The 144,179-nt window shown below is 37.1% G+C and overlaps 1 protein-coding gene across 5 annotated transcripts; it reads left to right on the top strand.

The window, feature by feature from the left end:
- The first annotated feature begins 80,892 nt into the window (after positions 1 to 80,892).
- Positions 80,893 to 123,364, top strand: LOC123629089 (lysine-specific demethylase 5D). 5 transcript variants are annotated; one of them, XM_045539046.1, is made up of 28 exons: positions 80,893 to 81,124; positions 81,267 to 81,435; positions 82,641 to 82,718; positions 84,032 to 84,154; positions 84,782 to 84,952; positions 85,805 to 85,939; positions 89,721 to 89,844; positions 89,965 to 90,128; positions 92,610 to 92,768; positions 93,201 to 93,320; positions 93,436 to 93,594; positions 109,871 to 110,052; positions 110,148 to 110,310; positions 113,838 to 113,957; positions 114,082 to 114,276; positions 114,551 to 114,732; positions 114,810 to 114,934; positions 115,056 to 115,203; positions 118,408 to 118,513; positions 119,066 to 119,424; positions 119,814 to 119,952; positions 120,400 to 120,579; positions 120,734 to 120,871; positions 121,041 to 121,640; positions 121,911 to 121,989; positions 122,125 to 122,324; positions 122,433 to 122,523; positions 122,938 to 123,364. In XM_045539046.1, the coding sequence occupies exons 1-28, from the start codon at positions 81,069 to 81,071 to the stop codon at positions 122,952 to 122,954; spliced, it is 4,482 nt and encodes a 1,493-aa protein (XP_045395002.1). In that variant the 5' UTR covers positions 80,893 to 81,068; the 3' UTR covers positions 122,955 to 123,364. The 5 variants fall into 5 exon arrangements, with proteins under 5 accessions (XP_045395002.1, XP_045395000.1, XP_045394998.1 ...); XM_045539044.1 differs by having other exon boundaries at positions 85,808 to 85,939; positions 122,433 to 123,364; XM_045539042.1 differs by having other exon boundaries at positions 122,433 to 123,364.
- The last annotated feature ends 20,815 nt before the right edge of the window (positions 123,365 to 144,179 follow it).

The following is a 144,179-nucleotide window of genomic DNA, read 5'->3' as shown; positions in this document are numbered from 1 at the left end:
TAGTTTTATTTTATTTATGACCAGAAATAATATATGATTTTAATTATGGTAAGTTACATGTGATCTCTTTTGGAACTAATGTGATTTATCCCAGAGAATGTTCTGCATGCTAGTGAAAAGAATTTGTATTCTACTGCTTATAGGTGAAATGTTATATATTTGTTAGATGCACTCTGTCTCACGTGCAGTTAAAGGTAAAATTTTTTTGTTGATTATTTTAAATAAGGATAGTCTTGCCAATGTTGAGAGTGGAATATTGAAGATTTCAAATATTATGTACTGGAGTCTATCCCTCCCTTTATGTGTATAAATATTTACTACATTTAGATGCTCTGATGTTGGATTTATATATTTACAATTATTATAATCTCCCAAAGAATTTTATCTTTGTCATTACATAAAGACCTTTCTTGTCTTTTTTTAAGCTTTTAATTTTAAGTCTACCTTATCTGGTGTAACTAGAATTACTCCTGGTCTCTTTGGTTTTCATTTGCGTGGAAACATTCCTTCACTTTCAGTCTATGTGTATCCCTAGAGGTAAACTGGGTTCCTTGTAATCAGCATATAGTTGATTTTTAATCTTTGGTTCATGTACTTGCTCTATGTCTCTTAATTGAAGAATTTAATTCATTTATGTTTAGGGTAATTAATGATAAGTATGGTCATACAGCTCCAATTTTATTATCTTTTTTCTAGTTTCTTTTCTACTTCCTTCTGTGGCTGTCTTTCTTTGTAATTATGTGATTTTATCTAGACATGTGTTCTGATTTTTTAAATTTTTGATGTGAGTTCTTTTCCTTGTAGTTACAAGGTTTTCAAAAAATCTTGTTGTTATAAAAAGTTATAATCTTAAAATGTGTGACAGATCTTGAGATTATTCATAGATGTTCTGTATTTGTCTATATTTATTAGGTACATTTAATATTTTAATACATGTATAAAATGTGTAATGATTAACTCATGGTAATCAGAAAATTCATCACCTCAATTTGTAATTTCATCAAAAATTTGTAATTTCTTGGTGTTGGGAATATTTCAAACCAATTACTGTTTCTGAAAGCCACCTTATAGTGTTATCAAATATAATTTATTCCTTCTTCCAACTCTGTGTTTGTATATATTAACAACATTTTTTCATTCTCCTCTATTCTTTCTAGCCTCTGTTAACTGTCATTACACTTTTTAACTCCATGATATCCATTTTATCCTTCAACATAAAAGTGAGAACCTTCAATATTTGTCTTTCTCTTCCTGAATTATTTCACTTAATGTAATAATCTCAAATATATTTATGGTACTGTAAGTGACCCTATTTCACTTTTTAAGGCTGAATGTTATTTCTTTATCTATTAAAATACTATATATATTCATATATATATATAAATGAGTGACTATATATATCTTCTTTATATAATAGTATAGTGATATATGCTACACTTCTGCATTATATACACAGATGTGCATGTGTGTGTATGTAGATGTGTATATATGCACTTATATAATGTATATGTATTATACATATATGTATCACATACATGTATTATATGTAATACATATATATTATACATTATATATATATAAAATCTCACATTTTCTTTCTCAATTAATCTGTTGATAACAACTGAGGTTAATTCATATCTTCCCTGCTGTGAATATTGGTGAAATAAACATGGGAGTACATACAGATGGCCCTTTCACGCACTGATTTCATTTTCTTGGATAAAAATCCAGTAGTGTGATTACTGGATTACACAGTAATTTTATTTTTAATATTTGTTTTACATTTTTAAACTTATTTGAAAATATTAAGAGTAAACTGAGTTAAATGATTTGCTTTTCTCATGCTTCATAAGGGTTACAAATGTGCCCAGCACCCAGATAGTCTTTTTTTTTTCTTTTTTTTTTTTCACCTCATCATGGGGGTACAAAAGCTCAAGTTATATAAATTGTCCATGTCCTGCCCATCCCTCTGAGTCAGAGCTTCAAGTGTGTCCATTCTCCAGACAGTGTGTCAGGCAATCACCATGTAGTCATACCTCCATCCTCTTCCCCCACTCCTCACCTCCCCAAGTCACCACCTTCAAGCATGACCATTCCCCAGATGGTGGGCAATGCACTCATCATGTAGGCATACACCCAACCCCTGCCCCCACCTCCGTCTCAGTCTTATATCCAATTGGTATCCTTCCCTGATGTGCATTTAGGTGATGATCAGGGAAACCAGTTTTCTGGTGAGTACACGTAATGCATGTTTTTCAATTCTTTGGATACTTCACTTAATAGAATGGGTTCCAACTCTCTCCAGGAGAATCAAAGAAATGTCGTATCACTGTTATTTCTTATAGCTGAGTAATACTCCATGGTATACATATACCACAGTTTACTAATCCATTCGTGGATTGATGGGCATTTGGGTTGTTTCCACATCTTTGCAATTGTGAATTTTGCTGCTATAAACATTCGGGTACAGGTGATTTTGTTATAGAATAACTTTTGTTCCTTTGGTTAGATGCCCAATAATGGGATTGCTGGATCGAATGGTAGGTCTACTTGAATCTGTTTAAGGTATCTCCGTAATGCTTTCCACAGGGGTTGCCCTAGTTTGCAGTCCCACCAGCAGTGTATGAGTGTTCCTGTCTCTCCACATCCATGCCAACATGTGCTGTTTTGGGACTTTTTGATAAAGGCTATTCTCACTGGAGTTAAGTGATATCTCATTGTGGTTTTGATTTGCATTTCCCTGATGATTAGGGATGTTGAGCATTTTTTCATATGCTTGTTAGCCATTCTTATATCTTCTTATGAAAAATTTCTATTCATGTCCTTTGCCCACTTTTTGACAGGGTTGTTTGATTTTTTTCCTGCTGATTTTTCTGAGTTCTAAATATATTCTTGTTATCAGTCCTTTATCTGATGTGCAGTATGCAAAAATTTTTTCCCTTTCTGTAGGCTGTCTATTTTCATGACTGTTTCTTTTGCTGTGCAGAAGCTTTTTATTTTAATCAGGCCCCATTCTTTAATTTTTGTTGTTGCTGTGATTGCCTTAGGGATCTTCTTCATAAATTCTTTGCCTAGACCAATGTCTGTAAGAGTCTTTCCTATATTTTTTTCTAGAATTCTAATCTTTTCCCATTTAAGGTTTAAATCTTTTATCACCATGATTTGATTTTTCTGAGAGCTGAAATCTGTGGGTCTTCTTTCAGTCTTCTACATGTGGCTTTCCAGTTTCCCGGCACCATTTATTGAATAGGGTTTCTTGTCCCCAGAGTATGTTTTTGTCTACTTTGTCAAAGATTACATGGCTATAAGATGATGGTTTTATATTTGGATTTTCTGTTCTGTTCCACTGGTCTGGGTCCCTGCACTTGTGCCAATACTGGGCAGTTTTAAGAACCACAGCCTTGTAGTATAGTTTGAAGACTGCCAAATTAATACCTCCCATTTTGTTTTTATTCCTTAAAATTGCTTTTGCTATACAGGGTCTTCTCTGATTCCATACAAATTGTGTAATTAGTTTTTATAAATCTGTGAAAAATGATGTTGGTAATTTAATAGGATTTGCGTTGACTCTGTAGATTACTTTGGGTAGTGTAGACATTTTATCAATGTTGATTCTTCTGATCCATGAGCATGGTACGGTTTTCAACCTATTTACATGTTCTGCAATTTCCTTCATCAGTGTTTCATAGTTCATAGGTCCTCTAAAGGACCTATAGAGGTCCTTTACCTCTTTAGTTAAATATATTCCTAGATATTTTATTTTCTTTGTTGCTATTTTCAAGGGTATTGAGTCTTTAATTGGGTTCTCTTATTGACTGTTATTGGCATATATGAATCCCTCTGATTTGTGTGTATTGATTTTGTAACCTGAGACTTCACTGAGTTCATTAATTAATTCTAGGATTCTCTTGGTTGAATCCTTGGGGTTTTCCAGATGTAACATCATATCATTAGCAAAGAGTGAGAGTTTGATCTCTTCTTTCCCTAATTCGGCTCCTTGATTCTGTTCTTTTGCCTGATAGCTCTCGGAAGGACTTCCAATACTGTGTTGAAAAGTAATGAGGATAGTGGGCAGCCTTGTCTTGTTCTGGTTCTGAGTGGGAATGCTTTCAATTTTTCCCCATTTAGTATGATGGTGGCTGTGGGTTTGTCATATATGGCTTGTATAATTTTTATGTAGGTCCTGTTTATGCCTATTTTATTAAGTGTTCTTATCATAAAAGGTGTTGAATTTTGTCAAATGATTTTTCTGCATCTATTGAGAGGATCATATGATCTTTATTTTTGCTTCTATTTATGTGGTGAATTACATTTATAGATTTACATATGTTGAACCATCCCTGCATATCTGGGATGAAGCTCAGTTGGTCGTCGTGAATTATTTTTTTGATAAGCACTTGGATTTTATTTGCTAGGATTTTATTGAGAATTTTTGCATCTATGTTCATGACAGAAATAGGTCTGCAGTTTTCTTTTTATGTTGCATGCTTTCCCTGTTTTGGTATGAATGCTATATTGGCTCGGTAAAATATGTTGGGGAGAATTCCATCCTTCTCATTGTTGGAGAATAGTTTATGTAGGATTGCCACCAGTTCATCTTTGTATGTGTGGTAAAATTCGGGTGTGAACCCATCTGGATCAGGTTTTTTCTTCCTGGGAAGGTTTTTCGTTGCTGTTTTGATTTCAGTTCTTGATATTGGTCTATTCAGGAATTCTATTTCTTCCCAATTGATCTTGGGAAGGCTTTGTGTTTCTAAAAAATTGTCTATTTCCTCCACATTTTACAGTTTGTGTGCATAAAGATTTTTCTAGAATTCATAGATGATATCGTGTATCTCTTTGGCATCAGTTGTGATTTCTCCTTTCATGTTCCTGATGGAAGTTATTAGAGATTTTTCTTTTCTGCTCTTGGTTAGTCTAGCCAGTGGTGTGCCTATTTTATTTATCTTTTCAAAGAACAACTTTTTGTTTTATTAATTTCCCTTATGGTATTTTGGTTGTCCTTTTCATTTAATTCTGATTTGATCTTAATAATTTCTCACCTTCTGCTGGGTTTGGGGTCAGTCTGTTCTTCTTTCTCCAGCTTTTTGAGTGTATTCATTAGGTTCTGTGTTTTTAAGTTTATGTCTTTTATATAGGCATTTATGGAAATGAATTTTCCTCTCAGGAGTGCTTTAGCTGTGTCCCATAGATTTTGATAAGTTGTGTCTCCTTTGTCATTTAATTCAAATAATCTTTTGATTTCTGACTTGATTTCTTCCTTTATGAAATAATCATTCAGGAGAAGGTTGTTTAGCTTCCATGACTTTGAGTAGGAAAGAGAGTTTCTGTTAAGGTTCATTATTACTTTTATTCCACTGTGATCTGAGAAGATGCATGGTATGATTTCTATTTCTTTAAATATTTTCAGACATGCTTTATGTCCTTGGATATGGTCAATCTTAGAGAATGTCCCATGAGCTGATGAGAAGAATATATATTCAGTGGATTTTGGGTAGAATGCCCTGTAGATGTTAGTCAGGCCCATTTGTTCTAGCATTCTATTTAAGGGCATTATTTCATTGCTTAATTTTTTTTTGGAGGATGTGTACTGTACTGTCAATGGGGTGTAAAAGTGTCCAGCTATTACAGTATTGTTGTCTATCATTTGGTTCAGATCAAGTAGGGTTTGCTTTATGAATCTGGGTGCACCTGAGTTGGGTGCATTTGTATTAAGTATGGTTATGTCTTCTTGTTGAATTGTGCCTTTCACCGGTATATAGTAATCATCTTTGTCTTTTATTACTTTTGTTGGCTTAAAAACTAAGTTATTGGAAGTTAAAACTGCCACACCAGCTTTCTTTTGGCTACTGTTTGCTTGAAATATCGATTTCCACCCTTTTATTTTCAGTCTAAATGCATCTTTGCAGGTTAGGTGAGTTTCTTGAAGACAGCAGATACTTGGTTTGTGTTTTTTTATCTATTGGGCCAGTCTATGTATCTTGAGTGGGGAATTCAGGCCATTGACATTTATTGAGAGAACTGATAAGTGGGACAGATTTTTGTTCATCTTGTTGGGTAGAACTTCATTGCTATGTTTTCTCCCTTGAGCCATTGTGATGGCTGGAATTTGATCTTTAGCTCTTGAGTGGTTTTACATTCATGGGTGTTTCTTGTGCTGATCTGTGTGTAACTCTCTTTTGAGTACTTCTTGGAGGGCTGGTCTCGTCTTGGAGAATTCCCTCAGTCCTTGTTTATCTGAGAATTTCTTAATTTCTCCTTCATATAGAAAACTTAGCTTAGCTGGGTACAAGATTCTAGGCGGGGCATTATTATGTTTCAGAAGAGTGAGAATGAGACCCTAACTTCTTGGTTGTAAAGTTTCAGTTGAGAAATCTGGCATAATTCTAATGTGCTTTTTTTTGTATGTTACTTGTTTCTTTCTCCTTGTACCTCGAAGAAGGGTCTCTCTAGTGGATATTTTGGTCAGTATGATGACCACATGGCATGGTGTTTTCCTATTTGCTATGAATCTCCCTGGGGTTCTTTGAGCTTCTTGATCCTGTATATCTAGAGTTTTAGCAAGGCCTGGGAAATTTTCCTCTATTATGTGTTCAAATAGCTTATCCAGCTCTTGCTTATTATCTTCTTCACCATCAGGGATGCCGATAACTCTCACATTAGGCTTCTTCACATAATACCACATTTCTTGTAGACTCATCTTTTTTCTTATTTCTTTGCTTTATTTCTGTGACTGGTTTATTTAATTGGAAAGAGTTATCTTCAATCTCTGAGATTCTTTCTTCTGTTTGATCTACCCTTCTCTTAAGACTTTCCACTGTGTTTTGTAGCTGCCTGAATAAATTCTTCATTTCTAGGAGTTCAGTTTGGTTTTTCTTCAATATTTCAGTTTCCTTAGTGAATTTTTCTTCCAAATCCTGGATTTTTTGTGGTTTCTTTGTGTTGATTATCCAGATTTTCTTGTACATTATTCAGCTTATTTATAAGGCATAACTGAAATTCTCCCTGTAACATGTTGGTATTTTGAATCTGGTTTGTGTCAATTGGTAGAGAGCTGGTATTTCTCTTTGGGGTTGAGGTTTCCATTTGATTCTTTGTGCTCCCCATATTTTTCTGCTGAGCCCTTCCCATCTGGATCTATCATTAGATCTTTTCTTACAGCTTTATTCTGGCTAACAGCATGCTTTGTACTCTGTTCTTAGGCTGTGAAACAATCTAGGTATGTTGGTTGTTTTGTCCAGAGAGGGAGACTGTTGTGTATTATTTAGACATTTTTTCTATCTCAGTTGGAGGGCTGCTTCTGATGTGTCCAGCCCCAGAGGATTGGTTTGACCTAAGACCAGTTTGGAAAGTTAAATCACTGTGTTGTGGACTTTGAGTTAGCACACAAGATTTACACTATTTGCAAGCAGAAAGTCTCTCTCTCTCTTTTTTTTTCCTGTCTTTTGGGTCTTCTTCTAGAGGGGTGGTTTCTGCCTCTTTCCACAGGAAAGACACTGGCTAGGAGGAGGAGGCAGTCCCCTTGCTCTCTCAGTGTCCCAGCTGCTGCAGCTTCCATGGTCAAAGGTATGCCCTGTCCCAATGTCCCCAAGTTCCAGGCTCCACACTCTTGCATCTGGGGAAGCACTCAGTGTTCACACATGGGTGGGGGTCCTAGAGTGGGTCCATGGACCAGGGGAGGGAGCCACCCGGGGAGTTTCCTGGCAACCTATGGCTCCGCAGCAGCTAGGCCTTGGACCCCACAATGGTGACTGTCCGCCCGCAGATCACCGGCACTGGGGGTGAATTTTCAGGATTTGGCAGGCACCAGAGCTGAAGGCCTGGCAAGCTCAGGAGTATACAGTAGCTCCCTGGCTAGAGGGCCACCAAAAATAAAGAGGAAAAGAGAAAAAAGAAAGAAAAAAAATCTGTAATTTGGTGACCGTTCCCTGCTTTTTGCCTTAGCGCTGTTCTGTCCCTCTGTCTTTGAGAGCTGCGTCCTGGTGGTGATCCCCTAAAGTCCAAGCTGTTTCCCATTGATGTCTCTTGTGCACAGAATTCATACAAAGGCTGAGCTCTTGGTGTGGGTTCACAGACTAGGGGAGGGAGCCACCCAGGGAGCCACCCAGCACCCTATGGTTCTGCAGCAGCTAGGTTGTGGACCCCAAGATGGAGACCACACTCCCACAGATCACTGGCACTGGGGGAGAATGTTCAGAGTCTGGCAGGCACCAGGGCTGGGGGCCTGGCAAGCACCAGAGCCCAAAGTAGTTCCCCAGCTAGAGGGCCACTGAAGAGGAGAAAAGAAAAAGAAAAAAATAAAATAAAATAAATAAAAGATAAAAAACAAAAAAATAAGAAAAATAAAATAAATAAAAAAATCTGTAATTCCACGACCCTTTGCGGCTTTTCGGCTTAGTGCAGTTCTGCCCCTTTCCCTTTAAGTGCTGTGTCCCCGAGGAGATCCCCTGGAGTCTGAACTCTTTCCCGCTGATGTCTCCTATCCACAGAGTTCATACAAAGCCAGAGCTCTTGGCGTGGGTTCAAGGACTAGGGGAGGGAGCTGCCTGGCACCCTATAGTTCCACAGCAGCTAGGCTGTGGATCCCAAGATGACGACCATGCACCCGCCAATTGCTGGTGCTGGGGGAGAATGTCCAGAGCTCAGCAGGCACCAGAGCCAGGGGCCTGGCTAGCACCAGAGCCCACAGCAGCTCCTCAGCTAGAGAGCTGCCAAAGAAGAAAAAGAAAAAGAAATCTATAATTCTGGATCCTTCCTGGTCCCTCGCCTTAGCATGGTTCCACCCCTTTCCCTTTAAGCCTTGTGTCCTCATGGAGATCCTCTAGAGTCTAACCTCTTTCCTGCTGATGTCTCCTGTCCACAGAGTTCATACAAAGCCACAACTCTTGGTGTGCGCTCACAAACTAGAGAAGGGAACCACCTGGGGACCCGCACGGCACCCTATGGTTCTGCAGTGGCTAGGCTGTGGACCCCAAGATGGCAACCATGCACCCACCAATCACTGGTGCTGGGGGAGAATGTCCAGAGCTCAGCAGGTGCCAGAGCTGGGGGCCCAGCGAGCACCAGAGCCCACAGCAGCTCCCTGGCTAGAGGGCCACTGAAGAAAGAAAAAGAAAAAATATATATATATATAATTCTGCGATCGCAGCTTCTCACCTTAGCACAGTTCCGCACCTTTCCCTTTAAGTATTGCATTGCCGCGGAGATCCCCCAGAATCTAAGCTCCTTCCTGCTGATGTCACCTGTCCACAGAGCTCCACATCTCCCACAGTGATTCTGCACTGACTTTAGTCAGACCCTTGATTGAGTGGGTGTGGAGGTCAGTGGGTAGAACAAGCCACTTTGCTGTGGGAGTGAACCCGCTTCACTCGTTAGTGAGGTGGGTACAGCCGTCCTGCACTCTGCTGTCTATTTTCTGTCCCGCACTCTCCAAGTTATCTCGATCCAATTTCCTGTTCACCTCAGTTTTTCTTGTTCTCTGTGTCCCATGTTGATTCTCTGTGGGTTCACACCACTGTTCTTGCTGGGGAGTGATCCTCTAGCGTTGTGGCAGGTCGAAATCCATGCCTTCCTCTCTGGGAGCATGAATCCAGGAGGTCATCTCCACTCCGCCATCTTCAGATACTCTTCATTGTACCAGTTAGGTAGGTTTTTGTCCATACCCTCATTTTCCATACCCCCTATTTGATTTCCACCTAGCTTTATTCCGTCTGTGAATATCTGTGCACATTGATTACTTGCAACTCATAGCAAGTAAATGTGGTGTTTGTTTTTCAGTACTTTAGATATTCCCTTAGGATGATTGTCTGCAGTTTATCCAAATTGTTGCAAAAGATCTTAATTTATCTTTCTTCATGGCTGAGTAGTATTCTCTACTACAGACACACACACACACACACACACACACACACACACACACACACACAAACACACACACACACACAGACATACATTTGTTAACCACTCATAATATTTGTGGACAATTGTGTTGATTCCACATCTTTACAACTGTGAATTGTGCTGTAATAAACATTTGAGTACAGGTGTCTTTTTGATAAAATATCCTTTTTTTCCAGGAGTAACTATCCAGTAGTGAGATTGCTGGATTAAATAGTAGGTTTACTTTTAGTTTATTGAGTAATCTCCACAGTGTTTTCCATAGAAGGTGTAATAATTTGCAGTCTCACCAACAGCATAGAAGCATTCCATTCTCTCTGCATCAATACCAGCATCTATTTTTTTAATTTAATAATAATCCCATTCTAACTCGGATAAAATTATATCTCATGTGGTTTTAATTTGTGTTTCCCTGATAGTTAGTGATATTAAGCCTTTTCATATATGTTTATTTCCCATTAGTCTGTCTTATTTTAACAGCTTCTATTTGTCTTTTGCCCATTTCAAGAATTTTTTAATGCTGATTTGATTGAGTTCTTTATAGATTCTGGTAATTAACCCTTTGTTGGATGTTAAAATGTATTATTTGCAAAAATGAAAACATTATTGCAAATGTTTTCTCTCATGCTGTACATTGTCTATTGGCTCTGTTGATTATTTTCTCACCTTTGCAGAGCTTTTTTAATTTAATCATATCCATTTATTTATGTTAGTTATTGCTATTGTTGTCACTGCAGTCTTTTTTTAATAAATCTTTGCGTAGACTGGTAGTTAAAGGAGGTTTTTCAATAATTTCTTCTAGAATACTTATGGTTTCATGCCTTATATTTAACTCTCTTATCCATATTGAATTAAATTTTGTAAGTAGTGAGAGATATGAATCCTGTTTCATTCTCCTGCATGTTGTGATCCAATCTTCTCAACACCGTTTTTTAAATACGGATGTTCCTTCCCAATGTATATTTTCTCCTTTGTCAAAGATCAGTTGACTCTATGTGGATGGTTTTATACCTGAGTTTTCTGTTTTGTTCCATTGGTTTGTGTCTATATTTTCTTAGCAATATAATGCTGTTTTTGTTCCCATATTTTTTTAGTATAGATGAAGTCTGGTAATGTAATGCCTCTCTATATTTTTTTCTTATGATTGCTTTCTCTATTTGGGCTCTTTTCTGGCTCCAAATGAAGCATAGATTATTTTTTCTAGATCTGTGAAATGTAAGTCTGGTATTATGATGGGGACTACAGTGAATGTTTAAATCATGTTAGATAGTAAGAACATTTTAACAATGTTGATTCTACTGATCCATGAGCATAATATGTATTCCACTTTATTATGCCCTTAGTAATAATATCTATTCTCAGTATTTTGTAGTTCTCTTTTTAGAGAATTTTTACCTTCTTGGTTAAGTGTATTTCTAGGTATTTTATTTTCTTTGTGGATATTGTAAATGTTATTGCAACTTTGATTTGACTCTCAGCTTGATTGTTATTGGTGTACAGGAATGCTGTTTATTTTTGTACATTGATTTTTTAATGTAAGACACTGCTAAAGTTATTTATTAGTTTTAGGAATCTCTTCATGCAGTGTTTTTTGTTTTCTAGACATAAGATTATATAATCAACAAAAAGATATAATTTGACATCCTCATTTCTGATTTTGATATATTTAAGTTTCTTCTCTTGAATTATTGTTCTGGATGGGATGTCCAGCTCTATGATCAATAGAAGTGATGACAGTGGACACACTTATTTTGTTGCAGTTCTTAGTGGAAATGCCTTTACCTTTTCTCCATTTGGTATAAACTTGGTTGCAGGTTTGTCCTTTATAATTTTAATTATACTTTATTTAGAGTTTTTATTATGAAAGGGGGTTGAACAGTGAATACTTTTTCTGCATTCATTAGAATGATTGTATGTTTTTTGTTTTTGCTTCTGTTTATGTGGTGAGTCACATTTATGGATTTATGTATGTTGAATCATCCTTGCACCCCTGGGATAAAGACCCACTTGGTCATGATAAATTCTTTTTTTATGCACTCTTGAATTTTGTTTCCAAGTGTTTTATTGAAGATTTTTGCGTTTATATTCATAAGGGATATTTGTCAATAGTTTCTAATTTTGTTGTGTTCTTTCCTCCTTTTCATCAGTATGGTAGGATTGTCTCCTTTTCAGCATTATGGAATAATTTCTGCACTACAGATACCATCTCCGCTTTGGAGGTCTGGATCTGGTAAAATTTGACTGTGAATCCAGTTAGTTTTTTTTTTTTTTTTAGTTGGAATATATTTTGTTACTGCTTCATTCTTGTTAATTATTTGTCTGTTCAGTTCTATTCCTTCTTGACTGAGTCTTTAAAGGTAGTATGTTTCTGGAATTTCTTCCGCATTTTCATGTTTATGTGCATAAAGATTTTCATAGTATCCACAAATGATATTTTGTATTTCTGTTGTATTAGTTGTAATATCTCATTTCTCATTTTTTCTTGAGATTTTTTGTGTCCTTTCTTTTCTATTCCTGGTTAATCTGTTAAGAGGTTAATCAATTTTATTTATCTTTTCAAAGAACAAATTTGTCCCTTGTTCATTTTTTATTTTTTTATTTTATTTTCTATATTGTTTAGCTCTGCTTTGACCTTAGTTATTTCTTTTCCTTTGTCATCTTTTGATTTGGTTTGTTCTTTCTTTTCTAGTTCCTTGTGACATGTCATTATATTGTTGATTAGTGATGTCTCTGTCTTTTTGATGTAGGCATGTAAGGGTATAAATTTCCCTTACAACTGCTTTTGCTGAAACACAAAGATTTTAGTATCTTGTGTCTATTTTGTTTTTCAGGTCAAAAAACCTACTGGTTTCCCTCTTAATTTAATTGTTTATCCAATCATCATTCAGCATAAGGTTGCTTAATTTTTATGAATTTCTGTAGAATTAAATGTTTCTTTTGAAGTTGATTTCTAGTTTTATTCCACCATGGTCAGAGAAAATACCTGATATGATTTCAATTTTTTGAAATTTTTGAGACGTGTTTTGTTTCCTAAGACATAATTAATCTTGGAGAATATTCTATTCTATGTACTGATGAAGAGAATAGTTTTGGAGTAAATTGTTCTGTAAATCTCTGTTAGGTCCATTTTTTCTAAAGCCCCATTTAAGTCCATTGTATATTTATTTTCTCCTTGGATGAACTGTCCAGTTCTTTCTGTGGGGTTTTTGAAGTCACTGGCAATTATGATGCTGCTGTTTATCACTTTGCTTTGATCTAGTTGTGTTTTATTTGTGGGTGTTGCTGTGTAATGTGCAAAAGTACTTAGGATTATTATGTGTTCTTATTGAATTACTCCCTTTACCATTATATAATGACTACTTTTGTCTTTCTTTACTATTGTTGATTTAAAATCAATTTTATCTGATATGAGAATGGCTATACCTGCTTTCTTCCTGTTTACTTTTGCATTGAATATTTTCTCATCCCCTTTCCTTTACACTGTATATGTCATTGTGAGTTAGGTGTATTTCTTGGAGGCAGCAGATACCTGAATTTTATTTTTTATCCATTCATCTGGCATATGTCTCTTGAGTATGCCCATCAGACCAATCATATGGATTGATAGAATTGGTATGTGGGATCTGTTCTATTCATCGTGTTGAGTAGTACCTTATAGCTTCATTTTACTTCTTGTACTATTGTTTTACATGAGCTCTGAGCTTTAACTTTTGTATAGTTCTATATTGGTGGCTGTCTACTGTGCTGATTCATGTATAATGCAATTCTGAATATTTCCTGCAGGGCAGTTCTGATCTTGACAAATTCCCTCAGTGTTTGCTTATCTGGGAAAGACAATTTCTCCATCAATTATACTTAGCTTTTCAAGATACAAAATTCTAGGATGGCAGTTGCTCTGTTTAAGAAGACTGAAGATGGGGCCACAATCACTTCTGGCTTGTAAGGTCTCAGTTCAGAAGTCTGCAGTTGCCTAATAAATTTTCCTTTCTAAGGTGCTTAATGTTTTCACCTCACAGCTCACAGGAATTCCTTTCTCATGTTGACTTTAGTCACTCTGATGACTATGCATCTTGGTGATTGCCCCTTTTCAATGAGTCTCCCAGGTGTTCACTGAGCTTCTTATACTTGGATGTTTAAATCTCTAGAAAGACAACGGAAGTTTTTCTCAATTATTTCCTTTAATAGGTTTCCCACCCCTTGTGGATTTTCTTCTTCACCCTCTGAAATGACTATAACTCTTATTTTTTGCTGTTTTACATAATTCCTTATTTCTTATAAGTTTTATTCATTTCTCTTAATTCTCTTTTATTTTTGATTGACTGAATTAATTTGACATAGCTTTCTCCAAGCTCTGAGATTCTTTCTTTTGTCTGATCTAGTCTACTTTTAAAACTTTTCACCATGTTTTGTATTTTCTTAAATGAATTTTTTACTTCAAGAAGTTCCCAAGAATGGAAAAACAAGCATCACATGTACTCACCAGAAAATTTGTTTCCCTGATCGTCACCTAAATGCACATCAAGGAAGGATACCAATTGGATATCAGACTGAGACGGGGGGGTGGGGAGAGATGATGGGTGCAGGCCTACATGATGAGTGCGTTGCGCACCGTCTGGGGAATGGTCATGCTTGAAAGTGCTGACTCATGGAGGTGGGGGGTGGGGGAGGGGATGGGGTATGACTACATGGTGAGTTCCAGGCACACTGTCTGGAGAATGGACATGCTTGAGTCTCTGACTCAGGGGGATGAGTGGGATGTGGACAATGTATATAACCTGGGTTTTTGTACCCCCATGATGAGCTGAAATAAATAAATAAATAAATAAATAAGTTCTCTTTTTTAATATATTAATCTCTGTATTAATTTTTTTCATTTCCTCAATTATTTATCCAGTTATAAATATCAAGTAATATCCAACAGTTGGATTTCTGAATTACCAGGTAATTTTATTTTTAATTTTTTGAGGAATCTCCATAGTGTTTCCCACACTGATTGTACTATTTTAAGTTCAAGGATCAGCTTGCTAGTATTTCCTTTTATCCAAATCCCCGAAATTATATCTTTTTTTGTTTTCTGACAACAATGTTATTCCAGTACGTATTTTTTCACTTCATACTATTTAATAATTTACTTGCTGTGCAGACACATTTAGTGATTTAATATTAATATGTATATTTTCACTTCTGGTGCCAGTGATTTTAAGTTTTTACCCCCAAAATTTTTGCCCAGGCTAATGTCCTAATGTTTTTCCATAAGGTTTTCTTCTTATAATTTCATAGTTCCATGTCTTACATTTAAATCTTTCATTTTCTTTGCAATGATTTTTGTGTACATAAAAGATAAGAATCTAGTTTTCTATTTCTTCATTGGACTTCTGGTCCAATTTATTGAAGGGACTGTTCTTTTCTTAGTAACTATTATTAATGAAGTAGTTGAAAGTTGCTTATTTCTAAGTACTTGCATTTATTTCTTTTTCTTATTCTACTTCATTATTTGTCTGTTTCTATGTCAGTACCATGCTATCTTGCATATTATGCCTTTGTTGTATGATTTGAAGTTAGTAATGGTATGTCTACCAGTTTCTTCTTTTCGATCAAGTTGGTTTTTACTATTCTGGATGTTATTTCATATAACATATATAATTTTTTCTTTTGTTATATTTCTGGGAAGAGGATCATTGGCATTTTTATACAAATTGCTTTGAATCTGTAGATCACTTTTGGCAGTGTGGTCATTTTCACAATGTTAATTCTTCCAAGCCATAAGCGTGGATACTTTTTAGGTGTGTTAAACTCTCAAATTCTTCAGTCACTTTTTTTTTTTATTTCAGCTTATTATGGGAATACAAAATATATCAGGTTTATATATTGCCCATGTCCCGCCCATCCCCCCGAGTCAGAACTTCAAGCATGTCCATTCCCCAGACAGTGCACATTGCACTCATCATGTAGTTATACTGCCATCCCCTTCCCCCACTTCCCATTCCCCCAAGTCACTTTTTAAAATTTCAACGTGTTATTGGGAAAAAAATACTTGAGGTTGCATGGGTTGATATTACAATGCTAGAGTCAAAGTTAATATGTCTGTCACCCAGGTAGGTTTTATTCGAACTGCTATGTAAATTTTCATCCTTATCTCCTCTTAACCCTTCTTGATTTGCATAGAGTTTTATATCCTCTATGCACATGACTGCTAATAAGTTAATTCAATTTTAATATTATGTGTGGTGGGTTTTTTTTATTCTTTATATAGTTCACTTGGCATAATGACCTCCAGTTGCATCCAAATTGTTGAAAAAGGCCTTAATTCATCCTTCTTCATGGCTGAGTAATATTTCATGATTTCTACATACACCACCTCTTTGCAATTGTAAATTGTGCCACAATAAACATTCCAAGTGCCTGTGTCTTCTTGACAAAGTAACATTTTTTCCTTCAGGTAAATATCCAGTAGTGGGATTCCTTGATTGAATGATGAGTCCATGTTTAGTTCTTTGACAAATCTCCATACTGTTTTCCATAGAAGTTGTACTAATTTGCAATATATAAGCATACCTTTCACACTGTATCCATGCCAGCGTCTATTGTTTTGGGCTTTTTAATAAAATCCATTCTGACTGTGGCAATTGAAATAAATCATTTTGATTTTAATTTGCATTTGCTTGATGATTAGTGACATTGAGCATTTTTTCATATGGTTATTGCTCATTTGTCTTTCTTCTTTTGATAAGCTTTTGTCCATGTCTTTTGCCCACTTTTCAGTGGGGCTATTTGATATTTCCATGATGTTTTGCTTGAGTTCTCTGTAGATTCTTGTTATTATTCATTTATCAGTTAAAGAAAGCTAACAACCAATATCCATTATAAATACAGATGCAAAAATTCTCAATAAAATATGAGCAAATCAGATTCAAGTGTGCATCAAAAAAATCCACCAAATTCAAGTGAGCTTCATCAGAGAGATGCAAAGATTGTTCAATATATGTAAATCAATGAATGTGTTTCACCATACAAACAAAAGCAAAAACAAAAATTATATCTCACTAGATGCAGAAATAGCATTTGACAAAATTAATTCCTCTTGTTGACAAAAACCTTCAACAAACTAGGCATCAAAGTAGCATACCACAAAACTATAAAAGTTATTTGTCAAACTCCACATCCAGCATCATAATGAATGGGGAACCGTTGAAAGCATTTACACTAAAAGTTGGAACAAGACGAGGATGCCCATTGTCACCACTTCTATTGAATAGAGTGCTGGAAGCCCTAACAAGAACATTGAGGAAAGAGAAAGAAATTACATGTATTCAAATCAGGAAAGAAGAGGTCAAGCTGTTGCTTTTTTGCAGATGACATAATCTTTTATCTAGAAAATTCCAAAGATTCCACCAAGGGATTCCTGCAATTGATAAATAAATTCAACTCAAAGTATAAGGTTACAAAATCAATGTACAAAAATCAGTAGCACACATACACAACAAATAACAGTTAAACAAATAATCAAATCAAAAATTCAATATTATTCAGAGAGATTACAAAGAAAATAAAGTGGCTAGGAAAATACTTCACCAAAGAGGTGAAAGAGCTCTACAAAGAAAACTGTCAAACACTGAAGAGAGAAATTGCAGATTATGTAAACAAATAAAAATATGTATAATGCTCCTGTATCAATGATAGAATTATCATTGTTAAAATGTTCATTCTACACAAAATGATTTATAGTTTCAATCCAATCAAAATACCAACATTATATTAAACAGATCTAGAAAAAATAATTCTGTTCTTCATTTGGAACTAGAAAAGAGCCCAAATACTCAAAGTGCCCTTAAGCAAGATAAATTGGAAGACATCACATTACCAGACTTCAAACTTAACCTCTAGGGTATACTAACCAAAACAGTATGGTATTGGCACAAAAATAGACATAGGCCAATGGAAAATAAAAAAAAAATCCCAGATATAAAACTATTCACATACAGCCAACTGATTGTTGACAAAGCAAACAATAATAGAATAGATTCTCTTCCCTAGAAGAGTATTCAACATGTGGTACTGGGAAAATTGGATAGCCACACACAGAAGAATGAAAAAAAGGATCCACACCTTTCACATCACAGATGTAGAGGATATTAGAAAAGTCGTAAAGGGCTGGGTAAAGGGACTATGAGGAAGGTGGAAATCTGGTAGTACTGCAAACAAGACTTGGAATATAAATGCTTATCAGCCAGCTGCATACATCAGGCTTTGTAATGCATGGGAGCATGACTGATGTTTGGTCCCTGCCCTTTTCTTTATAGTCTTAAGGAGTCACAAAGAATCCCAAGATAAAAATGGATATATGGCATATCACTAGCTAGATTTCTTTAGAATAATGTGTTTACTGGCACAAGAGATTTTTATCTATATATTCTTCCCAAACATTCTGTCTGTATGTTCTTTGCTTTGACCTTACATGCCTTTCTCTTCAATAAACACGAAGGTTTGGAAAGACATGTGAGCTCTTTGAAAGAAAAAGAGTCTCTCTGCCTCATTCAGCCTCAGATTGTGGTCTGGAGTATTCTTTCTTGCATCATAACACTGGTAGAGATGCTGGATGGTTTCTACAATTGGTGACCCTGACGTGATTTGGCCAAATCATGCACGAAGTTTTGAGAGACTGACAGGAAATCCTAGTAAGGGACAGTCCCAGCTCTATGAGATGACAAGGCTGATGCATGTAATACTAGAGGGGGATTTTATTATTTAATTGTGAGGCATGGGTCAGGAACTCACTGAAGAACAGAAAGTATATTCTAAAACCTTACAAAAATTTTCAAAAGCAATTCAATCAACCTACAGTGGAAAAGAAGACATTACAACAATTATTACTTTTGGTTCATGAACATTGTCCTTGGTTTACAGATGCCAGTACTTTTGATCTTGAGTTCTGGGAACAGGCAGGATGAGTTTTAAAGAAATGGTTTGAACAGGGTCTTATGACTAATGTTGCTATATGAACAACCTGAAACTTAGTATATAATGCTTTTTATCCATTATATATAATAGATCATAATAATCCAGATCACCCCCTTTTAGGTAAAGTGGAGGGGGCACCTCGTGAAGAAGCAGGAGAGCCTATTGATAAACCTGAGCCTTTAATGTCTTTTGAATCTGATGAGTCAGGTGAAAAGTAATTGTCTTTTCTGCTGCCATTAAAAGAGCAGGATGAAATACAGCCATCCGCTCCTATGGCATATCATCCTCCACCACTTCCTCTGCTGTTGCCAGGAGGTACTTAACAAGAACCACTTCATTGGACTTCTCCTCCACCTAAATTATTTTAGAAACTAATTCAGGAACATGACACTCTTTGATCCAGGTTGTCTAAAAGAAGGGTTAAAATCAGGAGACCCTGACAACTTCATAGCAGCATTCTCTGTTGTGGTAGGAAATAATAGAAGACAACATGAAACTCACCCTTTTACTGTGTTTAAGGAGGTAAAACGAAGTATCTATGAAAATAGTCCTCAATTTCCATTTACCACCGATATTGTTGAGGCATTGGGAAATAGTTATGAAATGACCACTTTTGACTGGAAAACATTAGTTTGTGTCCCAGTTTCATCAGCAGAATATACAATATGGCTTATAGAATACAATTATTTAGCTATTCAACAATCTTTGCCATATTTAGATCACAGAATACTAATGACTATTGAAATGTTACAAGGCAGTGGCATCCATGCTAGAGTTCAAGCTTAAGCTCAAGCTGAGGCTAAACTATTTGTTCAGTGTTCAGCATTTGCTATTCATGCATGGAAACATATTCCTATTAGTCAAACACAGGGATCATTTGTTACTATAAGACAAGGCGCTACTGAAACTTATATTGATTTTATCAGTAGACTGCAAACAATGGTGGAAAAAGAAGTGCCTAACAAGGGCACCACTGAGCTTCTTGTCCTACAATTAGCTTATGAAAACGCTAATAAGAATAGTCAAGTGGCATTAGCTCCCATCTGTAACTCCTCCTCAGATGTAGAGGCTTCTATTAAGACCTGTCAGCATGTGGGCATCACTACTAATTTAGCTCAAACCTTGGCTGCCATAATGCAAGGAGGTGATGGCATAATTGTGGGAAATCTGGCCATTAAGCCAAAAATTGTAAACAATTATGGAACAATAGTAAAAGGAATAATTTTGGGAAAGAAAAACAGCCTTTTAAAACCTGCATAAAGAGTGGAAAAGGCAAAAATTGGGCTAATCAGTGCCAATCTAAATTGGATAAGGATGGTAACACTATGCATGGAATCTTGAAAGGGGTATTTCATCCAGCACCCCCTAAAATATCTCGGGGCAATGGCCAGTCAAACCACTCCAGCCCTAGCCAATGAAATACCATTGCAGACCTCTCTGCTGCAACAACTGGTAGTGCCAGTTTGGAACTCTCAATAGAGGAGGTAGTCTTAAGGAAGAATTTAAGGTGTACCTTATCACCACAGGAATTTTAGGGCCACTCCCTAAAAGATTTGGGGGCCATTATTAGGAATATCTAGTTGGACTTTAGTCCAACTTGTACTTCTTTAGTCTTTGAACTAAAGAAGCACAAGTTTTACCTGGAGTAATTGACTCCTATTATCATGGAGAAATTAAAATAATGGTAAAAGCTTAGGTGATGATCAGGGAAACCAATTTGATGGTGACTACATGTGGTGTTTATTTTTCCATTCTTGGGATACTTCGTTTAGTAGCATGGGTTCTAACTCTATCCAGGAGAACATAAGACATTCTATATCACCATTATTTCTTATAGCTGAGTAATACTCCATGGTATAAATATACCACATTTTATTAATCCACTCATGTGTTTATGGGCACTTGGGTTGTTTCAACATCTTTGCAATTGTGAATTGTGCTGCTATAAACATTCGGGCGCAGATGCATTTTTATCGAGTATCTTTTGTTCTTTCAGGTATATGCCCAATAATGGGATTCCTAGATCACAAGGTAGGTCTACTTGTATCTGTTTAAGATATCCCCATATTGCTTTCTGCAGAGGTTGCACTAGTTTGCAGTCCCACCAGCAGTGTATGGCTGTTCCTATTACTCCACATCCATGCCAACGTTTGTTGTTTTGGGACTTTTTGATAAAGGCAATTCTAACTGGAGATATATGGTATCTCATTGTGGTTTTGATTTGCATTTCCATGATGATTAGAGATGTAGAGAATTTTTTCATATCTTTGTTGGCCATACTTCTCTCCTCTTTTGAAAACTTTCTATTTATATCCTTTGGCAACCCGCAGTCCAAAACGCAAGGGAGGGGAAATGTAGCTGGCTCCACCTACCCTTGTTGCTGGTCTCCAAGCCTCTCAGGGGCCTTTCTCCTTCCAGTTCTCCTCCACAACTTCTTCCTATGGGGTCTCCTGTAGATTCAAGCACACTTCCTTCCTACCCTTCTCTGATCTATATTTGTCTTCCTGTTTTTGCTTTTTTTTCACTTTCTTCTAAAATCTGTCTTTCTTTCAGAGACACTCTTGCTGGTGGTTTTTCTCATCTGCCATCTTGACCCCTCTCCAGTTTTATCCCAGGATTGTTTTTCTAACCATTTGAAAGAATGATATTCATATTTTGATAGGAATTGCATTGAATCTGAGCAGTATAGTCATTTTAGCAATATTGATTTTTTCAACCCATGGGCATGTTCTCTTTATTCCATTTATTTGTGTCACCATGATTTCTTTCTTCAATGTTTTATGGTTTTACTTATAGAGATCTTTCACATTTTTCTTTAACTATATTTCTACGTATTTTTTTAACTATTGTAAATAGGATTGAGTTCTTGATTTGGTTCTCAGCTTGGTAGTTAATGATGATATATGGAATTATGAGTGACTTGACTACATTGATTTCGTCTGAAACTTTCTTGCATTCATTTACAAAATCTAGGAGTCTTCTGGAAGAATCTTTAGGATTTTCTAGGTATAAGATCATATCATCAGCAAACAGAGATAAGTAAACTTCCCATTTTTCAATATGAATACCATTTATTTCATTCTCTCCCCTGATTGCCCTTGTTAGGATTTCTAGTCCTTGTCTTGTTCCATTTCTTAAGAGAAATGCTTTCAACCTTTTCCTGTTTAACATTATATTGCCTGTGAGTTTTTCATATATGTCTTTTATTATTTTGAGGTATGTTCTTTCTATGCCTAGTATATTGAAGGCTTTTTATCATGAAGGGATACTAGATTTTATTTAATTATGCTTCTGCATCTGTTGAAATGGTGATATGGTTTTTGTTAATTCTGTTTACATGGTGAATAAAATTCATTGAGTATTTAATCATCTTTGTATCCCTAGAATAAAATTCACTTCATTGTGGAGTATTATATGTTTGATGCACTGTTAAATTTGGTTTGCTAGTACTTTCTTGATCATATTTCCATTATACTCATCAGAGATATTGATCTGGAGTTTTCTCTTTCCTTCTTTCTCTTTTTTTCTTACTCTTTCTCTTCCCTTCCCTTTTCTTCTTTCCTGGATTTGATAACAGGGTAATACTGGTTTCATAGAATAAGTGAGAAATCATTTCCTCCATCTTGATCTTTTGGAACACCTTCTCTATTGTTGATATTAGTTCTTTATACATCTGATATAATTCAGCTATGAGTCCATCTGGTCTTGTCTTTATTTTGTTGGGATATTTTTATTATTAATTAATCTCACTGCTCATTATTCATATGTTCAGGATTTCTATATATTTCTAACTTAAGCTCAGGAGGTTTTGTTTTCAGGAATTTACCCATTCCTTCTATATTTGTGGACAGAGATGTTCATAGTACTATTGAATAATCTTTTGTATTTCTGTGGTATCGGTTGTAATGTTTTATTTTTCATTTCTGATTTAGTTTATGTGAATCTTGTTTCTTCTAGGTTAATCTGTAGTGGACTAACAATATATATTATGTATTCAAAGGACCAACATTTGGACTCTTGATCTTTTGTTTTGTTTTTATTTATGTTTGTTTTATTTTTTTTTTGATTCAATTTAGTTCTGCTCTGATTTTTGTTATTTTGTTTTCCTTTGGCTAGCTCTGAGTTTGGTTTGTTCTTGTTTTTCTCATTGCTTGAGGTGTGATGTTATCAATTGGTGATCTTTCCATCGTTTGCATGTAGGCATTTAGCACTATTGACTTCCACCTTAGCACTGTTTTTCTATAATCCAGAGGTTTTGATAAGCTGTGTCACTTATCATACATTTCAGTATTTTTTAATTTCCATCTTGATTTTTATCATTGACCTAAAGATCACTCAGGTGCAGGTTGTTAATTTCCATATGTTTGTATAATTTTTAGAGTTCCTCTTGGAATTGATTTCTTGTTTTATTTCTCTGTAGTCTGAGAAGATACTTTATATAATTTCAGGTTTGAAAAACATTTGTGAGACATTCTGTGGCCTAACATATGGTTTATCTTGGGAAATGTTCCATGCTATGCTTAGAAGAATTATATTTTGAAGTTTCTGGGTAGAATATTCTGTATATAGCTCTTTGGTCCATTTGTTCTGGAGTCCAGTTTAAGTTCGGTGTTTCTTTGTTGACTCTCTGCATCAATGGTCTATTAGTGCTATCAGTGGGGTCTTGTAGCCCCCACTACTATTGTACTACTATCTCTTTTCTTAGGTCTAATAGTATTTGTTTTATGAACCTGGGTGCTCCAGTGTTAGATGTGTATATAATTAGGATTGTTATATCTTCTTGTTTACTTGATCTATTTATTATTAATTATCATCTTTGTCTTCTTTTACTGTTGTGGATTTAAAGTCTTCCTCTTTTTCCTGATATAAGTATAGCTACTGCTCCTTACTTTTGATTTCCATTTGTATGAAATATTTTTTCACTCCTTTACCTTGAGTTTATAAAAAATATTTAAGAGTTAAATGAGCTTTGAAGGGAACAAATATTTGTTTTTTTTTTAAACCCATTCTATCAATCTGTATCTTTTAAGTAGGGGCTTTAATTCATTTACATATAACATTGCTATTACTATTGATATGTAATATACTATTTTTTCATAATATTGACTGTTGTGTATTTGCTTTGTATTTTCAATTGTGTTTTTCTTTATAAACCCTGTAGGTTACATACTTTTGTGTGTTGTCATAATGGTGACCTTTCATTTTAGTGTTTAGAGCTGTCAAGCATTTTTTTTTTGTAGGGTCATAACAGTGGTGACAAATTTCCTAAGCATTTGCTTGTCTGTTAAATACTTTATTTGTCCTTCATTTTTGAAAAAGTTTAGTAGAATACAAAATTCTTGACTGATAGTTGTTTTGTTTAAGACAACTAAAAGTAGAATCCCAAGTCCTTCTGGTTTATGGTTTATGCTGAGAAATCTGCTTTAATCTGATGGGTTTCCTTTGTAGCTATTCAGTGCTCTTAAGATTCTGTCCTTCACATTGACTTTAAGATATTCTGAGGATTATATGTCTTTGGAAGTTATTGCAATGAATCTTTTAGGAATTCATTCAGCTTCTTTCATCAGAAAGTATAAATCTCTAGAAAAAACAGGGAAGTTTTCCTCAATTATTCTCTTAAACATGTTTTCCAAACATTTTGCTTTTTCTTCTTCTCCCTTAGGGACACTTGTGCTTCTTAGATTTGGACATTTTGTGTAACAATATATTTCTCAAAGACTTTGTTAATTTCTTTTTATTCTTTCTTCTTCATTTTGTCTGACTAGGTTAATTCAAAAGTCTTTTCTTCAGGCTCTGAAATTGTTTTCTTTTTGTTTCTTCTTTCTAAAATTTTCCACTGTATTCTTAAATTTCCTAAATTTTTTTTGTTTCCAGAGTTATTTTTGCTTTTTTTATAAAAGATGTTGCATGTATTGAGCAAATTTTTATTCATATCTTGAATTGTTTTCTGACTTGTCTTGAATCACATTGAGATTCTATGCAACATATTTTTTAAATTATTTATTTATCATTTCAGTATTTTCAATTTGATTATCATCCAGTACTAGAAAGCTGATGTGATCCTTTGGAAGGCATATCACACTCTTGCTTTTTTATATGAATTCTTACACTGATTCCTTCTTATCTGGAGAAGCCACCCCTCTTCTTATTTTTTAATTTGCTTTTGTTTGGAGGTAACTTTCTTTTTTCTCTTATGGGTATGACTGTATCATATATTGAATAGAGACCTTTGGCTTTGCTTATAGATGCTTTCAGGGAGCTAAGATTCTGTATAAAGTCCTTGGTGATAATAAACCTTACTGTAGTGGTTTTCTCAAGTCCTGGTGATTTTTTATGTTGCAGTGGTAGTACACTAGGCATATAAGAAGGTTCCCTGCCTTCTGCCAACAAGTGAAGATGGAAGTCTCTGTAAACTTATTCCCCAGTGCTGTTTCCTTCTCCCAGCATGAATTACATTGGGATGTTCTGTTCTCCCTCTAGGCCAGTAGGTAGTACTTGTAGATAAGAGTCAGCCAAGTGCTCTACAGTTGTATCAGCAAGTGTTCTAATGGGCTGTACAAGTTGACTTCTCTGCCATAGGTGGCACCTGCAAGGGAGAACCAGCTATGGTGTTTGTTAGTCAGAAGTAGTCAGACATTCTAGGCAATGGGTAGGGACTTGATACACTAAGGGGTCTCTATCCTGTGTTTTTTTACTATTAATGTGGATGGAGGGGTCAAAGCTGGATGATGCTGTGTTGAGCAAGCCTGCTTCCAGACTTCCTAAAGCTGATTCAAGCCCTGACCTCAACCAGGGTCAAGGAATGGGGTAAGCAGGAGTGCATCTACTGCCCCCAAAGAAACTGCATGGTGGTAGAGTGGTAATTGGTAATGCACAGACCAGGATGTAGTGGAACCCTCTCCCCTGACCCAGTGGACCTCCCTGCAGCATCCAACCACCAGCAGCAGGCCAAACCAGTGGGGCTAGTCCCAAGAAGTCTGTGTTCAGGTCATAAAGCCACTCCAGGACAAAAAATTATCTGCCTGGGCCAGAGACTGTGTCTCTTGTATCATATTTATTCCTGCATGTTCCCATACAGAGAGAGAAACCCTGCTGAAACACTGAAGCAGGAAACTATCCACACTCTCCTCTCAGTTCTGCCCATGGGGGTTCCTTTCCCACTCCAGATTAGCTAATAAATCAATGACATGATCAAATCCTGGAGGTATGGGATCAGGGCAATAGACCTGTCACCCCTGAGTTCAGGTGCTGACTGTGATACGAAAGGGCAGGCAGGACGCAGGCTACTCATGAACAGTCAGGCAGTTCAATGGCAGGTGTATTCTGAGCCAGTAACTGAGAAGTTTATGCCCCTCTCTGTGGGAGCAGCCAGGCAGGCAGATCCAGAAAGCCTGGGGCACATAGTCCAAACACCCTTATGTCCTGTAGTACTCGCCAGTTGTGGCAGTGGGTATTATCTTTGGGTCGCATGAAAGAGCCTCCCTGGCTGTGAGCCTTGTTGGTAGGGCATCCAGAAGGGCTTTGTACTGAAGATGCCTAGAATTTGGAAGCTGGCTGAACTCAAGATGAATTAGAGCAATGACTGTGTGAACTCCAGGCAGCTTCCTATACCAGTCTGAGAGCTTATGGGAGTTTAGAAGCTCTTCTGTAACTAAAATTGTAAAGACTTGAGACAATTGTGGGCAGACCTAATATTCTGTCACCCTTTCTGGGTCTAGCTCTAGGAGCTGCTCAAGGCTCTCAGCATTCCTGATCAGGCAGCCCTACTTCCCCTTCCTTCCTGCTCATTGTCTCTCATCATCCCTCGGTTTTATTAATGTGTTCTTTCCAAAAACAAAACGCTATTCAAAATATGAGTACCTAATGAATATTCTGGTTCTTATCTGAGGAAGTGTTGTGCACCAGCTATGTCTAGTTAGCCATCCTGTCTTCTCTCCCTGTAGTCATTTTTGACTCCACGCTTCACCCTTCTAATTCATCGTTTACAATCTCACCTTTACACCTTTTCCACAATGGTCATAGAGCGTCTGGACAGGAGGGGAGAGGGAATGCTGCATTGATTTCATTGGTGTAAGAGACACATTGTGTTAATTTGTTTTCTACTTGTAAGCAGAGGTTGCAGCAACAACACAGATGGGAGCAGACAATAATACCGAGGCATCCAAATGTGTTAGAAAATTTAACAAACCAAAAACCCAGCAGGTAGTATTTTGTGACCTGTCAGTATAATGTTGAGACCACCGTAAGAAGAGGTTTAGTTCTTTTTTTGTAGGGAAGAGGAGCAAAAAACAACAGAGGACTATTGGTGGAAAATAATATAAGTGTTTAGTAGGTATTTTCTGGAGCAATTGATCCCCTATCAAGCAGAATAACTGTGGTAGCTTTGTTTCTGTTGGTTAGGACAGAGGCAGCCTGACCATTATGGGCTGGGGGTGCATACCAAACATGTTGCCTGAAGGTCAAAGGTGCTAATGTTACCTATAAAGTTACAGAGGAAACAAAGGACCATGTCAAATGGCCAACCAGTGTACCTTTTAAAAGGGGCCATGGAGGAAGGGAGCCAAGATGGCCAACTAGAGTCGTGGCTTGTTCGACTGTCCCAGGCAAAGTGTAGAAGGTTAGACTGAGGACAGCTGCGGCTTGGAAGTGAATCACAGAGAGAGACAGCAGAGGTGTCAGCGACCCCACTGAGAAGGGCTGCAAAGCTGAGAAAGACAAAGAGAAAGAAGAGAGAAGAGCAGCATGGATCATATCTAGAGAGGCCTAGAGCACAATGAAAGGGAAAGGGGGGCTCTGCTATCCCACATCAGTGACTCCAGTGAGCAGTGGGACATAAAACTCTTGCCCCCAGAAAAGAGTCACAAGAGACCAGAAAGGCAGCATCCTTGCATCTAGATACCTCCTCCTCTGCATCTCCTTTATTCCTAGCACTACTGAAAGTAATTTTGGCTCAAGCTGGCTTGTTGCCGCAGCCCCTCTGCCCCATAGCAACTGCAAGAGTGCTTGATGCTGAGAAGCCTGTTTCTCTGTGGTGGGGGGAGGGGATTATTACTGGCTAAACCTGCCACTGAGATTGGAGCTGCAGCAACAGTGCACTGAAGAATATCCCATTGGTGGCTTAGACAGGCAGGAAGGACCCAGTGCCCCCAGGTCTCCAGTCCATGGAGACCATGAACTCTCCCCCTCTCCATAGCAACAGTGAGAGTGCTTAGTGTAGAGGAACCTGTTTCTCAGATGAGGGGTGTTCTTCCTAGATGAGTGAAACTGAGAGTGGAGCTGCAGGAGCAGTGTTTTGTGGGATGTTCCATTGGCTTAGATAGTCAGGAAAGACCCAGTGTGCCCTGAAATGAAAGCAATAAAACCAGTTCCCCTCTCAGCAACTGCAAGAATGCTGGTTGTTGAGAGTCCTGTTACACGGCAGAGGGAGCATAATCCCAGCAGAGCCTGACACTGAAAGCAGAGCTGCCACAGCAACATAACCTGAGAGGTTCATCAAACCTTCTAGAGAATCAGAAAGGCACCTTAGGATCGGCATTATACTCAGATCAACACAATGAATACCCACCAGTGTCCAATTACCCAAAAGATAAAAGTCAGAGCTCAGAAAACACAATGGCTCAACAGGTAAAACAGAGCAATAAAGTCTATTCAACAGGAAGAATGGAAATCCACATCATTTATCAGTTCTCTAAAGAAATATAAATGGCTTGATTTCTCCTACTGAAGACACATGGGCTCACTGAATGGATTTTTAAAAAGCCAAGTATATATCTGCTTTCTCTAGGAAACCCACAAAGACTCATTTAGACTCAAAGGGAAGAGATGGAAAGAAAATATTTTATGCAAATGGAAACAAAAAGAAAGCTGGTGTAGCTGTTCTGATATCAGATAACATAGACTTCAAATCCACAAAAGTAAGAAAAGACAAATACAGGCATAATATAATGATGAAGTCTTGGGATATAGAATTAAGAGACATGAAAAATTTCAGGGGTTTTTCAGGGCTTTGCCTTGAAGGAATCTGTGAGTGTGTTAGTTCACAGACTAGAAGCTGCTTAGCAACGAGGTGGGGGGACATTCCACCAATCAGGGATGTCTGCAAGTAGCATGACCTAGAGGCCTACAAGCTATCACCTGGAGCCTGTGCAAGGCAGAGCTCAGCATTGGTCCCAAGGCTAAGAAACTTATCAAAAATGCCAGCCCAGCAGACAACTTGCAGCTGGAACTATCTTAAACTTCAAAGCTATTCCTGCTTCACTCCTGACCACATGTCTTGGTATATAGATAAATAGATTAGATTAGTATACAGACTCAGTGTTCCTGCTTTATACATTTTTATCTTTAACTTCTATATTCAGCTAGGTCTACTCTTAACTTAGGGCTTAAAATGTTTAGCTTAGAAAAATTTTGTAACCATGTACTCTTGTAGACAGAGTTAGGTAAGTTTCCTTTGAAACCCTTGGGAAACCTTAAAACCTAAACGAATGATCTGTACACATAATTCTATGATCAAGGACAACTGCCTGCTATAACAAGAAATACTGATGTGGGACTTCACTCATTGCCTCACAGCTCACAAGAATGCTGGTGGACCCCTAACTCCCTAATCACTTTAAATTACACTTTTTCTCTGTCTATATTATATTCAAATCTCTTGTAATCATCTTCCTGGGACCTGTTTTCCTGGGAGAGTAGCTAATTCCTGGCAGTGAAGAAAATAATTCAACAAGAAGGCATAAGAATTCTAAGTATGTATGCACCAAACACAGGAGCACCCAGATTCATAAAGCAGACTCTACTGAATCTAAACCAAATGATAAGGAGCAGCACAGTAAAAACCAGGGACTTCAATGCTTCACTGACAGAATAGGACATATACTCCAAACAGAAAATAAAGAAACAGTGGACTTAAACCAATATCTAGAAAAAATGGGTCTAACATATATTAATAGAACATTCTGTGCAAAAGCCACTGAATATACATGCTTCTTATCAGCTCATTGAACATTCTCTAAGATTTATCACATCCTAGTTCACAAAACATGTCTCAAAAAATTTTACAATACAGAATTTTTACCATGTATCTTCTCAAACCACAGTGGAATAAAATGAGAAATCAGCTCCAAAGAACATCCCTTCTCTACATAAAGTCATGGAAACTAATCAAACTACTGCTCCATGGTAGCTGAGTCAAGAAGGCAGTTAAGATAGAAATCAAAAGATGCTTCAGAATAAATGATTAAGGGACAAAGGCTATCAAAAATGGTGGGATATAGCTAAAGCAGTCCTGAGAGGAAAATTTATATCCTTAAATGTCCATATAAAAAAGACAGAAAAGTCACAAATCAACAATTTAGTGAATCATCTCAAGGAAATTGGAAAGGAAAGGCAGATCAATCCCAGCAGGAGAAAAGAAATAATCAAGATCGGAGCAGAACTAAATGAAATCTATAACAAAATAGTTGTACAAAAAGATTGATAAACCAAAAAGTTGGTTGTTTAAAAAGATGAATAGAATTTGCAGGCCTCTCCCTAGATTAACCAAAGGCAGAAAGGAAAGGACCCTAATAAGCTCAATCATTAGTAAAAAGGGGGAAAACACAACTGATACTACAGAAATACGAAATGTTATCTCTGAATATTATAAAAATTTCTATGCACATAAACTTAAAACATGAAAAAATAGACAAATTCTTGGAAATACACAGCCTTCCTAGGTTCAACCAAAAAGAAACAGAATTCCTGAACAGACCAATATCAAATATCAAAATTGAAACTGCAATAAAAACTGTTCCTACAAAAAAAAGTTTCAGACCAGATAGTTTTACACCTGAAATTTACCAGGCTTTCAAAGAACTGGTTACAATACTGCAGAAATTGTTCTATAACATAGAGATGGAAGAAATCCCCCCCAACTCATTCTGGGGAGCCAATATCATCTTGATACCAAAGCCAAGAAAAGATACAAGAACAAAAGGAAACTACAAATGAATATCCCTCATGAATATAGATACAAAAATTCTCAATAAAATCCTAACAAACTGAATTCAGCTGCACATTAAAAATAATAATAATGATAGTAATTATCCACCATGACCAAGTAGGCTTCATTCCAGAGATGCAAGGATGACTCAATATATATAAATCTATAAATGTAATTTACCACTTAAGTAGAATCAAAAACAAAGATTATTGTCCTCTTAATAGGTGCAGAAAAGCATTTGACAAAATCCAGCACCTTTTTAAATAAGAATGCTTAACAAAATAGGCATAGATGGGACTTACCTCAAAATTATAAAACCCATATATGATGAAATCACAGACAATTGAGTGAGGAAATATTAAAAGCATTCGGATTTAGAACTGGAACAAGATAAGGTTGCTGACTTCTATTCAGCGTAGGACTGGAAATCCTAGTCAGAGCAATCAGATAAGGGAAGGAAATCATGGGTATCCAAATGGAAAAAGAAAAGGTCAAACTGTCAGTCTTTGCTGATGACATGATCTTGTATCTAGAAAACCCCAAAGATTCTTCCTAGAGACTACTGAAATTGATAAACAAATTCAGCAAAGGTTCACATTACAAAATGAATGTATACAAATCATTAGCATTTTATTATTCCAACAACAGTCAACCTAAGAAAAAAAATCAAAGACTCAATAGTTTTCAAAATAAAAACAAAGAAAATAGAATACTTAAGAATATATTTAACAACAGAGGGGAAAGACCTCTATGGGGGAACTATGAAATACTAAAGAATAAAATAGCAGAGGATGTAAACAGATGGAAAAACATGCCATGCTCATGGATCAGCAGAATCAACATTGTTAAAATGTATATGTTACCCAAAGTGATTTACAGATTCAATGTAATCCTCATTAAAATACCAATGTCAATTATCACAGATCTAGGAAAAATAATTCTACACTTTGTATGGAACTAGAAAAGACCTTGGGAAACCAAAGCACCCTTATGCAAAAAGAACAAATTAAGAGGCTTCACAATACCAGACTTCAAGCTATACTACAAGGCTACAGAACCAAAACAGTATGGTACTGGCACAAAAACAGTCATCGACCTATGGATGAGAACAGAGAACACAGTTATAAAACCATCATCATATTGCCATCTGATCTTTGACAAAGCAAAAAACCAGAAACAAAACAAACAAAAGAAAACAAACAAACAAACAAAAAAAACCCATACACTGGGAAAAGAATTTCTATTCAATAAATGATGCTGAGGAAATTGGATAGCCATATGTAGAAGACTGAAACAGTAGCCACACCTCTCACCATTCATAAAAGTTAATTTATCATGCATAAGAGACTTAAGCCTAAGACAGGAAACTATAAAGATTCAAAAAGAAAATGTTGGAAAAACTCTTATGTATATTGGCCTAGGCAAAGAATTTATGCAAAAATCCCAAAGGCAATCACAGCAACAACAAAAGTTAATAAATGGAACTTGATTAAACTAAAAAGCTTCTGTACAGCTGTGGAAACAATCAATAGAGTAAATAGACAACTAACAGAAAGGTAGAATTTATTTGCATGCTATACATCTGATAAAGGGCTGGTAACCACAATCGACAAAGAACTCAAACAAATCATCAAGGAAAAAGTCGAACAATCCCATTAAAAAGGGGATAAAAGACATGAACAGAAATTTTCTAAAAGAAGATAGATTAATGGCCTATAAACACACACACAAAAAATGCTCAAAGTCTCTAGTCATCAGGGAAATGCAAATCAAAACCACAATGAGATATCACCTAACTGCAGTAAAAATGGATTTTATCAAAAAGTTCCATAACAACAAATGCTGGCATGGAAGTGCAGAGATGGGAACACTTATGCACTGTTCATAGGACTGCAAACTAGTACAACCTATATGGAAAGTAGTATGGAGCTACCACAAGGAACTAAATTTGGAGCTATCACTTGATACTGTAATCCCTTTATTTGGTATTTATTCAAAGGAAAGAAAGTCACTTTATGAAAAAAAAGATGCAATAAAATGTTTATTGCAGCACAATTCACAATTGCAAAGATGTGGAAACAACACATGTGCCCATCAATACATGAGTGGATTAATAAAATGTGGTATATGTATACTCTGGAGTATATGCAGGCATAAAAAATGATGAATTAATACCTTTTGTAACAACCTGGATGGAACTAGAGACCTTTCTTCTACGTGGAATATTGCAAGATTGGAAAAACACCATATGTGTTCACCCTTTAAATTGGAACTAATTTTTAAATACCCATGTGCACATACAGTAGTAAAACTGAATGGAAAACAAGTAGTTGGGAGGGCGGTGGAGGCAACAGGTAAATTTACACCGCACAGTGCGCTCTACTTTGGTGATTGGCACACTTATAACTGACTCAAACTGCACAAAAGCAAAACATGTACTCAAAAATGCTTGTACTCCCCTAATATTCTGAAATTTAAAAAAATAAATAAAATGATGACATTCCACTTGAAATCCAACATATGTACAAAGATTAAATAAAATAGTAGAACTCAATTAAGATAGAAGGAATAAACCCTCTAAAACAGTACTTGCTATGCAACAAGAACTTAGAGATCAAAGGAATCTTCCTTAGTCTAAGGAATTAAGTAAGAAGGCTAACAAAATGGTATTTACAAACGCACCTATAATTTTACATCAGCAAGAAAATCTGCCAACCAATGAAGTATTAGGTAAACGAATTATGACATATACATACAACGAAATATGATGTACCCATTAACATAGAAGAATACTTTATGACACAGAGAAACATGTATAACATTACTTAACTAATAAAAAAATCATAGATGTGCAAAAATGTAAATAAATAAATAAATAAAAATAAAAGGGGCCACATTCTAGTGCATTTATATGTGGAGCATCTAAGCCTGGACTCCAAATGATCTGTGGAAACCATTTTAGTTTGCTGGGGAACTCCTCATCCTCTTGTAAGAGATAAACTGTGCAACCAGGGGAAGTTGCCAGTCTAAGTTACCCCATTCAAGTGTACCCTTCACTGGCTCAAGATTTTGGGGAGTCCTAAATAATATTTGCCCTTTTCTTTTTGTCAGCTCTGGTAGAAATGCATCTGGTAAGACTTTCTTTACAACTATAATTAGTGGACATTTATCTATGGTGGTTCAAAGTCACTGGTATGGTACCATCCCTGTGTTTGTCTCAATTGAATTAAGGTTTCCAATGGCTTGAGGCAAAATATTTTCCCACCTATGCAAGGTATTGGATTATAAGAGTGTTTCACAGTTGCACACTTGAAATGCTTCCCCCCACATAAACTCTGCAGTTTAAGGTCTATATGGTAAATGAAATCTCCAGTCTATACCTTTCCTATGTGTCCAATTTTGGACATAATGTCCAGTGAAATATTTGCTTCAGTCACTATCAAAGTATCAAGTCTATGCATACATAATAGTGAGTTGCTTTAAGCCCTTAACAGCAGCTGGCTGGATTGCCTTTAGCAACGGAAGTCCTGCAACAATGCTGTGACGTTATGTACATGTGTTAGCTTATATGTTTGCCCTAAACCTACTAGAAGGGTTCCAAAATATTCTATTCACCAGTGTCTTACAAATGAGGCTGTCTTATGTATATTTCCTGTTATATCTGGGTACAATGGGGATGCAAGTGGCAGAATACTAAGCAGTTTTATTTCCGCTGCAACTAGACCTATAAAAAGAGGTGCAATCCTACTCCCTTTTCTCTTTGCCATCACACTCATGCAATATATTTACATACCAAATAAGCTGGCTCAATTAATTATGGTAGATCCAGTGTGTTAATATTACCCAAAGTGAGCTAGAGATTCTTTGCAATCCTTATTAAAAGGTCAACGTCATTTTGCACAGATCTAGAAAAACTAATTCTACGTTTCATATGGGACCAGAAAAGACCCCAAATAACAAAAGCAATCCTAAGCAAAAAGAACAAATTGGGCATCAATTTACCAGACTTCAAGCTATATTACAATGCTAGAGTAACTAAACAGCATGGTACTGGCACAAGAACAGAGACATAGAACAATGGAACAGAACTGAAAACCAAGATATAAAACCATCTTCATATAGCCGTCTAATCTTTGACAAGGCAGACAAAAACATATACCAGGGAAAAAAATCCTTATTCAATAAATCGTTTTGGGAAAATTTGATAGCCACATGTAGAAGACTGAAAAAGGATTTGCACCTCACATATCTCACAAAAATCAACTCATGGTGGACAATAGACTGAAACCTAAGGCATGAAACTATAAGAATTCTCAAAGAAAACATTGGAAAAACACTTATAGATATTGGTCGAGGCAAAGAATTTATGAAGAAGACCTAAAGGCAATCACAGCAACAACAGAAATTAAAAAAATGGGACCTGATCAAATTAAAAAGCTTCTGCACATCCAAGGAAACTATCATGAGAGCAATCAGAAAATCTACAGAATGTGAGAAAATATTCATGTTACATATCTGATTAAGGGCTGAAAACTATAACCTATATAGAACTCAGGAAAATCAATAAGAAAAAATTATCAAAAAGTGGGCAAAGGACATGAATAGAAATTTCAAAAGAAGTTATAAGAATGGCCAACAAATATATGAAAAAATGCTCACCATCTCTAATCATCAAGGAAATGTAAATCAAAACCACAATGAGATCTCACTTAACTCCAGTGAGAATGGCCTTTATCAAAAAGTCCCAAAGCAATAAATGTTGGCATGGATGCAGAGAGACAGAAACACTCATACACTGCTGGTGGGATTGCAAACTAGTGCAATTTCTGTGGAAAGCAATATGGAGATAGCTTAAACAGATACAAGTAGACCTACCATTTGATCCAGCAATCCCATTATTGGGCATCTACCCAAAAGAACAAAAGACATTCTATAAAAAAGACATCTGCACTCAAATGTTTATAGCAGCACACTTCACAATTGCAAAGACATGGGAGCAACCCAAGTGCTCATCAATACCTGAGTGGATTAATGAAATGTGGTATATGCATATCATGGAATACTAGTCAGCCACAAAAAGCAATGGTGATCTAGCACCTCTTTTGTTATCCTGTATAGAACTGGAGGCCATTCTTCAAAGTAAAGTACCACAAGAATGGAAAAACAATCACCACATGTACTCACCATCAAATTGGTATTAACTGAACAATACTTATGTGTACATATAGTAGTAACATTCATCAGCTGTCAGGCTGCTGGAGGGAAGAAGGGGATGCGCATATTTATATTTAATAGGTGCAGTGCAAACCATTTGGGGGAAAGCTCTGACTCAGGTGAGCCAAAGGCAGTACATGAAACCTACACATTTGTACCCCCTAATATGTTGAAATAAAAAAATCAAGTCACCACTAAAAAAAATTCAGGAGGGTATCTGCCTCCATGTTAGTAGGAGGTGATTGAACGAGTGTACTGAAATATGATACACAATTAGGCATGTACAGATTTTTAAACCATCTTTAAAAGCACTAGTTATCTTGGGCCCATTGGGAAAGCCATGTTGCAGGAACTGTAACACATTTTAACACATTAACTACCATGTGAGTTGTTTTTAATTCACGCTACTTTTGAGCCCAGGGCCTCATGAAGCATATGTAACTCACACATCTCTTCACCTTGGGAGCCACAAGAACTATTTTGCAAGTCACATATACATCTTGCACAGATAACAAAAAAATAACAAATGTTTTATTAAATTATAAAGATTGTTTTAGTTTCAAAATTTTTATTTTATTTTTGGAATAAAACACTGTGGCCTCAAGGAAAAAATTTTTTTTCTACTGTGGCAGTCAATGTATTGAACACTGCCTGAGTGTATAGAGAACGCTAGGCCACAAGTTATGTGTAAAGACAAACTATGCAGCTCAGAGTTATACCCATTGACTGCTTTGTTGTGTTCCCATCTTACACCAGATAATATCTCTCTGCAGTTGTATGACTACTGCCATCCATATGCAAAGATTATCTTATCTTGACTCATCTGAGTACCAACTCTTTTCATGAAAAGGGCCTGTGTTTTCAGATATTATTAAAGGTTTATCTTGTGGGAGCTACACAATAGAGGCAACATTGTTCTCAGAGTGCACTAACTCTAAAATAGCAAGCAGTTCATCTCTCAAGGGGCACATGGAGAGGACGCTACATTGTTGCATGTTGCATGTATGCATGCAACTTTTGTAGAGGGCTGGGCAATAGCTCATTCAGGCCTAGCATACAACCCCTCTCTCCAGCCTTTAATAGGAGACCTGTTACTTTAAAAGAAATACTTCTAGATTAACTTGCTGAAAGCCCTTATATACCCCCAGGACCTGTTCATTAGGGGAATATCAGGTTTCAGTACCCTTCCACAGTTGTGATCAGAATCCTAGGGAAACTGTTTTTTCATTCAGGACTTTCAAGAGCACTCAATTGTTCTCCTCTGGGCTTGTGGTCCCATTTAAAAGACTGGTATCCTAGAAAGTGGGGAACCTAAGGGTTATACCTGAGTCACTAGTATTTTAAGCTACACAAATTTTGTCTTCTTGTTCTTTATCCCAGAACCAACTAGATCTCTTCTTTACAAGTTTTTTGGAGAACACAAACATTAACCTTAATGTGAAATAAAAGGCTACCAATAACCCCAAAGAAAACATTGTAACTGTTTAACTGTTTTAGGCATGGGAAATTATTGTATTTTGTCAATAATTGTACTTGGGATAAGGTATATCTTACCCAATGAATGATAGCCCCTCCCTCAGAACATTTGTACCTTCAAAATGACTTTTTAGTTTTTATTTTATTTTTTTTATTTACTGCATTTTTTGCAAGTTGGTAGCCCATCTTCTGGATTGGAGAAGTGTGCACAATGCATCTAATTGAATAATATCATCAATTTAGTAAGACTGTTTAATGGCAGGTGGTGGTAAACACCATGTTAAACATCTAGCAATCATTCCATGACAACCATGGCCAACACTAGAAATATCCATTGTTCCAAGTAAAAGCAAACTGGTCCTGTCAGTCTAGGGTGTAAAGGAATGATAAAGAAGGCATTTACTATGTCAACACAGCATGAGAAGTGCCATATTTTGTATGATTTTTGTGTCACTTGAGTTGTATTAAGCAGTGACACATACTTTGGGAATGATCTTATTTAGTTCCCAGGTGCCATCAGGTTTTTACTGGTTGTAAAGGATGGTTAAAGTGACTCTGGACTGGCTGAACAATACTGTAATAACCGTGGCCAGCTCCTGTATAGCTGCTGTAATTTCTTCTATCCCGCTAGGAAGATGGCATTTTTTCACATTAATAATATACCAGTAGAGGAAGATGTACAGGTTCTCGTTTTGCTTTCCCTCTTAAACTAGCTTCTACTGACCAAATTGTAAGCAGAATTCTCCCACAGGCATTTGTAAGTTTTATACTAAAAGGACATCTGCAACCCAGATGATCTCTGGAACAGGTAAAAAACATTATTGTAAAAGGGAGAATTCTGACCAATGCCAAGGAGGAGACCAGCTCACTTAACTTGGATTATTTATGTCCCATAAATATCTATAGCTACTCACTGACCAGGGTATCTTCCATGAATTAAGGTGTATTCTCCACCTGTATCTGCTAAGGCTAGGTTCTCTGCTTTTTATTCAGACTCAAATGGATTGGGTGTTCTTCATGGGACCTACGATTGCATGGAGACAACTTTGTCCCCACCATTAGTTCCAGGCCAGCGATGAGTCCACCCTTAGAGTGAAGAGATTAGAATTATTTTACATGGAGTTTCTTCATCTCCTTCTCTCTCTTCTGTTGGAGTGCTGGGAAGTGGTCTAAACTGTTTCTCAGGAGTCAGATCTGTCTAAAGTCCCACTGATACAATATTGGGTTTTCAATCCTAACTGAGCCTTTTAGACCTCCCTTTTTTAGCCTGGCAGACTTATCTTTTCCCTTTCTTTTTGTAACCAACTGAACATTCTTTCTTCTGTTTTCAGTTTCTTCAAGATCAGCTGTATCTTCCCCCATATCATACATATCTTGTCACACAGAGGGGCTAAAGAGGGATATGTGAGGACCATGCCAATACTATGGGACAGTTTGTAACAACTTATTTTTCATGACTATGATAAACACTGCCTTATCTGGTCCTGTAAATTGTTGGGCAAAGATGGCCTGATGTATACACAATTCTCTTAAGTTGTTCTGGGCTTCTACCAAATATTGTCATGCCAGAGTTTGATCCAGAAATTGTTCTTTATTTGGCTGAACCTGTTTAGTAGCCAGGATAATCTAGTCTATAACACAATGCTTGCCTTCAACAGTCCTAGCATTGTACAAGCACTGTCTCAAATAAAGATGAGTGATTGTATTACTCATTTTTCTCTGCATCATTCCCTTTTAGGGAAATGCAATTCCAACAGCTGTTAAGTAGCAAAACCATCCATGTGGCTAAGCTTATTCTCAGCAGCTGTTTCAAAGTTTTTGCTTTCTCTAATAATTCTACCAAAGTCTACTCTCAAACACTTTTTCCCTAGAAAGGGTGTCAATTATTGCTTGCCTTCATGTGTTGGGCTTTTGCTTTCCACTGCATAAGGCAACTTGCTCTCAAAAGGGAAGGATAACAATCCTCCTCTGCCTCCTCCACAAATATAGCTTCTGTATCTTCATTTGACACACTGCTTGGTTCCCAAGAAATCCAGGTCTTAGTACCCAAGTCTGGCTCAGCAAGACCAGCTCATACTTTCAGCCAACACACCTTCCTCCTTCCCAGTCATACAAAGTGACAGGCTAGGGTTTCTAGTTGTGTCTCCTGAGTTTTGAGCTTATCTACCAGACTACACACTAATATAGAAGTTGAGGACCTCATATTCTTTTCCAATTGTAATTCTGCCTCTAGCTTTTGTACCTTTGCCTCAGCTGCTAACCATACTTCCATGGCCACTCTCACAGCCTATACCAGCAGCCAACTCATTGTTTCCATCGTATGGTGACTCTTTTTTAGCCCAGTGAATCATACAGCTTTCTACTAACAAATGCTCAAGACCTTCTGGCATTTTCACTGTGCCTCCATACTCATGTGGTTGTCCACAAGCATCTAGCAAATAGGAAACACCACCCACATAGTTAAGGAATGCCACCCTGGGGTTTCCTGGATTGATGCTTTCTTTCCCTTGCCTATACTTGGGCTCCTAGTCTCCTCCTGCCTGGCTTATTAATTGTTCCATGTAGAAGCCATATATGCAAAGCAATCCTCAAACACAGAAGAAATCAGCAAGCTAAAGAATAAGACAGACAAATCCAGTTTTTCAGTAGATGGTAATTTATTTGGAAACTTACAGACAGAATCAAGGTTCCAGGTGTCAGCAAAACAAGTAAATCTCTGCACCATTATTCCCCAGACCCTGGGCTTATATACCATAGGAAAAGGGTATATGTGTTCTACTGACAATTAAAGGCAACCCTCAGAAATGACAAGAATGTTATGCATGTCACAGCCTATAATTATTGCAATAACATCAAGATTATTTGGTTTAAAGGCAGGATTGATAGTGAGTACATGTTCTTACACTAAGGACAGTAAACAAGTGGGATTTAAGAGGCATTCCTGGGACTGGAGTTAACTAGAAGTCAACATAGCAGATTAGAATCCAAGATAGAGTCAATTTTGTCTCCAGAGACCCCTATGTATTTCTACGATTACACATATGAATATATGTGTATGTATTTACATATATGTACAACTGTGCATGTAAAAATAGGGATGTGTAGACACTTGAGCATTTGTACGTATATACATGAACATTATATTTACACACATATGTGAATGCATTTTACTATATATATATATGCATGGTGTATATTAACCTATATGTATTTATTTGTATGAATGGTTATAAATGGATAGGTTTGAATAAACATACAATGGACATTTCCCTAAAGAAGACACAAATGGCCAAAACAGGTATCTGAAAAAAATGCTCAACAATCATTAATCATCAGAGAAATACAATCAAAACCATAATAAGATATCAGCTCATTCCATTTAGAATGGCCATTATCAAAAAAACAGAAGGTAACAAGGATGTGGAGAAAAGGGAACTCTTACACACTCATTATTGAATATAAATTAATGCAGTCTGAAACTTCTTCAGCGAATTAAAAATAGAACTACTGTGTGACTCAGCAATTCCACTGCTGGGGATATATCCAAAGAGAATAAAATCCGTATGTCAAAGAGAGATCTGCACCCTTATGTTTATTACAGCACTATTCACAATAGTCAAGATATGGGATCAACCTTGGTGTCCATCTCTAGGTGAATGTACAAAGAAAATGTGTAATACTATGCAAAATGAAATACTATTGAGCCATAATAAGATAAAATGTTGTCATTTTCAGCAACATGGATGGATCTGGAGATCATTATGTTATGTTTGCAGGGTAAGTAAACCTCTATGTTACTAATCTGCCTTAATTTTGAGTTGATATTTCAGTGAACTTTCAGGGGAAGGGGAAAGTTTTCCCTCACACCTACAGTTTGGCATAGTTGGCAGGTTCTCAAAGCCACTCTACTCTCTGGAAAGCTGCATTGAGGAAAATCAGAACTCTGACCAGCTAGCAACAGGGTAAGACACATGAACTTACCAGTCAGACACATAGTTTTCTCTGTCTGTGGGCTCTAGCTGAACAGATAATAAAAGATCACTGCCCTTTCTAAATTTAAGATTAATGAGAGAAAATGTTCTTGTGAGTGACTAGTCTTATGAATGACTGTGGTATGGTGCTTTTTTAATACTTTGTGATATGAATATTCATATTGTTTCATTCTCTCTCCTCTCAGAAATAGCCTTTTGTTTGTTGTTGTTGTTACTTTACTTTGTTGTTATCTTTCTGTGTCATATTTGTCATAAAAGGGGTTACCATATGGTACAACACAGGCCTAGTACCTCTATAAGCCTGATGTTTGAGGCAGCCTACAAGTGAGCCAGTTATACAGTTCTGGCAAGATCACTATCTATCAAGACAAACTTTAGTGCAGGTGCCTGCCTACTGTAACATTTGTGTCCCTCTAAGATTTACAGATGGCATTCAGGCCTGATTGAAAGTCCTGAGACATACAGGTCAATTGCATAAAAACTGATGAGCAAAAATTCCTGTCATAGAGTCAAGGCAAAGCTTGGTTTGCTATACCATATGGTACCTACCTCTTACTTTCCAGAGCTATGTGATCTATTCCATCAGCTCCAGATCTCCCTATGTAGTGCCCCTTGAGAATGCATCCAGCACTCCCAGTACAAACAATTCATGTCCCTGGAACTACTAGAGAAGAATTGGAGAGGCTAGTAGCCATTTATAATCCCTCTCACAGGGAATTTGACTGGCTGCTAAGCAGCGTACTTCTCACCCAGGATTATACTGCAGTTGTTAGATAGATCAGAAGGCCTCTGGGGGAAACCCTACCGATAGAGAAAAGAGGTAGCCAGATCCTCTCACCTGACACTCCCAACCATCGACCAGAAGTAGCTCAGCTAAATGCTGACATTCAGGGGCTGATAAGGGCAATATTGGAGACTTTTATTCCTAAAATTAATTGGCCTAAGTTTCAATTATGTACTCCAAAGTAGGGAGAGAATACTAAAGTTTTTTTATGCAGAGATTTATACATTGTTTTCAGAAACATACTGCATTAAATTCCGAAGTACCAGAGCACAGATATCTTATAGTTTCTGCCCTAGTTAGACATCTCCTTCCAGATATTAAAAAAAAATCAAAACACTTTAGTTGACTAGGCTGGTGAGCCTCTAAGTGTTATAATGGAAATAGCTCAGTGGGTTTTTATTTAAAAAAAAAAAAAACTCTTGCAAGAGGATAGAAAAAAAATAATGATTTAAAATTCTCAATCCTTGCTTTTTGCAGGTTGAATCACACAGAAGCATGAAGTCCACTGAAAATAGATTAAAATACTTTCATTTTGCTGGTCTTCACAAGAACAAAGAAACTAAAAAAAAAAAAAAAACTCATTGTGGTTTTGATTTGCATTTCCCTGACAATTAGAGATGTTGAACATTTTTTCATATGTTTGTTGGCCATTGATCTGTCTTATTTTGAAAAGTTTATGTTCATGTTCTTTGCCTAATTTTTGATAGGGTTGTTTGATTTTTTTCTTGCTGATTTTTCTGTGTTGTAAATAGATTCTAGTTATCAACCCTTTATTGGATATGTAGTGTGTGAAAATTTTCGCTCATTCTGTAGGTTGTCTGCTCTTGTAACAGTTTCTTTGGCTGCGCAAAAGCCTTTTAATTTGATCAGGTTGCATTTATTTATTTTGTTGTTGCTGTGATTGCTTTTGGGGTCATCTTCATAAATTCTTTGCCTAGGCCAATGTCTATAAGAGTGTTTCCCACATTTTCTTCTAGAATTATAATAGTTTCACACCTTAGGTTTAACTCTGTTATCCATCGTGAGTTGATTTTTGTGAGAGGTGAAAGATGTGGATCCTGTTTCAGTCTTCTATATGTGGCTATCCAGTTTTCCCAGTACCATTTATTGAATAAGGAATCTTTTCCTCAGATTATGTTTTTGTCTGCTTTGTCAAAGATTAGATGGCTATATGACGATGGTTTTATATCTGGATTCTCAATTCTGTTCCACTGGTCTATGTCTCTGTTCTTGTTTTAATACCAAGCAGTTTTAATAACCGCAGCCTTGTAATATAGTTTGAAGTCTGGTAAATGACTACCTCCCATTTTGTTCTTATTGCCTAGGATTGCTTTTCCTAAACGGGGTCTTCTCTGGTTCCATACAAAATGTAAAATTATTTTTTCTATGTCTGTGAAAAATGATGTTGGTATTTTAATAGGGATTGCATTGCATCTGTATATCACTTTGAATAGTATAAACATTTTAACAGTGTTGATTCTTTTGATCCATGAGCATGGTATGGTTTTCCACCTGTTTATTTCCTCTGCTATTTCCATCCCTAAACGATTAATGTTGGCATAGAGGCAGAGAGATAGGAACACTCATACACTGCTGGTGGGACTGCAAACTGGTACAACCTCTGTGGAAAGCGATATGGAGATACTTTAAAGAGATACAAGTAGATCTAGCATTTGATCCAGCAATCCCATTACTGGGCACCTATCCAAAAGTGCTGCTCTCACTAAATCATTATATTCCCTTCTTCCAGACAGTATTGGAAAGCCAATGCCCTCAGAGGCATTAGACTCCTTTAAAGCTTTTAAGTTGGCGTTATCCACACCTCCTGCTCTCGGCTTACCTACTCTATAAACCTTTTCACCTATATTGCACGAAAATAATGGAATTTCTGCTGGTATTTTGAGACAGCCCTTTTCTTCTCAGATACATCTATTGCATATTTTTAATGCCAATTGGATCCTGTGGCAGCAGACATGCCCCTATGCCTGTGTGCAATAATAGCAGATACCATCCTAATAAACAAAGTCAGCACCTTTACTTTAGGTTCCCCTATTTACCTCTTTGTGCCCCATGCTGTGTCTACTCTCTTACAAGTCCATGAAACACAGCACCTCTCTACCAGATGACAGACCACCTATGACCAAGCCTGTTAACCAATCCCTCCATTATTTTATACTGTTGCAATACTTTAAATACACCTACCCTCCCACCTCTCCCTGATGATGGTTACACCACAGTATTTCACATGATTGTCTTATAGCTGTCTATACAATTTCAAAACCATGAGAGGATCTGTCAAACATTCCTTTAGACAACCCAGACTTACTCCTCTTTTGTGATAGCTCTTGTAAATGTGATTTCAGAGGAAGTATAATAATTGGCTCTGTTATAATGTCCCCACATGAAATCCTGGAGGCATACTCTCTGCCATCCTAAATTCAGCTCAATCTGCTGAACTTAGAGCCCTCATTAATGCTTGAACATTGGTAAAAGGAAAAACTGCCACCTAATTACACAGACTCCAAATATGTCTTTAGAGTCCACCATGCAGTTGACACATTTGGAAATCTCATGGTTCCTTAATCTCTGCTAGCAATCCTATTGCCAATGGACCTATAATTGCTGCCCTATTCTAATATTCACCTTTCCTCTAAGATTGCTATTATTCATTGCCTAGCCCACACTAAGAAAATAGATACCTTATCCCTTGGAGAGCAGACAGGGCTGCTAAACATGTATCCAAAAGTGGCGCTCCTTTTCCTTTGTCCAGTCAATTTATTACCTTGTCCTTCTTCCTGTCTGATGTTACTGATCATCAGTCTAATGCCCCACAATCTGAAAAGATAGCTAGATACAAAATAGTGCTAAACAATTATCAAATGTATTGTATATTGGGCCAAATGGATTCCCTATGGCCCCTTTTCTTTTAACTTTTTGCATTTACCTATAACCCATCAGTTGGGACACATGTGCAAATGGGATATAATTAAGGAACCAAACTTAATTTGAAAAAGGGGAGGTACATAGATGGTGTTTTTTCCCTACTCTGAACTGTTGACATGGCAGGGAGAGGCATATGCACTAAAAACCTTTGGTGTAGATGATCTGGTTTGCCCTGTTTACCTGTGACCTCCACAGTTCAAGTCCATGGTGGATGATGCTCTTGTGAGGTGCTGGGCTGCTCACCAAATTGTCGCAGGAAATTCAAGGTGGGGACTGTGTGTTATCCTCTCCACAAAGGCTGATGTTTTGGAGATTCATCTGCCCAGGGCCTCCCCACAGAGGTGACAGTGGCAAGTGGTTGAGGGTATATAGGCACTGATTATGGGAGCTTGGGCTGTGTGTGTATGCATGAACCAGGTCCAGGTGTAATGGTGTCTGAAGCCTGGGGTGGGGGATGTCTGTGGTGGTGGCGTTAAAAACTTGAGACAGTTTCCCCTAGCCCAGAGGCAATGGTGGAGACTCAGGGATGAGGTCTTGAAGTTCAGATGCAGTGCTAGAATCTTGGTGGTGGTAGCTCTAGAGCTGCAGGGGTGGAGCCTCAAACTCCATCTTGAGAGCCTCAGAGCTGGAACTTGGGTAGAGTCAGAAGCAAGGCTTTTGAGAAGGACCCCAGAGTTAGAAGCAGAGCAATACAGGTAGTGGGCTGTTCTGACCTGGGGCATAGAGGCAGGGTGGAGCAGGGGACAAGCTGCTCTGAACTGGGGTGCAGAGGCAGATCCATGCTGGTAGCATGCTGTTCTGCTGGCTCAGGGATCACAGATGTTGTGCAGGTGGAGGTCAGTTCTGTGAAGTACTCCCCAGACCCAGCTCCTGCTGAAGCCCAGATCTTCCGAGGTGGAGCCTACAGTGCCTAGGGTAACTCCTCTTCTCAGATCCCTCAGTATTGTAGAGGAGGGACATTTGGCTCCCAGTCACTGGGCATAGCTCAGGGCTCAGGGGAGCATCTGTGTTTTCTGCTCCCTCCCTAGCCCACTGAGGTTATATGAAGGCTGCAAAGCTGAGTCTCATGCTGACCTGGCCCTGTGTACCTAAGAGTTCAGGATGGTGTAAGATGCAGATCAGCAGCCACTAGATCCTCACTGTGCCTGCTGTCTGGTACAGTGACTCTGTATAGATTCTAGGCAGCTCCTCTGTCAGTCCAGACACATAGACTTGTGGTGTTGGAGGGAGCCCTGTCACAACTCTGCCACAGTACCAATGTGTTAAGCACAGTATCACAGTGCTCTAGCCTTCTAATCTTCCCCATGTACAGATGCCTCTTCACAAATCCCTCCAATCTTGTTCAGCGAATTACTCCATCACCTTCTCTTTCACTCTGAGTATCCTGCATCACCTCTTTAGGATTTCATAATATTTCTTATGAGAAGAAGTATCCATAAGTAGGAACATGCCTGCAATTTATGATACTTTTCTTGAGAACAGCACGCTTAAGGGCTATTTTTGTGTGCCATTCAAGACTGTGATTGTCTTGTGCTAATATGATCATACAGGTAGAGTTTGCAGAGAATTTTATTTCATTATTGGCTAATTTGGGAGATTTGGCCATATTTGTAACAGAACTTTAATTTTTTTCCTGCATTTTTTGTGTAACCAATGTTTTCTTTTATACTGTTTTATCTTCCCTCTTCTACCCCAGCTTTTCCAGTGTTTTTTGTTCTGTTCTGTTTTGTTTGATTTTGGTTTTTGTTTTTGTTTATTTTTATGGAAACAGGGACTTAACATGTTGCCTGGGGTAATCTCAAAGTCCTGGACTCAAGTGATCCTCTCACCTTGGCCTCCCAAAGTGCTGAGATTACAGATGTGAGCCATCAGACAGCCACAAGTTAGTTTTATTACATGGCTTTTAGTGTATCCACTGTCCAAATAATGTATGATGTAATCATTAAGTAATTTCTCATCCACCACTCTAGCTTATCAAGCCTCCCTCATCTATCATTTCATATTCTAAGTTTATGTGTACACATTATTTATTTCTGATTTACAAGTGAGATCGTATGATGTTTATTTCTCTTTCTGAGTTGTTTCACTAAAGATAATGGCCTCCAGGTGCATCCATGTTACTCCAGAATACATGATTTTATTCTTTTTTAAAAGAATGGATAGTATTGTGTATATACACCATATTTTCTTTATCCAATGATCCGTGAACGCTTAGACTGAATCCATAGTTTTACTGTTGTGACTAGTGCTGCTATAAACATTTGAGTGCAGGTATCTTTTTGGTACATATCTTTTCTTTCAGTAGGACACCCAGTATTGTCCATAGAGGTTGTACTAATTTAAATTCCTACCAATAGTATATAAACATTCCCTTTCTTCCACATTCTTTCCAACATTATTTTTTCTTTGTCTTTTTAGTAACCATTTGTTGTAAAATGGCATCTCCTTGTGGTTTTGATTTAAATTTCATTGATGATTAGTGATGTTAATTGAGCATTTTTTCATACTCATTTGTATTTCTCCTTTTAGAAAAATGTCTGTTCATGTCCTTTTCCAGCTTTTTTAAATTTAATTTTATTTCAGCATATTATGGGGGCACAAAAGTTTAGGTTATGTATATCGCCCTTGCCCCCACCCTGAGTTAGAGCTTCAAGCGTGTCCATTCACCAGACAGCGTGCATTGAACTCATTATGTAGGTATACACCCATTCCCTGCCCCCCACATCTGCCCGACACCCAATTAGTGTTATTTGCAAATGTGCACTTAGGTGATGATCAGGGAAACCAATTTGATGGTGAGTACATGTGTTGCTTATTTTTCCATTCTTGGGATACTTCACTTAGTAGAAGGGGTTCCAACTCTATCCAGGAGAACATAAAAGATTCTATATCACCATTATTTCTTATAGGTGAGTAATACTCCATGGTACACATATACCACATTTTATTAATCCACTCATATATTGATGGGCACTTGGGTTGTTTCCAAATCTTTGTGACTGTGAATTGTGCTGCTATAAACATTCAGGTGCAGATGTCTTTTTTTGTTGGTTATTAAGTTGTTTGAGTTTCTTGTATATTATGAATTAGTACTCTGTTGAATGCACCGATAACAAATATTTTCTCACATTCTGCAGGTTGTCTGTTCACTCTGTGGATTATTTGCTTTGCTGTACACAAGATTTTTAGTTTAATAAAGTCTAATTTGTATATTTTTGTTTTTGTTGCCTGTACTTTGAGGTCTTAGCCATGAATTCTTTGCCTAGATCAATGCCCAAAAAAGTCTATCCTAGATTTTCTTCTAGTATTTTAATAATTTCAGCTCTTACATTTAAGTCTTATATCCATCTTAAGTTGATTTTTGCATATGGTGAAAGACAGGAGTCAAATTTTACTCTTCTGCACATTGCAATTCAATTTTCCCAGCATCATTTATGCTATTCTTAATTTTGTGAAAGATCAATTGGTTTTATTTCTGGGTTCACATTCTGTTTCATCAATTGATTTGTCCGTTTTTAAACCATTATCATGCTGTTTGGGTTATCATAGTTTGTAGTATAATTTGCAGTCAGATAATGTGACATCTCCAACTTGATTTTTTCCCCTTAGGATTTCTTTGAATATTCAGGCTCTTTTTATGGTTCCATATGAATTTTAGGATTATCATTTCTAATTCTGAGAAAAATTACATTAGTATTTTGATAGAAATTGCATTAAATCTATAGATAGCTTTGGATAGTATAGTTATTTTAACAATATTAATTCTTCCAATCTGTGGGCATGAGATCTTTTTTCCATTTGTTTGTGTAATCTAAAATTTATTTCATCAGTGTTTTGTGTTTGTTTGTTTGTTGCTGTTTGGCAGTGATCTTTCACTTCATTTGTTAAATATTAATATATTCCTAAGTATATTTTGGCACCTATATAAATTGGCTTTCCTTGTAGATTTGTTTCTCAGCTTAATCACAAGTGATGTATAGAAACATTATTGATTTTTTGCACATTGTTTTTTTTATCATAAAACATTATAAAACTCATTTATCAAATATAAGAGATTTGTGGGGGAGTCTTTGGGGTTCTATAGCTAAAAGATTATATCACTTATGAACACGAATAATTTGACTTCATCTTTTTCAATTTAAATGTCTTTTATTTTTTTTCTTAATGATTGATTTGGCTAGGATTTATAGTATTATATTGAACAGTAGTGGCAAAGTGAGCATCTCTATCTTGTTCTGGTTCTTAGAGGGAATGCTTTTGACTTTTCTCTATTTAGTATGATATACACCATGAATATGGCTTTATTATTTTAAGGTGAGTTTCTTCTATGCCTAGTTTGTTGACGTTTTTTTTTTTCAATGAACGGATGTTAAATTTTATCAAATGCTTATTCTGTGTTTATTGAGATGGCCATACAATTTTTCATAAAATTCTTTTTGTGTTATGTATCACATTTATTGACTTCCATATATTAAAGCCTCTCTTCATCCCTAGTGTAAAAGCCACTTGATCGTGCTGTTGAGTTTAGTTTGCTTGTCTTTTGTTCGGGATTTTTGCATCCATGTTTATCAGGGATAGTGGTTGATAGTTTTCTTTTTTGTATATGAATGTGTTTGTCTAGTTTTGATACTAAGATGATGCTGGTTTTGTAGAATGGGATAGGATGAATTTCTTCCTTCTCAATCTTTGGGAACAGTTTTAGGAAAATTGGTATTAGTTCTTCTTTGTACATTTAGTAGAATTCAGCTGTGACTCATCTGGTCCTTTCTTTATGGGAGGAGATTTTTTAAATTACGGATTTAATATTACTACTGTTTATTTTTTTGTTCAGGATTTTCTATTTTTTTCCTTGGGTCAATCTTGAGAGGTTTTATGTTTCCAGGAATTTATTCATTTCCTCTAGCCTTTTGTAGTTTGTGAGCATATACACATTCATAGTAACGTCTTACAATATTTTATATTTCTGTAATATTAGTTGAAATATCTTTCTTATTTGTGATGATATTAATATCCCCTTTCTAGGTTTGCCTTGCTAGAAGTTTTTCAATTTTCCTTATCTTTTTGAAGAACCAACTTTTCATTTTGTTGGTTCTTTGAATTTTCTTTGACCTCTATTTCATTTAGTTCTTCTGTTATTTCTTTTATTCTGCTTACTTCAGATTTGATTTGTTCTTAATTTTACAGTTCCTCAATGTTTTACAATAAGTTGTTAGGTAGTGATGTTTTTATGTTTTTGAAGTGGTCATCTAATGCTATAAACTTACTTGTTAGCAAGTTGTTTCTGTATTCCACAGATTTTGGTATGTTTTGTTTTCATTTTCATTTGTTTAATAAGTTTTTTAAAAATTTTTATTTTAATTTCCTGTTGACCCCATGATCATTCAGGAGCATGTTGTTTAATTTCCACCTATTTTTATGATATTGGAAGCACCTCTTAACATTGATTTGTAGTTTCATTCCATTGTGGTCTGAGAAGATACTTGACAGGATTTTGATTTTTTTTAATGTATTGTGATTTGGTTTTTGGTCTAATGTATACTCTATCTAGGAGAATGGTCTATGTGATAATGAGAAGAACATATAGTCTTGGAGTAGAAACATTTTGGAGTAGAAAATTCTATAAATGTCTACATCGATTTGGTCTAAATTCCCTTAAGTCCAATGTTTCTTTGTTGATTTTCTGTCTCAATGATCTGTCTAGTGCTCGGGTGGGGTTTTGAAGTTCTATAATATTACTGCCTGTTTTATTAGGTGTAGTAATATTTGTTTTATGAATTTGTGTGCTCAATTTTGGGTGTACTTACATTTTGTGTTATATATCCTCTTGCTTAATTCATCCTTTTATCATTATATAATGAACTTTGTCTTTTTTGCTAGTCTTTATTTAAAGACCATTTTATGGTCTGGTTTTTATTTAAAGACTCTATTTTATGTGGTATAAGTATAGCTACTCCTGCTTGCTTTTGGTTTCCATTTGCATAGAGTATATTTTTGCACCCTTTTACTCTTAGTGTTATGCACCTTTAGAAGTAAGATGAATTTCTTGAAAGCAGCATAAAGTTTGGTAATATTTTTAAAATTCATTCTGCCAATATATGTATCATTTAAGTGGAACATTTAATTCATTTATATTCAAGGCTTGTATAGATATGTGAGGTCTTTCTTCCTGTCAAATCATTGTTATCCAGTTGTTTTATAAATTTCTTGTTTCTTTTTCTCTGTTTGTCATTGGGGTTGGGTGGAATTCTGTCTTGTTCACATTTATACTTTTCCCCTTCTTTGTGTGATTGTTTTACATGACCAGTGAGTTTTATACTTTTGTGTGTCTTTATGATGGTGAATGTTGACCTTTTGTTTCCCATGTTTTGAACTCTTTTGAGCTGTTCTCATAGGGCAAATTAGTGCTGATGAATTATCTCAGAATTTACGTTTCTGTGAAAGACTTTATTTCTTCTTCATTTATGAAGCTTAATCTAGCAGAGTATGAAAGTCTTTACTTAGGCTTTTTTTTTTTTGCAATGTATTTGCTCAGATTCTTTGAATCTCCTGTATCTATGTGTTGAACTCTCTTGCAAGAGTTGTAAATTTTCATCAGTTATTTCTTCAGACAAGTTTTCTAAACTTTTTGATTTTTCTTCCCCTTAAAAATATAGAGAATTCATTAATTCACTCATTTTAGGTAGTCTAGTACTTCTCAAATGCCTGTTCATTTTTTTATTCTTTTTTTTCCTGGCTGGATTATTTCAAAATATCAGTCTTCAATTTCTGAGATTCATTCTTCTGGTGTAGTCTATTGCTGCCTTTTCAAATGTGTTTTGTAATGTTTTCAGTGAATTTTGGGTTTCCACCATTTCTTTTTTCTTTCTTCAAGATATCTATCTCTTTGGTAAATTTCTTATGCACATCCTGGATAGAGTTTCTGCTTTCTTTGTATTGGTTTCCAGATTTCTCTTGTATTTCACTAAGCTTCTTTAAATTAATATTTGAATTCTTTATTTGTAATTTCAAAGATTTCTGTTTGGTTAGGATCCATTGCAAGAGAATCATTATATTCCTCTGAGGGTTTCATAATAACTTGATTTTTCATGTTTATTGTAGCTTTCTGTGATTTCTTCACATCTGGAACAACCATCATATATTATTTTTTTAATTTTTTTATTTCAGCACATTATAGGGGTACAAATGTTTATATTACATGTATTGCCTTTGCCCCACCTGAATCAGAGCTTCGACCATGTCCATCTTCCAAAGGGTGTGCACCACACCCATTAGGTGTGAATATACCCATCCCCACCTTCCCACTCTCATCTCTCTGTCATGTAATGAAAGTTATTACTATATGTGCTCTTAAGTATTGATCAGTTAATACCAATTTGATGATGTGTATATGTGGTGCTTGTTTTTCCATTCTTATGATACTTCACTTACTAGACTGGGTTCCAGCTTTGTCCAGGATAATGCAAGAGGTGCTAGATCACCATGGTCTTTTGTAGCTGAGTAGAACTCCATGGTACACATATACCACCTTTTATTAATCCACTCATGTATTGATGGACACTTCAGTTGTTTCCACATCTTTGTAATTGCGAACTGTGCTGGTATAAACAATCTAGTGCAGATGTCATTTTTGTAGAATGTCTTTTGTTCTTTTGGGTAGATGCCCAGTATGGGATTTTTAGATTGAAAGGTAGGTCTACTTGTAGCTCTTTGAGGTATCTCCATATTGCTTTCCACAGACGTTGTACTAGTCTGCAGTCCCACTAGCACTGTAGGAGTGTTCCTATCTATCTGCATCCACATAAACATTTACTGTTTTGGGACTTTTGGATTATTCTCACTGGAGATAAGTGATATCTCATTGTGGTTTTGATTTGCATTTCCCTGATGACTAGAGATGGTGAGCATTTTGTCATACATTTGTTAGCCATTAGTCTATCTTCCTTTGAAAAGTTTCTGTTCTTGTCCTTTGCCCATTTTTTGATAGGATTGTTCGATTTTTTCTTGCTGATTTTCTTGAGTTCTATATAGATTTCGGTTATCAACACTTCATCAGACATGTAACATACAAATATTTTCTCCCACTCTGTAGGATGTCTGTTTGCTCTGGTGATAGTTTCCTTGGCTGTGCAGAAGCTTTTTAATTTGATCAGGTTTCGTTTATATGTTTTTGTTCTTGCTGTGATTGCCTTTGCAGTCTTCCTCATAATCACTTATTCTTGTCTTTCAATTTTTTATGTTCTGGGGAATTTTTGAACTATGACTATGATGTATGCTAGGTAGAGTCATTTGGCTTTACCTCTGGGTATGGGCAATAGGAAAGACTGTGTATGTTTTCATTAGCCATAAATAGCTTTAATGTGGTGAGTTTCCCAAATATGAGGTATATTAGCAGCATATTGAGTGACTGAATAGGCTGATGACCTCCTCAGCGGCCAGGGTGGCATTGGTGATGACAATAACAGTCATCATGAGAAACTTTTCTCCTTTCCAAAGTAGTGCACTCTTGTGTCAGCAGTTGTTTTAATGGGATATGTGGGTCACCCTCTAGGCCAATAAGTGCCATCAGTGGAAAAAAAAAAAAAAACTAAAGCCACTTTGACTGATTTATCTTTGAAATATGTATTTACCTTTTTTGAAAGTGCTAACAAATATTGTGAAACTCATTTTATCATTTCAACTTCCTCTGTCAAGACATCTTTTTAAATTTTTTTTATTTCAGAATATTACAGGGTACAAATGTTTAGCTTACACATACTACCTCTGCCCTATATGAGTCAGAGCTACAAGCATGTCCCTGCCCCAGATAGTGTGCACCACACCCATTGGGTGTGAATCCCCTCCACCACCACCACCTGCCTGACACTTGATGAATGTTACTATCATATGTGCACATGGAGTTGCCAATTTGATGGTGAGTACACATGGTGCTTGTTTTATAATTCTTGTGATACTTCACTTAGTAGAATAGGCTCCAGCTGCATCCAAGATAATACAAGCAGTGCTAGTTCATTATTGTTTTTTGTAGCTGGGTAGAACACCATGGTATATATGTGTATATCATATTTTATTAATCCACTCATGTATTGGTGGTACTTGGGTTGTTTCTACAGCTTTGGAATTGTAAATTGTGCTGCTATAAATATTTGAGTGCAAATGTCATTTTATAGAATGTCTTTTTTTTTTCCTTTGGTTAAATGCCCAGTAATAGGATTACTGGATCAAAAGGTGGTTGTACTTTGGCTCCTTAAGGTGTCTTTATATTGCTTTCCACAGAGTTGTACTAATTTGCAGTCCCACCGGCAGTGTATGAGTGTTCCTATCTCTCTGCGTCCACATCAGCATTTGTCACTTTGGGACTTTTTGATGAAGGCCATTCTCAGTGGTGTTAAGTGATACCTCACTATGGTTTTGATTTTGCATTTCCGTGATGATTACAGATGTTGAGCATTTTTTCAATGTTTGTTGGCTATTGGTCTGTCTTCTTTTGAAGTTTCTCTTCCTGTTCTCTTTTGTTTCTTCTATTGATGCCCACTTTTTAATGAGGTTGTTTGATTTTTTTCTTGCTGAGTTTCCTGAGTTCTGTATAGATTCTAGTTATCAGCCCTTTATCAGATGTGTAGCATGCGAATATTTTCTCCCCTTCTGTAGGTTTTCTGTCATGATAGTTTTGTTAGCTGTGCAGAAACTTTTCAATTTGGTCAGTTCCTATTTATTTATTTTTGTTGTTGCTGTAATTGCCTTTGGGATCTTCTTCATAGATTCTTTGCCTAGGCCAATGTCTGTAAGAGTTTTTCCAAAATTTTCTTCTAGAATTCTTATAGTTTCATATCTTTGATTTAAGTATGTTATCCATCATGAGTTGATTTTTGTGAGATGTGAGAGGTGCAGATCCTGTTGCAGTCTCCTAAATGTGGCTATTGAATTTTCCCAGAACCATTTATTGACTAAGGATTCTTTTTTCTAGTATCTTGCATTTTAACAGTAAAGCAGAAAATGTTTAGGAATCTGTAAGAGACATAAACCCACTGCACTGTGGCTTTGTTTGAAATCTCTGAAAAGAATTTAATTAGTGCAATTTCTAAGCTACTAATATCACTACTATTATATTTGTTTCTGTTTTTTTTTATTTTGTTAACATTTTCTATTGTATTTTCTCAAGGCAAGTGTTAACTAGAACTCATAACTAGCTTTTCTTTCCAAGAACTGCTATCTTCTCAAAACTAAACACATATATTCACAATTTTCTAATGTCTTATAGGTTTAGAAATACTTAAATAATATTTAACTAATTTTAAAATTAATATATATAAATATTGAATAATAAATTTCTTGTTTTAAAACTAATATTTATAAATATACTTGAGTCAACATGGCCAAAGGTGACCCAAGAAATTTAAGAGAAAGAGGTGTGTTTGTTTTCATTGTAAATACATTTGGTGGGCCAGGCGCGGTGGCTCACGCCTGTAATCCTAGCCCTCTGGGAGGCCGAGGCGAGTGGATCGCTCGAGGTCAGGAGTTCAAGACCAGCCTGAGCAAGACCCCGTCTCTACTAAAAATAGAAATAAAAATTATCTGAACAACTAAAAATATATATATAAAAAATTAGTCGGGCATAGTGGCGCATGCCTGTAGTCCCAGCTACTCGGGAGGCTGAGGCAGTAGGATCGCTTAAACCCAGGAGTTTGAGGTTTCTGTGAGCTAGGCTGATGCCATGGCACTCACTCTAGCCCAGGCAACACAGCGAGACTCTGTTTCGAAAAAAAAAAATACATTTGGTGAAGAAGAAGGAAAGAAAGAGAGAGAGAGAAGGAAGGAAGGAAGGAAGGAAGGAAGGAAGGAAGGAAGGAAGGAAGGAAGGAAGGAAGGAAGGAAGGAAGGAAGGAAGGAAGGAAGGAAAGAAGGAAGGAAGGAAGGAAGGAAGGAGAGAAAGAGAGAGAGGGAGGGAGGGAAAGAGGGAGAGAGGGAACGAAAGAAGGAACAAAGGAAGAAAGGAAGGAAGGAAGGAAGGCAGGCAGGCAGAGAGGGAGGAAGGGAAAGAATTAGTTGATTCTCAGGTTCCTGTAAACTTTGCAGATTTTTCCAAAAGGTGCTGAGAAAGATAGATTTTCTTAAATTAATTAAGAATCTCCATATTTATGGTGATGTATTGTACTAATGCTTTGCAAGCCTCAGAGGTTGAGATGGGTAAAATGTTATTCTTGTAAACATGTTATGTAAATCAATATTATAAAGAAAAGATTAGTATTTTTAGTTATGCAAATATAAAAATCAATACTTGACAAAAAGAGACTATGTTGCAATGACTCACTAGAAAGAATAATTATAATACAGCTTATAGTTCTAAAATATTAGAAGGAGCTCACACTTTACCCCTTGAGAACCTGCAGTGGTCCTAGGAGTGTTTAGGTTTATAGTTCCCTGCCCACCAGTGCTTGCCAGTGATCCTTGCCAGTGAAACAGGTACACAGGCCAAATCCCATAGCCCCAGGATTTAATCAGGTTTCTCAGGGGCATAGAGAGGAGAATTGGGAGCTACACTAGAGAGGTGAAATGGTCCATGTGGGCAGAACTGACAGGAGAGTTCACTGTGGGTCCAAGCCACATTGAACTGGTAGAGCACCCATCCCCCAGCAGAAAAACCACACCTTTGGATTGGAATGGGTCCATGGGCTGGGTGGTTCCCAGACCACAGTGACATTGATGGCAAGCTCAGGGAATTCAGGTACCTATTTGCAACCAGACACTGGAAGAAGGCTCTTGGAGCAGGGGAAGAGGGAAGGGGACAGAAGTCATTCCCAATAGCTAGTCAGTGAACTGTAGATGGCTCCTTTCCCATGAGCAGAGTTTTGGGTTTGGTGAGGCTGCCTCAACCTCTTTCCTGGTGGTCTTCCCCATTGGCTTGCAAGCTCACCTTTGATCCTTGCCAGGACAGCTACTGTGGAGCTTGAAGGAAGTTTGCCTGACATAGGTCCACTAAGCCTCACTTCTCTGCCCACTTTTGCTGTTGTGGAGCACAAGCAATCCCCTGGGACCTTGAGTGAGCACTCTGCCCACTGCCTGGGGAATTCAAGTGCTGTTCCTAATGAGACAGAGACAATTATAGGCATCAAAGAACAACTGTCCAGTTGACCCTTTCCTGTAAGCACCAGCTACTGACTAGGATAACAACAGTTTAGTCCATTCAAGTGTCTACTGATTCAACCAAATACAGCACTGCAGATTCTTACTTTCTAGTACCAACCTCCATCTCAGAAATTAAGGTGGGGGTCCCAAATTCAATCCACACATTGGGGGACTGAAAGACAGCAGAATATAAGCAGCCTTAGGGGATATTTTTGTGTAGGAGAGAAATAAATGTTGCAGGGGGGCTCAAGCTGTGAGGGATATCCCTCCTCCACTACAGACTTCTGGGCCAGGGAGCAGACACAGCAAGAGATCTGGTTGCTGTCAATCCATGGCTTCTGCAGCCAACACCATTCTGATCACTCTGGTGCATGGTGTCAGCTCTGCTCAGGACTCAGCTTTCCAGCATTAGCTTTCACATGACCCCTACCAGGCCAGGGAGGGAACAGACAGAACAGACACTTCCCCATGTTGTTCCTTGAGCCTCAGGGCCAAGCAACCCTCTCTCTATATGTGAAATCTGAGCAGAGGAGGAGAGTCAAATGCCAGATGCATCACCAAGGAAGGCTTGGGAGACTGCCTCAGCTGGACCTAGGTGGTGGGACAGCCACAACTGACCAGCAGCTTCAGCCCATGTCCATGGCCCTAGGGCCACTGAGACAAATCTGTGCCTATGTGACTGGGCACCAGCAGGCTCCACACTGGTGGAAAAGCCAGAGCTTCATTAGTAAAGCTCTGTTTCCAAAATATCCAGATCCAGCACCAAAGTTCTTGCTGTGTCCAAGCCTGAGGCTCTGCCCCTGTATTCCAGGGCTCCCATCAGGCCTGTGAAACCATGCTTGAGATTCCACAGTTGAACCTAAGCCCCAGGCACTACTGCTGAGTCTTGACCACTGCCACTGGGATAGTAAAACCTCTTCAAAGTCCAAAACTTCACTTGGGAGCCCTGAGCCCTAAGCAGACATTAGTCCTGGACTTGGTTCATACAAATATCCACAGCCCAGTCATCCATGAATACTGACTAAATAGACTCATCCAGCAGCCACTGTCACTTCCTAGGTGACTGGGAGACCTTGGCCAGAAAATCCCCCACAACAATAGTGGCAGTGGAGAGGGTTGCATCTAGCCCCCAATTTGAACCCCCAACAACAAACTGGGGAACAATCCTCTATCGTACACAAAGATCATTCAGCACTCAAACTGAGGTAATCACCATGGTATAGTCCAAAACAGAACAGCTTCTACAGGCTCTCAGTGCACCCATCCCTCCTCTGATGATTCAGTGCTTGACAGTAGGTCACAAAAATTTGATCTATGGTCCTCCTTACTCTAACTAAACAGGAGAGTTTCTAGCAAAATAGATCAAGTGCCCTGCAATTGTATTAACCCAGAGCTAAGATAAGATGATCCAAGTGAGAAAAAAATAGCAAAAGAACCCTGGAAAAATGGAAAAAAACAAAACAAAACAAAACATAGTTTGACAGCCCTTAGGGATTACAGTGGAGATATAGTAGTGGTCTACATACACAAGGAAATTACTAAAATGACAAACATGGAATTCATAATATGGATGTCCAATAAAAATGAATGAAATTTATGAGAAAGTTGGAAACCAACAAAAAGAAGCCATAAAAAATTCAAGGAAATTAATGAAAATATTACTAAAGAGCTAGAACACATAACAAAGAATATAATATAATTTTTTTAAAATGAAAGAATCTTTTAGGGATTTCAAAACACAGCAGAAAGTATGGGCAACAGACTAAATCAAAGATAAAAAATAATCTCAGAGCTTGAAGGTAAGACTCTCAAGCTAATCCAGTCATTTAAAAAGGCAGAAAAGACAGCTAAAAAGTCACAGAGAATGATAGACGACTATCTAAAGCAAACTAGCACGTGAAATATAAGTATCACTGAGAAAGAATGAGAAATAGATAAAAGCATGGAAATCTATTTACAGGATTATTGATAAAAACTTCTATGGTATAGCCAGAGGTCCATACATCCAGATACAAGATAGTCATCAAACAACACAAAGAGTTATATCAAGTAGGACATATCCAAGACACATAGTAATCAACCTGGCCGAAATCAAAATGAAGAAGAAAATCTTATAAGCAGCTAGATGTATGCAACAACTGACTGACAAATGAAAACCCAGCAGGCTAACAGCAGCCTTCTCTGTGGAAACCTTACAAGCCAGGAGGGAGTAGGGCCCATCTTTAATCTTTTAAACAGAACAACAGCCAGGCTAGAATTCTGTGTCCTGAAAAACTAAGTTTCACAATCGATAGAGAAATTAAGTCTTTTCCAGATGAGCAAACACTGAGTGACTTTTCCACACAAGCAAACACTGTCCCTCAGGAAATACTCAGAACTGCATTATACATGAATCAACACAATGGATACTGACCAGTGTAAACTACCCAAAAAAGCTAAAGCTTAAAACTCCTATAAAATAATGTCACAAGGGAGAATGTAAAGCATTAAGGTACTACCCAACATAATGAACAGAACAGCATCCCACATATCAATTATGTCTCTTAATGTTAACAGTTTAATTGTGCCAATCAAAGACATAGGCTGGCTGAATGGATAGATTATACAACCCATGTATCTACTGTCTCCAGGAAATACATCTCAAGTACAAAGATGAACACAGACTCAATGTGAAAGGATGGAAAAAAAATCTTCCATATAGATGGAAACCAAATGGAACAGGTATAGCCATTCTCATATCAGACAAAATTGACTTTAATTAAACAATGCTAAAGAAAGACAAAAATGGTCATTACACAATGGTAAAGGGAACACTTCAACAAGAAGGCATAACAATCCTAAATATATATGTACCTAACAAAAGAACTCCTAAATACATAAAACAAATTTTACTAGAGTTAAACAAAGAATGAAAGAATAGCAATGCAATTGCTGAGGACTTCAACACCCCACTGTCAGAGTTGGAAACTTATTAAAGCAGAAAAAGAATTAAGCAGTGGGCCTAAACTGGACTCTAAATCAAATGAAGCTAATAGATGGACACTTACAGAACATTCTATCCAAAAACTACTGAATATACATACTTCTCAGCAACATATGGGACATTCTCCAAGATTGGTCATATCACAGGCCACAAAAAAAGGTGTCAATAAATTTTATTTTAAGAAGTAAAAGCATACCAAGTATCTTTTCAGAACACAATGAAATACAGCTAAAAATCAATAACAAGAGAAACACCTAAATGTACACAAAGTCATGAAAATTAAACAACCTGCTGCTGAGCATTGATTGGGGTGAGGATAAAATTAACATGAAAATAAAAGAATCTTTGAACTGAACAAGAAAAGAGATGTAGGTATCAAAATCTACAGAATTAAGCAAACATTCCTTAGGGGAGTATTCATAGCCTAAATGCTTAATGAAACAGACAGAAAAATAACAAATTAGCAACCTAATGTCACATCTCAAGGAACAACAACAACAACAAAGAGCAAACCACATCAAAGCAAACAGAAGAAATAACAAAGTTCAGACAGAACTAAATGTAATGAAAACAAAAAAAAATAATATCAAATGTTAACAAAATAAAAACTTGGTTCTTGGAAAAGATAAAAAATTGACAGCCCTCTTGCCATATTTACCAGGAATAGAAGAAAAATCATTCAAATAAATTCAATCAGAAACAAAAAAGGAGACATTACAAGTGATACCACAGAAATGAAAACATCATCTAGGAATATTAAGAAAATCTCCATGCACATAAACTAGAAAAAAATAGAGAAAATGGACAAATTCCTGAAAACACAGGAAAAGAGAGAATTCTTGTGCAGGCTAATAATGAGCAATGAGATTATAGCAATAATAATAATAAATCTCCTAACAATAAAAGCCCAGGACCAGATATCACATATGAATTCTACTAGAGCTGGCACCCATACTGCTGAAATTGTTCCATAACATCGAGAAGGAGAAAATTCTCCCTAACTCAACTGTCAAGCCAGTATTGAGTATCACCTTGATAGCAAAGTCAGGAAAGGAAAGTAAAAAAAGAAAATTACAGACAAATATTATTCATGAATATAGATGTAAAAATCATCAAGAAAATACTGGCAAACCAAATTCAATAGCACATAAAAAAAATACACCAAGTCCAAATGGGTTTCATCCAAGGGATGCAAGAATGGTTCAACATATGTAAATTAATAAATAAATTTAATGATTCACCACATAAACAGAAGCAAAAACAAAGACCAAATGATTGTGTCAATAAATTCAGAAAAAGCATTTGACAAATTCCATTTTCATGATAAAAACCATCAAAAAAGTAGTCATAGGAAGAACATATCTCCAATTTATGAAAACTATATATAAAAAACACACAGCCAACATTATGCTGAGAGGGAAAAGGTTGAAAACTTTCCCCCTAAGAACTGAAAGACAAGGGTGCCCACTGTCACAACTTGTATTCACCATAGTGCTGAAAGTCTTAGCCAGAGAAATTAAGCAAGAGAAAAAAATTAATATCCAAATAAAGAAAGAAGAGGTCAAACTGTCACTTTTTACTGATGATATAATCTTGGATCTGGAAAACCTCAAACACTCCACCAAAGGACTCTTGGAACTGATAAATAAATTCAGCAAAAATCTCAGATTACAAAATCAATTGTATATAAATCAGTAGCATTTTTAGATACCAGTAGCAGTCAAACTGAGAGTGAAATCAAAGACTTAATTGTTGAGCCTAAGAATACTGAGTTATAGAAATGCCTCCTGTATTCCTGGAGACAAGATTTGATTTCAGAAGTCAAACAAGGCTTTGCCTTAGAGAAAAAATAGATGTGTTAGTTCCAAAGCTGCCTCGCCTCAGGAGGGCATCTTGCTGGTCAGTAACAGCTGCACTTCAAAGACACAGCTATAAACTGGGCCTATTGTTCTCACCTGTTTTGAAAGACAAGACAAGCCTCACCTAGGACCAAAAAGTTGCCAGAGCTGACTGACAAAGACCCCTCAGAGATGAGAGCTGATCAAATAGATATGCTAATGCCCAAGCTGGGCCCAGACAGAACCATGCAGTTAAAGTAATTAACACAAAGCATAGCTCATGTTGACTTGTGAGATCATCTCTGTCTCCAAGAACACAATCACCGGAGCCATGATGTCTCTGTTTTTTGCTAAAGTAATAGCCTTATCATAAAACTTAGAAGTTTGCCCCAAGAAGATTTTGTAACTCATTGTTCCCCTAGATAGAGTTAGTTAAAGGATCTGTAGTAGCCTTTTTTTTTTTTTTTTTTTTTTTTTTGAGACAGAGTCTCCCTTTGTTGCCTGGGCTAGAGTGAGTGCTGTGGCATCAGCCTAGCTCACAGCAACCTCAAACTCCTGGGCTTAAGCAATCCTACTGCCTCAGCCTCCCGAGTAGCTGGGACTACAGGCATGCGCCACCATGTCCAGCTAATTTTTTACATATGTATTTTTAGTTGTCCAGATAATTTCTTTCTATTTTTAGTAAAGAAGCGGTCTCACTCTTGCTCAGGCTGGTCTCGAACTCCTGACCTTGAGCGATCCACTCGCCTCAGCCTCTCAGAGTGCTAGGATTACAGGTGTGAGCCACTGCACCCAGCCCGTAGTAGCCTTTTAGAAGACTTTGACCCTAAACCAAACTGCCTGTTAGTATGCAAATCCCGTTGCCAAGGGAGCCTATGTCTGCCCTATAAAATACCTGTGTGGAGTTTCAATCTTTGATATATTTTTGCGGGAAGAAATATATCCATCCGGACTCCTCCTTTGTCTATTTTCATAAACCTTTACTTTATAAACTATATCTTTGGCTCAGTGTATTATTATTATTATTATTATTCTTTTATTTCTGTTTTCTACTATTTTTTCATCCTTTGCGATGACTCCTGCCTGAGAGACCCCACCAGAAAGAGAAAAACCTCTTTGTGGGGAGTGTAGCTAACTCTCCGCACTTAATACCATTCACAATTGCTACAAAGAAAATAATGTAGCTAGAAATATACTTAGCCAAGTAGGTGAAAGTGCTCTACAAGAAGAACTATGAAACACTGATGATAGAAATCATACAGGACATGAGCAAGTGGAAAAATATCACGGTTGTGGATCTGTAAAATCACCATTGTTAAAATGTCCATACTACCCTAAGGGGTTTACTGGTTCAATGCAATCTCTATAAAAATACCAACATCATACTTCACATATCTAGGAGAATTAACGCTTGTTCAGAATGTGAAAACAGCCTGAATAGCCAAAGGAATCACAAGCAAAAATAACAAATCTGGAGGCATCACGTTGCCAGACTTCAAATTATACTAGAATGCTATAGTAATGAAAACAGCATAGTATTGGTACAAAAATAGAGACAGAGACCACTGGAACAGATCAAGAAACCTAGATATAAAACCATTTAGCCAACTGATTTTTGGCAAAACAGACAACAAAACACACTGGGGATATGAAGCCCTATTCAATATATGGTACTAGGGAAATTAGATAGCCACATACAAAAGAATGAAACAGTACCCTTATTTCTCACCACTCCCAAAATTTAGTTCAAAATAGATAAAAGAGTTAAATATAAGGCATGGAACCATGAGAATTTCTGAGGAAAATGTAGATCTGTGAAGTATGATGTTGGTATTTTTATAGAGATTGAATTGAATCAGTAAACCACTTAGGGTAGTATGGACATATTCTGGATATTAGCATTTTATTAGATGTATAGTTTGTGAATATTTTCTCCCATTCTGTAGATTGCCTATGTGCTCTGTTGATTATTTCCATATTTATTTTTGTTAGTAACATAAAAACTCATGAAAGTATAAAACTCACTTGTAAAACTAAGCATATAGTCAAATATAGAATAGTCCAGTACTGTAATGGTGGTATGTAAATAACTTATATCATTAGTGTGAAAGTTAAAAGATAAAATTATTAAAACAATAGCTAAAATAATTTGTTTATTTTAAAACAATATAAAATATAAAAAGATGTAAATTGTAATGTTAAAAACATAAAATGTGGGGAGAGTGTGCAGTAAAATTGTACAGCTATTTTATGCAAAGTTAACTTATGAGCTTAAATAGTGTATTTTAACTCTAAAAATATTTTATATAAAACTTATATTAATAACAAAAAATGAAAGCCTATCATAGCTATATAAAAAGATAGCAAGTTACAAATCTAAATTGCAATAATGTGACATAATGTGATGTGATGTCACTGAGAAGGCAGAATAGGAGATCTCAGCCTTTATTACCTGCCACAGAAAGATCAACCAGTAACTATCCATGGACAAAAATACTTTGGTGAAAACTCAAAAGACTGAGTCACTTATATATTCCACAAAACTGAATAAAAACATGCATTTAAAAGATATTAATAGGATAAATGACAGAAGAAGCAGAACCAGGTTACTAAATAGAAACTTCCAATGATTATTCCCTACTTTTCCCAAGGAAACACTGAATTGAACAACTATTCACACAAGAATGCAGCTTTATAAGAATCAGTATCTGGTTTTGGCATAATTACAAGGGAACACTAATTGAAGAAGACAGGAACCACAGTTTTGCATTCCATACACCATCCTTCCTCCAACCCCAGGCAGTGCAGCCAGAAGAGAAAATCTATGTGCTTTGGGGAGTGAAAGCAAAATGAATGTGAGACTTTATATTGGAGTTCACTGCAACCCTGTGCCAGTGAAATACAACGCTGGAAAGTATTCTGCCACTGCCCATGGAGGAAGTATTTATAGCACCCCTGGGCCAGAGGAGAATCCAAAGCTTTGGCAGAAGAAATGAACTTCCAGACCACTTCATCATCAGCTGTCTAAAATGACCTGGATGACCTGGGTCCTTGAATAAATTGGAGTGGCAGCCAGGCCATAGTGACTGCAGTCCCTGGGCAAACCACAGTGCCAGACTGGTATCAGAGTCTTTGGGCTTGGGGTGTGACTCACTGTGATACCAGCTGTGACAGCCACATGAATGTCTTTATCATCCCATCCCCAACTCCAGGCACTCCATCACAGAGAGAGAATCTTTACACTGGGGGAAAGATAAGAAAGGGTATGGGGGTTTGTTGTGCAATCAGTTATTAGACCAATGACAAAAAATTAAGCTCCAGACAGAATTTCAAAGTCCCCAGTTGCAGGCTGTTGCTCCTACTGGCATCTTTAAACTCACCCTGGGCCATAGGGTATCTGCTGCTCTGGTGGGATATACCTGAGTACCACAGCTTTACTACCTGCTGACCAAGGTGTTCTTGGGCCTTGATAAATAGCAGTGACAGACAGGAAATAGCAGCCACAGGCTGTGGGTGAACCCTTGTAGTATGCTGGTCTGAAAAGCCTTGATATTTGTGTGTGGGCCAATACAGGACCAGCTGCAGTGGCTATGGGAAAGCCCCTGTCTCTGCTTCCCTAATGGCAGGCAGCCCAGTATAAATGAAGACTCTTGCTTAAGGGAAAGAGAGGGAAGAGAGCAAAGGTCTTTGTCTGGGGTTGCAAGGAATTTTTTCTTATCTTTCCCAAGACCATTCAGGGTTAAGTATCTGGTAGTCTTCAAGAGTTGCAGTATATCTGGGTTTAGGGTACTCTCCACTGCTAAAATGGCTGCTGTGACCACAGGCTTAGGTATCTTAACATTCCATCCCCTTTGAATTTTTGGAAAGCCCTTTGAGGAAGAATGGGTACAAATAAGGCTAGACTGTGACCAAAATGAATACCTAATGCTTCAATTAACTCTTCAACTCATCAGAATTTCCACAAGTATCAAGAAGATCTAGGGAAATAATACTAAACAGGCTAAATAAGGCACCAGTCATTAATCCTGGAGTGATGGAGACGTGATTTCTTATATTGGGAATTCAAAGTAACTGTATTGAAGAAGGTTAACAAATTTCAAGATAAGACAGAGAATGAATTCAGAAATCTATCAGAGAAATTTAACAGAGATTAAAGTAATGACAACAAATCAAGCAGAAATTCTAGAATTCTGTAAAATGGCAGGATACAAAATCAACACAGAGTGGCCTTTCTATATGTCAACAGCAAGAAACCCATAATAAAATTAAGATTCAATCCCATTTACAATAGTTACAAAAAGTGAAATAAAACAAAGCAGGAATAAATTTAACACAAAGGTTTAAGGATATCTGTAATGAAATCTATAAAATATTGATAAAAGAAATTTAAAAGGATACACAAAAATGGAAAGATATCCTATGTTCATGGATCAGAAGAATTAACATTATTTGAAATGTCCATAATACCCAAGGCAACGGACAGATTCAATGCAATCTCTATTGAGATACCAATGACATTCTTCATAACAATAGAAAAAAAAAATCCTAAAATGCATAGAAGACCCCACAGAAGACCCCAATTAGATACAGAAGTACTGAGCAATATGAACAAAGCTGGGGATTTCTCATTACATGACTTCAAAATATACTGCAAAGCTATAGTAACCAAAAGAGACGGTACTGGCATAAAAATGGAAATACAGACTAATAGAAGGGAACAGAGAACCCAGAATAAATCCACTCATTTACAACTGACTCATTTTCAAAAAAGACACCAAGAACGTAACGTTGGGGAAAAGAAAATCTCTTCAATAAATGGTTCTGGAAAAACTAAACAACCATACGCAGAAGAATGAGACTAGATCCCTATCTTTTCTTTTCTTTTCTTTTCTTTTTTATTTCAGCTCCTCATGGGGGTACATAAGTACAGGTTATATGCATTGACCATGTCCTGTCCATCCGCCTGAGTCAGAGCCTCAAGCGTGTCCATTCTCCAGACAGTGCACCTGGCACTCACCATGTAGTCATAACTCCATACCCCTCCACCTCCCCGAGTCAGCACCTTCAAGCATGACCATTTCCAAGACGGTGCACAACACACTCTTCATATAGGCATATACCCATCCCCTCCCCCCACCCCCATCTCAGTCTGATATCCAAATGGTATCCTTCCCCGATGTGCATTTATTTAGGTGATGATCAGGGAAACCAGTTTTCTGGTGAGTACACGTAATGCATGTTTTTCAATTCTTTGGATACTTCACTTAATAGAATGGGTTCCAATTCTCTCCAGGAGAACCAAAGAGATGTCGTATCATCGTTATTTCTTATACCTGAGTAATACTCCATGGTATACATATAGCACAGTTTACTAATCCATTCATGGATTGATGGGCATTTGGGTTATTTCCACATCTTTGCAATTGTGAATTGTGGTGCTATAAACATTCGGATACAGGTGTCTTTGTTATAGAATGACTTTTGTTCTTTTGGGTAGATGCCCAATAAAGGGATTGCTGGATCGAATGGTAGGTCTACTTGAATCTGTTTAAGGTATCTCCGCAATGTTTTCCACAGGGGTTGCAACAGTTTGCAGTCCCATCAGCAATGAATGTTCCTGTCTCTCTGCATCCATGCCAACATGTGTTGTTTTGGGACTTTTTGATATAGGCCATTCTCACTGGAGTTAAGTGATATCTCATTGTGGTTTTGATTTGCATTTCCCTGATGATTAGGGATGTTGAGCATTTTTTCATACGCTTGTTAGCCATTCTTATATCTTCTTTTGAAAAATTTCTATTCATGTCCTTTGGCCACTTTTTGATAGGGTTGCTTCATGTTTTCTTTCTGATTTTCCTGAGTCCTAAATAGATTCTTGTTATCAGTCCTTTATCTAATGTGTAGTATGCGAAAATTTTTCCCATTCTGTAGGCTGTCTGTTTATTTTCGTGACTGTTTCTTTGGCTGTGCAGAAGCTTTTTAATTTAATCAGGTCCCATTCATATATTTTTGTCGTTACTGTGATTGCCTTAGGGGTTTTCTTCATGAATTCTTTGCCTAGACTAATGTCTGTAAGAGTCTTTCCTACATTTTCTTCTAGAATTCTAATTGTTTCCCATTTAAGGTTTAAATCTGTTATCCACCGTGATTTGATTTTTGTGAGAGGTGAAATCTGTGGGTCCTGTTTCAGTCTTCTACATGTGGCTATTTAGTTTTCCCAGCACCATTTATTAAATAAGGAATCTTTTCCCCAGAGTATGTTTTTGTCTGCTTTGTCAAAGATTAGATGGCTATATGAGGATGGTTTTATCTTTGGATTTTCTGTTCTGTTCCATTGGTCTGTGTCCCTGCACTTGTGCCAATACCAAGCAGTTTTCATAATCACAGATTTGTAGTATAGTTTGAAGTCTGATAAATTAATACCTCCCATTTTGTTTTTGTTGCTTAAAATTGCTTTTGCTAAACGGGGTCTTCTCTGTTTCCACACAAAGCATAGAATTATTCTTTCTATATCTGTGAAAAATGATGTTGGTCATTTAATAGGGATTGCATTGAATCTGTAGATAACTTTGGGCAGTATAGTCACTTTAACAATATTGATTCTTCTGATCCATGAGCATGGTATGCTTTTCCACCTATTTACATAATCTGCGATTTCCTTCCTCAGTGTTTTATAGTTCTCCCTATAGAGGTCCTTTACCTCCTTAGTTAAATATATTCCTAGATATTTTATTTTCTTTGTTGGTATTTTGAAGGGTATTGAGTCCTTAATTTGGTTCTCTGATTGATTGTTATTGGCATATATGAATGCCTCTGATTTGTTTGTATTGATTTCATAACCTGAGACTTTACTGAATTCATAGATCAATTCCAGGAGACTCTTGGTTGAATCCTTGGGGTTTTCTAGATATAACATCATGTCATCAGCAAAGAGCGAGAGTTTGGTCTCTTCTTTCCCTATTTCGACTCCCTCGATTCTGCTCTCTTGCCTGATAGCTCTCACAAGGACTTCCAATACTATGTTGAAAAGTAAGGGGGACAGTGGGAAGCCTTGTCTGGTTCCAGTTCAAAGTGGGAATGCTTTCAATTTTTCCCCATTGAGTATGATGTTGGCTGTGGGTTTGTCATATATGGCTTGTATCATTTTTAGATAGGCCCCATCTATGTCTATTTTGTTAAGTGTTCTTATCATAAAAGGGTGTTGAATTTTGTCAAATGCTTTTTCTGCATCTACTGAGAGGATCATATGATCTTTATTTTTGCTTCTATTTATGTGGTGAATTATATTTATAGATTTGTGTATGTTACACCATCCCTGCATCTCTCAGATGAAGCCCACTTGATCATGATGGATTATTTTTTTGATAAGCACTTGGATTCGATTTGCTAGGATTTTATTGAGAATTTTTGCATGTATATTCATAAGGGATATTGGTCTGCAGTTTTCTTTTTTTGTTGCATCCTTTCCTTTTTTTGATATTAAAATTATGTTGGCCTGATAAAATATGTTGGGGAGAATTCCATCTTCTCAATATTGGAGATTAGTTTATGTAGGATGGGCATCAGTTCTTCTTTGTAGGTATGGTAAGATTCAGGTGTGAACCTATCTGGTCCACGGATTTTCTTTTTGGGAAGGTTTTTTATTGCTGTTTCGATTTCAGATCTAGATATTGGTCTATTCAGGACTTCTATTTCTTCCTGGTTGAGCCTGGAAAGGCTGTGTGTTTCTAAAAATTTTCCATTTCCTCCTCATTGTCCAGTTTGTGTGCATAAAGGTTTTTGTAAAATTCATAGATGATGTCATGTATCTCTGTGGCATCATTTGTGATTTCTCCTTTCTTGTTCCTGATGGAGGTAATTAGAGTTTTTCTTTTCTGCTCTTGGTTAACCTAGCCAGAGGTGTGTGAATCCTGTTTATGTTTTCAAAGAACCAACTTTTTGTTTTATTAATCTCCCTTCTGGTTTGTTTGTTGTCCTTTTCATTGAGTTCTGATTTGAACTTAATAATTTCTCTCCTTCTGCTGGATCTGGGTCGGTCTGTTTTTCCTTTTCCAGCTCTTTGAGTCTATTCATTAGATTGTCTATTTGTAAGTTTTCTGTCTTTTTGATATAGGCATTTGTGGAAATAAATTTTCCTCTCAGGACTGCTTTAGCTGTGTCCCACAGATTTTGATAAGTTGTGTCTCCATTGTTGTTTAATTCAAATAATCTTTTGATTTCCATCTTGATTTCTTCATTTATAAAATAATTATTCAGGAGAAGGTTGTTTAGTTTCCATGACATTGAATAGGTATGAGAGTTTCTTTTAGGGTTCATTATTACTTTTATTCCGCTGTGATCTGAGAAGATGCATGGTATGATTTCTATTTTTTTAAATTTTTTAAGGCATGCTTTAAGTCCTAGTATATGGTCAATTTTGGAAAATGTCCCATGGGCTGATGAGAAGAAAGTGTATTCAGTGGATTTTGGATAGAATGTCCTGTAGATGTCAGTCAGGCCCAATTGTTCTAGCATTCTATTTAAGTCCATTATTTCTTTGTTTATTTTTTGTTTGGAGGACCTGTCCTGGACTGTCAGAGGTGTGTTAAAGTCTCTGAGTATCAGTGTGCTGCTATCTATCATTTTGCTCAAATCAAGTAGGATTTGCTTTATGAATCTGGGTGCACCTAAGTTGGATGCATATATATTAAGTATAGTTATGACTTCTTGTTGAATTGTAACCTTCACCAGTATAGAGTAACAATCTTTGTCTTTCATTACTTTTATTGATTTAAAAACTAAGTTATCAGAGATTAAAACTGTCATGCCAGCTTTCCTTTGGCTTCCATTTGCTTGAAATATCGATTTCCACCCTTTTATTTTCAGTCTAAATGCATCATTGCAGGTTAGATGAGTTTCCTGAAGACAGAGGATACTTGGCTTGTATTTTTTTAACCATTGGACCAGTCTATGTTTCTTGAGTGGGAAATTCAATCCATTCACATTTAATGAGAGAATTGATAAGTGAGACTGATTTCCGTTCCTCATGTTGGGTTGAATTTCATTATTCTGTTTTCTCACTTGAGCCATTGTGATAACTGAGTTTTTATCTTCTCTTGAGTAGTTTTATGTTCATTGGTCTTTCTTTTGCAGGTCCTTGTGTAGCCCTGTTTTGAGTACTTCTTGGAGAGCTGGTCTTGTCTTGGTGAATTCTCTGAGTTTTTGTTTATCTGAGAATGTCTTAATTTCACCTTCATATATAAAGCTGAGCTTAGCTGGGTATAAGATTCTAGGCTGGGCATTATTCTGTTTCAGAAGAGTGAGAATGGGGCCCCAGTCTCTTCTTGCTTGTAAGGTTTCAGTTGAGAAATCTGGAGTAATTCAAATGGATTTTCCTTTGTACATAACTTGCTTCTTTCTCCTTACAGCTCGTAGAATGGCCTCTTTAGTGGAAATTTTTGTCAGTCTGATAACTGCATGATATGGTGCCTTCCTATTTGGTATGAATCTCCCAGGGGTTCTTTGAGCTTCTTCAACCTGTATATCTAGAGTTTTGGCAAGGCCTGGGAAATTTTCCTCAATTATGTCTTCAAATAGCTTATCCAACCGTTGCTTATTGTCTTCTTCACCCTCAGGAATGCCGATAACTGTCACGTTAGGCTTCTTCACATAATCCCACAGTTCTTGTAGACTCTGGTCTTTACTCTTATTTCTTTGCTCCATCTCTGTGACTGCCTTATTTAATTGGAAAGTGTTATCTTCGATTTCAGAGATTCTTTCTTCTGTTTGATCTACCCTGCTCTTGAGACTTTCCAGTGTGTTTTGTAGCTCCCTGAATACATTCTTCATTTCCAGGAGTTCAGTTTGATTTGTCTTCAATATTTCGATTCCTTTAGTGAATTTTTCTTCCAAGTCCTGGTAACTTTGTGTTGGTTATCCATTTTTTCTTGCATAATATTCAGCTTATTTATGATCCATGATTGAAATTCTTCCTGTGACATATTGCTATTTCGAGTTTGATTTGTGTCAATTGGTGGAGAATTAGTAATCTTCTTCGAAGGTGAGGTTTCAGCTTGATTCTTTATACTCCCAGAGTTCTTTCGCTGAGGCCTTCCTATCTGGATCAATACTTAGGTCCCTTCTTTTAGCCAGCTTTAGGCTGGACAGAGGTACTCCATGTGCGCAGATCTTGGGCTCTGCAGCAGCCCAGGTAAGCTGCCTCATCTGTCACTATGGGGAGACCTTCACGTGTTGTTCAGGATTTTGCTGCCTCAACTGGGGGACTGCTCCTGTTGGGTCCAGCCCCAGAGAATTAATTTGGCCCAAAACCGGTTTGAGAGTCCTGTCACTGGGCTCATTTAATGGTAGATGGAAAGCGACTTTTTCCTTGCCTCTTCCTCTCCCGAGGTGGTTTCTGCCTCTCTCTGCATGAAACACAGCTGCTAGGGGGGGTGGGGGTGCCCTCACTTGCCCAGCACTCTGGCTGCAGCAGCTCCCGGGGGAGATGTTCCACCCCACCCCAATGTCCACAAGGTCCATGCTCTGCTCCTTCACGACTGGGGAGTTACCCATTGTTCACACAAAGGCGGAGCTCCTAGTGGGGGCCGTGGACCAGGGATGCATCCATCTGGTTCCCAGTCACTCCCCGGTGGCTAGGCTGTGGACCCCGACAATGGTGGCTGCCCGCCCGCTGGTCGCTGGTGCTTGGGGTGAATGTTCAGGGTCTGGCAGGGGTCAGGGGAGCCAGGGATTGAGGGAGCCTGGCCGCCCACATAAAGGAGACAGTTCGGCATCCCCCAGATGTCTTTTGCTGCAGCCCAGCATGAACCCTCTCCCACCAGTTGCAGTCCCCCCACAGAGCTCCAGGGTCCAAAATGCCTCCTGCTATTGTTTTCTCTCTGACAGAGCCCTGCGTCTCCAGCAGTGATTCTGCACCAGCTTCAGGCAGATCCCTAATTGAGTGGGAGTGGGGGTCAGTGGGAAAACCGGCCATTTTCCTGTGGGGCTGAACCCCCTCCTCACTTGCTGGTGAGGTGGGTACAGCCATCCCACTCTCCCTTCTCTATTGTCTGCCCTGCACTCTCCAGATTTTCACGATCTGTTTTCCCATTCACCTCAGTCTTTTCTTGCTCTCTGTGTCCCATGCTGATTCTCCGTGGATTCACACCACTGTTCTTGTGGGGGAGCGATCCTCTACCATTGTGGCAGACTGAGATCCAGGCCTTCCTCTCTGGGAGCATGAATCCAGGAGGTCACCACAACTTTGCCATCTTTCACAGCCCCCCAGATGTTCTTTAGATCTGTATCTTTTACCATATTCAAAACCAAACTCAAAATGGATTAAAGACTTAAAACTAAGACATGACATTTTGAAAATTCTAGAGGAAAACATTTGAGGAAATGCTTCAAGACATTGGTCTGGGAAAAGATTTCTTGAATAAGACCTCAAAAGCATACCTAACCTATGCAAAATTGAACAAATGGCATTACATCAAGGTAAAAAATCTCCTGCACTATAAAGAACACAGTCAAGTGAACAGATAACCTACAAATTAGGAGAAAATATTTGCAAACTCTTCATTCAAGAGGGAATTAATAACTAGAATATATTAGAAACTCAAATGACCTACTAGGGTGTGTGTGCATGCACACACACACACACATAGACGTACAACCCAAACCAAATCATTTGCTTAAAAAATAGCCAAAATATCTGAATATTCCTTCTCAAAAGAAGACATACCAAGGTCCAACAGATGTATGAGAGAATGTTCAACATCACTGGTCATCAGCAAAATTAAAAACAAAACCATAATGAAATAACATCGTACCCCAGTTTATGTGGTTATTACCAAAGAGACAGAAAATAACAAATTCTTCCCAGGATGCAGAAAAAAAAAGGGGATCCTTACGCACTTTTGGTTGTAATATATTAATAAAATAATACATCCAATATGGAAAACATTATATATGTTCCTCAGCAAACTAAAAATAGAACTATGACATGCTTCAGCAATCCTACTGCTGGGTATATAGCCAAAAGACAGTAAATCAGTATTCTAACAAGATATCTGCTTCCCCATGATTATTGCAGCACTATTTACAATAGCCAAGATACAGCTAAGTGTCCATCAATGGATGAACTTATAAAGAAAACATGGTATGTGTATATATATACACACAGATATATATACACACACACACACACACACACACACACACACAATGTTACACTATTATTCAGCCATAAAGAATACAATCTTGTCATTTTCAGCAAGATGGATGGAACAAAAGGCCATTATGTTAAGTGAAATTAGTCAAGCCTGAAAACATAAGTATTGCATGTTCTCAGTCATATGTGGGAGATAAAAATATTGATCTTATAGAGGTAGTGAATAGAATGATGGTTATCATCAAAAGCTAGGAATGGTAGCGAGGTGAAGGGGTGGAGGATTGTTGATGAATATAAAAAAATAGATAGAAGGAATAAGTTCTAGTGTATGATAGCATACCAAGGCCACTCTATTAGTTATTTATTTTTAAAACAATTAGAGGGGTGGAATTAGAATGTTTCTAACATTTTGTTACAAATTTAGTGTACCTAAATATACAGTGTTCATAAAATCTACAGTAGTGCACAGTAATGTCTTAAGCCTTCATATTCACTTACCACTCACTCACTCACCCAGAGTCACTCACAGTCCTGAAAGCTCCATTCATAGTAAGTGCCTTATACAGTTGTACCATCTTTTAGATTTTATACCACTTTATAAATCTGAAGGGAAATCCCATAAACATAAATGACAATTCTTACATTATCCATAAAAATGTAGAGGAAGATGGTGAAGAGAATGCACAAGAACATAATAGGTAAAATGATGTATACCATTTTCTATATAACTATTTAGAGAAAATTAAATAAACCAAGCATCTCTGACTCTTAGATGTTATTCTGCTTTTATTGGGTTAGTAAGATTATTGTTATGCTGTAATAATTGTAGTTTTTATAAGCTAGTTGTACCTTTCTTTAGTGTTATATACATGCATAGGTACATACACACATAAAATTTGTTATTAATTTAGAAACCATTTAAAATGCTCCAGAATACTTTCTTTTTTTTGTTGTTGTTGTACAGAGACTGGAATATTTTAATTGAGTATTTGCATAGCTAGTATCACAGAGTGCATGGCACACAGTAGGCACTCAGCAAATGCTTGTTGAATGAATGAATGAATTAATGAATTTTAAAGGTTTTAACACTTGTTTGTGAGATTTTTGCCCCCCAGATGCAGAGATAAGAATCTGCAAATCTTCACCTCTTGTGGCTTTTCAAAAACAACTTTTTTTTTTTTTTTTTTTTTTTTTTGAGACAGAGTGTCGCTTTGTTACCCTGGCTAGAGTGAGTGCTGTGGCATCAGCCTAGCTCACAGCAACCTCAAACTCCTGGGCTTAAGCGATCCTCCTGCCTCAGCCTCCCGAGTAGCTGGGACTACGGGCATGTGCCACCATGCCCAGCTAATTTTTTCTATATATATTTTAGTTGGCCAGATAATTTCTATTTTTTTAGTAGAGACGAGGTCTCACTCTTGCTGAGGCTGGTCTCAAACTCCTGACCTCCAGTGATCCACCTGCCTTGGCCTCCCAGAGTGCTAGGATTACAGGTGTGAGCCACTGCGCCCGGCCTCAAAAACAACTTTTGAAAACTCTTTTTTATCCTTTGAAAATCAAACTTCCACTTTGCATCTACTACACACTTGTTCAACACACAACCGCATGAAAGCAGAATACTTTCTTAATTTGTAAGATGCAGATAATATGACACTTGGTTCTACTCAGAAACACCAATACATTTACGCCCTATTCTCATTCCTGCAGACAATATAAGAATAAAAAAGTTGTCATTTTCCTTTTACAGAACATCTACAAACAACCTTTTGAGTTTGTTTTTGTATAAAGTAGAATAAATTCTGTTGGGAGACCAAAGCAGGAGGATTGCTTAAGACTAGGAGTTCAAGACCAGCCTAAGAAAAAGCAAGACCTCATCTCTACAAAAAAAACAGAAAAATCAGCCAGGTGTGGTGGCACATGCCTATAGTCCCAGCTACCCAGGAGGCTGAGGCAGGAGGATCCCTTGAGCCCAGGCTTGTGAGGTTGCAGTGAGCTGTGATGACACCACTGCACTAAAGTTTGGGTGACAGAGTAAGACACTGTCTCTAAAAAATACAAAATAAATACAATAAATGAATTCTCCTGCCATGATTATACTTATATAATGTGAATTGCATTTTATACTTTAAGATTAAAATAGATTTTTTTGAAAAATAAAGGACAAACACACTATTAAAACCATATAAAAAGGAACTTAAAACGTAATTTTAGAGGCATATGCTTAGGAGGCTAGAATGTCTTGAATTCAGAATAAAACAGGTTCAGTGTTACTGTTTTATTTATGTGAGGTTCATAGCACATAAAACCATTTCAAAATATATTTTAAAATACAAAACATTTACATTTCCACATTCACAATGTTGTTCAATTCTCTCTTATATTTTCAAAATATTTTTCTTACTCCCAAAGTAAATTCACTAAGTTGTCTTTCTACTCTCTACTTCTCTATTCCCTGACAACCACAAATCTCCTTTCTGTTCCAGTGGATTTACCTTTTCTGGAAATTTAATATAAAAGGAATTATACTATATGTGACCTTTTGTGTCTGCCTTCTTTTAGTTAGCATTATGTTTATGAGGTTTTTCCACCTTATAGTGTATATGGGCACTTCCTTCCTTTTTATGACTGAATAATATTCCATTGTATGGACGGACATACCACATTTTAAAAATCCGTTTATCTATTGATGGACATTTGTGTTGTTTACACATTGGAAATTATGAATAATGATGCCTTAAACATCTATGTGTAAATTTTATTTGAATGATTATTTTTACTTATTTTCGATACATATCCATGAATAGAATTGGTTGGTCATATGGTAATGCTGTTGGTTTTGCCATTTTACATTTCTACTAGCAAGGTATGGGGGTTCTAATTTGTGCAGATCCAAGCCAACACTATTTTGTAGATTGTTTGTTTGTTTTTAGTTTTTATAGTGCAGTCATCCTAGTGTATGTGAAAAGGTATCTCATTGTGATGTGATTTGAGCTTTCCTAATGACTAATGACATTAAGCATCTTTTCAAGTGTTCATTGGCCTTTGATATTTTCTCTTTGGAGAAATATCTACTCAAATTCATTGTCTATGTTTAATTTGGTTGTTTATTTTTTGCTGTTGAATTATCCAAACTTTATATATTTCGGATACTAGACTCCTATCAGACACTTAATTTTTGAATATTCTCCAATGTTCTATGTATTGTCCTCTTGCTTTCTTGGTAATGCACTTCAATGCAGAAAAGTTTTTAATTTGGTGGAGTTCGTATCTGTTTTTTACTTTGTAGTTTGTACTTTTGGGGTTATATCTAAGAATGCTCACCAAATTCAAGATCATGAATATTTGCTGGTATGTTTCTCCTAGGGATTCTTACATTTAGGTCTTTGATCCATTTCCAGTTAATATTTGTATATGCTGGGCTGTGAGGGTCCAACTTCATCCTTTCGCATGTGGATATCTGGTGTCTCACCACCATTTGTTGAAGAGACTACTCTTTCTCCACTGAATAGTCTTCACAAAAATCTTTTGTCATCTATGCATTTCTGCTTATTTCTGCTGTCAGTTATATTCCATTAATTCTTATGTATATTCATATGGCAGTACCACATCATTTTAATTACTGAAGTTTTATAAACATTTATGTAAAAACTAGAACTATAAAACTCCTGAAGAAAATACATAAGTAAATCTTTGTCACTTTGATTAGGCAAAGCCTTTACAGATACAATACTGAAAACACAAATGACAACAGAAAAACAAACAAACAAAAAACCTGAATAATCACCAAATTAAAACTTTTGGTGTTTCCAAGGTCACCATTAAGAAAAGACACAGAGAAATGGAGAAAGTTTTTTTTTCCAAATCATTCATCTGATAAGAGAACCATGTAAGAACATTTACAATTAAACAGAAAATTAATGCAATATAGTGCATTGGGCAAGAGACTAAAATAGACATTTCACCAAAAAAGAGTTACAGTGCATGTGAACGACTCAACAGACATATGAAAAGATGCTCAACATCATGACATCATTAACATAATTCAGGATATGCAAATAAAAACCACAATAAGATAATTTATACATATCATCATGGCTATAATCAATAAATTAAGTAGTAAGCATTGGTGACAGTGTAGACAAACTGGCACTGTCTTTCACTTTTGATAGAAATTAAAATGATACAGCTATTTTGGAGACCATGTGGAAGTTCCTCAGAAGTTTAAATATAGAGTTATCATATGATTCAGCAATTCTACTTGTAGTTGCATACTCACAAAAAATAAAAACAAATATGCACACAAAAATCTATACACAAAAGTTCATAGCAACTTTATTTGTAATAGCTGAAAGTAGAAACAACTTAAATATCTATGTAGTGACGAATAAATAACCAAAACCTTTTATATCTATATAATGAAATTCAATATAAAGGAATGAAATTCTGATTTGCACACCCAAGAAAAATTGTACAGCTCAAACTGGTTAAAATTCTAAATTTTATTATATGTATCTTACTATAGCAAAAAAAAAAAGGGAATGAAATTCTAATAAATGCTACCACATGGGTGAAACTGGAAGCATTATGTTAAGGGAAAGAAGTCACGCATGTATTGTATAATTCCATTTAATGAAAAGTTCAGAATATTCAAATGCATAGTGACAGAAAGTTAAATTAGTAATTGAGACATGGAGAATGACTGTTTATGAGCATAGGGTTCATTGTTGGAGGATGAGATGTTCTGGAATTTGACAATGATGACAGTGGCACATTAACACTAAATATCAATTAATTGTACACCTTAAGATGGTAAATTTTATGGCACAAGAACTACATCTCCAAAAATCTGTTTTATGAAAAGCATTTTTTGGTTTTTTTCTCTTATTCTTCTTTTAGAGAGAGGGGTTTTGCTGGGTCTCCCAGGCTGAAGTGTAATGTTACTATCATAGCTCACTACAGCCTTGAACTTCTGGGCTCAAGGGGTCATCTATGTCAGGCTCCTCAGTACTTGGTACAACAGGTGTGTGGCACCATGGTGGGGTAATAAAAACTTATTTCTTTAGCTTTGTGAAAATAACAATGAAGAAGTTCTGATCATTTGAAAGACTAATAATACAGGCTAAATTTGGTTTTATGAGACAGGAAAACAGGTAGACACAAATGGTAAGATGAAAGCAGAAAACCGCGAAATAAGATTTTATATAGAAATAATATATTTAATTTAGCATAGTAAGCTAATAAGGCTGATAAACTAGAAGAAATGGATATGTTTCAAGAAAAAAAATAAATGCCAAGAATTGTGAAAAATGAAACAAGACTCAGATCAGGCCAACCAACCTTAAAGCAGTCATTCCCACCCCCCACCCCCCACCCCCCGATTTCTTTCAAAATGAGGCCTAACAGTTAATATTTTTAAGTAATTTTTAAAGATACAAACAGATATTCCTAGGTTTTGAATATTATTCAAAAATATAGAGCATGAGACACTGAAAACATGAATTTTAGAAGTGTAAAACTGATTCTAAGGTAATAGAATAGCTAGCTAACTATGGTAATTTTCACTATCACACATGTGAAATACTGTAAGTAAAATTATAGGCAGCAAAGTGTAATATCTTAAAGCCTTGTGATAAATTAAAATTTGTCTTAAAAACAAGAATTCAATGTTACAAAATCTATCATTGTGATTCTCTCCACTAAAAAACTCAATGAAGAAAAACAGGAGACAATGTGTGATCTGAGTCCTTCTCCAAATGATGGTATTTCTCAGTGTTATGACAGCACCAGTTTCTTTCTGTCTTTCTCACCAATACTGCATACCTCTGGAAAATGTGACAGGGTAGTTTACTTGATCCCTTATAGTGTTTGGTATGCTTTATTTGGCACATAATCAATTTCTGTGTTTGTTCAAAGTCTGTCTGCTCTTAGAAAAGGCTAACTACGAGGTTTCTCATACCAGATTCTGAATTTTTGGCAGTGTGTTTCTCTTAGTTAATTATATACAAATCAAAATGTTATATTGAAGGATCAATGTTATTATCAGTCTAGATCTTTGTGATTATTATTATTTTATTTGGCGTGTTCCTCAGTAATTTTTAAAGGATGTTTATTTTTTTACTTTGTTTTCCTCCTGTTATGAAATCCAGTCTTCGGTTGTAAATATGCACGCACTGACAAATGTGAGCATAGCAGGTCCTTCGTTAAGTGAAATACTGTACATGAACCTATATAATTAACTCGCACCATAACTCCACGGTGGTAAAACTGTAGTCACGGGATTTTTTACTATAAAGGCAAGATCGTGAGCTGGGAACCCAGGTAGACTTTCGAGGTTGTTAGCAAGGACTTTTACGTGAACACTCAGGTAGTCCTTGCTTGTACTGGCAGAGAAGAAGGACCGCTTCTGGCGACATTGCCGTAAAGCTGAATTTTCTAGGAAAAAGTCTGCGCTCAACCACAGTGCCGCACTTGCGACCGTGCTCTCAAATGCGCAGGCGTAACGAGCGCAATGGTTTCACTTAAAAAAAAGATCCGGCAACACTGTTTATAATATTGCTTTTCCGTTCCGTTGGAGAACTGTTTAATATCAGTCAGCTACCACTTTGTGACTATTTTCCTTTGATGAGTTTATTCTTGCGCCTTCAGCTTTTACCTGACATGCAGAAGATCTCTCAGGTTTGGAAATAACGCCTGAAGAAGCGATCTGCGGAGTGACACAGCACGTCGAAGATGAACAACGTCAGAAGTCAAAATGGTGGTTGTGAAACGAAGACCCTTGCCAATTGGTAGGCAGCTACGCGGGTCACAGTAACTGCAATACGGAAGGGGGAAAATATATATAATATATATAAAACATATATATGTGCTGCAGTTTTTGGCTGGAAGGATCCGTGCGCCATTGACGACAGACTGAATCTTCTTTTACAGCGTAGCATTTAGGCCGGACATGGAGTCGGGATCTGACGACTTCTTGCCGCCGCCAGAGTGCCCAGTGTTCGAACCCAGCTGGGCCGAATTCCAAGACCCACTTGGCTATATTGCGAAAATCAGGCCTATTGCGGAGAAGTCTGGCATTTGCAAAATTCGGCCACCTGAGGTAAGCTTCTGTGCAGAAAAACTTGAAATGGGTAGCGTTTGGGTTGACCGTAGGGACACTATAGTGTAAAACGGGAATGCCTTAGCTATGGGGCCACAAACCCCTTGCTGTTATTCGAATCTTTGTAGTAGGTCTTAATTTCTCATTTTATTTTCTGCCTAGGATATGCTGGGGTCGTAATACTCGTATCCGATCGTCAGATTCCATGGAGTTCTAAAAATCAGTTTTAGAGATTAAAAGATCTGTGTCGAAATGTTTCCGTTATACTCATCAGTAATAGGGAAATATTTATGTTCTACTTAAGCTGAAGAAAAATTTAATGTGCTTAGAAATACTTGTATGTAACAGAAACAATGAACAAGTTACGTGAACTTGTTATTAAAAGACTTGGCTTGGAATATTTTCATTCTGTCATTTGACCTGGAATATTTGTAAGAAATACAAGTAAGAATGAAATGGGTATGGTCTCCTTTACTACCAATTAAATCTGTATTTATTACACTTAAAGTCTTCTCCTCTTGGTTTGGTATAGTCAAAACTACTAATTGAAACTGGTATAAGTTTAGTTTAATTAACAATGCAAACTGAAATGAACCTGGGCCATTATCTTAAATAATTAACATAGTATGCAGAGTAGAAGTCAAGTTTTTGCAGAGTTTAACCACTTTCTTCTCACATGTTCTGTCAGACTACATTTGCTTTCTTCTATTTGAATGTTTACATTCTATTCAGTATTGATAGTTAAACTTATGTCACTTGCAGCTTTTTAACTTCTGGGAATAGAAAGAAGTAGTGGCTTAGGTTTGAAAAAAGAAATATTTTCTTATCCATATTAGGTCTATCTTCAGTGTACTAAAGACTCTTTTCGTAAGCCGAATGGCCTAGTTTTCATTCAGTTGTGCCTCATTCTTTTAAAGTCAACATCTAGCCTTCAATTTGTGCAGATTTTTTGTTTTGCTTTTCAGTTTTGTTTTTTTGAGTCTTTTATGGAGGAGACATACCAAGGAGAATTTTGGTTTAGTAGATTTTTAAATTGTTTTGCAGTAAAGTTGTTTATCAGAGGGAACCATTTCAGGCCTTTGGGTTGCCGGAAATGGCAACCAAAAATTTAAAAGTGCATGATCATAAAGTGGAAACAAATGATTCTAGTTCACACCATCTTCATACTTTGCAGTCCCTTGCTTATCAGGATCTTTTACTTCTAGGACTGGCAGCCTCCTTTTGCAGTAGAAGTTGACAACTTCAGATTTACTCCTCGCATCCAGAGGCTAAATGAACTAGAGGTAAGATTGGGAAACACACTTTTATAATGGAACCTGAGCTCTATTACTCTTGCCTTACTTGTAGTTTTATAACGGTGGAATTAAGAATTTAGGCTTTGAAATCAGATATATTAAGTACTCACTCAGGTTTATCATTTCTTAGAATATTAATCTTGGAGAAATATTCTTTAAAATACACCATTATTGTTTGCAAAAAATGCCAGCACATGAAGAAGGCATTCTGAAGATGAATGAAGGAATTTTGCTGTAGAATGGGTTGAAGTGAGATTTTTCGTAGATAGATACTACCTTTTCCATTTCTTCTCCCCATACCCACGTATTTTGTTTTGATCTTTCCCTGATTTCTTTAATAGAAGCAGAGTTCATGGCAGAAATAGGATTTTAAAATTTACAGCCTGAGGCTGGTGGTATTATATATGTTCCTCTTGAATAAAATGTATGATGAGAGGCAAAACTTGCTTTCTAAAGCGGTCAAGTGAGTTTTTTTATTCAGCTTAGTATTGAATATAGGAAGTGTATGAATGATTTGTCATTTTCTTTTGCTATTATGATTTTGACTGTGAGTGACTAGAAATACCATAGGATGAAGGGTAAAAAAGCAATAATTCAGAAACTGGTTTCATGTACAGATTTTTGACACAGAGTAGAAAAATTTTTTAGTTCCTTCAGTTGTATATCTCTGGACTCTAGATGGATATCTTAATTAAAATATTAGGTTGAGCCTAAATAGTATTGGTCAAACCACGCTTAAGCCCAAGAATAATTCTTTAAATTTAGGAATGAAGGATTTTGATTCTATGGCACTATCTTGCCTTTTGTCAAATTAAAGACTCAGTTACAGTAGGCTGAGGTGGGAGGATCACATGAAACCAGTAGTTCTAGACCAGCCAGGGTAGCATAGTGAGACCACCCTGCAAATTAAAAAAAGGAAAAAAAAAATAGCTAGGTCCAGTGGCTCATGCCTACAGCCCAACTACTCAGGAGGTGGGAGAGTGAGGAGGCAGGGGGATCATTTGAGCCCAGGAGTTTTAGGTTACAATGAGCTATAATAGAATCACTGCACTCTAGCCTGAGCAACAGGGCAATACCTTGTCTCTAAAATAAATAAATAAGTAAATAAGTAAATACATAAATAAATAAAATACAAATTGAGCTTATTTGAGTGTTTTGTACATACCATTACTGAATAGGTTAGGTTCTAGCACATGAGGAGAGAACTGTATTTACTGTAGAGCAGTATTTGTTTATTCATTTCACTGGACCAAAGTCTTGTTAAGGAATAAGTCACCCTCCTAGAGCCTTCTCTTCCCCAGGCTCAGACCAGAGTGAAACTGAACTATTTGGATCAGATTGCAAAATTCTGGGAAATTCAAGGTTCCTCATTAAAGATTCCCAATGTAGAGTGCAGGATCTTAGACCTCTACAGTCTTGGTAAGGTAAGAGAAAGGTAAGAGTAATCCAGTTTCAAAAGGAAAAACAAGTAAGGGCTGGTCACGGTGGTTCACACATGTATTCCTAGCAACTCAGGAGGCTGAGGAAGGAGGATCACATGAGTCCAGGAGTTTGGAAGCAGCCTGCGCTACATAGTGAGACCCTGTCTCTGAAAAAATAAGAAGAAATTGTCCAGGTGTGACATACACCTGGATAGCTATTCAGGCAGTTGGGGTGAGAGGATCCTTAGAGTCCAGGAGTTCTAGGGTATGGTGAGCTGTGATTGTACCACTGCACTTCAGCCTGGAGGACAACAAGCCCTGGCTAAATAAATAAATAAATGATAAGCCCCTGTCTCATAAATAAATAGATAGATAAATAGATAAATAATAAATTCATTCATTCATTCATCCATTCAAAAAGTCTTAGCTGGGGATCCTCTGTGGTAGAACATTGTGTCACTAGACAGGAAAAGAGAGAACATGAAGCCTGGCAGCATTTCTCCACACAGTCTTTGAGTTCTGGAATGGTTAGTTTTGGGGGAAGGCACAGCCTGGGGGTTTCAAGTCTTCATTGCTGTTTTTAGGCCTCTCCAGTATGCTCACAATTTGTCTGTACTTTTATCCTTCCAGATTGTGTTGGAGGAAGGTGGCTATGAAGCCATCTGCAAAGATCGTCGGTGGGCCCGAGTTGCTCAGCGCCTGAACTACCCACCAGGAAAAAACATTGGTTCATTGCTCAGATCTCACTATGAACGCATCATTTACCCCTATGAAATGTTTCAGTCTGGAGCCAACCTTGTGGTGAGGGCCGTTAGCTGGTTTGGGGCCTGATGTGATTTGCTTCTTTTTGTTCTTACATTTCTCTTTCTGAAGTGGGCTTTTTTCCTAAATAGTCAAGGTGTGGAGATTCTGAGTTCATTGATAGAGTCAAGAATTCCAGGAGAATATATTTGTTTGAAGAAGTTTTATACCTGCTAAGCTAACTGAAGTGTCCTTTCACCATCTTACGAAGTTGATGTTTGCTAAGGTCCTATCATGAACAAGATCTTAGACTAGAAATTAGAGAAAAGCAATTCCTGTTTTAAGTTGTTCTTCATGAAAAAGATAATTGTCTAAGTTTTCTGAGCGTAATTGTCACTTTAAAAGAGTAGAGAAAAAAGCTTGATATTACTCGGGCTTAACTCAAGGTGTGGGAACTGATTTAGCTTGGTATTTTAAGTAATAATAAATTTTAAGTTTGAGTATTTATAAAACAATAACTTAAAACTGCAGTTGTATGTGTATACATGTAAACATTTAATATATGTAATTCTGTGAGATTTTCCAATTTTTATTACCCATTTTTCAATCAGGAAATTGGAACACAGAGAGATTCAGTATATTTATTTTTATATGTATTTATGTACATAAAGCTCACAGACAGTGAGGGTAAAAACCTAGGTTCAAGTCAAGGTAATCCAAAGACTTCTTCATTATGCTTTACTTCTTATATTTAAGGAAGACACATAGGAATTTTCAGGATGTGTGTTCTGTTTTTATAAAAACAAGAAGAATGGGTTCGCAAAATTTAGAAAGAACTGTATCTTTCTTTGCCAGTTTTAGGATGAATGAATCACTAAGTACAAATGTAACTCAATTTCTGATTCTGTCCAGCAGTGTAACACACACCCATTTGACAGTGAGGAAAAAGATAAGGAATACAAACCGCACAGCATCCCCCTTAGACAGTCTGTGCAGCCTTCAAAGTTCAGCAACTACAGTCGAAGGGCAAAAAGACTACTGCCTGATGTGAGTGTCTCATTTTCTTTCTGTAAGTTGCCAAGATTTCTTTGGACTTTGCTCTTGGGGAAAATTCAATTCTATAAAGCATTTTTTTTTTTTTTTTTACATTAGCTGGTTCAAGATGGAATTCATTGAAAATGAATATGTGTTATTTTGTTCGTGGCTGTGGTTATAGTATATTTGCTTTTATTGTTTTGCTTTTACACATTTTAAAAGCAAACATTTTTTTAAACATAGTTTCTAGTTAATATTTGTGAATCTTTGGTTTTTGCCAAGCATAAGGTACAATTTTGTTTGCTTTTGCAACTATTGATTTTTTTCCTGTGATCTTTTATGTGATGGTCGTCAGATGTGGCTGTAAGAGAAAACACAGAAGAGGCTCAGTGAAACAAAGTTTATTATGTTTACAGATCTTAGAGGTAGTCACTGGATGCCACACACAATTACAGGAGAAACACCACTGTCAGTAAGGAGGCAGAAGAGGCAGAAACAAGGGAAGAAAGAGCCTAGACCATAGACTTCATTGGGATTTCCACAGGAAAGGCAAGGCAAGGCAGGATGAACAGTTTAGTATTGGCTGTATGAATAATTTTAGCAAGCTCTAGGCTATAGGGGTGTTCCCTAGTTACCTGTGCTCAGGTGATTAAGGCAGAAGAATACTGTCTTTTGGGCATATGAGCGTGATAGAGGACCCTTGGCTCTGGACTGATTAGTGTACATATCAAAGACACGCTCGTTGGTGGGCTCTTTGCTGTCCTAAGAATTGGCTTACTCTGGGAGGGGCAGTCTCTCTTAACTGGAAAGGTTTAGGATATCAAAACATTTTAATATACAGAAAATAGGAAATATAAATATTACCATTTTATAATTTCTTACCTAGCTAAGAAGTGAATGTTCCACATGTATTTTTGATGTTTCTATTTCAGAAATACCTTAATGTAAATTAGGACAAAGGTATATATTTAGGTGTTTTTTGAACAATCCTAATATTAAACTTTGAAAAATTTTAACATTCAAATGTAGACTAAACAGAGAATTATTTATCTAGTTCAGATTATTGAAATTCACGTGGATTCTGCATTAGTACTTTAGTTCTTTTTAGAAAGAAGTTTGCTTGGAAAAAAAAAAACTGAATAAGAAAAAGAAACCTGTAATAACTTGAAAGCCAGCAAAATTCGTTTGACAGTTGTAAGTACCAGCCAAAGGCACAGCAGTTTCTCAAGATCAAGTGGATGTTTAGACATCTTTTTGGTGGGTATTGGGTTGTCCACTTTGCTGGAAAAGTTTTAAATATCTTTGAAAATATGGTCCTTTAAAATGAATACCTTAGGGTAATACTTCCAAGACATTAAGAGGAAAAATATTATAAATAAATTCTACGTAAAGCAGTAAAAGAAGCAGGAGGACTAATGTCATCTTTTCTATTTTATGGGTAGGTGTTTGTAATTCAGGCATGGATAGTAAAATATCAGAAACACTAAGGATAATACATATTTCAGAACAAGTATTAGCTCTTTCAAAAGGCATTTAAATTTTTTTTTGCTAAAAATTACAGTACCTAATGGAACTAATATATATAATAAGTAATATAAAACAAATGTAAAGTTACAATGTACGTGGCCCGTAGGAGTTCTGGAAATATAAAACTTCTGGGATCTTTTATTTTTATCACAGTGTATTTTCAGTCATCCTTTTATATTAGTCTTAACTGAATAATGAATCAAAACTGTTTAACCTGTGTAAAATTGAAAATATAAAAATAACAACAAACACCTTTTCACATGACTGATTAGAAAAAAGTCAAAATGTGTCAAGGAGGTAAGGAACTAGGCATGGTTGTACACATTGGTAGTAGAAAAGGATTGTATCAAGATTGGAACTTACTGAACTTTTAAATGTGTATATTCTCTTGTTTAATTTTTATTGACTAATTTTTCAGAATAATTATTTAATAAATATATGGGTACCAATGGTTTGTGCCCTAGTTTTAATTTATAGAGGTGACTCGATGACAAGGAGAGGTCAGTGCCATTGAAAGAAAAGTTGAGTGTTGTTAGCAGTTCCTCTCCAAATGAGAGGCACAGCATACCACACAGGGTCATGGGGAAAAGAAACAGTGTCAAGAGGAAGAAAATGAAGGTAACAGAGACCACAGCCTTTATTGGGATTCCTGTGGGAAGAGCAAGGTAGGATATTTTAGGGTTAGCTGGTTTTCATAATTCCAATGGACTTTGTGGCCTAGAAACTGTCCTTAGTTTTCTGGTACCTGGCCTGGAGTTTATTTATGACAGGGGAGATAATTGGCTTTGTGACAGTTAAAGAACATAGTTGGAGATTTGGACTCAGGATTAGTAGGTTTATATGGTAAAGGGGGCTCACCAGTAAATTGTTCACTGTCTCTAAGAATTAGCTAGCTCTGGGAGGGATGATCTCTCAGACAAGAAATACCTCAGAAGTGTCAAAACGTTAAAAATATAGACAGTAGAAAATAAGATTGATATAATTAATTACATTATTGTTTATAATGCCAGAAAAGTTGGAAATAACCTCATTGTTGTATAATAAGCAAATAGGTTAAATTATTTCTAGAATGGCATAATAACTCTGTTGGATAGATGTATACTCCTGGATGTTATAATACAATATAGCTGCTTGCATAGATTCTTTGGGAGTAAAACAAAACCAAAATATATATTATGTGTTTGTGTACATGTGTGTATTTACATATAGAAGAAAATCTACATTGATTGAAATTTGTCTTAGTTTATATAAAGAAGAAAATCTGTAAGAACAAAACTTCAATATTAAATGGAAAGGAAAAATGTATTAAGGTTTAATTTTAAACTAGAACAAAAACTGTTTGAAACATGGATAAAATACATCTTACAGTGCCCACTAAAAATAGGTAAGTGCTGAAAATTGTTTATTATAAATAGGGTATGTGATATACATTTTGGCACATAATGGGTTTCCATTTTCTCAGTTCTCTGATTACGTTGTGAGCAGAAAAGTTATGTCTCTACTGATCTGAGTTCAAATGGGATAGGAGTCCTCCTCACCATTTGCATCTTCAACTCTGTTGCAGATAGAGGCTAGTTTACATATTGATTGAATTATCTAGTATAAGATACAAACTTTCTTTTTTTTGAGACAGTCTCAACTCTGTTGCCTGGGCTAGCCTAGCTCACAGCAACCTCAAACTCCTGGGCTCAAGTAATCCTCCTGCCTCAGCCTCCTGAGTATCTGGGACTACAGGCATGTGCCACCATGCCCAGATAATTTTTCTATATATATGTTTAGGCGTCCATATAATTTCTTTCTATTTTTAGTAGAAACGAGGTCTCGCTCTTGCTCAGGCTGGTCTCGAACTCCTGAGCTCAAACAGTTCACCTGCCTCAGCCTCCCAGAGTGCTAGGATTACAGGCATGAGCCGCTACATCCGGCCAGATACAAACTTCTGACGTTTAAACTGCACTAGCTTTGTAAACACAGAGGTATATTTTATAATCTGTTTCATATTAATAACATAAAAATTGAAAAAAGTAATTACCTTCCAAATTTCTCCATTCATTTGCTTCCACCTGCCCATACATACATTATACACCGGTAAAAAGACGAATAAACATTCAAAAATGGTTGAGAGCTGCTGATTGATTTTAGGTTGTTTGACTTCTTTCCTTTATAGGATCTGGGACATTTTGCAAATATGAAAGTCTTGATCTTGCCTGTAAAGTATTAGGACTGTATATGTAAAATTCACTTCCTTGTTTCAAACTTCTTTCAATAGCCAGAGCCCACAGAGGAAGACATTGTGAAGAATCCAGAGTTGAAGAAGTTACAGATTTATGGGCCAGGCCCCAAGATGATGGGCTTGGGCCTTATGGCTAAGGCTAAGACACTGAGGAAGAAAGGTGAGGTGTAACAGACAGAGGAAGTGTGAGGGGTAAAGTAATAAAGTATCATGGGAGAAAGGATTTGTCAATCCTGATGCAGGAGAGGACTATTTTCAGAGTTGTTTCTGACTCTTCTAGATAAAGAAGAAGTTGCATGCTCTTCCACTGTTACAGTGAAGGAAGAACCCAGTAGGGATGGGAAGGTGGCGTCAGCATTGCCCAAGGAAGACTTGAGCCATAGCCTAGAGCCCTGCAGCAAGATGACCATGCGGCTACGGAAGAATCACAGCAGTGCCCAGTTTGTAAGGACTCACCTGTGACTTTGTAACACTCTATTTGAACTATCAAGATTAGATTGTATCTAGAATTACTTCTTTCCATCTTAACTATTTTCCCTTTCCTTCTACTTACTTGTGAGCCCTTTATATATGAAGAGAATAATGTCCAGGAAAGGGAAGAAGCCTATTCAAGGTATTAATGTCAAGAGCAAAATTCCTGTGGTCCTACCTTTTAGATCAAAACTTTCTATAAAACTGTGCTCTGTTTTTCAATTCTAACAAGAACATTTTTCTTAACTTTTGCAGCTTAATATTGTAGGAGATGGTCTGATCAACTATAAATTATATGAAGGACCTATTGGTTGTGGTAAAATGCTTCAGGACTCTGAAAGCATCAGATTTCATGTAGTAGTGACTCATCTCTATTATCTTGCTTTACTTATGTCCTTTGTGTGTATACATCTTCTTTCACCCTTTATGTGGAAAATTTTTATAATCTCTTAAATATTCAGGCCTCTATTTAAAAAAAAATTACATTTTTATTCAGCCTCCTTCCCTTCCAGTTAATTTCACTTTGTTTTGATATATTTTGTTTTCCCTTCCATATTTTGGAAATGTTGATGTTCCCCAGAAATTTTCTCCTCCAACAGACTTCTACTTTGAGTTGCAAAGTCCTGTTTCTCTTCATCATCTCTATCTGTTGACTGGGAAATTATCTTTACCACTGCTATCTGGTTCCCAGTTATCCCTGTGTTTCTCATCTTATGGACATAAGATAGATCTTGTCCATCCAAGTTTGAAGTCTGGGAGTCATTCTAACTTTTCTCTTACAGCTAAAGTTAGTTGATTACCTAGTTATATTGCTTTCATTTTTGTTGCAATATAACATGGATACACAAAAATATATTAATTAGTTTTACTTGTCTTTGTGCTTTTAAATAATGAGTATTAATGTAGTCTTTTGTATTGAATTATTTGTTCACTGTTAAATCTGAAATATTAATTCATATTCTTCTATAAGTTCTATTGCATTAATTATTAAGTACAATTTTATTAAGTACAACTTCAGCATATTTTTAAAAATGGTTACTAGTCATGGATTTTCAGTAGTTACCAGTTTGGGGATACTACAAATAATGCCACTAGTGCCTCTACATAACATAGACATTTCTGTTGCATATTTAAACAGGGTTGGAATTGCTGTGAATGAAGTACACATGTTTTCAGAATTAGCTTATTGGCAGACTTTTTTCAAAAGTGGTTGCCCCATTTACATTCCAGCTAGTTTTGGCTGACAATTCAGTTGCTGTGTACTCTTGCAACTGAATTGGTGGCTTTTGTTTTCATTTTAGTCATTCTAGAAGATGTATGGTTTTATTTTATTGTACTTTTATTTTCATTTCCCTGGTTTGTGATTTCTTTATGTTCAGCACCTTTCAAATGTTTGTTAGGATTTTTTATTTTATGAAGTCTTTGGCTTACAATTCTGTGGGACATTTTTGTTCTCTTACTTATAATTGTTCTTAGTTGGAAGGTATTCATATGCATATGTGTATATATTACATATATACATACATTTATAATCTGTGTCTGTACATGCATGTTTATCTAGAAATATATATGTACACCTCCACACTATTAGAAGAGATTCAGCAAATCTTTTCTCCTGCTCTCTGAGTTACCTTGACCCCTTTCTTTACTGACCATTTTACTTTTGGAATCTTTTAGTATAGTGCATCTTATTTGAGGTAATTGTTTACAAATGTGAATACACCCTGCTAAAAATGTATCAGTATGTTTTCTTTTTTAACTGGTCATTAAAACTAATTTTTTTCAATAGTATATAAGAATCAGGTTCTTTAGCCTTTCCTTAATGTTTCTGTTTCCGTGACCTGTTACTTGGGTGACTGTCTAATTCATTGCCTAATGTGAAGACACTTTTTATAGTGAAAATGGACACCTACTAAACTTTTTATTAAAAAACAGGTGTTAACTGGATATCCAGCTACTTGACCTTTTATCATCAACTTACCATCTGTACCAGTTAAATTTTTAATCATGTATAATTTTCTTAAGTGATCAATGCTAGTCTGTACCTTCACGAATTTGGTTTGAACCGCTGATCCTTCTGTAAAAAGTCTAATTTTATTACCCTCAAAGCACTGTAAACATGGTTCATTTATGAACATGTATGATTTTGTAATTTTTTATGTCCTGTCATGTTTTATTCCAGATAGTGAACTTTATTTATTTACTTATTTATTTTTTTAATTTCAGCATATTTGGGGATACAGATGTTTAGGTTACATACATCGTCTCTGCCCCACCTGAGTCACAGCTTCAAGTGTGTCCATCCCCCAGATGGTGCGCACTAGATAGTGAACTTAAGAATGGAATATTGCATAGCCATTGACTTAATAATAGATGTTCAAAATGAATGGTCTAGAAACATGCAATAAGGTATCATGGAACAAGCAGCTTAGTTTTTTACTTTTTTTCTGGTAGGTTGAATCACATTTTTGCCGACTATGCTCCCGAGGGGATGAAGATGATAAGCTTCTTCTCTGTGATGGCTGTGATGAAAATTACCACATCTTCTGTCTATTGCCACCCCTTCCTGAAATCCCCAGAGGGGTTTGGAGGTGCCCAAAGTGTATTTTGGCGGTAAGTTGTGTCCATCATGGATGTTTTGCCTTTATTTTAGTTCTTGGTAATTTCTCTAATTTGCCTTCTTAGATTTAAAGAAAACTAGAGAAAGTGATACGTTCTGTCCTTTCCAGGTTAATGCTTCTGTAAGATTTTGATGAGCAGTGAACTAATAAACAAGAACAAATGGTTAGACAGACTAGCTGTAAAATGGTAGAGACTTAAGTGAACTAGAGAGAAGGGACCATAATTGAGATTGCGTGACCCATGGGAGCAAAAATAAGGAGATACGTTTAGTATATGCTAAAGAGCTATCCCACCTGGAAACAGAACAGTGGAGGTATGGCATAAGGTACTGAGTATCACTTGAAAAATTTCTCTCCCCTTTTCCCTAGATCTTCCTTTGGGTTTTTTACCTGTTTCCTTGTGAAAATATTTTTTGTATTTCAGGAGTGTAAGCAGCCCCCTGAAGCTTTTGGTTTTGAGCAGGCCACCCAGGAGTACACTTTGCAGAGTTTTGGTGAGATGGCTGATTCCTTCAAGGCTGAGTACTTCAACATGCCTGTACATGTATGTGACTGAGGGTTAGAGTCACAGGAATTGTTGTCTGGTGTTCTTAGTTCTCATGGAGACATGGTTCCAAAGTAAGGTAGGCTGTGATCATCTTTTCCACCTGTTTTCACAGATGGTGCCTACAGAACTTGTGGAAAAGGAATTCTGGAGGCTGGTGAGCAGTATTGAGGAAGATGTGACAGTTGAGTATGGAGCAGATATTCATTCCAAAGAATTTGGCAGTGGCTTTCCTGTCAGCAGTAGCAAACGGAACCTGTCCCTTGAGGAGGAGGTAATATGGTTGGTAATTTCTGTTAACAGTCCCCATCGTCTCCTAAAGATCCCATATCTTGGATTTGTCATAATTTTCTTACAATTTTTCATAGTACTTAATTATGTGTGTATATTTTTTAAAAGCATATTAGTAACTTTTGAGGTTTGTAAATGTTATGTTGTGCATACTTCTGACTTGCTTTTTTCAGGCAGTGTTAGGTTTTGAAAATTCATGTATATTATTCCTCACAGCTTTAATTCATATGTTTTTCCTTATTGCATAAAATTTCATTCTGGAACTTTACTGACATTTATCGTTGTTTCCCGATTGTGTTGCTTCTAGTGTTTGACTATTAGAGAAAGTATGTGAACACTGCTTTATATGTCATCTGAAGCAAGAATTTCTAGATTTTATATTTGCAAGTGAACTTGAAAGATACTCTGAATTGTTTTACAAAGGAATTCTATCCAGTTATATTCAAACTAGTGATAAAACCATTCATATATTCACCAACTAGCACTTTATTTTGTCAGTCTTCTAATTTTGTAGGTATGAACTGTTCTCATTGCTCCTTTCATTACATTATTCCATTTGTAGACCTTTAAGAGTATGCAGTTTATATTGTCTGCTCAACTGTTAGAAGCCCCCAGCATTTATACATATATAATGCATATGTGTGTATTTGTGTATAGATAAGTATATGTCACATATTTGTGTGTAGTAACTCACCTACTGTAATCAGCTTCACAACTTTTATAAAACAAATGCCATGGTTTCTTTCATGCCCTTGAATCACATTTCTGTTAGTTTCTTTTGGATTCTAGATAATAGGTTTTACTTGGTTTTTACTTGGTATATATCTTTGTTTGTACTTAGGCTTTAAGTGTGTAATTTGTAACTAATATACAGTTGATTTTTTGAAAATCCAGTTGAGTTTTTTAAATGACTTCTTATAAATTACGAGTTAATTTTTGCTTATTGTGATCACTGATGATTTGCATCCCTTTTTGCTATCTTATTTTGAACTTGGTTTCTACTATCTTTTCTGTGGGTTTTTTTTTTTTTTTCTTTGTCATTCCAGTTTTAACCACTTAGTTTGGCAACTATGTAAATATATGCTGTCCTTAATATTTTGTTTTAAATGTAATGTAACATTTAAATTTATTTATTTTTTTCTATCTCCCAAGTAATTTTAGATTGTTAGTATTCTCTTCAGCTCCCTTCTGACATGTAAAGTTTTCGTGCATGCTCTTAAATTTTCTGCTCAATAATATGAATGTTATTTTTGTCTATATTTTCAGATTTGGTATAGAGCTATCCACACATGTATTTTTTTCTTTTTCTTTTCTTTTATTATTATATTTTTTACATTCTTGCAACAAGGATCTTTTTCCAAGATGTGGGCTATTTTCCTTTTTTCTGAAGTAAATTCTACAGAAATTTCTTAAACATAGGCATTTGTTACTTATTTTTTTAAACATTTTTTTAAATGTTTTGTTAAATAATATATTTTACCTCTGTTTTTACACAGGTATTTCTCTGAGTAAGTACACTGCTTGTCTTGGTGTTTTGTTTTGATTTGTTTTATTTTTCTCGATACACTAAAATCTGTTTTGGGTCTGAAATGTCACACTTATTTTAAGTAGTGTAATCTGTTTTTCCTGTCTGGCTATGAGATCTCTTTGTTTTGCTGTTTTGTAAATTTTCTTGATACATAAAATGTTACCTTTTCATTATCCTGCTAGGAATTCATAGGACTTAACAAATTTGGGAACTCAACTTTCACTATGCTAGAAAACATCAACCTCTTCTCCAATCTGTCATCTCTTTAAACTCCTGGTAGCTAGACCTTATTCTTGTTTCTTTTGCATATTTCTTAATCTCTTTCATGTGTTTTTCTCTTGCTATTTCCTTGTATGTTGTAACCCAAGTCTACTTTAACTAACTCAAGTCAAACATCAGTTCCAGAACTCTTATTTTTACATATTTTTTTTCTTTTTCTTAGTTTTGACCTCTAATGATTTCTTTTATTTTCTAAGGAGCTAATACACGTTTAAAATATTTTTTTATTCAGCATTTTGTAGTGCATTGTGCCTTCTTTGCATATCTAACTACAGTGTTAGATAGTTGAAGATTGAAGTTGTGTATATTCAACTTGTAACCCCAGTTTTTTCGAAATTGTATTGTTTTATAATAGTACAGGTTAATATGATTATGTCAGTTTCCTAGTATATATATTTAGCAATTTTTTTCGTCTTTTCTGATTCTTTTGGATACTGTCAAATAAAGTGGCAAAGGCAAGTTTTGTTATGGACTATTGCAATACGGGAAAAGAGACCCCAGGATAGAACTGGATGTCTTTTCAAATATAACAGGGACAGGTAGGGTTTCATAGCCAAGAAGCAGGGGTTTAGTGTATAAAAATTATATCAAATCTGGGGGGAATTCTGGCTAAAGGCAGGTCATGGTGATCAGATGGAAAGGGGTAATGTATGAAGAATTTTAATCAGATAAGAAGAATGATCATTTATCAAAGGATTCTTGGAAACTGACTTCAAAGTCTTCTTTGCTAAAACTAGATTTATAGTAGTGCAACGGGCCTGGGAGAAGGTTGAAAAGCCTTACTAAAATTCGGTCAAGTAAAGAATCTTTGTCACCACTGGTTTTAAAAGAATAGCAGATAATGAGACTATTTCTATCAGATCTTTAAATAGCAATTAAGTATGATGGATGTATTTTTACTATATTACAGAACTGTTCATCTAAACTACTTTTTAAACTAATCTAAATTTATCAAATGATAGATAAGTTCTGGTTGTCTGTAATATTTTTTTTTTTTGCAAGTAAGAGTCCTAGTCTCCAGGTATGTCACATAAGTGACTTCTTATCGTATGTGGTCTCTTGTGACTGGTTTATTTCACTGTAAGCATATTGTCCTCAGGGTTCTTCCATATTTTAGTATATGTCAGAATTTCCTTCATTTTTAAAGCTGAATGATACTGTGTTAACATATATGCCACATTTTGTTTATCCATTCATGTATTGATGGATACTTGGGCTACTTCTGCCTTTTGGCTATTGTGAATAATGCTACCATAAACATGAATGTACAAGTATCGATGTGAGGCTTTGCTTTCACTTCTTTTGGGTATATACCCAGAAGTGGAATTGCTGAATCATAAACTTAATTCTTAGTTTAGTTATTTGATGAACATCCATACTGCTTTTCACAGAACACAGCCACTGCAGCATTTTACATTCTCAGCAGAAATGTGCAAGGGTTCCAGTTTTTTCTACATCTTTACGAACACTTATTTTCTGCATTTTTGATAACCATTCAAATAGGTAGGAGGTATTACCTCATTATGATTTTGATTTTGTATGTCGTCTTTGGAGAAATATTTATTCTAGTCATTTTCAACTTATTAATCATGTTTTGTTATTACTGTTAGGGGAGTTCTTTATTTATTCTGAAGGTCAGCCCCTTGTCAGCTATATAAATTAAAAATATTCTTCCCCTTTGTAGGGGTTGTATTTTCACTTGTTGATAGTATCCTTTGATATACAAAAATTCTTAATTTTGATGAAATACAATTTATCTATTTTTGTTTTTGTTTCCTATGCTTTTCATGTCACATTCAAGAAATCATTGCCATGTGCAATGTCATGAAGATTTCCCCCTTTTTTTTCTTTTATAAGTATTGAGAGACATAGTTTTGTCTCTTAAATTTAGATCCTTGATCCATTTTGAGTTCATTTTTTTTCTTAATCTTTAGCCCTAAGTCACTTGGCACTGAGTCAATTTTTGTATATAGTAAAAGTTGAGTGCCTGTCTTCATTTTTTGCATATAGATATCTAGTTTTTCCAACATTATTTATTGCAGGTACTGTCCCTTTTCCATCAAATTGTCATGACATCCTTGTCAGAAATGATTTGACTATATATATATATGAAGGGTTATTTCTGAGATCTTTTTTCTGTTCCATGAGTTTATATCTGTGTTTTACCAGAACTTTGTCTTCTTAGAGAGTTTATATCTCTGTAGTAAAGAAATTTGAGACCTTTAACTTTATTCTTTTTCAATATTGTTTTGGCTCTTAGGGGTCCTTGAGGTTTCATATCAATTTTAGTGTGAATTTTTCTATTTTTGCAAAAAGTTTCATTGGGATTTTGTTAGGGATTACACTGAATTTATAGATGATGATGGTGGTATTAACATGTTTTTAGTAAATCTTTCATAATGAACACTGTGTCTCTCTATATATTTTATGTGTTTAATTTCATTCAGCAGTGTTTGATGTTTTTCAGTGTACAGATTTTTCACGTTCATAGTTAAGTTTATTCCTAAATATTTTATTCTTTTTGATGCTCTTTTAAGTGGAATTGTTTATTTCATTTGGATTATTCATTATTAGTGAATAAAAATGCACCTGATTTTCGTGTGTTTATTTCTGTGGTGCCATTTTGGTGAAAGGGTTTATTTGTTCTAAGAGGATTTTTTATGGAATTTTTAGGGTTTTCTACACAAAAAGTTATGTCATCTACAAAAAAATTATTTTAATACTTTTTAAATTTTTATCTCTTTTATTGGTTTTCTTGCCCAGCTGGTGTGGCTAGGACTTCCAGTACTGTGTTGAATAGAAGTGGCAAGAGTGAACATCTTTGTCTTATTTCTGACCTTAGAGGAAAAGCTTTTCAGTCAGCTTTTATCATTACCATTTGGTATGGTAATAACTGTGGCTTTTTATATATAGCTCTCATGTTGAGGTGGTTTCCTTCCATTCATTGTTTGTTGATAGTTTTCATCATAAAAAAGTGTCAAATTTTGTCAAATGCTTTCTTCTGCATGAATTAAGATAATCATGTGTTTTTCCCCTTTATTTTGTTAATATGGGTGCATCACATTGATTTTCATGTGTTGAACCATCCTTGTGTTTCAGGAATAAATTCTACTTGGTTAGGGTAGATAAATTTTTTCATATGTTCAATTTGATTTGCTAGTATTTTGTTGAGGATTTTTGCTTCATAAGAGGTTATTGATCTATTATTTTCTCAGTGTGTCATTTTCTGGTTTTGGTGTCAAGATAATGGTGATCTCATAGAACGAGTTATATGGCACTTCCCAGCCATTTTTTTGGAAAGAGTTTTAGAAGGGTTGACACTAATATTTTAAAAAATATTTTGTAGAATTTACCAGTGAAGCCATCTGGTTTTTGGCTTGCTTTTTTGAGAGGTTTTTAAAACAATACTAATTTAATCTCCTTACTAGTTACTACATAATGTACATATAATATACTGGTAATCTGGATTAAATTTTTCAGATGTGTTTCTTCATTCAGTCCTGCTGTGGTTCATGTTTCTAGGAATTTGTTTATTGATGTTGCTGTTTAAATTTGAAATGGTCGGCAATTTTTTCTTTATTGTGATAAAATAGACACTTAAATATTTTACCATTTTAACTATTTTAAAGTATACAATTTAGTGGTTGTAGAATGTTGCACAGCTGTCACCGTTATCTAGTTCTAGAACTTTTCATCACCCTAAACAGAAACTTCTATCCTTTATAAGCAGTTCACTCACATTTTCACCTCCTAGTCTCTGGACACTGATTTACCTTCTGCCTCTATTAAGTTAGCTAATCTGAATATTTCATGTGAACGGAATTGTACAATATGTGGCCTTTATTTCTTGCTTCTTTAACTTAATATGTTTTTGAGTTTCAGCCATGTTGTAGCATTGTCAGTACTTCATTACATTTTATGGCTGATTAACACTCCATTTAACATGAGTTTTCTTTCTAACAATATAGCATATTTCCTTTATCAATACAGTTTTTGAGAGACATTTGGGTAGTTGCTGCCTGTTATCTATTGTGAATAGTACTGCTGTGAACATTCCTGTACAAGTTTTGTTTAAATACCTAGTTTTAATTATTTGAGTATATATCCAAGAGTTTAATTTCTCAGTCATATGGTAAGCTATTTTTAACTTATTGAGAAAATAACAAATTATTTTTCCACATGACTGGTAGTGTATACTCACTAACACTTGTTACTTATTTTTGAGATTTTTTTATGTTCTAATGGGTGTAAGTGGTCTCTCACTGTGCATTTGGTTTGTGTTTCCCTGATGACTAGTGACATTGAGCATCTTTTTATATGTATGTTGACCATTTATAATAACTTATTTGGAGAAGTATCTCCTTTGGTCCTTTGCCTGTTTTGATTAGGTTCTTTGTTTTTTATATTATGGTGAAATACATAAAAGTTACTATTTTAACTATTTTTAATTGTACAGTTTAGTGGTCTTGAGTATATTCATAATGTTGTGTACCACTCTCCTTTTACAGAACTTGTAATAATTCCAAACTTAAACTCTGTATCTATTGAACAGTAACACCCCATTTTCCCCTCCCATCAGTCCCTGGTAAGCACTGTTGAACTTTCTGTTTCTGTGAATTTGCCTATACTGGGTACCTCATTTAGATGGAATTATACAATATTTGGCCTTTTGCTTGACTTATTTTCTTTAGCATAATGTCTTCAGTGTTCAAGTATGTTATAGCATGTGTCAGAATTTCATTCCTTTTAAGGCTGAATAATACTGTATTGTGTATATATGTAACAGATTCTGTTCTTCTGTTGATAGACCCTCCTCCACCCTTTGGCTGCTTCTGTGAATGTTGGCATGCAAATATCTGTTTGTGTTCTTGCTTTCAGTTTTTTTGGGTATATTCCTAGAATAGAATTCCTGGATTGTAATGATAATTCTTCGTGTAACTTTTTGAGACACCACCATACTGTTTTCTGCATGAGCTATACCATTTTATATTCCAACCATTAATATACCAATTTCTCTATATACAATACACATCAACATTTACTAACTTTCTACTTTTGATTTTTGCTTTTTGGGTTAGTAATATCCTGATGAGTATGAAGTGGTTTGGATTTGTGTTTCTATAATGATTGTATGTTGAACATCTTTTCATGTGCTTATTTTCCATTTGCATATCTTTTGTCTTTGCCCATTTTTGAATGGCATCTTTTAGTTGTTGGATTGTACAAGTCCTTTTTTTTTTTTTTTTTTTGTAAACATGAGTATCTTATTGGGTAATAAAATAGAGAATGGAGGGACTGGTAAAAGCTGGGTGAAGTGTCAGATCGCATGTGAGCCTGGCCCTGAAAAAAATGAGAAAGGAAAGAAGGGGTGGGAAACATTCCAGACTCTCTTGCAGGTAGGTAGTAGAGAAAGTTCAACAAGAGTCTCAGGGGGTCCTTGAGGCATGGTTGGTTGTCAGAGGAGCCCCACCTTCCCAAAATTAGCCTGACCTAGTTTTCTGCTATGCTTACTTGCTGGCTTGGAACAGCCTACTGGAAGCATTGCTGTGGTTCAGACATGGCTTAGTTTTTGTATATTGTGTAAGGGTTCAACTTCATTCTTTTTAGTGTTTGGATATTCATGTTTTCTCAACACTACTTGCTGAAACAACTCTCCTTTTTTCGGATCTTGTCTTCCTTGTCAGAATCAATTTGACTACAAACACAAGGATTTCTTTCTGTGCTTTCTTTACGTTTGTCTGAATGTGTCTTTTTGCTACACTCTTTGATTACTGTAGCTTTCTGAAATAAGGATGTGATATTTCCAACTTTGTTGTTCCTTTACAGGATTTTGTCTGTTCAGGGTCAATAAAGTTTTATGTTTTAAGAGGGATTTTTCTGTATCCGGGAGAATTTTAGGATGTATATTTTTATTTCTGCAAAAAAATTCATTGGAATTTTGACAGAGATTGAATTGAATCTATAGAATAGTTTGGTATTAATAATATTGACATCTTAACAATGTTAAGTCTTGCAGTTTATGTACATGGTATGTCTTTTATGTAATTTATTTTCTTTCAGCAACAATTTGGTAGTTTTCAGACAAATCTTTCACCTTGTCACCTTAAGTTTATTACACATATTTTATTTTTGGTACTACTGTAAGTGGAATTGTTTTCACAATTTCCTTTGCAGGTTCATTATTGTATAGAAATGCAGCTGATTTTTGCATGTCGATTATGTAGCCTGCATCTTTGCTAAGTTTCTACCATTTCTAACAGTTTTCTTTTTCTTAATGTGGAATCATTTAAGAGTTTTCTTCATGTAGGATAATGTCATCTGTTAACAGAGCACAGAGATAATTTTCCTTTTTCCTTTGCCATTTTGATAGCTTTTATGTTGTTTTTGGGTTTTTGTTTGTTTGTTTTGTGTCATTGTTCTGGGTGGAACTTCCAATTCTGTGTTGAATGGTGAAAGTGCACAGTATTGTTTTATTCCTGATCCTTAGGGACAGAGCTTCCAATCTTTTATAACAATGACTATGTTGTCATCTGTAGGATTTTTGTCTGTGTGTAGTTTCCTTTTTAACTAAAATAAAACCCCAGTCCTCCCACCAACTGAGCAGACTCCCTCTTGCCCAAGGGTACCCCAGGAAAACCTTAAAAGTGGAGTTCTCAGCCTTAAAAGGAAGGGTGGTCAGACACACCTTCTTCCTACATCCGATAGTTTAAACTAATTGCAAATAGGACCTAACACCATACAAAGCCAATCAGTTTGCTTAATAGATCTCTTTGATCAGTTGAGTTCAGCATATTACGTCTTGCTATAAGATTAACGGAATTCCTTATCTTAAAAACATTCCTTTCTACTGATTGTAAGCCTTTAGACAGCGCTCTACTTCTTTAACCAATTACAAATCACAGAGGCTGTGAACATACTTGTAACCTGTGTGCCCATGCTTTGAGATGTCCTGCCTTTTTGGGACAAACCAATGTACACCTTCCATTTGTTAATTTATGATATTTCCTGCAATTCCTATCTTTCTAAAATGTGTAAAACCAAAGTGTAACTCGGCCACCTTGAGCATATTTTTCTAGGACTTCTTGAGGTAGGTGCCCATGGCCAGTGGTCACTCTCATATTCAGTGGCTCAGAATAAATTTATTTTATATTATTTTTACAGAGGTGTCCCCTGCCCCCATCATCACCTTTTATTTCTGGTTTATGAGTGTTTTTATCAAAAGAGGTCATTAAATTTTGTCATAGTTTATTGAATTACGTAAGATGATCATGTTTTTTCCCCTTCATTTTATAAATGAAATGGTTACATTGGTATGTTAAGCCCTTTTTGCATTTTGAGGGTAAATTCCACTTGGTCATACTATTTTAATGTTCCTCTGAGTTAGATTTGCTAATATTTTTTGAGGATTGGCGTTTTGAGAGTTAGTATATATTCTGAATACAGAATTATCAGCTAGGTCAGCAGTCCCCGACCTGTTTGGCACCAGAGACTGGTTTTATAGAAGACAATTTTTCCATAGATGGGTTGCGGAGAGCTCAGGTGGTGATGCACGCGGCCTGCTTCCTAATAGGCCGCAGACCACTACTGGGTGCTAGATGATTTACAAAAATGTGTAGCACTTTATAGCCTATCTTTTCATATTCTTGTTAATATTCTTTGGCTCACAAAGTGTTCATTTTAAAGAAGTGTAATTAATATATTTTTCTCTGGCCTCTATACTTTTGTGGTATCATATTTAAGAATCCATATCAAATTGAAGTAATAGATTTACTCCTACTTCTTTTAAGAGTTATCAAGTTTTAGCTCTTACATTTAGGCCTTTTTTCCACCTCGATTAATTTTTATATAGTGTGAAATAAAGGTCCAGCTTCATTCTTTTGTATCAGGATATCCAGTAGTCCCAGCACCACTTATCACAGAGACTGTTCTTTCTTCATTTAATGGGTTTGGCTCTTTTTTTGAAGATTAGATAGGTGGGTTTATATCTAGATTCTCACTTATATGTCTTTGTTCCTTATGTCTGCCCTGATGCCAGTAACAGACAATTTTGGTTATTGTAGCATTGATTGAATTTTATATGGTAATCCTCCAACTTTTTTCTTCTTTTTTAAAATTTGCTATTCCCCGATTGGTTTTGATTTTTTTCTAGTGTATTATTTTGATTCTCTCTCATTTCCTTTTTTTGTGTATTTTTAATTTATTTTCTTGGAATTAGAATTCTATCTTAAATTTACAACAGCCTAGTTGAATTAATACCAGTTTAGTTTCAGTTGTATGATAGACAACTGTTGTATACAAAAATTCTGTACAGATTCTTTTCCTTATTATTATTATAACAAATTGCATATTTATAAAATTTTGCCTCTTAATATGGATTTATAGTTATTATATATTTGTTTTTCATATCATAGGGGGAAGAAAAAGGAGTTATACGTCTCTTTTTTAAAGAGGTTAAAGCTACAGTAATACTGACTTTTACACTTAAATATATAGTTACGTCTGTTTCTTTCTAGAATTTTTTCAGTTCTAAATGGGCATTCTTGCAGTTTTTCCCTGTTCTGTGTAATGTGGGCTATGGGTTTGTCATATATGGCTTTTATCACTTTTAAGTAAGTCCCATCTATGCCAGTTTTGTTGAGCATTCTTATCATAAAAGGGTGCTGAATTTTCTCAAATGTTTTTTCTGCATCTATTGAGAGGATCATATGCTCTTTGTTTTTCCTTTCATTGATGTGGTGAATTACATTTATAGATTTATGAATGTTGAACAATTCCTGAATCTCTGGGACATAGCCCACTTGGTTGTGATGGATTATTTTTTTGATAAGCACCTGAGTTCGGTTTGTTAGGATTTTGTTGAGAATTTTTGCAGCTATATTCATAAGGGATATTGGTCTGTAGTTTTCTTTTTTGTTGCATCATTCCCTGGTTTTGGTATCAGGGTGATGTTGGCTTCATAAAATATGTTGGGGGAGGATTCCTTCCTTCTTGATGTTGTAGAATAATTTCTGCAGGATAGGCAGAAATTATGATTTTGCTAATAACATCTTCTTTCCTCTATCCTACTTTATTGTAAGAATCCAGTGTGTCATGCATATAAAAGACATGTTGGCAGTGTTTCTAGTCACAGCAGTAGCCTGTTAGTAGTTAGGTTTTGAGGAAGTCAGAAGTTGTATGTGGATTTTCAACTGTGTGGGGAATTGTTACAGTGTCCCTATCCCTCAAGTTCTTCAAGGGTCAACTGTAATTAATATTTACTTTATATATTTAGGTGCTCTAATGTTGGATTCATGTATATTTACAGTTGTTATGTGCTCTTTCTGAATTGCCCGCTTGATTATGATTTAATGAACTTGTTAACTCTTACAGTTTTCAACTTAAAGTTTGTTTTAACTGATACAAATACAGCTAATGTTTTAGTTACCATTTGTATGGAATATCTTCTCCCATCCCTTCAGTGTCAGACTGAGGGTAAGTCTTTTGTAGGTAGCATATAGTTTGGGTCTTGTTTCTTCATTCAGCCACTTTTTGTCTTTGGAGAATTTATTCCATTTACTTTCAAGGTAATTATTGATAGTTAAAAACTCACTATTGCTTTTTAGTTATTTTCTGCTTCTTTCTTCTTCTTTTCCTGTTTTCCTTTTTGGTTAAGTAATTTTAGTATGGTTTAGTATTATGGTTTTAATTCTTTGCTTTTTATTTTTTAGTGTATCCACTGTAGGGTGTGGTTTTGTTTGTTTTGTGGTTACCATGAGGCTTATAGAAAATATCCTATAGTTATAACAGGTTATTTTATACTAATGACAACTTAGTTTTATCTGCAAACAGGCAAGCAAACAAAAATTCTACATGTTAACTCCCCTACATTTTGGATTTTTGATATCTCAGTTTATATTTTTGATATTGTATAACCCTTACAGATTATTTTGTTAGTTTTGTATTTTAATTTTTATACTAAAGAAGCAAGTGAGGTGTATACCACCAATACAGTAGTACAGTATTCTGAATTTGGGCAGTTACTTTTACCAGTGAGTTTTACACTCTCAGATGTTTTTGTGTTGCTTATTTTAGCATAACATTTTATTTCTTACAGCTTGAAGAACACTAACATTTGTGTAAGGCAGATTTGGTTGTGATGGTCTCCCTCAGCTTTTGTTTGGGAATATTTATCTTCCTTATTTATGAAGAATACCTGTGTTGCTTTGATTGTATTTGGTTGGCTTTTTTTTCCCCTTCACAATTTTAAAAGTATCATATCACTGTCTCCTGAGTCTGTTAGGTTTCTGCTGAAAAGTCTACTCTAGGCATATTGTAACTCCTTTATATGTGAGATTTGCTTCCTTTTTCTTGTGGTCTCAGAATCTTCACTTTGATCTTTAGCAGTCTGATTGTAGTATGTGTTGGGTGGACTTTTGGATTGAATTTAATTGAAGACCCTCATCTCTTGGTATTTATGTCTTTCTCTGTCTTTGAAGTTTTCTGCTATTCTTCCTTTAAATTGACTTTCTACCCCATTATTTTTGTCTACTCCCTCTTAAATACTAGTATCTCATACTTTCGCACTTTTGATGTTGCCCTACAAATCCTATAAGCTTTCCTCATGCCTTTTCCTTCTTTTTTCTTTTCCGTTTGTTTTCAAATAATATTTCAATTCACAAATTCCATCTTCTGCTTGATTAGTTCTTCTTTGATGGCTACTTTTGCATTTTTCATTGCATTCATTGTATTTTTCAGCTTTGGGATTTCTGGGGTTTTTGTTTTTTTGTTTTTTTACTTTGATAAATTTGTGATATTTTTGAAGTTCTCTTAGGTTTCTTAAAATGGCTACTTTGAATTGTCAGACAGTTTATACCAGTCCATCTTTTTAGAGTCAGTCACTGGAGTCTTATTTTGTGCATTTGATGATGTCTTGTTTCCCTGATATTGTTACTTGTGAATGTGAGTTGATGTTTGTGCATGGAAGAAGTATGTTTGGAATCTGGCTTTGTCTGGGATGTCATTCAGCAGTAAGCCTTTCCAGAAATACTGAGATCTTCAGGAGTGATCTTTAAGCTTGTGAACACTGAAGCCATTGCAGTTGTAGGTGGCACCCTGAACCCAGTATTTATGTGGCCAGTGCTACCAGCAGTGCCATGGTCAATGGAAAAGAAGCCAAACTCTGTAAAATAATTTAAAGAGGTTTATTCTGAGCCAAATTTGAAGACCGTGGTCCGGAGCCATGTCCAAGAAGCCTTGAGCAAATGGACTTGCTATGATTGGGTTAGTTTGGTTTTACACATTTCAGGGAGACAGGAATTTTACAGATAAAGTCATAAATCAACATATGGGAGGCATACAGTGGTTTGGCCTGAAAAGGTGGGCTATCTTGAAGCAGGGCTTACAGATTATAGATGGGATTAAAGACTCTTTGATTGTAATTGGTTAAAGACATGAAGCTTTTGTCAAAAGTCTTGGAATGTTTTAAGATAAGGAGCTGTTTATCAGAGACAAGCTACCAGTCATATATTCATTATGTAAATTGAGGACCTGCAGGTTTGTCTTGAATACCCTTAATCCCTTAATCAGTTACAAAGACTGTCTCCAAGAAGGGAGGGAGGCATGATGAGGCATGTCTGACCTCCCTCTTCATGGCCAGCAACTGAGTTTTAGGGTACCACCTTGGCCAGGAGGGGGTCCATTCGGTTAGCTGGTATAGGGAGCCTTAAGATTTTATTTTAATTCACACGATTACTAAGACATGTACTTGTTGCTGTGAACCCTACCCTATTTTTTGTTTCTCACTGACCTCAGTGGTCTAGAGTTGCCAGTACTCCCAGTGATTCCTGTGGGACATGACAAAAGTGAACTTGCTGTGAGGGGGTCCTAGAATGATAGGACACCTGGTGTTAGTATCCAACTCACTTTTCCCACTCTAGAAATCATGGATCCAGAGGAATTCTGTGTGTGTGGTGCTGTGCCAGATCAGAGTAGGGACAGCACAACTACAGAGAACTAAGCTTTTTTTAGGTCTGTGGTTCAAGGGAATGTCTTAGCCTCATTCCTGACTTCTGGGGCATTCAAGGTGGTATTCTTGCCTGTGGACTGTTAACAAGTTCAATTTCTGTGGTGTGGAGTGAAGCCGGGGAATTGTTAACTTCACTGTCTTACTGATATTATTTTCGTTTGGTCTCCTTAGTTGCTGATGAGAAATAATTTATTCATCATACTGATAATACTTTGTAAGAAAGATGTCAATTCTGTTTTGTTGATCATAGTATTCTTTCTTTGTGTTCTAAAAGTTTTACTGTGATGTGTCTTGGTTGGAACTCTTCAGTTTATTTTTCCTTAGAGTGCATTGAGCTTATTGGTTGTGTAGATTCCTGTCTTTTGTCCAGTATGGCAACTTTCAGCAAATATTTCTTGAAGTTTTCTTTGTGTCTCTTTCTCTCTCTAGGATATTTTTACGTGCATATTGGTTCCTTTCATGGTGTCATTTAGCTGTCTTAGGCTCTGTTTATTTTTCTTTATTCTTTTTTTGCCCTTCGGACGTGAATGTGACCTAGAAGTTCACTAATTATTTTCTTTGAAATTCCCAAAGATGCTGTTGGTGAGAATTTTCACTGTAGTTTTGGTACTTTATAGCTTCAGAATTTATATTTGATAACTCTTTATAGCTTATTTTTCTTGATTGAGACTATTAGGAGAGAAATTGCTCTCTGAATTTTTCTCATTTTTGTACGTTGGCTTTTGAATTTATTTAAGACACTAATTTATTTTTGTTTTGTTTTGTTTTCCTAGAATGGTCAATGTCTGCTTTCTCGAGAATTTCTATTATTTATTTATTTATTTATTTATTTATTTATTTTTCATTGATTGGGCCATATTTTCAGGGCTTTTTACATGCCTTATAAGTTTTTATTGATACTGGACATTTGAATATTTTAATGTGGTAACCCTGGAAATGAAATTACCATCCCTCTAAGGGTTTGTTTTGCTTCTTGTGAATTGTATTTGTTTTCTGAACTATTTTTGCTAAGACTATATTCTTTGTAATATGTTGTCTTTGAATACCCTTCAACTCCTTGTAGAATTGCTCTGTGTGTGACTTTTCAGTGTTTGTATAAGATATTGATAACTCCTTGTAGCTTTCATTTACTGTTTGGACAACTCTTGAAAGCTATCTAGAGATAAATTGGGACTTCTGAGGTCGTTTATGAACTTGTTTTCTATCTTGGATATATGTGGTCTTCTTGATTGTTTGGAATATGTAAAACCTTTCCAAGTTCTTAATCCAGTCCCCAAAGCATCTCACTCCCAGGCTTCTTGTCATGTTTATTGTTTGCCCCAACTGATATCCTTTGTTCTAGGAGGGAGTGGGTTTGCCTTTCATTGTTTTGGAGGAGTGCCCTCCAAATAGCTGCTTTTCAACCCTGAAGTGGTTGTGAGTTAAGCAGACTAAAACCCATCCCATTAGTTCTGAGTCTTGTTCGCAGATAGATAAAACAAATAAATAAATAAAAACAGTTACTTCTTTGAGAGCAAGGCCTTGTCTGCATCTTCAGAAAGAAACTCATGCCAGAAATACAGGATGCTGTCTTCAAACTAGCACTTAAGCTAGGGAGGAGAAGGCAGTGGGCAAAAGTAAGTTAAAATGGCTAAAATGTCAGAAGCTCCTCTTCTGTGTTTAGCTGCTGTTTGGTGCAGTAAAACTTTTAGTATTATTCACAATCTGATAAAGTTCAATCTGACAATTTTGCCAGTTTTTCTGTGGAGAGAAGGGCCCTTGAAGTCTCCTACACTGAGATTTCACTGATACCCGTCTCTGGCCAGCAGTTTTTTTATACTCCAAAAACAATGTATTGGGTTTCAAAACACAACAAATAAAAAAATGTTTGAGACATGGTATAATAATAATTTAGTGTATTTAAAGAAGTGAGCGTGCAATATCCTATGGGAAATACCCAGTGTAACACTAAGATTTGGACAAGATTTAGAGCATAATATTTTTTTGATCAGTAATACAGAAGATAAAAGAAAAATATAATTGTGATATTGAGAAGATACTAGAAGTACTTGAGGAGTAATATGTTGGCTATCAATTTTAATTAGAGGCCTGATAGATCATCGGCGGCATAGCCAATAGCTGAAAGAGGGGATAAAGTGAGCTTAGACTAGAATATTTATGAAGAGTGCTTTTTCTGGGGGTGGGGGTGGGTGGGCAGATGAATCTTAATCTGGATTATGGATAATTAATATTTTAGGTTACACTCCTCTCTGTCTCCCCAGAAAAAAAGTTGTCATTGAGAAATTATATATGGACACTTACTTTATAGTTACACATTGTGAAGGACCATGAATACTAACAAGCAGCACATTCTAAGAACATATTTCTCTTCCTGTATTGCTGGCCCAGTTTGACATTCTTCATTGAATCCTTCTTCCTACCCACTATGGCAAATCTCTGACCCAATAGGAGTATGCAGCCAGTGGTTGGAACCTGAATGTGATGCCAGTGCTAGATCAGTCTGTTCTCTGCCACATCAATGCGGACATCTCAGGCATGAAGGTACCCTGGCTCTACGTGGGCATGGTTTTCTCAGCATTTTGTTGGCATATTGAGGATCACTGGAGTTACTCTATTAACTACCTGCACTGGTGAGTGGGGGCCCTGATGGCTGGGATGGGTATGAAGTTTCTCTCATATACAAGAATATCTCAAGACATTATGTGTCTCTTCTCTACCTGAGCAGGGGTGAGCCGAAGACCTGGTATGGGGTACCCTCACTGGCCGCTGAACATTTGGAGGAAGTGATGAAGAGGCTGACACCTGAGCTGTTTGATAGCCAGCCTGACCTCCTCCATCAACTTGTCACTCTTATGAATCCCAACACCCTCATGTCCCATGGTGTGCCAGTGAGTACCAGAAAATGAGGGGCAAGGGGAAAACAGACTTAATTGATTGCTCTAGCATAGGAAGGGAATGAAAAAAACTAGTTTTGAAGGAAATAAAATTGCAGGTGTAGCAACAGGTTTCTCTTTCCCTTTCCATGTTGTCATCAAATTGCAGTCCTGTACACTGGGATACCAAGAGAAAGAAAAAGGAGAAATCAGATAATTTTTTAGCAACATAAAAATTAAAACCTGGATCCTGGCCTTTTAATCTGTCTCCTAGTCTAGAATTAGTTTTCTGTTAACATTACTCAGTGTAAATTCTAATTTTATAAAGTGTAAATGGGAATGAGGGAGTGGTTTCAGGCTTTTGGATATTTCCAGGATTGATTTATGTCAGCTTCTTTTACACAAGAATATGCCAGTAATTTGTGGGAGCTAAGTAAAGCAGGGCAGTCTCTATTTTGTAACATGCTATATATACCTTTTTTTATTTGAAAAGTAAGCTCTTAGTTAACTTCTACACCACTCGTCATACTTCCATGACCATCTCCTCAGTTTTTCCATTTGAACAAAAGGGACTTTATCTCTAAGACTCTCTTAGTATTGCAGCATTTTAAGAGTTCTGATTTATACCTTTTTCCTCTTCTAATACTAATCTTGTCTCATAAGAAAGAGATTTTGATGATGATAAAATCAGCAAGCTAGTTATACTATTATACCTAGTTTACCATTTTTCTTTCCTTATGACTTTAGTTCTGTATGTGTTTTTTTTGTCTGTTTCTTTATGCCTGACAGATATTGTATATGTATTACTGATATTTCTATTTACTTATATAGGCACCTTTAGTAATGTTATTACTTTCTTGTAGTCAGACTGGCTAAAGACAGACTTCCTCAGTTTTTGATTCTTTCTTAATTTCTCTAATAGTATTTTTCCCCATTTCAGTACTTTAAGTATCATCCGACTGCCTTCTGGCCTCCTTGATTTCTAATGAGAAATATCTTAGTAATCTTATGGAGGAGCTACCATACACGTTGCATCACTTCTCTTTTGCTGCTCTTAGCATCCTTTGTGTTTTATCCTTTGACAGTTTGATTATACTGAGTCCTTGATTCTATGTAGTTGGAATGTACTGAGCTCAGTTGTGAAAATTCATGTCTTTCCTCAAGTTTGGAAATTGTTCAGCTATAATTTTTTGCAAATATTTTTTCTGTCCCTTTTTTTCGCTCTTCTTTTGGGGCTCCTTTTCTGTATTTGTAGTGCACTTGATGTCCCACATATCTTGTCTTAGGCTCCATTTATTTTTCATCAGGCTTTTTTTCTTCTTCTCCAACTTGAAAATCTTAATTAAAATTTCTTGAAGTTATTGATCTTTTCTTCTGCCTGTTCAAATCTGCTGTTGAAACCATGTAGGTAATTTTTTATTTCAAGCTATGGGACTTTGTGCTCCAGATTTTTGATTTATTTCATTTTTATAATTTTTATTTATTGAGATTCTATTTGTGGTTACATCTTTCTTTTGATTTTCTTGGTTCTTTGTGCATTGTTTCTTTAATTGTTTAAGCCTATTTAAAAGTGTTGATCTGTATATTTTATCTAATAAGTCCAATGCCTGAGCTAGCTCAGTGTTTTTTTTTTTAATTGAAGGGCCATACTTTCTGGTTTCTGCTGAACATTTTGAGTATTATATTATGAAAATTCTGGAAATCACATTTTCTTCATAATATTTATTGTTGTTTTTTGTAGTCATTCAGTTAGTGAATTTTCTTAACTAATTTTTTTTTGTGGAATTTTTTTAGGTTAAATTCACATGATGCAGAATTAACCATTTTAAAGCAAACAATTCAGTGGCATTTAATACAGTCACAGTGTTGAGTTGCCATTTTCATCACTCCAAAAAGAAATCTCAAGCCTATTAAGTTATTCCTCATTCATCCCTTCCAAACTGTGAACCACAGATTTGTTTTCTGTCTCTGAATTTATCTACTCTCCATATTTCCTATGCTTGGAGTCACAAAATATATGACCCTTTGTATCTGGCTTCTTTTATTTAGCGTAATTGCCTCAGGGTTCATCCATGTTGTAGCATGTGTCTGAATTTTATTTCTTATTACAGCAGCATACTGTTTATCCATTTATCTATTGCTGGATGTTTGTACTGAGTTGTTTCTACCTCTTGGCTATTGTAAATAATACTACTATAAACATTTGTGTACAAATATCTTGTTTGAGTCCTGGCTTTCAGTACTTTAGGTTAATGCTTAGAAGTGGTATAGTCATGTGGTAATTTTCTCTTTAACATTTTCAGGAACCTCCATACTGTTTTCCACAGCAATTTTATGGACGTTTTATATTCTCATCCGTTGTACACAAGGATTCAGATCTCTTCACACCCTCACCAGTACTTTATTTCCTGTCTTTTTTTTTTTTTCTTTTATGGGCATCATAGTAGTGAGACATAATATCTCATGTGGTTTTAAATTGCATTTCCCTAAAGGCTAATGATGTTGCACATCTTTTTATATACTCTTGTAAAGACTGTGTTATTTTTCTGTGTTCTGTTATCATGCTGGCAATCTAACAGAGGGTTCTGAAAAAAATAAACAAAACTCTCCGCATCTTTCTAGATGGTGTCAGTTTGGGGAAACTTTTTCAGTGCTGTTTAAAACTGCTTTAGACTTTACCTCCTGCTTGAGCAGAGCATTAAAGTCTGACAGAGGTGAGAGCTTAAAGTCATAGATGTTTTCTGAGTATGCATCTTTCTCAGAGCATGCATGTGGCTTTCTTAATTCCCAGGAATACGTGGGAACTTTTGAGAACCTTTGTTCCCCAAGTATCTTTCCTTAAGGTTGTCCTCCTAGTCATTTTACAATGTTTATTGTTTTCGCAGAGAAGCTTCCTCTGCCTTTTGGGAAAACTGTCAAGCAGGTGAAAGGAAGAAAGTCAGGCTCTTGAACTGTATCTACAGGGAGCCATCAGACAGATGAAGACACAGTCCCTCAGTTCTTTGAATACAAAGTCCACATTGTGCTTCTTGGCACCATTTTAAGATGCAATAGCAGGCTGCTGTCTGTCCCAAGATGACTTCAGTGGAGCACTATATCACCAAAATTTAGAAGTTTTAAGTCTTATACTGGTTTTGTGGGTTTGTGATTGTTTTGAAGAGTTTTGAAAATATTTTGACACTAAATAATTGTTTTAGTGGAATGTTAAAATTTTGGAGTTTCCAAGTCTATTAATTTTGGTGACTTAACTTTATGGCTTTTTAAATTTACATTTCTTCTTTTATTGATGTAGTTAAGAAATTTCTCAAGTTTTTTGTGGATACTTTTTATTGTCATGTGATTTTTTTGAATTACACATTATTTTTCTTTGTGCTTTTCTCCAAATATCACTTTTGACCTTCACAATCTTATTTTCCTTGAAAGTTACTTAGTTGAAGGTAGAGTCTTTGTTTCTTTCCACTCTTCCTACATTTATTACAGGATTTATAGACATTCTTAAGTTCATATCCCATCATTAGGTCTGACCCACATACCTGTTTCAGGTTGTCCGCACAAACCAGTGTGCAGGAGAATTTGTCATCACTTTCCCGCGTGCTTACCACAGTGGCTTCAACCAAGGCTATAACTTTGCTGAAGCTGTCAACTTTTGCACTGCTGACTGGGTGAGTCTGGAATGTGGTGGTCCTGCAGGTAGAAAGATACCAAGAATGTGGGTAGGGGGCAATGTGGAAAGGTTAAGAATCATGTTCTCCAGATAGCCACACACAATCTTGAATACAATTGCAGCTACCTGCTGGACGCCAGTGCATTGAACACTACCGCCGTCTTCGGCGTTATTGTGTCTTCTCTCATGAGGAGCTTATCTGCAAGATGGCTGCCTTCCCAGAGAAGTTGGATTTGAACCTAGCAGTGGCTGTACATAAGGAGATGTTCATTATGGTTCAGGAGGAGCGACGTCTACGAAAGGCCCTGTTGGAGAAGGTGGGTGATAGAGAACAGGGCTTGGGGACATAGTCAATTATGCTATAGTAGGGAGACACAGACCAACATTGAATAAGCACTCTGTGCCTCATCTTTAAATCATGCATTTAGAAATGGAAAGACAGAGACTGCATGTGTTTATGTTTTTTCTTCCAATTTCTCTACAGCTATCCTTACAAGGTTGAGCCCACAGCAGGGCTCAGTGTTGGCTGAGGTGGGGTGTCCACAACCATACTCCTAGTCTTTACAGTATATGTGGGTTGAACACCCCCAGGGCATCACGGAGGCTGAGCGGGAGGCTTTCGAGCTGCTTCCAGATGATGAACGCCAGTGCATCAAGTGCAAGACCACGTGCTTCCTGTCAGCCTTGGCCTGCTATGACTGTCCAGATAGCCTTGTCTGCCTTTTCCACATCAATGACCTCTGCAAGTGCTCAAGTAGCCGCCAGTACCTACGGTGAGCGAGGGGCCTAATGGGAGAACATGGAGGAGGTTGCAGATCTGAGCCAGGTATGCTCTTCCTGTTCTCTTCAGATACCGATATACCTTGGATGAGCTCCCTACCATGCTGCATAAGCTGAAGATTCGGGCTGAGTCTTTTGACACGTGGGCTAACAAAGTGCGTGTGGCCTTAGAAGTGGAGGATGGCCGGAAGCGCAGTGAGTGATGAGAAATGGAAGGATTCCTGAAGGGAGCTCTATTTCTTTTTCAGTATTTTCAATCTAACTTTTCTGTGTTTCTAAAACACTGCCTACTTCTTTCAACTTGTACTTTCTCTAGGCTTTGAAGAGCTAAGAGCTCTGGAGTCTGAAGCCCGTGAGAGGAGGTTTCCTAACAGTGAGCTGCTTCAGCGATTGAAAAACTGCCTACGTGAAGTGGAGACTTGTATTTCCCAAGTCCTGAGGCTGGTCAGTGGTCAAGTGGCCAGGTATGTTAGAGGAAAAGAGGGCAAAAAAGACTGGCAGTGTACGAAAATGAATAACAAAACTGACAGACTATAAATAACTCCACTTAGCAAAAATGTGTATGTTATATATAGTCTTATTGGTGACTAAAACTTACATAGGTAAACTAGATGAAGACACATTGACTCTACAATAGGCAAATTATAATGAAAATGGTTACGTAATATATGAACAGAAAACAGTGTAATGTGAATTAGAAAATACTGAAGCAGACTGTTTCCAACATGATATGATGTAGTTCAGACTTTCACTGTAAATTGCAGTGATAATGATGAGGATGCATTAGCAAAACTGCAGTCATGCCCCACTTCTTAGTAAATCTCATGAAATTATCCAGGCGTTGGAATTGCTACAAAACTTACTTTTGGTTGCATAGTTGGATCAAATTGTAGAAGTTGAAAGAATCCTTGAATTTTATTTGTCTATTGGTTGCCAGATGTATTGATAATACTTACACACTCTCACCAGATTGAAAAGTCAAGTAAATGATTATTTGTATACATTCCTACATCACTTAACAAGGGAGGTACACTCTGAGAAATGCATCCTTAAGCAATTTTGTCATTATGCAAACATCATCAAGTGAGCTGTTAACAAACCTAGATGGCATAGCTTACTCCACACGTAGACTGTATGGTATAGCCAGTTGCTCCAGGGCCACACACCTGTTCAGTATGTTACTGTACTGAATACTGTAGGGAATTATAAGACAATACTAAGTGTGTATCTAAACATACCTAAATATGGATAAGGGATAGTAAAAATGTGGTATAAAAGATAAAAAATGGTATACTTGTATAGGATACTTACCCTGAATGGAGCTTGCAGGAGTGGAATTTACTCTGGGTGTCAGTGAGTGAGTGGTGAGTAAATTTGAAGGCCTAGGGCATTATTGTACACTACTGAAGACTTTATAAACACTGTATACATAGACTACACTAAATTTACAAAAAACAAATTTTAATAGTAAATTAGCGTAGCTCTCTGTAATTCTAACATTTTCAGCTTTTAATTTTTTTAACTTTTTCCTATAGAAAAAATTTTTTTTTCTTTTTTCTTTTTTTTTTTTAATTTTCATACTTTTTGTTAAAAAGTAAAACACACACACAATTAGGCTAGGCCTACACAGGATCAGGATCATCAATATCACTATCTTCTTCCTCCACATCTTGTCCCACTGAAGGGTCTGCAGGGATGATAACACATACAGACCTATTATCTCCAGTGAAGACAATGCCATCTTTTGGAATACCTCCTGAAGAACCTGCCTGAGACTGTTACAGCTTCTTATTTTATATTTTTTTAAGTGACTAGAACAAGTACACTCTAAAATAACGATAAAATATATAGTATACTAAATATAGAATCTGGTAACACAGTTGTTTATCATTATCAAATACTATGTATGGCACAAAATTTATATGTGCTATACTTTTATATGACGAGTGGCACAGTATGATTGTTTACACCAGCATTGCCACAACCAGGTGAGTAGTGCATTGCACTACAAAGTTAAAAGGGCTATGATTCCACTAGCCAATAGGAGTTTCTCAGCTCCATTATAATGTTACAGGGCAAACACTGCATATATGATTTGTCATTGGCCAGAATGTTGTTATACAGCACACAACTGTACATAATACTTTATAAATTTGAGGTCAAAGTGAGAATAGCGGTAGCTGTTAATCACAAAATTAAATCATGTAGTATATATTTTTTAAACTCAAATAATTATTTTAAAAATTAAAGGTGTATTAGTAGTAATGAACTTTAGATACATCTGGGAATTTGTTATTTGGTGCAGTGTCAGAATGAGGACATTGAGAAGATAAAGTAAGGGTATCCATTTGAACTAGTCTCTACTTGAGAATTTAAATAATTATTTCAATAAAATGAATAAACAGTAAAATATTTTGAAATACAGAAGTGTATAGAAACACAGATAATACAAAGTTCATTATTTTAGACCAGTTTTAAAGATAGATCAGACAGGTTTGGACAGGGTCTGATTTAAAACAAAGAAACTGATGAGAAAGCTATTAAACTGGCCCCAACAAGTAATTATTAGCCTGAGATATAATTGAAAACGTACATATTAAAAAGATAGATTGCTCTTTTTCCTTTCTCTGACACCTGGATTTTCAGTGACCCGAATTTATCTTACTTTCCTGTGTTTTCTCTTCATTCTCAACTGTCAACACTTAAGAAACACATCAAGTACTCCAAAATACCCCTGCTTGTTGTTTTGACCTGTTTTTTATTGCTGAATTTCTTCACAATATGAAAAACAAAATTTTAAAATGAATTACCTTTTCATAGATAAGAAAGAAATAAAATATTTTTTCCTCAAGCCCTTGATATTTATGTAGGATGGCCATGAATCCTAAGACTTTTATGATTTTAATCCATCTCATTTTCCTCCTGCATCTAACTACCTGCTTCTTCAGTCATTCTTTATCTTATAGACAGTTACACTCAAAAACTACATCCTTAGAACTTACCATCACTTCTTACTGTTCCACTTCTGACATAATGAACTCTTATTTTTCTCATCTAAAGTATGTATTTTTTGACCATTCTTATCATCATTTAACACTTCTGCTTAATCTTTCCATTGCATTTTATTTTAAAATTCTTGTACTTCGGTTTCTAGGTTAATTTATCATCTTTGTCTCATGATGAAAAGCTACTACTCCTATATCCTTTTGACTTTTAAGTTTTATGTCTCATTCTTCATTTTGACTCTTAACTGAATTACTATGGAAAATGGAATTTATTTAGGGAACATCTCACATTTTTATTCTCTCTTAAAAAGAAATCTATTTATATTTCTTTTTTTTTTTCATGACATCTTGTCATTAAATCATTCTCATGTATAATGATACTAACCATCTGTCTAATGGTACTAGATCCATACTATTACATTTGGAGAAAGTTGGATTTTCTTACTTTGGTATCTTCAGTCTGTTCTTTATTAACTGTTTCTATCAGCTATGAAATGTCAGGTCTTTTTTTTATCTTAACTAACAGGTTCACAGTCCCTGAACTTACGGAAAGGACCTTTGCAGCTATTACTATAGCATGGAGGAGGAATAATGATGTTCAAGTTCTAAGAATGCTTGATGTGTGGTCTAGGCAGGTTCACTGAACAAGTTCTTCCTCCCTAGCTCCTGTAAGGTAGAAACCCCACAACTGACCCTGACTGACCTCCAGGTTCTTCTCGACCAGATGGGCAGCCTCCCCTGTGCCATGCATCAGATTGGGGATGTCAAGGTGAGGAGAGGCATGATAAGATGGAATTTTTGTTAACAAGAAATATTCCTGAAATCTGAGATAACGTTAGGAAAGCTTAAGAATCTGATTCTTCTAAACATCCCCATGTAATGCCAGATTCTTTCCTAGAATGTGCAGAGATGAGTGATGCCATACTGTCTGCATCGTTTCAAGTTATAGTACAAGGGGATATCCTTACAAACAAAAATACTTAAAAGATACTAGCAGAGGGGTAATAAATGTCTGACTCTTGGGATTTGAAAATATGAATGTGGGGAGTTTTTCTCAGACACTAGAGCCTCAGGAGACCTCCCAGAGCAATAAGATCATATTAAAGTGGCTTTGGAAAAATAAATTTCAGATTATTGAAGGAGAAAGTGGTGATTCTAGGGTAAACAAAGGACCTTTGCTAATACCAAGTAGATCATGTTTTAGCACATGTTTGAAGGAACAGTAAATGCCTGTGAGAGAATATGGGAAGTGTATCAAATCCAGGTGATTGAGTATCTATGAGGCTAAAAAAAATCTGCATTTTGTTCTGTACCCTTGCAGGATGTCTTGGAACAGGTGGAGGCCTACCAAGCTGAGGCCCGAGAGGCTCTGGCTTCACTGCCTTCTAGTCTAGGGCTACTGCAGTCCCTTTTGAAGAGGGGGCAACAGCTGGGTGTGGAAGTCCCTGAAGCCCATCAGCTCCAGCAGCAGGTGGAGCAGGCAAAATGGCTAGAGGAAGTGAAGCAGGCACTGGCCCCTTCAGGCCAAAGGGGCTCTTTGGTCATCATGCAGGGGCTATTGGTTATGGGTTCCAAGATAGCCTCCAGCCCTTCCGTGGACAAGGCCCAGGCTGAGCTGCAGGAATTGCTGACCATTGCAGAGCGCTGGGAAGAAAAAGCTCGTTTTTGCCTGGAGGCCAGGTGGGACCTAGCCTCTCCCCATCTATACCCTGACTGTAATTTTCAGAGCTTGTGGTTTATCCTGTGTATGGTTTCTCTTGGTGGCCTTGCACACCAGAGTTCCAGTTAGACATTTGTTAAACTCGAAAGTATTGTTATGACATGTCATCGAGTCCTATCTATATAACATGCCAATCTTTTACTATTGTAAAGCAATAATTATGGAAATATTTTTTGTCTGACTTAGTTCTCAGATTATGAATATTGAACTTGGCTTATAGCGACCTTCATGTCCACTCCAATGTTTAGAGAGTTCCTTGGAATTAGAGCATTGTTGCTTCTTTACTGTGTCAAACTTTTTATGCTTGTAATATTTAATGATGAATTTCCCTTTTCCCCCAAATTTTTAGGCAGAAACAACCACCAGCTACATTGGAAGCCATAATCCGTGAGGCAGAAAACATTCCTGTTCACCTGCCTAACATCCAGGCACTCAAAGAAGCTCTGACTAAGGCACAGGCTTGGATTGCTGACGTGATTGAGATTCAAGTGAGGACCATGTTTCCTACTTTCCTGCTTCAGGCCTGCAACTAGAAGAGAGGCAGTTGTACCTTAGACTTTATTACTAAGTTGTATTGTGAAGGTGAGAGGTTGGAGATTTCCGAGAGAGCTGAGGATACTAGGATGAGAACGGAGGGAAAAGGAAAAGTGAGTGTGGACTTAGAGCTAAGCAGAAGATACTGTCAATATGGAGAGGGTGACAGAGGAAGCACATGTGAGCAGAGTAATTGGCCTAAGTGGAATTTTTGATTCTGAGCCACTGAAATTGGGAATACTAGGAGAAAAGTTGTTTCTATCTCATTTTTCCCTTTCAGAAAAAGTCTATAGATTTTCTGCCGTGTAGCTACTTATCATAATAACCAACATTGCTCAGCACAAATCTAGAGAATAGTTATTGACACAATTTAACTGAACTGTTTCTTGTCTCTATTTGAGAATGGTGACCACTACCCCTGTTTGGATGACTTGGAGGGCCTAGTGGCTGTGGGCCGAGACCTACCTGTCAGCCTGGAAGAGCTAAGACAGCTAGAGCTGCAGGTACTCACAGCACATTCCTGGAGGGAGAAAGCTTCCAAGACTTTCCTCAAGAAGAATTCTTGCTACACACTGTTGGAGGTGAGGCCTGGGACCCTGGCCCACAAAGTCTCCTGTGTCTGGCCTGGCTGGTGTGAGGCAGCTCGTGAGGTTTAATGGGGACACCAGCATGGGGCAGAGAGTGTATGGGAGGCAGAAGAAGCCCAGTCATTCCTTGTCTATCTGCCTGCCTCAGGTGCTCTGTCCATGTGCAGACGCCGGCTCAGACAGCACCAAGCGCAGCCGGTGGATGGAGAAGGAGCTGGGGTTGTACAAATCTGACACAGAGCTGCTGGGGCTGTCTGCACAAGACCTCAGAGACCCAGGCTCTGTGGTAAGGAGCTTGGCCCAGATTGGAACAAGATGGATCCTGGGTATCTCCTTGAAAACAGGACCAGATAACCATGAAACTTAGTTGTGGTTTGGGAGCAGCGTGTTAAGGGTGCTGGGGAAGGGAGAAGATGGGCTGTTGATTTACTTTCTCTCTATTCTGGGCATGGTAGATCATGGCCTTCAAGGAGGGAGAACAGAAGGAGAAGGAGAGTATCCTGCAGCTGCGTCGCACCAATTCAGCCAAGCCCAATCCACTGGCATCATCAACCACAGCCACCCCTGTAACCTCTATCTGTGTGTGTGGGCAGGTGCCAGCTGGGGTGGGAGCCCTGCAGTGTGACCTGTGTCAGGACTGGTTCCATGGGCAGTGTGTATCAGTGCCTCACCTCCTCAGCTCTCCAAGGCCCAGTCCCACATCATCCCCACTTCTGGCCTGGTGGGAATGGGACACAAAATTCCTGTGTCCACTGTGTATGCGCTCACGGCGCCCACGCCTGGAGACTATCCTGGCACTGCTAGTAGCCCTGCAGAGACTGCCTGTGCGGCTACCTGAGGGCGAGGCCCTACAATGCCTCACAGAGAGGGCCATTGTCTGGCAAGGCCGTGCCAGACAGGCTCTGGCCTCTGAGGGTGTGACTCCTCTGTTGAGACGTCTGGCTGAGCTTCGACAACAGCTACAGGCTGAACCTAGGCCCAAGGAGCCCCCTACTGCCACTTCAGCCCATGCCTTTAACCATCTAATAGAAGGCAATGGCAACAATATTTCTAAGGTGAGCTGCTCAGGCCAGCTCTTGTTCTCATATTTCTCTTTTAGTCCCTGCCACTCTTTGAACTCTGGCCTTATCCCTGTTCTCTAATTTTCAGCTTCCTATGGCCCAGCCTCCCTGCCCCATTCTGCATCCATTCAGCCCCTAAATTCTGCTCCCTCTGGCAGTCTATGTCTAGTAGGAGGTGGAGGGTCCCAAGTTTGGGTTGTTAGAGGAAGCATAGGTCTTGGCTCTTCAGTGCAATTACCCTTAGCCATTCTTGCTCCTTGGCAGGTCCAAGGGTTGCTGGAAAATAGAGACAGCATGAGCAGTCCTGGGAAGATAGCTCCAGGAGAGGGTTCAGGTAAAAGAGGTAAGTCCAGGTATGGTTTGGGTAGGTTATTGATGCACATCATTGGAATGATCCATGAGATTCTCAGCTGTATAGTGGTGGTGAGGATAAGACCGAGGGCAGTGTCTAACCCGGCCTGTCCTGCAACCCCTCCAGATGTGGCACTATTGTCCTCACTGTTGCCAGAGTTGACTGGCCCTGTGTTGGAGCTGCCTGAGGCAACCCGGGCCCCCCTGGAGGAGCTCATGATGGAGGGTGACCTTCTTGAGGTGACTCTGGATGAAAATCATAGCATCTGGCAGCTACTGCAGGCTGGACAGCCTCCAGACCTGGAGAGGATCCACACACTTTTGGAAGTAAGAAGAGGGGAATTCACTGGCAGGGCAGGAGGTCAGGGCAAGTACACAGGGATCGTAGGCCTGATCACTGGCCCACAACTTTTTTCTGTTTATCTGTGTATGTAGCTGGAGAAGCCTGAGCATCAGGGGATTCGGACAAGGGGCCATGCACTGGAAAGACGACGGAGGCAACGGAAGATCGATCAGAGTAGAAAGGGTGAGAATCTTACTCAAGAAGAACTGGGGTCCAAAAGGGCCCGGAGCTCAGGGATTAAGCCTGAGGAAGGCCAAGAGAAAGAACAATTTGAGGAAGAAGTAGAACATAAAAATATGTTTATGACACACCCCACAGATGACAGCCCCATCTTAAAAGGGAACCACAATAGCTTACAACAGAAGGATTCAGGACCCTCATCTGCTTTTGCTTCTTTAACACCTTTGCTACACCTCTCCTGCCCTCTTCACCAAGAGTTGTGACAGCAGCACAAAAGGTTATTTTTTGTGCTTTTTGTCGGTTTTTGTTTTGTTTTTAGTGCCATTGCCTCCTGGCCAGGACCTAAAAAGGAATTTATTTCCTGTCTAGAATTTGTGACCTTAGATTTTTTTTTTTTTTTAACCTTATCCCTAACAGTATTGTTTGAAGCTTAGCTGCCAAGGACCGTACCCTGTATGCTTCATCTCAGAAGTCTCTTGCCAGCAGCATTCCTGGGACTAGGATACAGGAGTGATTTTTCTAAGCCAGTTTCAGTCTAGTTTGGATAAACTTGAAAAAGGCCAAATGTATTCCCTTATTTCTTATACATATATATTTTTACCTTTGTTTCTGTACTCTTCTTTTTTCTTGTTCTTATGTCTTATAAAATATTTTGATGCTTCAAGCCTTGTATCTTTATTCTACCTCCTTTTCTTTTCTTCCCTTGGTTCACACTGTAAGAGAAGACATTGTATTATGTAATTACTGGTTAAGGCTAAAAAGAAGAGAGTAAAATAAGAAATTCTTGTTTCTAGCTGTTGTCTGTTTTTTAATTTGATTCTTTTGTTAAAAAAAATAAAACCATCTTTTGGGACCAGTCTGATTTCCACTTCTTGGAATATAGGATTGAAGGACTAAGGGTGGGAAACATTTGAACAGTGGCTTAACATGATGTTTAATGATTTTTGGCAGGACTAGGGATGGGCACGTGTATTTACAAAACACATTAGACCTAGGCCAAAGTTTATTTGCCCGTTTCTGATGTCTAGTTGTCCCACACCATGGATAGAACATTATGCTTCTTCACTTAATTGCTTTATGCTCCTTTGTCAGAAATCTATTGACTGGACTAAAACGTGTCCATGCATGAATTCTTTGTTCTAACCCATTATTGATCGTTTGTGTCTGTGCATTTGGCAATACTACAATGTCTTTTCTTTTTTTTAATTTCAGCTTATTATGGGGGTACAAATGTTCAGGTTACGTATATTGCCCTTGTGCCACCCAAGTCAGAAGTACAACTGTGTCCTTCTGCCAGATGGTGCCCATGGCAACCATTACATGTGAATGTACTCATTCCCTCCTCCCCTTTCCACATGCCCGACACCCAATGGATGTTATGACTATATGTGCACTTAAGTGTTGATCAGTTAATACCAATTTGATGGTAAGTGCATGTGGTGCTTGTTTTTCCGTTCTTGCAATACTTTACTTAGTAGAATGGGTTCTACCTCTACCCAGGATAATACAAGAGGTGCTAGATCACCATTGTTTCTTATAGCTGAGTAGAACTCCATGGTGTACATACACCACATTTAATTAATCCACTCATGTATTGATGGGTACTTGGGTTGTTTCCACATCTTTGCAATTGTGAATTGTGCTGCTATAAACATGCGAGTGCAGATGTTTTTACCATAGAATGTCTTTTTTTTCCTTTGGATAGTTGCCCGGTAATGGGATTGCTGGATCAAATGGTAGGTCTACTTCCATCTCTTTGAGGTATCTCTGTATTGCTTTCCACAGAGGTTGCACTAGTTTGCTGTCCCACCAGCAGTGTATGAGTGTTCCTGTCTCTCCGCATCCACACCAACATTTATTGTTATAAGACTTTTTGATAAAGGCCATTCTCACTGGAGTTCATTGATATCTCATTGTGGTTTTGATTTGCATTTCCCTAATGTTCAGAGATGTTGAGCATTTTTTCATGTTTGTTGGCCATTATTCTGTCTTCTTTTGAAAAGTTTCTGTTCATGTCCTTTGCCCACTTTTTCACAGGGTGGTTTGATTTTTTCTTGCTGATTTCTCTTGAGTTCTGTAGATTCTAGTTATCAGCCCTTTATCGCATGTGTAGCACGTGAATATTTTCTCCCATTCTGTAGGTTGTCTATTTCCTCTCGTGATACTTTCCTTGGCTGTGCTTTTTAATTTAATCAGGTTCCATTTATTTATTTTTGTTGTTGCTGTGATTGCCTTTGGGGTCGTCTTCATAAATTCTTTGCCTAGGCCAATGTCTTGATTATTGTAAATTTTTTAGTTAAGCTCTACAATAGCATAGAGTGATTCCTTTTACTTATTCTTCTTCAGTTAGTTTATTATTATTATTACCAGCATCTTTTTATTATAGCAACATCCCACTTGGGGCACCAGTTTTTGTCTTGATCCATTCCTGCTAGTATTAGACTCATTAATTTACAAACAGCATAAATTTATTGGTCACAGTTATAGAGTCTGGAAAGTCCAACATTACAGCACCAGGAGGTTCTTTGGTAGGCTGCTCTGCTTCCACAAGTGTCTTGAATGCCATTTGTCACCTAGCAGAAGGTGGAAGTGTAAAAGGGTTTAGCTAGTTCTCTTCATACCTTTTATAAGGTTGCTGACCCATTCAGGAGGGCTTTACCTTCATAATTACTCACCTCCAAAAGCCCCATCTCTTACACTATCAGATGGTGTTTTAAATCTCAAGTTGAGTTTCAGAGGGGACATGAACATTCAAAGCATAATAAACATCAAACTACTGAATGGTAGAGTAAGTAGGATATTCAGCTTCTATTCATAAAAATGCAAGGAAAAAAACCACGTAATAGGTACAGTGAACACTATTCAGATGATGGGTACATTATAACCCTGACTCCTGAATCAGAAACATTTGTGTCCTCTTAATATTTTGAAATAAAAATAAATACATAAAACTACATGTAGCTGATGATGTTTAAACTGATAAGAATGAGTAAAGTTCACCATTGATGGTATTTGTGTAGCAACACTTGTTAGATTCAAATATTTTCTGCAGGTATTACACAGTGAATATCTTTAGGCTTTAAACACCTTGTATTTACACATGCTTTGTAATATAACTAACTGGAGTCTTGTGAATCATATGTAACTCACACGTCTTTTCACCTTGGGAGCCACGAGAACTGTTTTCACAACTGCATATAACTCACACACGGAAAATAACAAATAATAAGTTTTTCATTAAATTCGGACCATTTTGTTTTTGAAGTTTTTACTCTTTTTTTTGCAATAAAGCTTTGTGGCCCCGGAGACAATTTTTTCTCTAGTGTGGCAGTCAATGTGTTAAAAATGTTCTTGCGTGCTGTAAACTAAATGTTCCTCAAAATCCCTGTGTTTGTTGAAACCTAATCTTCAATGGGATAATATCTGGATGTAGTACCTTTGGGAGATGATAAAGTCATGCGGATGAAACTAATATGAATGTGATTAATGTCTTCATAAAGAGACTCCAGATATGCCCCTCACTCTTTCCACTATGGGAGGACACAGCAAGGTCTATTATATGAGTCAGGGAGCCGATCTTCAGCAGTCACTAAATCTAAGCTACCCAGTCAGCAAGTATAGATGGGAAAACAAAAATGTAATCCAGGTTGACACAATCTGATCACTGGAAAGGATTAAGAGAAGTAAAAGGGTCTCGTACTTGCCAGCCACCAGAACTGAGAAATAAAGTATCTATTGTTTATAAGCCACCTAGTCTATATGGTAGTTTGTTACAGCAGCCTAAATGGACTAACATGTTGCCTCTAGGTGTTCCATATGAACTATTCATAAAGACTAATTCTTAGTTACTTTCTATTTTATGCTGGCTTCTCAGAAATAAAAAATGAGCAATACTGGTAATGTCTGTCAATTTAAAAGTCAAGAAAATATATTTGAAACCATTCACCTTGTTTTAACAGACTGTTGTTACGTTTCCCTCAAAGTCCTCAACTCTTCAGTCAACTTTTATCTGAAAGGCTAATTTTCATGAAGAAGTTTATTGTCGGGTCACATTTCTTTAGCTGCTACGTAATCAGTTTTAAAAATTAAGCATTCATAAATGGCCTTACGTATTTGGCCATGACACGAGTATTTGGAATTGTACTTTGGTTCCATCCTGATACTTTTTATTTTTGTGAAGAAATTCTGCTATGATGAAATATAAATTTTCTACTTTTCCTGACCGTGGCTTTCCTATATATTGTACTCTTTGGTTTTTGCCTGGCATATGATCATAACTGTGTTTATTTATTAATATACAGTGCTTTTTATGTATTAAAGTCACCATTCTAAACAAGAAGTCACTAACGCTTATTCTTCCTATTTAACTGAAACTTGACCCCTTTGATCAACATATTCCTTTTCCCATTCTCCTGCTTGGTTCCCTTACCCTCTGGTAACCATCAATTTACGCTTCTATAAATTTAACTTTTTGAAATTTCACATGTAACATGATGTATAATATGTCTTCTGTGCCTAACTTATTTGACTTAACATAATATTTTCCAGTTGCATTCTTAACAAATGATAGCATTTCCCTTTCTTTAAAGGCTGATATTCCATTGTGCTTATGTATCCACATTTTCTTTTCCGTTTATCCACTGATGAACACGTAGGTTGATTCCGTATCTTGGCTATTTTGAATAGTGCTGCAGTGAACTTGAAGTGCAGACACCTCTTCACTATACTGATTTTAATTTCTTTGTATACATACCCAGAAATAGGATTCCTTCAGGAACTGATTGGATTAGAGACCTGCAAGACTGTCCAGGTGTATATCCAAGGAGTTCCCTGCAGAGGTAGAGTAACTTAGGGGCTATGACAGAGAGGCACTGGAGTTAGCTAAGACTGTGCCCTTTAGGATCTGCTTGGGACAGAGGCAGGCATGTCTGTCTCAGTACATCTCTCAGGAGTTCTCTGCACAAATGGAATAACTGGGACTGTGGCAAAGTAGGATTGGAGCTGAGAAAAGGAACTGAGCTCTGTGGAACTGAGGCTGGCAAACCTGTCCCAATGGTTCAGACAGGTGAGTCTCTTAGTAGATGCCTGTGTGTTTCTTTAGGCATCTACCTGCAGCCAGAGGACTGTAGCTGAGACAGGGTCCTTTCAGAAACTGCCACAGGGTGGAGGCTGGCAAGCTTACCTGTGTGGCACAGATGGGAGAGTCTCCCTGTGGGTCCTTGTTTGAACAGTACTAAGCTGGGACCATGGCTTAGGGGGGCTGGAGTTGAGCTAAACGATAACATTCAGGTCCATTGCCAAGACTGTTGGTGGTCAGATGAAGCTGCTGTGGCACTACTACATATAATTCTTCCTGGACACCTTAATAGGTGTTTTTGGTAGCAGGATCAAGACCAAGTGGGCTTTTAGCCCAGCCAAAGTGGCCATTTCTGGGTTTGAATCCAGAAATATGATTGGCAGATCAACCTTCTGGGTATGGGTCTACACTTTCAAAATGACCCTGGGAGTCTTGGGCTCCCAAGGTTTAACAGACTCCTTCCTGAGTCCCAACACTTTCACGAAAGGACTTTTGTCCATGGATGAGAGCAGAATTCTTGTCAAGTGCAGGATGGACATGAGTGGGTGACTTCATATCCCTCCATCTTGCTTGCTGATACCATTGTAATGCCTATCATGTTATTATACAATAAACATCAAGGTTTGCCATCTAATTTAATAAAATGATTCATTCTGTACCATGTCTGGCATTCATCACCCACTTTTCTTTTTGTAAAGAGCATAAACTACTAATAATCAAAAAATAAAGTGAAGCCCTATGTAGTACATATGGCACTTGAAAGTGTATTGAATTATAACTGCATTGTTGTGATTTGTAGTGTGCCAAGCAGCAATGCAAGGACATCAGAGTTCTATACATTCTATTGTAACTATTCAACTCTTCAAATGTAAATGAAAAGCCATGGCTATGTTCCCATATAATTTTATTTATGGCCACTGAAATTTTGATTTTGTAAAAATTTTTATGTGACATGAATTTTTTTTTTTTTTTTTTTTGGCACTCACTTAAAAATGTAGAAAACATTCTTTGTTCTTCAGTCATATAAAAACAACTGGTAGGCTGGCTGGCTACAGGCCATAATTTTTTCACTCCTTGTCTAAGAGACTGCTTAAAAGAAGGATAAAACAAAATATAACTAAACTTTTCTTAAGCATCCAGATTTCTTAAGCCTTCCCACTTTGTGCTCTAATTGAAACAGTCTTTTAGTAGAACTAAAGGGTTTTTTATTTGTTTGTTTTAGAACTTGCTCTTCAATTTTTTCCCTTGACAACTGGACACAGTTTCTCTTGCAGTTTACTTAGGGTAATAATAATTACTAGCAGTTAAGATAGATGTTTTCCTTGTATTTCAGTTGTTTTTTCCATAATAATTTTTTTCCTCTTCCCTAAAAAATTCCATACTGGTTAAATATATGCTCTTAACTCTAACCTTCTTTTCTTTTTGGATTATATTTACATTTACTAAAATTCCAACTTCTATACATTCTCATTCCAGTCATGTCTACTCTTCCTGTGTTCTTTTGTCCCAGTCCTGACCACTCTTGCCTGTATTTCTTCTATTCCGTCTCTGAACAATCAACTGTGTTTCCTCCATCACTGCCAAGATCTGATATATAAACAACTGATGTGCAGATGAACCAAAGATTGTCTCTCTGTCCTGGCCCTGATGTTTTTCTTGTTGTTGTTGTTGTTGCTGTTGGTTTGGTTTGGTTTTTTCACTGCTGGCTGTATAAGCTCAAACCCATTTAAAACCCAGGTCAAATTTTCACATATTTGATTATTTTTAAAATATCCCAAATGAACAGAATTTAGCTATTTAGATTTTCTTAGTTTGCAACTCTGCAAAACTTTGCCCAGCATCTGCTAGGTGATAAAATAGAACTCTGTGGGTGTAATACCCAGAGCTACAACTGATAGTCAGCACTTTTGGACTCAGAGAATCCCTGGGAGGGCTGTTGAGAAACATTACTTAGACACACTTACTCTTTGACTTTCCTCTCCTCCAGAAATCTTAACCTATTTAGTATCTGAAAGTATGTGAATGGCGGTCTCTCTACCTTCATCCCACATCCAGTCTCTTTCTATGAGAATCTACCTGTCTCATGCTACCTTGCCTAATAAAGGTTGTTGTATGTATGCTGTCTCTCATGTTTAGATCTTTTTCCTTGACCAGACCCCAGGTGTCTTAATCCTCAACAACCATTGTTTTTTATCCCACTTAGGTAAATTTGCCAAATTTATTTTTACGCATTCTGTTATGTGCAAAAAAAAAAAAAAAAAAAAACAGAAAACAAAACAAAAAACAAACAAAAAAAACCCAGCTTCTGACTATTTAGGATTTTCCCACTTTTCATACTGACGAATTTCACCCAGCACCTATGGCCATTGATAATATACAACCTTGTTGCTGTAGTGCCCCAGGTATTATTGCCCTTCCAAGCTCTCTGATTCCAGACTGCTGAGTGACATCTCCAGGACATATAAGCCCTTTCTTGGATTTCCCTCTACCTGTGATTTTCCTTGCCCTCCCTGCTTCTGGATGGTGACCCCTGTGCTGGAGATGAGACAGAGAGAAGTTAGAAGATACAAAGAGAAAATACAAGGCGGCAAAGCGAGACCACCTTGCTCTAAATGGTCCTCCCCAACTTCCCATCAAAAGCTCTTCTTTGCCCACCAGAGGGGCGCTTGTGGTGGCAAAGTTGTGCTTTGTGTTGGTAACTGGGAATTCAGGACAAGGGCTAGTGAAGCTGTACTGGCTGCTCCTGGTGGGTGGGTCAAGTTGGATTCAGAGAGAGGTTAGCCAGGGGTTGGACTGGGCTGTGGGAATTGTAACGGGAACCTCCCACTACAACCACCTAAAGGTGCAAGCTCTCTTGAGTTCTTAAGCCAATATGGGGCCTATGGATGAAAGACTGCTGGGACCCTGGTTTTCCAAAGGACTCTTATCCCAGGATGCACAGTAAAGTATTGCTGGTGTTGGCTGGCCCCACCTTTCTTGCCCTGCTCAAGGTTGGAGGGAAAATAGAGAATTGTGGGAGGAGGAAAGTAGTTGGATCCAGGGGGAACAGCAGAGCAGCCTGCTGGGCAGAGAAAGCCAAGCCAGGTGAACCATGTCTTGCTCTGGCTTCCACCCCTCTACCTCTGCCCCACCCACCAATGTCCCCAAGAAGTCAAAATCCTCAGCCTCCTAAAGCACAAGCAGAAAGCAGCCTTGCAGTCTTTAAGTCAAGCCCAAGCATGACTACAAGTCCATAGGAAGCTGTTTCTATCAGGGGCAATGTTTCCATAAGGGCAGGGTTTGGTGAGGTAGGTGGCCTGTAATGTTCTCAAGAAGAGCATCAAGACTTGTCAGGGGCCCTTTAAAGAACTGGCAGCCACTGGTGAGCAACTCAATTTGAATGGAGAACTGAGAATGGGGCTTTAAGGGCTGTGGCCTAGACCCCTGAGGCCTCTGGCTCCAACCTCTGAGGATTTTTGAAATTGTGGGATTTGAGAAGCCAAGCAAGAGTGGGCATAATGCGCCTCCAGAGAGGATGTTGTTGGGAGTTGTGATGCCACATGGTTGTGGTCCAGTCATATAGCAGGGCTGTGCCCGATGGCTTGTCACTTGACTTCCTGCTACTCCACCAGGGTATTTCCCATAGGAGAGAGGCAGAAGGAGACAGGCAACCTTCAGGGTTTATTGCTACTGTGATCTGACATGATTTGTTGGTTTGACCACAAAGTAGGAGTCACAGAGGAGTCAAGGGTATAGAAACCTTTGTGGGGAAGACCATTACCCATGTCTAGTGGCCTGGGGACTGCAGAACAAGGCAGAAGAAGGCTGCAAACATCTATGACCTTAGCTACCTTGGTGCATGGATCTCTTGTATCTTCTGCTTTCAGAAGATGAACAGGACAGGATCCTGAAGTTCTGGGTGGTTAGTATTTTGCCTCCTGCCTTCCAGCTGTGAAACATGCCATTGCAGAATGTGGCTCCTTCCAAAACACTTTCTTGACAATTTTTCTTCCTTCCATCACCATCCTAGGGTATGTAAGATTACTAGTCTGCAGGGAAGGACTTCTTAGCATGCATTTTCCTGCATACCAGACCCTGGCAGTTCTCATCTACACTCAAGGTCACATAAGGGACCACAGACCCAAATCTTTCCCAGTGTAGTCTTTGTTTTCACATGACCTGGGCTGCTTTTCCAATGAATGGCATTCCTTCTCTACCATAGTGAGATGCCAGTGAACAACTTCCTTTTGCTTCTGTACCCCCATCCTATGAATTGCATATGTACACAAGAACCCAGGAAACTAGATTCTCCAGTGGCATGCTCATCATGAGGGCTCTCCATGAAGGGCAAGACACTTTTAGCAAGTACAATATTCACTTTCAGAGAGAGGGAAAAGAAAAGCAAACAAAAAGACAAAAGAATAATCCCAGGAGACATTCATTCCTCTCACAACTGCCTGCAGGAATCAGAGCAGAAAAAGTCTCCAGAGATCTTCACTGTATTGTCTGCATTTTCTCTCTGGGTTCCACTCGGGTTACTTCCAGCCCCAAGGCAGTGACTTCAAGTCCTGGGCAAGTGCAAAGCCTGACCTCCCCACTATAAATGTTGCCCTTTTCACCAGAGTCTCTCTCTCAGGAGCTTTTGTCTTTTTATTTTCCACAATGGCGCAACCACATGTGGGGTCTTAGTCTATGTTGGTGGCATGGTGGAGGAGTGATTCTGAAAAAAGCATCGGGATTAGACTGCATCAAGACTGGAATAAGCTTGAAGTACTGTGACACTCACCTGCTGGTGCCTTCATATACAACCCCTGAGCTATATGATCTGGGATCCCTGAGGCCAGGCCAGGGAAGTTGGAGTATTGGGATGAGAAACAGCTGCAACCCAAGTGCTAGAGCCCTCTTTCCCCCTGCAATGGGCAGCAGGGAACTGCTAAGACTATTTTGTTGCCTGTTTTTTGTCCATCATCTATAACAGGTATAAAGGAGTAAAGCAGAAGGAGTGATACTTCTGACTCTGCATGAAGACATCCGTCCTGGTGGAAGGGCAATGCTTTGTGGTGTAGATTGGTTCAGACCCAATAGGGGCACTGTGGAGTCTAGCCCAGGTGCTAGGTGGCTGGTGGAGGTCAGCCACAGCAACAGCAGCAGCAGCAGTAGTAGCAGCAGCCCGTGGCAGCACGGTCTCTAGGGATTCCCAGCCAGATAGTTAACATCTCAGTCTGTGCCATTTTGAGTATCCTTATTTCATTAGGTGTAAAGTAGAGTTGTGTCTTTCCAGCCAGTACTTGGATGACAGACAACCTGGTAACACCTAGTGCTATATGCTTTTGTTTTTAACCAGAATCTCCACAGCTATCCACCAAAGCAAGAATCACTCCAAACACATACTGTCCTTCCACAGGCACCTACCAGAATCCTCAATGTCACATCCCCAGCCACTGTAGCAAAGGAAGTTAGCTGCATCCTAACCATTCAAACTTGCAAACACCACTCGCTATTGCTATGTACCAAAGACCAATAGAGAATGGATGGAATGAGACTTCACAAGCCTGGGGTTCCTTGTACTAGGCCTCTTTGTTCTGCAAACAAGCCTCCTGAGAACTGATGGCCACACCACAATGGTCTCAAACAGGGGCTACCTGTCGGAACTTAAGGCAAAGTAGTTTTCTCTACAAGATGTGAGCTGTTTTCCCCAAAAGACTGAAATTCTCTTCCTTTTATTTTGCAAGGAAGAGCCATGGGAACTTGTACTTGGACCCCATTATACACACTTCTGTGTGCACTCAACTTACTGCAAAAACAGTGCCAGAGTTTCCACTGGCATGATCATTGCCAGTGCTCTCAAGAAAGTGTACTGTTCTTTCATTAAGTCAGGTACTGTATACACCAAGAGGAAACTCAAAGGAAGGAAATAAATGCATCCCCCAAAATAATGGAGCCTTCTGCATGAGGACTAGCAGGTATGGAAATAGAAAATTCCTGAAGAAATGTCATTCTTGTGGTTCCCAGGGTGATTGACAGCCAGAGGGAAGTGATCTTTTGTTCTGGCCTAACACAAGTATGACCATTCTTCTTACCAGAGACTTTACTCTACATTTTTCATTATTTTAGATAATACACCTTCTACTTATAATGAATAATTAAATATAAAACAGCCTCAGGCAGGTCCTTAAGAGGTATTCCAAAAGGAACCATTATTATCACCTTAGATGACAGCTCCATGCATGTTGTTGGCCCTGAAGATCATCCAGTGGGACAAGCTGTGGAGGTGGAAGACAGTGATATTGATGATCCTGACCCTGTGTAGGCCAAGGATGATGAGTGTGTTTGTGTCTTAGGTTTTAACAACAAAGTTTAAAAAGTACAAATAAAATGTGGCATATGTATACCATGGAGTACTACTCAGCTATAAGAAACAATGGTGATATAGTACCTCTTGTATTTTCCTGGATAGAGCTGGAACCCATTCTACTAAGTAAGGTATCCCAAGAATGGAAAAATAAGCACCACATGTACTCACCATCAGATTGGTTTCACTGATCATCACTTAAGAGCACATTTGGGGATAACATTAATCAGGTGTCTGGCAGATATGGGTGGGGGAGGGGAGGAGTGTATACATACATAATGAGTGCAATGTGCACTGTCTGGGGGATGGACACGTTTGAAGCTCTGACTTGGGAGGGGGTGAGGCAAGGGTAATATATGTAACCTAAACTTTTGTACCCCCACAATATGCTGAAATAAGAATTAAAAAAAAGGAAAAAAGAAAAAAGAAATAATAAAATAAAATAAAATAAAAGTACAAAAATATAAATAGAATAAAGTTTATAAAATAAGGGCATAAAGAAATAAAAGTTTATGTTTTAAGCTTAATGTTATTACAAATGAGTCAAAAAGGCAAAAAAAAATAAAAGGTTATAAAGTAAAAATGTTAAAATAAGCTAAGGTCAATTTATCATTGAAGAGATAAAGTGATTTTTATAAATTTAGTTTACCCTCACTATCCAGTGTTTATAAAGTCTACACTACTGTACAGGAAATGTCCTAGGCCTTTATATTCACTCACTACTCACTCACTCAGTCACCCAGAGCAACTTTCAGTCTTGTAGGCTCCATTCATGGTACGTGCCCTAGACAGGTGTATCATAAAAGTCATGTTTTTAATTATACTTTATCAGTATTTAGATATGTTTAAATACATACAAACTTACTGTTATGTTACAGTTGCATACAGTGTTCAGCACGGTCACATACACAAGTTTGCAGCCCAGGAGCAATAGCCTATACCATAAGTATGTGTGTCTATACCATAGGTATGTCATAGGCTATGGCATCTAAGTTTCTGTGAGTTCACTCTACGATATGTTCACAGTGATGAAATTGCCTAAGCATTCATTTCTCAAAATGTATCCCTGTTGTTAAATGATGCAGGACTATATTTGTGACTTGTCTGGAATTGGTAGGGCTAGTGAGAGAAATGGAAGCATGTCTTACTTCCCCCCATACCACCATACCTCATTCCTCTAGCCCCAGCAGAGCCAATTTGTGGTATTTTCTCTTCCCTAAAGATTTGTTGTAGGGATAGGCATAAGGGATAGAGGAGGTGGCATGATCTACCAAGAGAACATGCTGTAGCCATATTAGAAAGGCAATAGTATCAGTCATGTTTCCTGTATTAGCAGCATGTTATAAAACATGTTTGTCTTCTTCAGCTCTGTATAAATTGGAATTCAACACCAACCAGCCTCTATAATGACTAGCCAGTAGGCACTGGTTATTCCAGATACCCAGCAGAAACCTATATTTTGTGCTTAATATTGTATGTAAAAAGTCTACCTCAGATGTTGAGGGAAGATGGTGGAGTAGAGGTGATCTCCTGGATTCATGCTCCTGGAGAGGAAGGCCTGGATCTCAGTCTGCCACAACGATAGAGGATCGCTCCCCTGCAAGAACAGCGATGTGAATCCACGGAAAATCAGCGTGGGACACAGAAAGGAAGAAAAGACTGAGGTGAATGGGAAATAAGATCATGAAAATCTGGAGAGTGCAGCACAGACAATATAGAGGGGAGTGTGGGATGGCTGTACCCACCTCACCAGTGAGTGAGGTGGGTTCAGCCCCACACGAAAGCAGCTTGTTTCCCCACTGACCTCCATACCCACTCAATTAGGGATCTGCCTGAAGTTGGTGCAGAATCACCATGGGAGACATGGAGCTCTACGGAGAGGAGACATTAGGGGGAGGCATTTTGGACCTCTGGAGCTCTGTGCATGGACTGTGCCTGGTGGGGGAGGGTTTGCTCTGGGCTGAAGTGAAAGGCAGCTAGGAGATGCTGAACTGTCTTATTTATTTGGCAGATTTCTAGCCTGGAGACTATGGACAGCTGGGCTCCCTCAATCCCTGGGTCCTACGGCCCCTGCCAGACCCTGAACATTCACACCCAGTGCTAACAATCTGCGGACAGGCAGCCACCATTGTTGGGGTCCACAGCCTAGCTGCTGCGGAATGACTGGGTACCAGGTGGCTCTCTGGGTGACTCCCACCCCTAGTCTGCTGACCCCCGCTAGGAGCTCTGCCTTTGCATGAACACTGAGTGTTCCCCAGTCGTGAGGGAGTGGAGTGTGGACCTTGTGGACATTGGGACAGGGCAGACCATTGCCTGCAGGAGCTGCAGCAGCCAGGGCACTGAGCGAACGAGGGCCCCCACCCTCCCCCTAGCCACTGTCTTTTGCGTGGAGAGAGGAAGAAACTGCCTCTGGTGAGGAAGAGCCAAGAAAAAGATGCTTTCCATCTGCAATCAGAACAGCCCAGTGACTTGACTCTCAAACCAGTTTGGGGTCAAATCAATTCTCTGGGCCTGGACCCAACAGGAGCAGCCCCCCAGATGAGGTAGCAAAATCCTGAACAACACGTGAAGGGCTCCCCCTAGTGACAGAGGAGGCAGCTCACCTGGGTTGCTACAAAGCCTTAGAACAGCATGGACAGCATGCCTCTATCCAGACTAAAGCTGAAAAAAGCATAAAGAAGAGATCTAACGATTGAACCAGATGGGAAAAGCTCAGTGAAAGAAGTCTGGGTGTATAAAGAATCAAACTGAAATATTGCTCCTAAAGAGGATTACTAGCTCTCTACCAACAGACACAAACCAGATCAAAATAGCAACATGTTACAGGAAGAATTTCAAACATGGATCATAAATAAGCTGAATATTAGGCAAGAAAAAATGGATAACCAACACAAAGAAACCACAAAAACATCCAGGACATGGAAGAAAAATTCACTAAAGAAATCAAAATATTGAAGAAAAATCAAACTGAACTCCTGGAAATGAAAAATCTATTCAGGGAGCTACAGAACACAGTGAAAAGTCTCAAGAGCAGAGTAAATCAAACAGAAGAAAGAATCTTAGAGATTGAAGATAACACTTTCCAATTAAATAAGGAAGTCACAGAGATAGAGCAAATAAGTAAGAGAAAAGACCAGAGTCTACAAGAAATGTGAGATTATGTGAAGAAGCCTAACATGAGAGTAATCAGCATTCCTGAGGGTGAAGAAGACAATAAGCAACGGTTGGATAAGCTATTTGAAGACATAATTGAGGAAACTTTCCCAGGCCTTGCCAAATCTCTAGATATACAGGTTTAAGAAGCTCAAAGAACCCCTGGGAAATTCATACCAAATAGGAAGATACCACGTCATGCAGTTATCAGACTGACAAATATATCCACTAAACATGCCCTTCTTCGAGCTGTAAGGAGAAAGAAGCAAGTAACATACAAAGGAAAAACCATCTGAATCATGCCAGATTTCTCAGCTGAAACCTTACAAGAAAGAAGAGACTGGGGCCCCGTTCTCACTCTTCTGAAACAGAATAATGCCCAGCCTAGAATCTTATATCCAGCTAAGCTCAGCTTTATATATGAAGGTGAAATTAAGACATTCTCAGATAAACAAAAACTCAGAGAATTCACCAAGGCAAGACCAGCTCTCCAAGAAGTACTCAAAACAGATTTACACATGGACCAGCACAAGAAAGATCCATGAATATAAAACTACTCAAGAGAAGATAAAAACTCAGTTATCACAATGGCTCAAGAGAGAAAACAGAATAATGAAATTCAACCCAACATGAGGAACAGAAATCAGTCTCATTTATCAGTTCTCTCATGAAATGTGAATGGATTGAATTCCCCACACAAGAGACATAGACTGGCCCAATGGTTTAAAAAAATACAAGCCAAGTATCTTCTGTCTTCACAAAACTCATCTAACCGGCAAGGATGCATTTAGACTGAAAATAAAAGGGTGGAAATCGATATTTCAAGCAAATGGAAGCCAAAAGAAAGCTGGCGTGGTGGTTTTAATCTCCGATAACTTAGTTTTTAAATCAACAAAAGTAATGAAAGACCAAGATGGTTGCTATATACTGGTGAAGGGTACAATTCAACAAGAAGACATAACTATACTTAATATATATGCACCCAACTTAGATCCACCCGGATTCATAAAGCAAACCCTACTTGATCTGAACCAAATGATAGATAACAATACTATAATAGCCGGAGATTTTAACACGCTGCTAACAGTACAGGACAGATCCTGCAAACAAAAAATAAACAAAGAAATAATGGACTTAAATAGAATGCTAGAACAAATGGGCCTGACTGACATCTACAGGACATTCTACCCAAAATCCACTGAATATACTTTCTTCTCATCAGCTCATGGGACATTCTCAAGACTGACCATATCCTAGGACATAAAACATGTCTTAAAAAATTTAAAAAAATAGAAATTATACCATGCAACTTCTCAGCAAACAGGGGAATAAAAGTAATAATGAACCCTAACAGAAATTCTCATTCTTACTCAAAGTCATGGAAGCTAAACAACCTTCTCCTGGATGATTATTTTATAAATGAAGAAATCAAGATGGAAATCAAAAGATTCTTTGTATTGAACGACAAAGGAGATACAACATATCAAAATCTGTGGGACACAGCTAAAGCAGTCCTGAGAGGACAATTTATTTCCATAAATGTCCATATCAAAAAGACAGAAAACTTACAAATAGGCAACCTAATGAATAGACACAAAGAGATGGGGAAGGAAAACAGACCGACCCCAAACCGAACAGAAGAAGAGAAATTATTAAGATGAAATCAGAACTAAATGAAAAGGACAACAAGCAAACCATAAGTGAGATTTATAAATCAAAAAGTTTGTTCTTTGAAAAGATAAACAAAATAGACACAGCTCTGGCCTAGACTAACCAAGAGCATAAAAGAAAGAACTCTAATAACCTCCATAAGGAACATGAAAGGAGAAATCACGACTAATGCCACAGAGATGCAGGATATCATCTATGAATTCTACAAAAATCATTATGCACATAAATTGGAAAATGAGGAGGAAATGGACAAATTTTTAGAAACACACAGCCTTCCTAAGCTCAACCAGGAAGAAATAGAACTCCTGCATAGACCAGTATCTAGATCTGATATCAAAACAGGAATAAAAAACCTTTCCAAAAAGAAAAGCCATGGACCAGATGGGTTCACATCTGAATTTTACCATACTTACAAAGAAGGACTGGTGCACATCCTACATAAACCATTCTCCAATACTGGGAAGGATGGAATTCTCCCCAACATATTTTACCAAGCCAACATAATTTTGATACCCAAACCAGAAAAGGATGCAATAAAAAAAGAAAACTACAGAACAATATCCTTTATGAATATAGATGCAAAAATTCTAAATAAAATCCTAGCAAATTGAATCCAATAGCTTATCAAAAATAATAATCCATCATGACCAAGTGGGCTTCATCCCAGAGACACAGGTATGGTTTAACATATGCAAATCTATAAATGTAATTCACCACATAAATAGAAGCAAAAATAAAGACCATATGATCCTCTCAATAAATGCAGAAAAAGCATCTGATAAAATTCAACACCCTTTTATGATAAGAACACTTAACAAAATAGGCATAGACGGGGCCTATCTAAAAATGATACAAGCCATATATGACAAACCCACAGCCAACATCATACCGAATGAGGAAAAATTGAAAGAATTCCCACTTCAAACTGGAACCAGACAAGGCTGCCCACTGTCCCTATTACTTTTCAACATAGTATTGGATGTCTTTGCGAGAGCTACCAGGCAAGAGAGCAGAATCAAAAGAGTCGAAATAGGGAAAGAAGAGATCAAACTCTCACTATTTGCTTATGATATGATGTTATATCTAGAAAACCCCAAGGATTCAACCAAGAGACTCCTGGAATTGATCTATGAGTTCAGTAAAGTCTCAGGATACAAAATCAATACACACAAATCAGAGGCATTCATATATACTAATAACAGTCAAACAGAGAACCAAATTAAGGCCTCAATACCCTTCAAAATAGCAACAAAGAAAATAAAATATCTAGGAATATATTTAACTAAGGAGGTAAAGAACCTCTATAGGGAGAACTACGAAACACTGAGGAAGGAAATTGCAGAGAACCATACCATGCTCGTGGATCAGGAAGAATCAACATTGTTAAAATGACTATACTGCCCAAAGTTATCTACAGATTCAATGCAATCCCTATTAAATTACCAACATCATTTTTCACAGATATAGAAAAAATAATTTTATGCTTTGTATGGAACCAGAGAAGACCCCATTTAGCAAAAGCAACTTTAAGCAATAAAAACAAAATTGGAGGTATTAATTTGCCAGACTTCAAACTATACTACAAATATATGATTATTAAAACTGCTTGGTATTGGCACAAATGCAGGAACACAGACCAGTGGAACAGAACAGAGAATCGAAATATAAAGCCATCCTCATATAGCCATCTAATCTTTGACAAAACAGACAAAAACACACTCTGGGGAAAAGATTCCTTATTCAATAAATGGTGCTGGGAAAACTGGATAACCACATGTGGAAGACTAAAACAGGACCTACAGCTTTCACCTCTCACAAAAATCAAATCACGGTGCATAACAGACTTAAAACTTAGGTGTGAAACTATTAGAATTCTAGCAGAAAAATGTAGGAAATACTCTTACAGAGATTGGCCTAGGCAAAGAATTTATGAAGAAGACCCCTAAGGCTATCACAGCGACAACAGATATAAATAAATGGGACTTGATTAAATTAAAAAGTTTCTGCACAGACAAAGAAACAGTCATGAGAATAAACAGATGACCTACAGAATAGGAAAAAATTTTCACATACTACACATCAGATAAATGACTGATAACAAAAATCTATTTAGAACTCAGGAAAATCAGTAAGAAAAAATCAAACAACCATATCAAAAAGTGGGCAAAGGAAATGAATAGAAAATTTTCAAAAGAAGATATAAGAATGGCTAACAAACATGTGAAAAAATGTTCAACATCTCTAATCATCTGTGAAATGCAAATCAAAACCACAATGAGATATCACTTAACTCCAGTGAGAATGGCCTTTATCAAAAAGTCCCCAAACAATACATGTTGGCATGGATGCAGAGACACAGGAACACTCATACTATGCTGGTGGGACTGTAAACTAGTGCAACCCCTGTGGAAAGCAATATGGAGATACCTTAAACAGATTCAAGTAGACCTACCATTCGATCCAGCAATCCCATTATTGGGCATCTACCCAGAAGAACAAAAGCCATTCTGTGAAAAAGACACCTGCACCTGAATGTTTATAACAGCACAATTCACAATTGCAAAGATGTGGAAACAACACAAATGGCCGTCAATTCATGAATGGATTAGTAAAATGTGGTATATGTATACCATGGTGTATTACTCAACTATAAGAAATAATGGCGATTTGGCATCTCTTTGGTTCTCCTGTAGAGAGTTGGAACCTATTCTATTAAGTGAAGTATCCCAAGAATGGAGAAATATGCACCACATGTACTCACCAGCAAATTGGTTTCCCTAATCATCCCCTAAGTGCACATTTGGGAATAACACCAATTTGGTATCGGACAGAGGTGGGGGTTGGGGGGAGGGGATGGGTGTATACCTACTTGATGTGTGCAATCCACACTGTCTGGGGAATGGACACGCTTGGAGTTCTGATTTGGGGGATGGGGGTGGGGGAGGGGATGGGTGTATACCTACGTGATGAGTGCGATGTGCACTGTCTGGGGAGTGGACATGCTTGAAGCTCAGACTCAGGGGGATGGGGGGAGATGGGCCATATATATAACCTGAACTTTGTACCCCCATAATAAGCTGAAATAAAAGAAAAGTCTACCGCTATGCTTGGTGTTTGTTGATATTATTGCAATGCAAGTATAGGAGGGACATGTGGTGATATGTTTCTTAAGTCCAATGTACAACGTTTGGGACCTGGTCTTCTGCCAGAGCATAAAAAAAAGATACATTTATCTTTATATATATCTTAGCACCAATAAATTTCCACCATTCTCTCTCTCTCTCTCTCTCTCTCTCTCTCTCTCTCTCTCTCTCTCTCTCTCTCTCTCTCTCTCTCTCTCTCTAAGTTAATGTGCCTAAGTGGAATAACCGGTCTCTATGATTTGATTGTAGAGAACATCAACACCAAGTCTGTTCACCTGTTGCTGGGAACCTGAGGAAGATCAGTCGACACCACCAGCTCATAAATCTGTCCACAGCCAACACCAAGAAAGACTCCGTCTGCAAACTCTGTAACATCATTTCTGACTGCTAGGGTATCCTGGGGATGGGGACTAGGAATAGATGATGGGTAAGAGGGAAAATGGAAACTGAGTTGCTCTATCTTTTACAATCTAGTTTATCTGTACCTTTTCCCTAACCTTGACATTGGAATCAATAGAATAATTCCTTTTTTAAACATACCTGGTAGCTTGGAAAAAAATTAAGACTCAGTATACTGTCAGGTAAACTAGATTTTTAAAAGTTCACCCCTTTCTGTATTTTCTTTTCCTTGATTCATCCCAGTCCCTAATTATAGATACCTCCTTCTTTCCCAAGTGGGGCTTTGAAATCTCAGGAAATCTCTCTGGGCCAAAGCACAAATATGGTTTGCCTTTCTTCAGAGGAGATGCAGAGGAATGCATGGGGGAATGGTTTTCCCCTACCTTCACCCATTTCATTCAGAGCCAAAAAAATAAAAAAATGTTCTTTTTCTCTTTGAGCTGGGACCTCAGACAGTTTATAACAAGGATTAGGCCCCTTTCTAAATTGTCTTGCATCTTTCTTTGAACAACAGATTGCTTCTTTATCTCTATATACCTGTGTCTTATGGAAGAGTTGTGCTTCCTTTTCTCCAGTCACCTTTTCTGGGAGATTTCAGTACTGTTCTCTACAGAAGGGACTTCTTTCTGTTTTAACTTTGAGATCTCTGAGCTGTTCGTATTTTCTTTTTAAGGCACCCTAACATACATTTTCCCTTCCCTATACCAGTGAAGAGTATAATGGCAGCCATTGAGTTGAGAGAGAAAAGAAATCTTGAAGTCCAGAGATATTTATTCCTGTTTAGGTAGGAGCAAGACACTTCCATTCCTTGAACTGGCCTATAATGGAACTAAAGAGCCAAGACTTTTGTGTCAAATATCTGGTTGTAATATGCTGCCATCACTATTTTATGTCCATAGGTTAGATAGACTACGGGTTCTGTGACATTCTATGTTTCTTCCCGCACCTGCATGGACATGAAGCTCATCCCATCCCTATCCCCACTAGGTTATTGGAACTTGCCAAATAATTACAAGGAAGATTGATAGTTCTTTTTTTTAAAGGGAATTAATGAGGTACTGGTGAAGTTTGTATAGACTTCTAACATCTTTTTTCTATTCCATGCTTTAGTATGGTTGGTAACAGGTCAGGAGAGCAGTAACAGTTGTCTACCTGAAACAAAGCCTAAGAAGTATCTATAGAGTTATCTAGCTATTTGGGGAAAGAAGGCAATTATGTCAGTAAAATGTGAGGAGGTCTCTTACATCCTGATTTGAAGTGTTCAAGACAATGAGCTAACAATAGATTTATATGATAAAAAACAATAATGGACCAGTAGACCAACAAGCAAATAATCAATCCCATAATAAACTATAGAAGTGAGTGGAACATGTAGCTTTGATATGAGATCAAGCACACCTAGTGTATATAAGAATGTCCCAGGTAAGAGAGGACATAAGCTCACTCATAACCATCTGGTTGAACTGGGGACTCTCCTTATCCTTGTTTCTGTCTATTTGTGAAAAATATAACCTATACCAGGGATTGCTAATCTCTCATCAGAACTCCCCCACCATACTAGATCAATTCTCAGCCACTTCCCACTCCCACTTTCTCAAGGTCTCCCTTTATTTCCAGCCCCCTTAGAAATCTGTCTTTTCCAAACCTTTCTGTTTTATCTGTCATTGCCCTTCCTTAACGGTCTATGGCTATAGAAGGAAAGATTGCTCTGAAATAGGCAATAGTTTAGGGGAAGGAAGTCATTCAGCTCAATCCCACCTTTTTGCAGGAAAAAAAAAATCAAAGACTTAAGGACACAAAAGTGTGTCCGAGTTATATTTCCTGACTCCCAGGCTGGTGCTGTCTTCCCATTCTATACTTATAGAGGTATATGCAAAGAAAAATA

This window comes from Lemur catta, chromosome Y (genome assembly GCF_020740605.2).
Source record: "Lemur catta isolate mLemCat1 chromosome Y, mLemCat1.pri, whole genome shotgun sequence".
Lineage (NCBI taxonomy): Eukaryota > Metazoa > Chordata > Mammalia > Primates > Lemuridae > Lemur > Lemur catta.
Note: the sequence above shows the minus strand (reverse complement) of the source record. Positions and strands in the feature narration are given on the sequence as shown.

Coding starts and splice junctions, on each gene's coding strand:
- LOC123629089 (XM_045539042.1), top strand. CDS start 81,069: ATGAACAACGTCAGAAGTCAAAATGGTGGTTGTGAAACGAAGACCCTT. Junction 121,990..122,124: donor AGAGGGTTCAGGTAAAAGAG/GTAAGTCCAGGT, acceptor CAACCCCTCCAG/ATGTGGCACTATTGTCCTCA. Junction 122,325..122,432: donor GGATCCACACACTTTTGGAA/GTAAGAAGAGGG, acceptor CTGTGTATGTAG/CTGGAGAAGCCTGAGCATCA.